The 103,422-nt window shown below is 56.1% G+C and overlaps 8 protein-coding genes across 21 annotated transcripts; 2 read left to right on the plus strand and 6 right to left on the minus strand.

Annotated features, from left to right (window-relative positions):
• Positions 1-2,332: 2,332 nt before the first annotated feature.
• STK11IP (serine/threonine kinase 11 interacting protein) lies at positions 2,333-16,874 on the minus strand. 2 transcript variants are annotated; one of them, XM_081143382.1, is made up of 25 exons: positions 16,798-16,874; positions 16,542-16,627; positions 14,364-14,569; positions 14,091-14,165; positions 13,791-13,886; positions 13,303-13,410; positions 13,114-13,185; positions 11,921-12,047; positions 11,543-11,646; positions 11,315-11,410; positions 11,012-11,053; positions 10,685-10,819; positions 10,425-10,509; positions 9,543-9,875; positions 9,181-9,386; positions 8,754-8,870; positions 8,491-8,668; positions 6,666-6,899; positions 6,445-6,548; positions 5,035-5,132; positions 4,755-4,933; positions 4,470-4,551; positions 4,208-4,278; positions 3,449-3,696; positions 2,333-2,738 (listed from the first exon to the last, which is right to left on the minus strand). In XM_081143382.1, the coding sequence occupies exons 2-25, from the start codon at positions 16,600-16,602 to the stop codon at positions 2,589-2,591; spliced, it is 3,207 nt and encodes a 1,068-aa protein (XP_080999508.1). In that variant the 5' UTR covers positions 16,603-16,627; positions 16,798-16,874; the 3' UTR covers positions 2,333-2,588. The 2 variants fall into 2 exon arrangements, 1 of the variants encoding a protein (XP_080999508.1); XR_013999234.1 differs by lacking the exon at positions 4,470-4,551 and having other exon boundaries at positions 2,334-2,738.
• Positions 16,875-28,281: 11,407 nt separating this feature from the next.
• On the minus strand, positions 28,282-31,092 carry INHA (inhibin subunit alpha). 5 transcript variants are annotated; one of them, XM_081142830.1, is made up of 4 exons: positions 31,025-31,092; positions 30,627-30,758; positions 30,038-30,079; positions 28,288-29,274 (listed from the first exon to the last, which is right to left on the minus strand). In XM_081142830.1, exons 3-4 carry the CDS (start codon positions 30,045-30,047, stop codon positions 28,442-28,444), a joined length of 843 nt encoding a protein of 280 aa, XP_080998956.1. In that variant the 5' UTR covers positions 30,048-30,079; positions 30,627-30,758; positions 31,025-31,092; the 3' UTR covers positions 28,288-28,441. The 5 variants fall into 5 exon arrangements, with proteins under 5 accessions (XP_080998957.1, XP_080998953.1, XP_080998955.1 ...); XM_081142831.1 differs by lacking the exon at positions 30,038-30,079 and having other exon boundaries at positions 28,282-29,274; XM_081142827.1 differs by lacking the exon at positions 31,025-31,092 and having other exon boundaries at positions 28,282-29,274; positions 30,038-30,142; positions 30,627-30,953.
• A 766-nt stretch (positions 31,093-31,858) lies between these two features.
• On the plus strand, positions 31,859-59,949 carry OBSL1 (obscurin like cytoskeletal adaptor 1). Of its 4 annotated transcripts, none has more exons than XM_081142230.1 (21): positions 31,859-32,940; positions 34,421-34,690; positions 34,771-35,022; positions 35,188-35,490; positions 35,657-35,953; positions 37,063-37,335; positions 38,479-38,751; positions 39,364-39,636; positions 42,448-42,720; positions 43,479-43,754; positions 43,829-44,116; positions 44,284-44,559; positions 45,164-45,433; positions 45,598-45,870; positions 46,879-47,145; positions 48,019-48,131; positions 48,659-48,815; positions 48,972-49,133; positions 49,432-49,536; positions 49,843-50,112; positions 59,800-59,949. In XM_081142230.1, the coding sequence occupies exons 1-21, from the start codon at positions 31,929-31,931 to the stop codon at positions 59,856-59,858; spliced, it is 5,742 nt and encodes a 1,913-aa protein (XP_080998356.1). In that variant the 5' UTR covers positions 31,859-31,928; the 3' UTR covers positions 59,859-59,949. The 4 variants fall into 4 exon arrangements, with proteins under 4 accessions (XP_080998356.1, XP_080998357.1, XP_080998358.1 ...); XM_081142231.1 differs by lacking the exon at positions 59,800-59,949 and adding an exon at positions 50,790-50,926; XM_081142232.1 differs by lacking the exons at positions 44,284-44,559; positions 59,800-59,949 and adding an exon at positions 50,790-50,926.
• Positions 51,056-58,957, minus strand: TMEM198 (transmembrane protein 198). Of its 3 annotated transcripts, XM_081142236.1 has the most exons (6): positions 58,874-58,957; positions 58,727-58,792; positions 56,904-57,073; positions 53,533-54,108; positions 52,316-52,518; positions 51,056-51,935 (listed from the first exon to the last, which is right to left on the minus strand). In XM_081142236.1, the coding sequence occupies exons 3-6, from the start codon at positions 57,067-57,069 to the stop codon at positions 51,798-51,800; spliced, it is 1,083 nt and encodes a 360-aa protein (XP_080998362.1). In that variant the 5' UTR covers positions 57,070-57,073; positions 58,727-58,792; positions 58,874-58,957; the 3' UTR covers positions 51,056-51,797. The 3 variants fall into 3 exon arrangements, with proteins under 3 accessions (XP_080998362.1, XP_080998360.1, XP_080998361.1); XM_081142234.1 differs by lacking the exon at positions 58,874-58,957 and having other exon boundaries at positions 56,904-57,108; positions 58,727-58,799; XM_081142235.1 differs by lacking the exons at positions 58,727-58,792; positions 58,874-58,957 and adding an exon at positions 57,412-57,478 and having other exon boundaries at positions 56,904-57,108.
• Positions 59,894-62,643, plus strand: CHPF (chondroitin polymerizing factor; the record flags this gene model as incomplete). Its single annotated transcript, XM_081142864.1, has 3 exons — positions 59,894-60,373; positions 60,887-61,066; positions 61,384-62,643. 3 exons carry the CDS (start codon positions 59,894-59,896, stop codon positions 62,641-62,643), a joined length of 1,920 nt encoding a protein of 639 aa, XP_080998990.1.
• A 588-nt stretch (positions 62,644-63,231) lies between these two features.
• On the minus strand, positions 63,232-85,255 carry ASIC4 (acid sensing ion channel subunit family member 4). The gene is made up of 10 exons (XM_081142295.1): positions 84,438-85,255; positions 69,317-69,461; positions 69,093-69,220; positions 68,742-68,904; positions 68,161-68,217; positions 66,078-66,231; positions 64,827-64,918; positions 64,671-64,750; positions 64,256-64,360; positions 63,232-64,071 (listed from the first exon to the last, which is right to left on the minus strand). Exons 1-10 carry the CDS (start codon positions 85,017-85,019, stop codon positions 63,958-63,960), a joined length of 1,620 nt encoding a protein of 539 aa, XP_080998421.1. The 5' UTR covers positions 85,020-85,255; the 3' UTR covers positions 63,232-63,957.
• A 7,375-nt stretch (positions 85,256-92,630) lies between these two features.
• GMPPA (GDP-mannose pyrophosphorylase A) lies at positions 92,631-99,781 on the minus strand. Of its 4 annotated transcripts, none has more exons than XM_081141827.1 (14): positions 99,703-99,776; positions 99,096-99,186; positions 98,786-98,840; positions 98,584-98,681; positions 97,389-97,492; positions 96,934-97,120; positions 96,519-96,578; positions 95,284-95,414; positions 94,162-94,296; positions 93,960-94,057; positions 93,745-93,791; positions 93,461-93,553; positions 93,169-93,337; positions 92,631-92,895 (listed from the first exon to the last, which is right to left on the minus strand). In XM_081141827.1, exons 3-14 carry the CDS (start codon positions 98,823-98,825, stop codon positions 92,795-92,797), a joined length of 1,263 nt encoding a protein of 420 aa, XP_080997953.1. In that variant the 5' UTR covers positions 98,826-98,840; positions 99,096-99,186; positions 99,703-99,776; the 3' UTR covers positions 92,631-92,794. The 4 variants fall into 4 exon arrangements, with proteins under 4 accessions (XP_080997953.1, XP_080997952.1, XP_080997951.1 ...); XM_081141826.1 differs by having other exon boundaries at positions 99,565-99,757; XM_081141825.1 differs by lacking the exon at positions 99,096-99,186 and having other exon boundaries at positions 99,565-99,781.
• Positions 99,782-100,417: 636 nt separating this feature from the next.
• Positions 100,418-102,370, minus strand: SPEGNB (SPEG neighbor; the record flags this gene model as incomplete). Its single annotated transcript, XM_081142824.1, has 4 exons — positions 102,160-102,370; positions 101,515-101,822; positions 100,755-100,896; positions 100,418-100,556 (listed from the first exon to the last, which is right to left on the minus strand). The coding sequence occupies exons 1-4, from the start codon at positions 102,285-102,287 to the stop codon at positions 100,418-100,420; spliced, it is 717 nt and encodes a 238-aa protein (XP_080998950.1). The 5' UTR covers positions 102,288-102,370.
• Between the last annotated feature and the right edge of the window lie 1,052 nt (positions 102,371-103,422).

Below are 103,422 nucleotides of genomic sequence, written 5' to 3' on the forward strand. Positions count from 1 at the left end.
TCCATCCAGCAGGCCACAGGGTTTGTAGAGGGCTGGCTGGGTCAAGGGTGGAACTGGGCTACGGGGGGATCTAAGACTTCTCCAGCCTATTACAACCATCTCCCTCCTTCCCCACTCCACGGGGGGGGGGGGGGGGGGGGGGGGGGCCTTGGACTTCCCCAAAACAAAATTTAACAGTGAGATCTGACCAAGTTATCAGAACACATGCCTCCCCTAGGAACCCTAAGTTGAAGGCCTGTTGAGGAGGAAGTAGTAACTTCAAGGCCACTATTAAAGAACCACCCCCTTGCCCTCTAGGTCCACACCTTCTAAATCTTTTGATGTTGACCTTTCCAACAAAAACAGATGGGAATTCCAGAAATGTAGTAGTCCCCAGGTATGCAAATATGTCAATTTTTTCTCTATAACTCAACTTTATCCTTATAATGAGCCCAGTGATTTAAACTCAATCAGTTCACATCTAATTGGGTCACATCCCCATTTAGGGGCTAGGCCTGTCCCATCTTTCTGAAGTGGCCCTGGAACACTCTCCAGAACGCTCTCCGCTGACTTCTGGGGCCCATTGGATTCTCTGGGACACCTCCCTTCTCCACGCAAGAGATCTGGAAAACTGTCACCAGCCCTATCCTGCCAGTCCTTCCAAACTGCCATCTCCGGCTGCCTCGGTGGCATGGGGAGCATGACAGAGAGCAAGGCACAGAGCCCCCCATCCTGAAAGTCCTCCAGTGTGAAGGGACTTATTCCTCCACTGCTTCTAATGCTCTTCCCTAAAATCTCTCCCCTTCCCCCACCCTGGAGCTCTTATATATTTATGGTCCCTTTGCAATCTCTTTTTACACCTTAGCCCTTTCACTGAAAACCTAAAGATCTGGAATCTTTGTTTTCTCCAAAGGAAGAGGTGAGAATGGCCCATGAATTAATATTTCACCTAACATCTCACCTGACACCCTAGGGGAAAGAGAGACTTCAAATACAGTGCATCTGGATCTGCCTGTCCTGGACAAGTCTAGTATTATTCAGGAGATCCTCAACCCAGGGAAGGGTAGGCAATCACCCCTGTGAGTGGGGCTGGGCACACAGACCCATCTCCTGCAGGGAAGGGGGGCAGTGTTGCCCAGTGATTTGCTGGCTTACAGCCCCAGCTTTGAAGTTATATAAGCCTAGACTCATCACGTCTCCTCCATTTATTGGCGTGATCTTGAGCAAGTCATTTAACTCCACTAAGGTTCAGTTTCCTCACCTGTAACAAGATGCCACCCACCTCCCAGGACTCCTGTGAAGAGCAGACTGCCAAGCACTTAGCTCAGCACCTGGCATGTAAATACTCCATAGATGAGATCCGGATCGTCCGTTAGTACTCAAAACCACACACACACACTCAGACAGAGCCCTCTTAACAGGGCAAGGCCTGTCTACACAAATATGTGGGTGCCACTACTCCACAGTGCACATTCTTGGATACAAGCAGATCCCTACTAAGGCAGTTCGAGTCAGAACAGGGGTTCATGGAGTTAGGTCATTTTCAGTGACTCCTATATGGCTCCAATCAGCTTAAGCCTAAAAGACAAAAGGAGGGGTCTCCCTTAGCTCACATCACCTAAAATTCCAGGGCTATTTGCCTCCAGGCACAGTTGGACCAAGGGATTCCAAAGACACCTCCAGGGCCTACCCCTGCTTACTCCACCTCTTAGCTCTCTTCTCTCTGCAAGTTCCAGTTCCAGGAAAGCTTTCCCCTCAGGCCAGCAGCTGCAGGCTTATCCTCTCAGCAACCCTCATGGGGAAACTTGCTTCCTTCTTGATTGCTCCAGCAAAAGGCCAGGACTGGGTGTTGGCAGGCCAAAGGGGCTACATAAGCATTCCTGAACCAATCACCCTAGCCATGAGACAGAGGTGAAGGCGTGGGCTCAACCCCACTTGCCCCCAGCGGAGTGAGGCAGTGCTGAGAGAAGGCAAGAGCAGAATCCACCAGATACCAACTCCAACCTCACATACCATCTCTCCAGTCACCCTCTCACATTCAGCCCCCACTGCCAATGGCCTCAGGTCCTCATTAGTTCCCAAATGCAACAGGACAGTGAGAATCTAACTGGCCCTCCTGGCTATTTGTTAGGCAATGGTTTTCATGCTGGGCCACATGGCAGGTGTTGGGGGCTAAGGACTGGTGCCCAGGGGTCAGGAGTCCAACTTGATCCCATCAGTGGGGCAGAGTAGGGGTAGAGACAGGGTCTCATCTACAAACAAGGCTCCTCAGTGGGCGGAGCAGTTCCTGTTACAAGAGGTAGAACAACCACAGGCCTCACGAGTGACGAGTGACGTGTCTAAATACACCCATGACATCTAGAATGAAAACAGCTTTACTGATACCTGAGAAAAGTGCAGGAGAAACATTCCTACTGGCCACTCAGTCTGTCCCCTCAGGCCAGGTCACCCAGAGGCCTGACCTTTTCTCTCGTCCTTCCCTTGAACCATGGATCATTTGGGGCCTCACTGGCCAGCACCCAAAGGCTGGGAAGTCCACAGCCAGAGCCTGGAAAGAGAACATCTGTGGCCATAGCCCCTAAGGCCAGGGTGGGGTCAACACAGAGACTTCACAGGTCAAGGTCTAGAGTCTCTTGAGTCACAGTTCGGAGTCCGATGGAAAACAACTGCTCCCAGGGCTCCCGGATCCAGGCCAGCAGGGCTGTCAGCTGCTCCGGACACACAACACGGAGTGCCCAAAAACTCTCAAGCCGGGACACCTGGCAGAACAAGAGTGGTGAGGTGAGACTCGCAGAGGGCCACACCAGAGCACGGGAGGGGAGGGCCGGGGAGGACCCACTGCCCGTCCTTGCTCATGGCCTCTTCCCTTCCCCGAGCCTGTGTCCCTCCCCATGAATGATCCTGACTTCTCGAATAGAACTGATGGACCCTTACTGAAGGCCCCCAAAGGGCTTTCACATTTACTATCTTGTTTCTTTCATCTGCCCTGTTTTTCAGAATGTAAGTTCTGGAGCCCATTCTAAGGAATTACTTGGGGTTCAGTTCCTAGGTCTACCATTTGAAACCTGGGCAAGTTGGTTAACATCCCCAAACTTCAGTTTCCTCATCAGTAATAGAACTAATGACAGCACCTCCTCACATGCAGGTGAAGATCAAATGGCTGGCAGAAGGGCCCAATCAAGTGCAAACCCAAGGCGGAAGCTGCAGGGTGCTTCACTCAAGGCCAGCCATCTAACACAAGCCTGGGCGCCAAGGTCAGGGTGTTTCCACTGCTCACAGCTGCTACCCAGTGAGCCTCCAACTAGGCCCTTGTACCCTACTTCTCTGTTCTCCCCACCATGACTGTCTATGGTGAGTTCCATACTGCCCCCAATTCCCAGCTGTCCTAGACCCATTTCCCACACACAAACCAACTCTGCCCGCCCCCTCACACAGTCACATACACACAAACACACACATGCACACACACCTCGTCGTAGAAAACCAGCCGCAGGTCCTCCGGGGCTGTGCGATAGAGCAGCACTGAGCTCAAGCTGCTGAATGGCTGCTGCTCCCTGACACATAAGGAAGGGCCTGGCCCCGAGGGCAGGGCCTTCTCAGAGGCTTCACCAGATGCTGCTGGAAGAGGGCTTTGCGCCTGGGACCCTACAAGGTCCTCATCTAACAGGTACAAGGTGTTCAGCGTCAGCAACAGGGACACAGGAGAGGTAGCAGGGCCTGGGGAAAAGAGGCAGGGTAAGGTCCATAGTGCAAGGCCACGGAGAACCCCACACCCCTGCACAGAGTCTCAGCACTGCTTGGGAGAAGGGGGGCAAACCATGCTGAGATGGCCACAAAGCAGCCTGAGCATCTGGGGCCAAGGCCCTCCCTTTTCCATACTTCAGGGATCTCTAGCCTCCAAAACCTCTGAGGCCCAAGACAAAGGAATTCTGCCCCACGTCCCAGACAAGTCAGAAAGGAGGGTCACTCTCGCCTTCTCCAATAGGATGAGGCACAGCACAGCCAGCCAACTTGCTCCATTCACAGAAAGCCTGGGCCTGAGAGCAAAGGTTTCTGGGTACCTCTTGGCCCTACCCTTGGAGACCAGGAACCCTGAGGGGGTCATTTGGGTAAGCCCATGAGTGAGAGGAAGTCAAGATGCCAGGAACTAAGAACTGCTACAAGGACACACAGAGGTACTGGTGGCCAGGCCAGCAGCCTGGGAGAAGATGGGGTACAGAGGCCTCACCTTCAACCAGGAACACCTGAAGGTAGAAGAACAGGGAAGGCTCCGAGGCAGAGTCTCTTTCCAGCAGTGGCCTGGGGGGAAGGTGACAGCCCCGAAAGAGTGGTCAGCTAGGGGTGGGAAGTACCAGGAGGGGGCAGAGCAGGGAGGAAGGACCAGGTCTGTGGGCCTGAGGACAGGTGGCTGGGACTTGTGAACAGAGAGCCTGTGTTCCAAGAGCAGCCATCTCAGCACCAACCCCAGCCTCACCCTCCCACTGACTCACCAGAGTCGGTGCTCTGGGGTCACCTCCTCCTCCGTGGCTCTGACGCTGCTCCTCCAGGTTGGGGGCAGAGACTGCAAGACATCTGGACGGAGCCAGCCAGAGACAGGGAGCCCTCGTGACTCCACCTCTTCTTTCCCAAACTCACTCCTCTCAATACCTTCCCATTCTCCGTATTTCTAGATTTCAGGAACTTCTCTGAGGGCTGAGTTTCATTACACATCTGTCTCAACTGTGGGAGGATCTATGAAGGCCCCCCAACCCCTGCCTCTCCCTTTTCTTTCTCACCAGTGAGCTCCTCTAGGAAGGCCTGGCAATGCTTGGCATCTCGAGGCAGCAGGACACAGCTGGCTGCCCCAGCTGCCCACTCCAGGCGCAGGCTCTGTCTTGCTAGGCCCAGCTCTATGCGACTCAGGTCCTGCAGGGGAATGGCCAGGGTTGGCTGCAACCAGCTAGCTGGAGGCCCACTGTGGAGAAAGGAGGGGCAGAGTGGAAGGAAAGAGGAAGAGTGGAGTGAGGTCCACAGGGGAACCCTGACCCTTTCCTGGCCGCAGCCCTACTCACTCACCAGATCTCCCCTGTCACCTTCAACACATAAAGCCTGTGGTCAGACACAACCACAAGACACAGACACTCCCCAGGGTGGCCTGCCAACACCAGTGGCACCTAAGGAGTAAAAGAAGTTGATGAGAAACAGAGAGGACTAGGGAGGCAGCTGCCAGACTGAGAGCCAAGTTACTGAGAAAGCACCTTCAGCCTGCCCCTGCCCCTGCCCCTGCTCATCCATTCCAGCCTCTTCACTGACCACGCTCTCTATCCACCATCCTCTCCATCCCACAGCCCCTGCCTGCACTCCACAGCAGCAGCCTCTTAGCAGGTCTCCCTGCCTGTCACCTCATCCCCTCCAACCCACCCTCCACGTTGCCAGGCTAATTGTTCTAACACAAAATTGATCACCACTCCCCTGCTTCCAGTCCTTCAGTGGCTCCCGCGGGCTTCGGGATTGAGTCCAAACTCCTTGGCAGACACATGAGGTTGCTCTTAAACCAGCCCCTGCTTCCTGTTCAGACTCCTCTCGTACTCTGCCCCTCACCCCCCACATCCTGGCTGCCCCACAATGGGCAGTTCTCCCCACTAGCTACTCTCTCAAGCCTTCACGCACATGCTGCTTCCTCTCCCTACAACATCCCCTTCCTCCCTCCTCTAACTCATCCTTCAGGGCCTAGTGTAGCACCACCTCCCCAGGAAGGGGCAGCTTCCCTGGCCCACTCAGGCTGGATCAGATGCCCCCTAGGGCCTTTGCCTGATTCCAGCACTTCCATATCACATGACCATCATCTGTTTCTCACATCAGAATATAAGATTAGCCCAGCCGGGCGTGGCTCAGCAGTTGAGCGTTGACCTAGGATCCTGGTGATTGGGGTTCAATTCCCGGTCAGGGCACATGTCCAGGTTGCGGGCTGGAGCCCCAGTCGGGGGTGTGCAGGAGGCAGCTGATCAATGACTCTCTTATCATCGATGTTTCTATCTCTCTCTCCCTCTCCTTTCCTCTCTCTGAAATCAATAAAGATATATTTTTTAAAAAGAAAAAAAAGAATACAAGACTGAGGGCACAACTGATTTTCTAGATCCTCAAGTGTCCCACACCTGCTAGGTGCTCAATAGAGGGGTCCAGTGACATTCTGTGTTTATAATAATGACAGGAGGTCCATTTATTGAGGCCAGGTGCTGGGCTGGGCAGGTGCTCTCACTGATGCTACTGCACTCTGAAAGGTAAGTATTATCCCCTTACAAAGGATCCACAACTGAGACTCAGACACCAAGGAACGTGTCCACAGATACACAGCAAGGAACTGCAAGAGTAGAAATGGGATGCGAGACCTGGCAGTTCCAGAGCAACTGCTGTGACTCAACCGGATGTGATGGAACAAGCGGGCACCCTGTCAGGAGCACAGGGCAGCACCAGGCTGACACAGACCTTGGTGCAGCACTGGAACTCCTCCTGGGCATCGATGAACACCTCAACATCCAGGAAGAGCCGGAGACGGTGATCCACAGAGCGGAGGCCATGGCGCTCAGGGGCTGGGGACAAGCAATGGGCCATCAGCCTACCCAGCTACACAGCTCCATCTCACCTCCCCCCATGAGTGCCCCTTCCCTCCCCAAACACCAGCCCTGTCTTGTTTGGCCTATACTCACGGGGACTGAGGCTCCACCTGTGGCGGTCCTGGGAGCCCAGTGCCTGAGATGGGGTACTGTCAGCCTTGGTGCTGTGGTCACTGTCACCAGGAGAGTCATCATGGACACTGCTGGGGGACTGCAAGGAAGCTGGCAACTGCTCTTCCTGTCTCTGCTCCCCACTGGGGGCTCCCACGGTCAGAGCCAGGAGAACCACATGGTCACTACCACAGTTTGGACACACAGCAGGAGGTTCTGGAGAGAGGGATGGGCAGTCCCGTGAACCACACACACAGCACCATAGGCCCCACCACGCTCATCATGCTCCCCACCCATGCTCAGACTCACCTCGGCCCACATCTCCGGCTTTATACTCTACCCACTATTCCCAACCCACCTGCCTCCCTCTGCAGGCCTGCCTGCTAGCCAATCACTCCCCATCCAGCGAGAGACAAGCAAACCCGGACCCATGACCCACAACCTCCTCAAAATACACCACACCATCTCATTTCGGGTCTCTCAGAAAGAGCCATACGCAACCAGACCCTGCTCGGGGCCCCTCCCACAGCCAGGGGCTGATCACGTACTCTGATGCTCTCTACTAGCAAGGTCTAAAGCCCCACAACAACAAACCAGGAAGGCAGGGCGCCAGATATGGGTCCAATTCCAGGCCCCATCATGTAAAGGCTATCGTCTAAGCAATTAAGACAAGTCTCCTAAGCTCTCTGTGCCTGGTTCCTCCTCTACGATGGGGACGGAGACAGTGCCAACCTGCCAGGATGAATGAACGTAGCAGGTAAAGAATCCAGGACAGGGATCAGCAAAGAGAGAAGAAACATTTTCTGAGCAGCTACAATGTGTTGGGCATGTGCTAGAGCCTTCAAACAACAGACTCCCCGCCCCCCCCCCCCAAGACTTTGTTTGGAGCCCAGCACTGTGCCTGGTGCCTTTCTGTCACATTTAAATCCCCTACCAGCACCTTGGGGCAAGTTCATTCACATCTTTGTTCAGAAGAGATACCTGAGGCTCAAGCAAACGCTGAATGGAGCACACAGAAATGTTCATTAAGATGCTTCCACTGAAGGGACCCCAGGGGCCACACGACCCCATGGAGTACAGACAGGGTCTGGGAGGTGGTGGGTCTATTTCCACTACACACACTGCCCTGCTGAGCCTCTGGGGTCTGCCACGTCCTGGGCAGGTTCAGGGTGGAGCTGGAGAAGGGTCTATTTTCTGAGTAAAATTTAAACTCCTGCCCTAGCTGCTGCCAAGAAGAGAAAAGTGATAAAAATCATGCATTTCAACATAGGAGTTATCAAGAGTATCTCTCTTCTTCAACATCTTCAAAGGCATGGCTTTCTGACTGGTCTACAGTGGAAAATTTTCTCATCTCAAAGAACAGAATGTGAAGAGATGCCACAGGCACAACTCAATATCTAGCAGCTTCCAAGGTCAGTGGGGAAGGACAATCTCAGCCAAGTCCCACAGCAGCCTACTCAACAGCCAGACGTGCTCAGATGGCAGCACTATAATCCAGCAGAGCACTGAGGGCTCATTAGGTTTTATGCAGTTTCTGAACCATTAGCCAAAAAAGGGGGCAAGCCTTCAGGTTATGAAAAAATAATGAGTATGTTTAAACACAGAGATTGTATTTCCTGACTTTTAGAGGGGGAAAAGGATATTTCTTCTTTTACTTTTGTAAATGTAGCTGGCAGACGGTTTTATTTTTCCTCCAGGCAGGAAGTTGGTCCCCACTCCTTTCTTCCCTGGGGGTCCCCCTCCACACTCCCTCCCTCAAAGCCGTTTTCCCTGAAATGGACAAGCAGGTCAAGGGCAGGGCTTGTACCTGTATTTTGGCACAGAGGCCTCCAGCCCTCCACACTGTCTAGTCCCAACCTAGTTTCCCCAGGCTTGAAATCGTGGCCACAACGTAGACACTGGAGTCTGCCTGCCAGCTGGTCTCTTGTTTCCCCCAGCTGATTCTGAGCCTTGGTGGCTGCTGGGGTCAACACAGCAAGCAGCTCCTGAAACAGGGTGGGCCGGACATAGCTGTGAGCAGGAGCCCAGCCCTCAGCCTTCCAATCTCCCCCAGGCTTCTGGACCCATCACCTGGACAGCTGCTTGGGCATCAGGCTCCAGCACCACATAGCGACGCGAGTGCCGGTCCGGGCAAATATAAGAGAAGCGCAGAGCAAGGACAGGGGCCATGGGGGGCAGCTCCGAGCCCTGTGAGGAAAGAGGGCACCATGAAAAAAACAGCAGAGGGATTAGGGATATACTGAGAGCACAGAGGGAAACAATAGCTCTGGACTCCATTAAAATGCTTTTGCTAACATCCACTCTGGCCCAGAAGCTCTACTCCTAGGCCAGCCTCCCAAGCCACCTGGGGCCACCTTTGGCCCCCAGCTACCTCCTCAACGCCAGTGAGAGACAGTGGGGATCCACAGCCTGGTGCCCAGCACCCAAGAGCCATGTTGTCAGAGCTGGCTCCTGCAAAAAGCCCAGCACCTCTTCCAGAAGCCCCTCCCACACTCACCTCGGGCAGTGGTTCCCTCTGGGCTGGGGTCTCAGCCTCTATTTCAACTGCCTCCAGACTCTGGAGCTCAAGCCGTTCCAGGGTTCGAGCTGCTTGGAGTTCCACCTCACACAGGTGGCCAGAAGTGACCCGGAGAAAGCGCTCCTTGCCCCGCACGCCCTGAGGCCCCTCCAAGGGACACACCAACATGGGGCGACAGAGCTCCTCTGAGGAGAAACAAAAGAGGGACCCTGTAAAGACGAAAAGGTACCAAGACTCTGCCCTCTTATGGGTTGTCCCTCCTTCCACAGGGGGTCAGCCCCCGGCACCTGGGTTTTCCTAACTCTCCCAAACACACCACCACCACAGCTACTGCAGCTCACCTTCCACTTCATTCTGCTGCTCCTGTTCCTGCTCTTTTCCTGGCTCCTCCATCTCCTCTTTCTCCATCTCCTCTTCTTCCTGTGGCTCTGGCCCCACAATGACCTCCTCTGCCATTTCCTGTGGTGACTCCTTTTCTGGGGGGGAAGGGCTGGGCACAGTCTCAGGGCTCAGGGTGTCCGGGGACAGTGCGCCAAGTGCAGGGATCTTGGAGGTAGCCAGGCTGGGGATCCCAGAGGTCTCCAGGTGATTCCTATACTGCAGCCAGTCGCGGCCAAACTGTTCCCGGAAGCTGTTCATGAGTTCAAGTTCCCGATGCTGCTGTACAAACCATCCTGGACAGGTGTATATGGGGGTGGGTACACAGCTTAGCCAGCCTGCATCCCTACCACCACCCTGAGAGTGCTCTCCAGGGTGAAGTAAAAGTCTGTGTAATGGGTGGAGGCAAGGCTGGGGCAGGGGGGAGGGGAGTCAGAGAGAGGCTAAAGGCTTCTGCTCAGCAGCATCCCGAAGTGTGTTCTACAAAACGCTCCGGTCACATGCAATTCCCAAACGCATCATGTGCCACTTTGGGAAATTTGCAACACAGTAGGACATTTAAGGTCCTCCAGAGGGAGGACTCCTATTTGTTTAACCTAGCATCTCCCAAACACATCTGGCCACAGAATCCTTTTGGCGTCCCAGAAAAGTAATATTCCTTGTAAAACACTTTGGAAAGAGCTGCCTAAGAGTTGTCTCTTCTCCTTTCCCCAAACTAAAAGGAAAGAGGAAAGACTACAGCCCTCTATAGTGCTCTACTCCACTGAAAATAAAATTCCTCCTAACCAGAAGACTGAGGAGTGCTGGACTGGGGCATGGGAGGCTGGGGGGTAGGGCTGACCTACCAGCCGGGGAGGGGTCCTGAGTCCGGGGCTCTGGGTCCGTGTCACTGGGCTCGGAGATACTTGCCCGCCTCACACGAACTCGGCTCTAAGTTTGGGTAGAGGAATGATATTCTGTGAAAGCCAGGCCTCCCACCCACCCCACTCAAATCACGCCACCCACAAGCAAGGACAAAGCCTTACTATTCTCAGCCCATCAACAACTCAGAGCCCCAGTCAAGGGACCCAACCCCAGGTACGAGGCAGCCTAGGACACTGTTTACCTTAACCTTACGAATTGGGGGCTGGACCACAATGCCCCCTGAGGAGAGGCTGTCACTCAAGTCAGCGCCACCAGAGGTTTCAGTGGTACTCCCCACCAGCCAGGACTGAGGTAGGGCCTCTGAGGATGTCGAGGTCTGGCATGTGACAACAGGAAAGAGAAAGAGGTCAGAGCCGGAGGAGCACCTCTGCCCTACCCTAGCTAGCCGAGAGACGGATCTACTCTCCAGCTGACAGGAAGAGTCTACCCTGGAAACCATTTCCTTCTGCTAGCGTCCTCGCAAATCAGTCCTTGTTGTCCCACTCCCACCACTCCCCATCATACTAACCTGAAAATCAGTCAGTGACAAGACCTTTCCATCAAGAAGGAACTGAATAAAGATAAAAGAGGAGGGGGCAGTGTTGGTGGTGAGGCTCACACCTTGGGGGAGCTCCAAGCCAGGGTGGGAGCCCTCTTAGGCCTGTGAGGACCACAAGGCTCAGCAGATGGTACCAGCATAATAAGCAAGAATAAGTGAGGGGGGCAGGGCCTGCATCTGGGGGGTGGGGGTGAGAAGAGGCAAGAGGTGTAGGGGTGAGGGCGGGGCTGGGCAGGAAAGGGAAAGCAGAACAGATATGGGAAGATCACTCACGCCAGAAGCAGCATCCTTGGCTCGGGGCGACAAGTACTGGGCGGTGGCTGCTCGGTGCTCAGGGTGGAACCACAAAGGGTTTCCCTCCAGGTATAGCTGAGGGGCAGGAAGGAGACTGAGGTGGGCCTTGAGCCTCCCAGTGGGAGGAAGGGTACTGACCACATCAGCATGGGAAGGAGGGTGGGGCACAAAGCTGGCTTCCAGGCAGTTGAAGTGCCTAAGTCTCACCTTGCGAAGCTCAGCCAGCAGCCACAGTGGTGACAGCGCCCTGTGTTCTTCCAACAGGTTGTATGCCACATCTAGGTGCCGCAAGTTTCTCAGCTGCTCCAGGCCTGGGCGGAGGCAAGAAAAGAGGAAGAGCACATGAGTGAGAGAAAGGGTGGAGAGGGTGGGGGGAGTGTTGGGGGTACAGTGCGTGCCGGGGGAGGGTGCAGTGAAAAGACAATCCTGGGCCCCTCAGACCTGCCAGTGGATATGCATGAGGCTCTGGAGGTGCACAGTTCCCAGGCCACCTTGCCACCCTGAGTCTCACACTGCCCCATCCCCTCCATGTTTGTCCCACCTCCCCTACTCCCTGCCTTACCACCACCACACTCCCCCACTCACCGTGCAGGCCCTGGAGTTCATTGCCTCTCAGTATCAGGGTCCCCAGAGTAGCTCCTAAGAGTCCCATTCTCGGCACCAAACACAGGTGGTTATAAGAGATATCCAGATGGTAGAGCTCAGACAAGTCCTGGGAGGAAGTGAGGGGCGACAAAGATTCTTTCCTTGACCAAAGTCTAGCCAGGTTCCTCTGAGCCCTTTTCTACTATGTCTCAACCTTGGCAGACACTCAGCACAAACAATTTCATCTACCCCTCCACTCCCCAACGTTGAACTGAACAAATACTAGCATAGTTTCTGATAGCTCAAGCCCACACACCTAGGATGACAACTCCAGTCCCCTTACATTCCTGCCTAGAAAAACTCAAGGCTGCCTGGAGAACTGAGTTTTTTCCAGCCAACACTTAAAGATAGGGCCCCTGTCTCCCAGCCTCCGTGGGAGGGTAGAAGCCTAACTTTGGCATATGCCAGTTAGCAAACCCAGACAGGCTGGTTTCACATAGACCAGTGTCCCCTTCCTGCTTCTTGTACATTTCCACTTCCCTGACTTCAGAGGAACCTGCCTAGAGTCTGGTCAAGCAGAGAATCTGGTCAAGCAGAGAATCTGTTCGAGCCTCCACTGGTCCCCTTCCCCAGTCCCTCACTCTCACTTTAACATGTCCAATTACCTCAGCACAAACCGAACTTGAACTCAGTTCATGCTGAATAGTTTATTACTGATTAAAATAGTTTTACTACTGATTAGCTATCATAATAGTTTACTACTTAATAAACTATAATAGTTTATTATTAAAATCTGTTCTTACCACTTTAACTAGTGTCCAACTTTCTCTCTGCCAGGGAGACCCTGTCACAAAAGCTACCCTTTTCTGGGCTAGGCACTCGGCTAAGGGGCATCAGATTCTCTTCACAATAATTTTAATACTATAAAAGTGAGTACTCCTATTATTTCCACTTTACTGGTGAAGAAACCGAGAGTTTAATTTGTCCCAGGTTGCGCAGAGATTAGGAGCTGAGATCTGAACACTAGTATGTCTCATGCTAAGCCTGAGCCCCCAACAGCACTGCCTCACAGGATATGGCTCCACCCGGTGGGCAAGAGCACGCAGGAGCAAAACCGGTCCAGCAGAGAAGGTCAGAGCAGAATGATCAGGGGCCCCAGTGGTGCCGGTCCCAGGCAAGGTGCTCAGACTCACCATCAGGAAGTCCTTGCAGTCCTGGAGTTGATTGTGGCTCAGGTTCAAGAGACGCAGAGCTGACAAGAGGCGCTGCAGAGGATGGGAAAAGGAAACAGAGGATCGGATACCCCCAGGTAGCCAGCTGGCCCCCTCCCTAAGGGCCCATCCCTGTCCTTCCTCAAACCCCCTTCCCTCTGAGGCACTCACCAGGGAGCTGTCTAAGGCAGTCAGTGCATTGTAGCTGAAGTCGGCAGAAAGTAGAGCCAGCCAGGGCAGGGCAGAGCAGAGGTCGCCACCGCAGGCTGAGAGGAGCTCCTGAGACAAGGTGCTCGGTTACCTCTACTCTCCCCTCCTCCCCACACCAAGGCCTCATTCTATAGCTCAGACGTTCATTCATTCTTCATATGCTGAGCTGTCTGAACATAGACTTATAGAGAGCTCAGGGCCCTATCCTCAAGGAGTTCACTGTGGGGAAAGTGAGGTAGCAGAGAGGAGAATATTTAACACAATATGGTAAGTGTGACTATAAACATATGGACAGATACAGAGTGTTGTGGGAGCACAGTGGAGGGAGCAAGAACACTGTCCAGAGGGAGGCAGGAGACAGGGAAGGCTGCAGAGGAGGAGGAATGCCAGAGCTTGGTCCTCTATATCCGTCAGGACAAGGCATCTGGGCCCACCCCCATCCTCCTAACCTCTAATGTCTGGATGCTCCTGCTGCAAATCAGGGTCTCCAGCTGGGAATAGATGCCACGGAGGCCATAAAGGCAGTGGACAGGGACACCTCGGAGCTGCAGCAAAGGAAGGGAAAAGATGGCAAAGCCATGGTTCAGGGAAGCATTAAATGGAAGAGAGGGTAGAAGCCATATTACTGCAGAGCAATGGGCACTCTCAGGCCTGCCCCTCCTCCACCAAAAGAAGCCACCTCTTTCCCCATCTTCAAAAGGCTGCCTCAAGCTGGGCTTTGTGCAGCAACATCCCCCAATGCCCCATACCTCCAGCTGCCGAAGGGACTTGAAGGGAAAAATCTTGATGGGCCCCGGGAGGCCAGGACCAGGGACATGAACCAGCTAAAAGAAAAAACATTCAAGCCAATGAGGTCAGGCACATCTCCCTTTCCCTGGCATCTCTTTCTTAGCACAGCCACCCGTAGCTCTCACATCTTCTGGATCTGTGCCTTGCAGACTTCTTGCAGCCATGCTACACCCCAATCCCGCCTCCACTAGCCTGGGCTTTTCGTACATCCTACCCCATTCCCACCCCAGAACCTTGAGTGAAAGCGTTTTCTGCAGCACATCGAAGAGGAACTGAAGCTGGAGGATGACAGGGGAGTCGGTGGGGTGGGAGGGCAGAGCCACAAAGCCTGTCTGGCCAGGGCCCCATGGCCCCAGGTACAGCTCAAATACGTGGTTCAGCTGCTGCAGTGTGGCAGTCAGCAGGCTCAGTGTGCTACAGCCAGACAGGACCACATCCCCTGCAGGGAGAGGGGCGGACAGGAAGGAGGGTATAAGGAAAGGGTCCTTCCTTTATTCTGAGACTCTGTGACCCCAGGATAGACCCACTCCAACCTATACTGTAGATCCTCCACTACAGGGTCAAGCTTTATATCCACCTCACGTAAGTCTTCAAAGGCTCCTCTATCTTCAAAAAAGTGCTAACTCTTCAGCCTGACATATTGCCTCCAACTTTTCTAAATTTTCTTTTCCCTTCTGCTCAAAAGATCCTGGTCTACTCACACTACTGGAAAGAGAGTCAACTTGGTTCCAAGCTCCTTCATTTTCTGACACACACCCTTCCACTCTGCCCAGCTTGACACCTCCAGGCAGCTTTCTCAATACACAACACTGCTCAACTTTTCGCTGTAATCACTTATTTTATGTAAAATTAACTGGGTGTTTTATCTTTTTTTTTCTTGTTTCAGAAGATGCACACTTACAGAAACTCTCAAACAGTACTAAAATGCGTGTCATAGAAAAAGTAACTACTCATGGTAGCCCTTAGGTATTGCTCTCTATGTTAAAACTGCTCTCTCCAATGAGACTGTCATCCTTCAGGGCATCTTTTGGTATTCACCACTGTACCTAAAAAAGTGCAACTACAAGACAGGCATGGAGAATTTTTTTTTAACTTTTTTGAAAAAATAAGGATAGAGTCAAAGGATGTTGTAGCAATAATACCAAGTCCCCCTATACCCTTCACCCAGTTTCCCCAATGGTTACGTTCTATATATAGTACAATATCAAAACCAGAAAATTGGTATTGGTACAATGTATATTTATAAGTCCTATGCCATTCTGTGACATGTGTAGATTCCTAAAACCAACACCACAATCAAGATACCAAACTATTCCATTACCACAAAGATCTCCCTCCTGCTATCTCTTTATATCCCCCCCACACACTGTCATTCCTAACCCCTGGAGCCAAGTCAGGTTTTTGCTGACTAAATTAACAAATCCCATAACCTTGCCTAAAGTATTTTTTATGTACCAGACACTGAGGACAGGTACACACATTGTTTAAGGACTCTCCCCACCCTCAAAGAGCCTCCGAGTCTAGAAGAGGAGATAAGACATGTGCACAGATAATAACACAAGCCAGTTTTAACTGCTATAAAGAGAGATTTCACAGATACCATCAAAAGCAGTGCAGTGATGGAAGGCACCTAACATTAACAGAGTAATATGTGCCAGACAACTCTGTCACTTCATTTTAACTTCATCAGAATCTCCGAAAGAGCACTATTAACCCCTCTTACAAATTCAGAAATTGGGGCTCAGAGAAGTTAAGAATATTAATTGATATCCTATAGCTAGCTGGTAGGAAGTTGCTACTTCTGTGTGATCTCAAAGCCAAGGCCTTTCTACCACGTACTGAATAACTACTGAGAGAAGAAATTATAATAGCTACCAATTTTGAGCACTTACTATACATGCAAGCACTGTACTAAATGCTTTATGTGAATTAGAACTAATCCCCACAACCTCTGAGTTTAGTGCAATCATTATGCCATTTTGTTGGTGAGAAAAACAGGGTCAAAAGACTTAATCCGGTCAAGTATGAAGGAGAGTTGGGATTCCAAATCCCGTGATTTTAACTCTGCTATACTTAGATCCTTGCTACACAACAATGATTATGACCAGTCCCCGGTCTCGAGGGGCTTCGAGCCAAGCAACGATCACTCTCCAGTGAGAGCATCAGAGAACGCACGGAGGAGGTGGCAGCGCAGTCTGGCCTGGAAGGGTGGCTAAGGCTTAGACTGGCAAAGACAAAGGGCACCGTAGGCAATGGCACCAGAGCGAGCCAGCCCCGGAAGAGTAAAGAAATTAATTGACCCACACTCTCGTGACCCTAAACAGCTGTAAGTCCGTGACTCTGTAGGAGGCGTGTCTCCGGAAGGCAGAAAGCACCCCAGCTCGCCCGAGCGCAACCGGAAGTCCACTCACCGGACTCCCGCAGCAGCCCCGCGAGCTTCCACAACAAGGAGTCTCCCTGGGCGGTTGTCATGGCCACGGGACGCTGGGGGCGGAGCCTGTGGAAAGAGGAAGCGAAAGAGCCTCAGGTGGGTGGTTGTGCCAAAAGGCCAGGATGTCCGTGCAAACAGAGGCCTCGCGGGGAGGAAAAGAGCAAGAAAGAAAGCGAGGAAGCGCGTCCTCCATGGTGCCCTTTCGAGGAGCACAAGGCCTGGTCAGCCAGACTCACCCTCCTAGGCGATCCGATCACCAGCTCTGCCGCTCCGCGCTTGTCAAAGACAGACAGGAAGTCCCCCCCCGGAAGGAGAAAGAGACGGAAGGGCGACCGGAAGGCACGCCTCCGCTGCCGGAAACCACGCCCGAAGTCGTGCGAAAGCACCGGTGGGGGCGGTTCCTCCCTGTTCTGGTGGAGGCTGAGCTGGGGCCCCGCTGCTTGTGGCTGGGCTCCTGCCATCCCCGCCCCCCTGAGGGCCCCTCGCAGCCTGAGGCACCTCCGAGCCAGTGAGGAGAACCTGACTGGTTGTTTGCGGACTGGGAGGGGAAAGAAAGTTTGGAGAAACGGAATTTGCTGTTAGGGAAAGACTCCTCCAAAGCCGCCATTCGTTTTGCAATTAGAGGGGAGCGTGTCCTCCACAGCAAGTTGTTTGATACGCGTGACAGCTGGGGCTGGCCGGAGGGGCCGCTTCTGGGGTTCCTTTGGCACTTTTTCCTAAAACTCCCTCCAAACTCAGTTTGTGTTTTTTCCCCTCAGCAGTATCAGGCTCACATTAGTGATTGGCAGCGCTCCACATGTACCTAGTCCTTTATTTTCACTGTGCTTTGCCTCGTCACATCCAAATCTAAAAGTGATTATCTCGTGTTACCGAAAGGGGGCCTGGCCCTGAGCAGGTCGGCCTGGGGTCTGCGGTGGTGTGTGGGCTCCTGACTCCCTGCAAAAAGATTTCAGGCCACCAGTCCAGGCGACGGGGACCGTGAAACAAGGCAGGGCCTAGGACAGAAGCAGCAGCAGGCGAGGGACTAGGCGGGCAATGAGCCTGTGCTAGGCGGCTTGGGCTCACTAAGAGGTCAGAGAAAAGGGGGATGCGGTTAGCCCCGGACAAGCCGCTGCTGCCCGTTGCTCCCAGGTTGCAAGTCTCACAGGGTCCCTTAGGGCTTAGGAAATGCATGCCTTTGGGAGGAGAGGGGGAAAGGGGAAAGGCTGGAGCACGCTCCTAGCGGGGAGAGTGCGCCCTGGGTCCTTTGTCTTGAGGCTTTTATCTCTCGCCTGCAGGCAGGAATCTTAGAGGAGGTCTCAGGGGAGGGTTTCAGCAGAATATTCATCAGTCTTCCTGGCGTGTCCTTTCAGGGTCATGCTCTACTGATTCATTGGTCAGTGCCAGTGCAGGGGGTGTCTTTAGTCCTTGCAGCTGGTCCTCCACTGGGTTTTGCTGCTTTTCTGGGCCTGAAGCTGAACTACAACTGAGGTCTAGATGCCTCACCAGGTTTGAAAAACTGGTTCACGCAGGTTAGGTTACTTGCAAAGGTCATTCAATTAGTAACTGATTGTGCCAAGACTGCCAAAGTTTCTTAGTTCCAAGTTCCCATTGTAGCTTTTACTTGACTCCCAGTCACATAGTACCTAACTAGATTAAGTTTTAAAAAAAAAAAAAAGTATTCAGAGAATTTCTGGTTTTCAGGGAGGGTTGGTTTGTTTGGTTTTTATTTGGGGTTGTTTTGGTTTTTTAATGAAGTGACCCTTTTCTGATTCATTTTCAAAATGAATCATAAGCTAGTTGAGAGTAGGAACAGGTTCATAATCATCTTTATACCAAGTTGCAAAATTTGAAGGGCCCTGTTTTCTAAAGATAAAATATTTGAAATGGCAATTTATGCTCCTAAACCACACAATTTAGTGTTTATGGCATAATACGTGTGAGCCAAAAGCCTAAAAAGGAGTTAAGTGAACAGCAAAGCAGTCTATAAAAATTAAAGTAAGAGTATTCTGGTTGCATTATTAATCCTATAACCATGATGATTGTCAGTCCCTGTTTATCGAATCACCTGGAACTAGAGAGGAAGAGTTTTCCCAAACTGTAACTGCCAACTCTAACCCCCTTAGGCAAGAAGAGAAAGATTCTTTTGAAGTTCCTGACATTTCAGGGGTGCTTCCCCAGCCCACAGAGTTTTTCTGAGAATTGCTCCATTCATATAGGTAACCCCTGTAGCCAGATTTGTTCTACACCCCCTTGCTTCCCAGAAAAGTGAAAGTGGGACAAAGCAGCAAGGAAAGTTGAACTACAGAGGAAAAGAAAAACAAGTCTACTGAAAGAAGCAGCAACAGGAGACTAAGCAGTTCTTTTTTCCAGCCCCCTTGTGAGGCCCACTGCTCTTTCTGCCCTGGGGCTGCAGGGAGGCCTTGGCCACCTTCCAGAGAATTCTCCCTTTACTTTTTCTGCCTAAGTTTGAATGTATTTCTGTAAATTGTTACCCTGCGAACCTTGGCTAAAAACCTTTTCAAAAAATTAAAGTTTAAAAGAAAAAAAAAGTATCTCATTCATCATAACAGAAAAAAAGTGTAGACCTAGAACATTTTGAGAAGTATGCCAGATCTATGTGAAGGCAGCCAGAGAGCTTTAAGGACATTAGAAATGACCTAAGTAAAAAAGAGATAACATGTCCCTGCTGAGAAGGTTATTCAATTTAATTCAGTATTAGAATGATGTCACTGTAATGCAATTTTCATCAAAATTCCAGTGGGAAGATTTTGGAACTTGACAAGCTGATTCCAAAATTACTCTGGAAGACTAAACGATGGAGCGTTGCCGAGAAACGTTGAAGGAAAAAAAACAAGAAGCACCAACAGGGCCCTTGCCCCACTGGATGGCAGAGGCCCATGAAGCCACAGGAGCCAAAGCAACAGGGTACTGACACAGAGGCAGGTAAATGTTGATAGAAATACAGAAACAGCCGTGATTGCATGGGAATTTTTTCTTACTATACACAAATTTATTTTAATGGTATAAATAATGAGATCTTCAGTAGTTTGGGGACAATTAACTTTCCATCTGGAAAAAACTAAGTTCTGTCCCTCATACCATGCACATAAAATTCCAGAAGGATTAAAGAGCTAACCATTGTTTTAAAATTAAATCTTCGTATTCTTCAAAATTTGAGGTTCAGATTCACTTCTTAAAGACCGATCTTTATTTAAACGACATACAGTGTCATTTTCTAAAACATATTTGTCCCTAGAAAGTAATGTCTGGCCTGCTAACTGCATAATTTCATATTACCATGAATGAAATTGTGTTTCTCAGAGAAATGCTATGATAGCACACTCTTAACATACACTCTTCTGAGTTCATTCCCCAAGAATAACACTCCACCTAAATGTGCCTCTGGACCTTCCAGGCACATGACCAAGACCTCCCAGCACAGCAGTGGATCTGGTACTAGAGAGGCACAACTCATCCACCTCAGGCTTCACTCCCCACGTAACGTGTGAGGAGAGAAGTGAGTCGTAAGCAGCTGCCACTGGTAGCATCCCTGCCACTCCTAAGTTCCCTGGAGTAGCCTCTGCACAGTGTGTGTGATCAAAGGGGTAAGGAAAGGTGTGCTGGTCACTAGCTTAGGCAGTAGGGACAGGAAGAAAGGAGGAGAGGGTGTCTTCACACAGGAGTGCCAAGGTCAGCTACCGGAGAATACAGACCTCAGAGTCCTGGTCCACCCCCTGCTTCTTTGTGTTATCTTGAAGCATGCAATGCCCTGGACTGGAGCCCACAGGGGAACAGATGTAATAGTTGATCTTTAAGACATGAGCCATTGTCCTGGGTCTAGACCTCACCACTCTGGTGCTGCAGCCTCCTGCAGCAGATCAGATGACTGAGCCCTAAGGGTTCCTCCAAAATGAAAATTTGACACTTGAAATTGTGTTGTGGGTGGGAGGGTGAAATTGTCTGACCTTTCATCAACTAGGTATCTTCATGGAGTGGGAAAGGGGGTGGGGCAAATGGAAAAAAATGAAGAGGTGTGATTATTACCTCCAAAAATAGAGCCCATGTGCCTGTTGCCCGTGGCCCCAGCATTGAGTTGTCAGAGGCAATTCTTTCTACATAAATTACCACACATTGTGTCTTTTGACCCAGCTACCAGGCCTAGCCACAAAAGATACCCAGGAATTGACCCAGTCACAAAAATCAAACATGTGGCAAACCAGCAGCATTGGAGGAAATCTAGCATGAGAACTCTGCATTGGACCACGGCCAAGCAAGCCCATCAGAGCCTGGTTCCAGGAGAAACTAAACATGGAGCACACGGAGGGAATGCCAAAGAGGCAGAAGCCAGGGCCTGAGAATGGCTGACTGAAAAGGAAGCAGGAAAATAACAATAGTCCAGTGACCCAGCAGCAGCTCTGGTCACCCAGCCTGAGAGGACTTTGCACTTCTGCACAAAATACACTGAGGGGTTCCCTGAGTGGCCTTATAGTAAACCTGAGGTCACCTCAGAGTGCCTTTAATTCTTTTCATTGTCTATCCTAAAAACCCACGGAGTCTTCTGAGAAGGGGGTTAAGAAGGGCTATAAAAAAGATGGGGACCTTGTGCTTCATTCAGAACTCAGAAAGGAAAAGATGAGGTGACAACAACAGTCCCCAGTCAAGCAAGTAGGAGGAGAGTGGAAGCCTGATAGGAAATGTGAGTGGGGGAGCTAAGGAGAGAGAGGAAAGCAGGCAGAGAGGAAGAGAAAGTCACTGTTTCAGGCTCAACCCTCAGGCCTGTTGGGAAAGTTAGGTACATGTGTGACATGTATCTTCCATCTCAAATTTCTCTGCCTACAGGGCTGGAGAAAGGAGGGGAAATGGTCCAAAGCAAGGGAGAGACCTGCAATGTGAAACATGGGTCAATGGGAAAAGGAACTGAGAAGAGTGAAATCAAAGGGCTTAGGGTGTCCAGGGCTGAAGGAAGGGGAAAGGCAGAGGCTCCTTTGAAATCTCAGAGCCTCTGTAGAACCTCGAAGTCAGAGCAGTCTTTCATCTGTTCATTTGTTCAACAAATAATTACTGAGCCCTGACATGTGTCAGATCCTGTGCTGGATTCTTGATCTCGGGGAGCTGGCAGTGTGGTGGAAGAGACAGACACCAGCAATCACACGTCAACATTGTATTTGTTTTCTCTTACTGTTGCAAGAATTTATATCAAATTCAGCTGCTTAAAATAACACACATTTATTATCTCATAGTTCTCAAGGCCAGAAGTCCCAAACGTATCTCACTGAGCTAAAATTAAGGTGTCAGCAGGGCCGTGTTTCTTTCTGGAGGCTCCAGGAGAGATTGTTTTTCTTGTCTTTTCCAGCTTGAGAGACTGCCCCCTTCCCTGGTTTGTGGCCCCCTTTCATTTTCACAGCCAACAATGACCAATTAAGTCCATGAAGCCTGAGGAAGACACCAACTAAGAAGGGCTCTTGGTGACGAACTGGGCTCAAATTTAAAAAAATCAAAGCCTAGCAGTCATTTCTACAAAGGGGCGTCTCACATAAACTGCACTTGAGGGAGAATCCTGCACTGAGTCACCCGCCTGCGCTGTGGTCCTGCCATCTGAGCCAGCCCTTCTAAAGGAGCTTCTGGAATTCTATTTCAACCCATAGGCCTGAGGCTGTGCCCATCCAATCACAGCTGCACAGCTCTGACCCATCAGAGGATCTCTATTCTGACCAATCAGGACAGTGCCTTTTGGACCAAGCAAACTGCAAGGATTTGGAGCCCTTATTTGCATGCTGATGAACCAGTCAGGGGCTGGGGTGGGGACTTATGTCTATATAGGCCAGCTCCCCCCTGGCTCTGAGAGCCACCTTTCCTTTCTACTGAAGATGATGGTGTCCTGGCTGAGCTAAAACCCTGGGTGGGACCAGACCAGCGCAGGCCGGAACAGATCAGTGTGGAGCAGGGCAGAGCGGTGGAGCGAGAGCGGCTGTTTCACAGCTGAGCTGTGTCCACAGCCATGCAGTTTTCACAGCTGTGCTGTATCACAATTGAGCGGTTTTACACTGAATAAAGTTTCCTCTTTTACCACACCCTAAATTGGAGATTCCTGTTGGCGTTGAACTGGCACCGACTACCATCATTTGACAAGTCTTTTTCATATTACATCATTCTGACACTAGCTCTTCTGCCTCCCTCTTTCACATTTAAGTTATCTAAATCAAGTATGAGTGAGAATTTGGGTATGATCCCTGGGGCACAAATCCTCTTCATCTCTGCACCTGTGAACCTACAAAACAAGTTACCTGCTCTGAAATACGTTGGTAGGATAGACATAGAATAACAGTTACAGACATTCCCATTCAAAAAGCAGAAAATCGAATGGAAAAAAAAAAAAAAAAAAAAGCTGCCAGTCCCAAGCAATTTAGAAACCCAGCCAGGCACACTCTACTAGGTTTCAAGGTCTGGGGATAATCTTCCATGGTTCACAGCTCCATCCTTTGAGCTTGTAACTCCTTCTCAGAGTCATCTTTCGTTTTTTATAAAAGGTGGCATACATTCGAAGCTGAGTGGTTTTATCAGCTTGTTTTTTGTCTGTAGAATATGGGGGTAGGGGGGCCAACTTCCTTCTTTCATTTCATACTCTCTCTGACCCTTTCAGTTTAAGATGGCAGTGTTTCTGCTGGTATAACATTCTCAAGAAACTTTTGAGTCTCCAATGTATGTCATGAGAGACTGGTGGCTCCTCCACAGATCTTTCCTAGATAATACTATCTCCATTTTGGGCTTTTTGTGAGATGACTGAGGAGATCTATGAGTCACACCCTTAAACTATTTCAAGAGCTTTTGAGCAGCTGAATACTCAGATTTTCTGGTCTTTCTGAGATATTAGCAAAAGGTTGTGCAGCCACACCCCCATCCCTCTCTCTAGAGTAGGCATTCCTGACAGTGAGTCTCTTATTTTTGTGTCTTTTGCCATTTGGAAAAGCTGAGAATTTCCTACATCCTCAAGTCCTGGTTTCTTTATATTGAACTGTTCTTTCCTCGATTTATTTATCTCCTCTCACAGTTTAACTATAATCAGCAAGAAGAAAGAAGGTCGTACCTTCCACACTTTGCTTGGAAATCTCAGTCAAATATCTACGTTTATCACTCACAGCTTCTGTTTTTCCACATAACTACAGGATACAATTCAGCTAAGTTTTTGCTTGTAGAACAAGAATCTCTTTTCTTCCCATTCCCAGTAGCATGTTTTTCATTTCTTCCTGAGCCCTCACCGGAAGTGCCTTTAATGTGCTTATTTCTACTAACAGTCTGTTCATAATGATTTAGATATTCTTTATGGCAATTTAGGTACTGTCTTCCTCACTAGCATTAACAGCCATATATCTACTAACAGCCTGTTCAAAGCAATCGTGGCTCTTTCTGTCATTTTCCTCAAAATTCTTCCAGCCTCTGCCCACTGTCCAATTCCAAAACCACCTCCGCCTTTCTAGGTATTTGTTACAGCAACACCCCACTTCCAGGCCTCTAGAAAAGCCTATGATGCCTTCTCACTGCCCGCTGACTTGAATGTGCTAATAGGAGATTCGGAATTCAACTTTGTCCAGGGTCTCTGGAATTTCAAGGAGGTAAATTTGAAGCACAGAGGAGAGGAGAGGTGAGGTGATAATGCAGCAGAGTTGTGGTGCACAGACCCTGGAACCAGACTTCCGAAGTTCAAATTCTGGCTCCACCGCTTACTAGGGATGTGACTCTTGTTAAATTATTTAATCTCTCTGTGCCTCAGTTTCTTCATTTGTGCAATGTGTATAATAATATCAGTGCCTGCCTCATAGGGTTGCTGTGAGCGTTCCATGAGCTTTTAGTTGTAACATGCCTGGCACACAGTAAGTGCTGTGTACACGTTTGTTATATAAGTAATGCAATTAACAAAAGAAGCTTATTTATTGGAGGTGGAAGTATGGTTGCTAAGGGGAGGAAAGGTAATAGTAGCTCTGGAAAATAAAGTCATAGAACGCTCTCAGAAATAAAGTAAAAGAATTGTGGCACATTCATAAGGCATGGTAGCATTTGTGGGGAAGAAAACAGTATTTCTATAAGATAGATGTATGTATATAAATTCATAGAAATAGGCCTGGCAGGATACTCACCTCTGTGGAGGGAGCCGAAATTGGGAGAAATAATTAAGGGAACCTCACATATTTTTTATATTTGAATTCAAACATTTTCTATATTTGAATCTTTACTGTAAGACTGTATCTGTGTGCTACTTATGAGATCAAGAACAAGTAACTTAAAAAAAAAAATCAGCATTAAAAAACAATGTGCCCAGGAAGCAGTGAGGAGTGAGTGGCTGACTCGACCATCTGGGAGTCAAGGGAAGTCACAGAAGAGATGGCATCAGGATTGGATTTTAAAGGAGGCACTGCCTGAGGAAAGGAGACATGCTGAAGATACGAGGCAGCTTGAGAATAATATGATGTATTTGAGTTTAGGTGTGTGTGGTTAGGTGGGGAGAGGAAGGGAGGAAAGGATGCAAGATCAGTTTGCAAGGATGGGTTTAGGGTCAATTGTAAAGGGCACAAACACCACACAAAGCGGGTTGAAACTTGGGTAGATGAGTATTTAAGCCACTTAAGGGATGTGATCACAAAAGAAGTATCCTCGGGCAGCCAGGTGCACAGGCCCTGGAGGGGTAGGGAGTGGCTGCTTAGAGGCTGATTAAGGAGACTGCTGAATTGCCCAATCAAGCAAGAATTGCCCCCTACATAACAAAATAGTGTCTCTGTAGGGAGAAAGGCAGGGCTTGATGTGAGGGATAATTAGGAGGAACCAACAGTACTTTTCTCTAGCCTCTACCCCACCTTTTTGGGGTAACTGTACCCTGCTTTGGGGATAGCACCTTTTTTCCACCTTTAGCCTTGTGCTTTAGGCTCTGGGCTTCAGGGTAGGACACATAATCTAAGTCACTAACTCATTCTGTCCCCTTGGGCACCCTTCCTGGAGGAGCACATGACCCTAATCAGGACAATCAGGCCACCAAGACTCCTTCTGGGACCTCTGTGTGCAAACTCCCTCCTACCAAGTAGTGTGATGAACAGGAGGCTGGAGCAGCCGGGGCTCCCATGGACCTGGGATGGAGCTGGCCCAGGGGAAGTAGACCCTATAGCTGGCTCCTCGTAGCATCTTTGGAGCCCAGAATCAAGCCAGCTGTGTTCATGGACTTGATATGAGCCAGTGATTTTTTTTTTTTTTTTGGTCCGAGCTCATTTGGGGTTGGGTTTTCTAATCAAACTGACTCCAAATGAAAACTATTCAAAGTGTCCCTAATGATTAGCACTGGGAACAGGGAGGATCTCTGAAGCCTGCTGCTGTTAGTCTCGTGCCAAAGGGTGAGGACTGACAATGTCTTTAGCCACTGTCTGCCCCTCTTAGTGGGGAGTAGCTGTATCTTCTTGATTTGCTAAGTTAGCAGAATCTAAGGCCTTAAGGGCCTAGAAGGGGTGGCCCAGACCAGGGACTCCCAGGCTTTAGGGTTTCACAGATTTGGGAATTTCATGGTTTTCATCAGCAAAATTACAAAGAAAAATCATAGGCTCCAAATAAGAATTTTGCTAATTAAAAAACTTCAAAACAAACAAAAAACACTATCTTCTACCATCATCTTAATATCATAAAAGAAATAACACTCTGACACATACTCACAGAGAAATGATAACTTCAGAATAAAGGATAGCCCTTTAAAATGAATACTTTTGGCTTCACTGAAAGACACTGCTTTGTACTCACTTTTCTCGCTTTGTCTCAGATACGTGAAAACATTTTACCAGCAACACCAATGCTGGTAAGTGACCTAGAATGCTGTGCCCCTCAGTAGTGTCCCCAGCCCTCAGATCCTATTTACATTCCTGGGACAAGGAAAGTCTAGTTAACATAGGGTCTTAGGCAGCCCCAGCAAGAGGAAGGAGGATCCTGAGCCCAGTAGGAGGGTTGAAGATCCCAGGGAAAGGCCCCTCTCCGGCAGGGAGGGTCTGGCCAGGGCAGCCACAGGGAGAGAGTGGTGCTCGGGTAGGCTTGAGGCAAACCTCCCCTTCCCAGCACCGGCTGAGGCCAGCCAGTCGTCTCCCCAGAGCTCTGCCTGAGTAGCAATCCCAGGAGCCCTGAGCACAGACCAGCTGCCTACATGAGGTGTGGGAGAGACTCAGAGCTATGACGGGCAGATCTCCTCTCCAGAGCAGCACCAGCTCCCTGTGGGATTCAGTGTCAGGAGAGACCCAGGCTATGGCAGGAGTGTGGCGGAGGGCTGCTCTGGGGGCTCTTGTGCTTCGAGGAACATTCAGCTCAGCTCAGGTAGGGGAAGGCGTTAGCCAACGGGTGCCAAGGAAGTTCTCTCCCCCCTCATCCCCTTCCTGGGCAGCTGCTTGCTGGCTCTCCCCATTCAGCTGGGTTAGGAGGAAGGAGTCTTTGATGAGCCACCATGTCAGCAGAAATACACACTGCATTTGTGCAGTCGGTGTGAGAAAGTGCTCTAGAATTTCAGTCCGAGGGACCTGAGCATCCCCAACCCTCCCTCCACACCACCCCCATTAAAGGGAGGCTGGATGGAACCAGCTGGCTGAGAGCCAGAGCCTGGGGTAGGGCAGGAAGATAACAAGACCCAGGCAGGAGGGGAGTAAAAAAGCAGGCAGAATGGGCCCAGTGGGAAAGAAAGGGGCTCTCTGCACTCTGCTCTGGACTCGGCACGTACACAAAGTGTGCCCACAGACTCATACAAGAGCATACGTTTTTCTAGCCGTAGGCCTGGCCTTTCCACAATTCCAATGTCAAGGACTGAATTAAGGGGTAACGTAAAGAGACACAGGGTGGCCCAGCCGGGCATGGCTCAGGTGGTTGGAGTGTTGTCCCAACACCAAAAGATTCAATTCCTGGTCAGGGCACATACCCAAGTTGAGGGTTCGCTCCCCTGTCAGAGCTTGTGCTGGAGGCAACCAATCCATGTTTCTCTCCCGCCCCCCTTCTCCTCTCTCTAAAAAAAGAAAAATCTCTCTACCTCGGTTGAGGATTTAAAAAGAGAGAGCGAGAGAGAGATACACAGGGTGCATCTAAGGAGCCTAAGGTTTCAGGAACCAGGCTTCACGAAGGGCTACACCAAGACCCAGGGACAGGTTTGAGGGAGTTCCAGGGCCCTCAGCAAATTCAAATCCTCAGACCTTTATTTTCCACCTCCTCTCTGCCCTTGTCAACTTTCGGATGCTGCCAACTCATACATCTTTCCCTTCCACCCCACCCAAGTTCCTGAGAAATCCAAGCTCTGACCAGCTCTGAACACCTGTCTTAGTGGGGCCCCAAGCCACGATCTCCTGCCAGTCTACAATCACCTGCCTTCGGCTAGGTGTCCATCAGCTAAGGCAGAGAATGGCAGGGGAGGGGCTCCCGTCAGGGGAGACACTGCGTGCCTCAGTTGTCTTTAGGTGTAGAAGGGCGGACAACCCGATTGACATACCAGGTCCAGCTGGCATGAGGGCCAGTTCTGTCTCTAGAGTGGCTGTTGGGAGCTTGGAGCGCCTTTGTGTCAACCCCAAGCATTGTAGCTTCCCACCAGACAGGCATCCAAATCCAGCTCTTGAATCCCAGATCTCCGAGGTCAAGGGAGGCTGAGCCACCTGAGATCCCACAATCCCGTGCTCCCAGGGAGCAGACCTCCCTGCCACCCTGACCATATCAGAGAAGCCCTAGAAAGCAATGTCAAGTCCTATGCATTATATGCACTGGGTTTATTGTCGCATATGTGGGGCAGGAGGGGAGCTCTCAGGCAGAGAAGTGGAAGGAGAGGGGAAATGGGAAACATCTATTTTCTGAATTCTGCCCTTCCTCCCAGCAGGTGATAGACGGGGCTTGACCACCAGCAGGACTCCCTTAGACACAAGCACAGTGCTGCGTGAGAATGTTGGGCACTGTCTCATACTTGAAAGAGTAACCCCCATCTGAGGTGGTGCGGACACGTAGGGACCTCATGGTCCCTGGGACAGCAGCACAGCAGGGCTGGGCCCCTGGCACCAGAGAAAGGGGCTGGATCGGGGTAGGGGGAGCTCCAGGGACTGGCAGAGACAGGTCTGGTTGGGTGGGCAGCCCACAGCCCCCATGACAGTAGTGGAAGATGAAACTGGGAGGGTGCACGATCCACCGATCCCAGCCCAGCTCCTGGAAGGAGATGTTGAGGGCTGCTCTGTGGCAGTGAGCATGGGCAGCAGGTTCCTCCGGAGGCCTCTGCAGCAGGCGCAGTGCAGCGGGAGACCAAGGCCAGGGCAGCAGGGGAGTGGAGCGTCGGGCTCTTTCCCCTCCGATGGGTGGCTTGGCCCGTGTGTGGGCCACCAAGAAGGGCGTGGTCTCAGGCCGGGCTGAGCAGGAACACTGAGGACATCGCAGCAGGAGGACCAGGACGGGATGGGTCAGCAGAGGGAGGGCGGAAGCGGCTAGGTGCAGCACAGCCCAGCGAGGGGGTGCCTGGCCTAGTGACACAGGTACCGCCATGGGACCCCCAGATGACAGGGCCAGCAGGCCTAGCAGGGGCCCAGAGCTGTTGGAGGCTGCTATGCCCCGCTTGTCCAGTCCTGTATGGAACCACAGCTGGGCCGAAGTCACCTGGCGGCTGCGTGTGTTCTGGGATGGTCGGAACATATATGTGAAGAGGCCCTTCTCAGCCTCCTGGGCCAGCTCTCCCGCAGCTCGCTGGTCCTCACAGCGGGCACCTGCAGGAGACAGAGGATGGAGGGAGGGCAGCCCCAACTGGCAGAACCCCTGACCTCTCCTCCTAGACAGGCGCCTGCAAAGCTCTGCCGAGTGCTCTGGCAGACTTAGGGACTCTCCCCAGTCTTGGGAGAACCGGCAGAGGCTCCCCATTTATTATTTCATCGTTGACGGATTTTTAAAATACAAGACATTGCCAACTTCTCTCTAATGTGGTTTTCCCAATTAATATTCCCATCAGCAATGTGCAAGAGGCCCCGCCACTCCACCTACACCAACACTGGGAATTATTCATTAGACTTAAATTTTTGTTCATCCAATGGTGAGAAAGGATCACTTGAATGTATGTACACAGGCATTTGTTGCATTTCTCTTTATGTCTTTTTACACGTCAGAAATGGTACGTGATAAACTCTTTAAAATAAGTCCGCTTTATAAAGAGAGTAGCATCAGAAAGGAGAGGAGGAAGGGCAGGGAGAGGAGGAAGGGCACCACCGAGAATAAAGACGGGGCGTCCTGAGGAAGTGCCACGGGCATCCTTACCCCACAGGTCCGCAGGCTGCACCCAGCAAGCACAAACCAGCACCAGCTGAGGAGGTGGCGAATGGGGCTATACTGTTACAGGAATTACCTCATTATAAACCTCACAACAACGGACCCGTTTTGCAGATAAAGAAACTGAGGATTAGAAAGGTAAAGTGGCATTTAACTTCTAAGTGACCAGGCTGGGATTCCGCCTGATCCCAAAGCCACACTTTTACTCACTGTGCTTCATGGGGACTGAAGAACAGGGAGGCAGGGTCCTCCCTAAAAGAAAGGTGGGCCGGGTTACAGGAAAGTCCACCCAGAGGAGGCCTTTACTCATTGAGTCTGTGGAACAAGGGGAAGTGAGACAGGAGCGCAAGAGAAGGTGGAACTAAGTATCCCAGAAAAGTTTCCCAACTAATCTTTTCCCTGCATCCCTGATGTCTTCTCAAGTGTCAGCTACTTGGGGCTAAAGAAACAAGGTTTGGAGCAGGGAGCAAGGGCAGAAATTAGAGGAAAGGTGGGAGCAAGGGGCCCACACCCAGATATCTCTGTGTCTTGAGACCCTTAGCCTCGCAGGCGAAAATCCCCCTAATCTCTCCTATGAGCCGTGAACTCTGAATACACCATCTCCTTGAATCCTGAGAGGCAGGCATTACTGCCCATTTTATAGATGAGGCAGAGGCCCAGGGGGGTTTAGGAATCGGCCCACTGTTGCAAAGCCAGTTGAGTGGCAGGTCTGGGATTCAAAGCCAGGTCTGCCTGCCTTCCAGTCCCACGCTACATCCCCCAGTGCTCCTCAGAGTCGCCAGTTCCCCATCCGCATTACCTGTAGCTGGGAAAATGATGGTCTGGGAGACACCCTCCTCCTCCTCAGGCTCGGGGCCCCTGTGTGCGACGACCCCCACAGCATGTCTTCGGGGCAGACGCCTGACTCCAGGATCCCCACCTTCACCGGTTCCTGCTGGGGGCCCCAAGGCATCGAGGAACAGGGCCCTCACCTTGGCCAGGACCAGGTCCCGGTCCAGCTCTGGCCCACGGCAACCACGCCCCCACTGTGGGGCCACCAGTAAGAGGAGCAGCAGCGACAGCTGGAGCACCATAGCTCACCTGTCTCTGCCAGTGGTGAACCCACACCCTGCCCTGTGCCCCTTTGTCAGGGTCTGCCCAGGGCCTCCCCACTCTCCCCTCCCCATCTCACCACCCGCCCTCTTCTACCCTTCTCACCCCAGTCTTCCCCAGGCCTTCCCACACCCTGCAGTCTGGGTTGCCCCTGCCTATGGCATTGAGACCTCGTCTCTGACGCAGATGTCTGTGGCCCTGAGCCTTATCTCCCACTCCCGCCAGGAATGTGGGGGAGGCTGCTGGGGAGGGTTTTCACCCCAAGTGACCTGACCCACACACACAACCCCGTCCCCTTCCCCCCCCCCCCCCCCACACACAATGCAACATCCCAGACCCAGCACAAAAATGACATCAGGTGGGACAGGAGGCTGGGCTGGGAGCGGGGGTCTGCCAGCTCCTAAAAGTGTTATTTGTCCAGGAGACAATGCACCAGCCCCGGAGACCTTCTGGGGCCCCTTTCAAACGAGCAGCTGCTGGGCCGTCGTTGGAGGCAGGGCTGCGGCTGCAAGTGGGGGTAGTGTGTGTGCGGGGCAGGTGGTCCCGCCTGCTCTAAACTTAGCCTGGAGCAGCCAGTCGGGGCGCTTGTCCTCCAGCTGTGTCATCAGAGAATATTTTTGGGATTGGCAGCTGCCGGCGCCTCTGGCACTCAGGCCCAAGCCCGGCGGGTGGCTGGGGACCTGGCGGCCGGGGCGGGAGGGAGGAGGGGAGGAGGCCCCGCGGTGGGAGGGGGCAGGGAAGAGGGGCCCTCGGGGGCGGGGAGCCGGAGAGGGCGGAGGCCGCGGGCCCCGCGCGGGGAAGGCCGGCGGGAAGGACTGCCCCCTGAGCCCCGGCCCGGGAACCGCCGCCGCCGAGGAGCTACGGCTGGGCCGAGGGTCGGGCGGCGAGCGGGAGCGCGGTCGGGGAGTGCTCCGGTCCCCGCGCCGGGCTCCCAAGCGCCCCCCGCCCCCCCCGGGCTCCCGCCGCAGCTCCGGCCTCCGCGGGCCCCCCGCCTGCCCGCCCCGCCGCGATGAAGGCGGGCTCGGGCGACCAGGGGAGCCCCCCGTGCTTCCTGCGCTTCCCGCGGCCCGTGCGGGTGGTAAGTGGCGCCGAGGCCGAGCTCAAGTGCGTGGTCCTGGGGGAGCCGCCGCCCACCGTCGTGTGGGAGCGGGGCGGGCGGCCGCTGGCGGCCTCGGAGCGCCTGAGCTTCCCGGCCGACGGGGCCGAGCACGGCCTGCGGCTGGCCCGCGCGCTGCCCGCCGACGCGGGGGTCTACGTGTGCCGCGCCCGCAACGCGGCCGGGGAGGCCTACGCGGCGGCCGCGGTCACCGTGCTGGAGCCGCCGGCCCCCGACCCCGAGCCCCAGCCCCCCGAGCGCCCGCGGCCGCCGCCCGGGACCGGGGAGGGCGCCCCGGTGTTCCTGGCGGGGCCGCGGTCGCAGTGGGTGCTGCGGGGCACGGAGGTGGTGCTGACGTGCCAGGTGGGGGGCCTCCCCGTGCCCACGCTGTCCTGGCAGAAGGACGGGATGGCCCTGGACGAAGTGTGGGACAGCGGCCACTTCGCGCTGGAGCCGGGCCGCGCGGAGGGCGGCGGGGGCGCGAGCCTGGCGCTGCGCATCCCGGCCGTGCGGCTGCCCGACTCGGGCGTCTACGTGTGCCACGCCCGCAACGCGCACGGCCACGCGCAGGCGGGCGCGCTGCTCCAGGTGCACCAGCCGCCGGAGAGCCCGCCCGAGGACCCCGACGAGGCGCCCACGCCCGCCGCGGAGCCGCTCAAGGGCGCCCCCAAGACCTTCTGGGTGAACGAGGGCAAGCACGCCAAGTTCCGCTGCTACGTGATGGGCAAGCCCGAGCCCGAGATCGAATGGCACTGGGAGGGCCGCCCGCTGCTCCCCGACCGCCGCCGCCTCATGTACCGGGACCGCGACGGCGGCTTCGTGCTCAAGGTGCTCTACTGCCAGGCCAAGGACCGCGGGCTCTACGTGTGCGCCGCGCGCAACTCGGCGGGCCAGACGCTCAGCGCCGTGCAGCTGCACGTGAAAGGTGGGGCGGGGCCCCGGCCCGCGCCCGCCCCCTCCGCGCCCCGCGCCGCTGGGGAGGGGGGGAGGGGGGAGGGGAGGGGAGGGGACGGGGGGAGGGGAGGGGAGGGAGGGGGGAGGGAGGGGGGAGGGGAGGGGAGGGAGGGGGGAGGGGAGGGGAGGGGACGGGGGGAGGGGAGGGAGGGGGAGGGGGAGGGGAGGGGAGGCGGCCTCCCACCCCTCCGCCCCATTCGGATTTAGTAGGTCTCCAGGGTACCCAGGAACTTGTTAACAAACTCCCCAGGTGATTCCGAGGCCGATGGTAGAAAACCTCCCTTGGATTTACAAACGGAGAGGGGCCTAAAATTCTTCTAGTCCAGTGGTTTTTCAGCCTGTTGTTTAACGTCTCCTCCCCCGGTGGAAATCCCACCTAGAGCCCCAGCATGTGAGAGGGAGAAAAGGGTCACGTTATGGCTGTGCCTTTCTAAGTCCAGATATATAACATCTACTTACAAAGCCAATCAATGAGGGCGAGAGGACTGGTTCATGGAATACACACATTTTAAGTGTGTAAAGGAGGTTGCAGTCATTACCGGGTCTGCTCTGTGCGCCCTGTGGGAAGGCCTGGCTGCAGGCCTCACACTGAGCAACAACTGATTCGCACCAAAGGTACACTTGAGTTAGGAAAACTGCCCTGCGATTTCTGACCGTTCTCTCATTAGACTGCTCGCCCCAGGTTTCCCAGAAGAGGAAGGTGAAGCAGAAGAAATGTGTACTTCAAAGTTGAGTCAGCAACAATGTCTAATAAGTACTCATAGAGTACCCCAAATTCACCCTGGAAGTTACAGCTCTCCATAATAGGGACCCATCACAACTTGCAGGATTATACCTTCACTAGTTATTGTCCAACTTTTTCCCTCAGAGGAAAAAAAAGTTGGCAAATCTCCTGAGCCTGCCTGGCATGAATTCAAGCATGTGGCACCTGTGCCACAGTGGTGACCTCATGGGTACGCTGCCACACACTGGCCAGGGGAGCTAAAAAAGCCCAGCGGGAAGGCAGAGCTTCCCAGAGCTGCATGACACATGCGCTTCTCCAGCAGTTTTGAAAATGCTTAAAATACTTTAAAAAGAAAATTTGACTCAGACCCTTGCAGAATGTGTGTAGTGCCTTCGAAGGGCCCCAGGGAATAGTTTCAAAATCACTGATGTGATCCAAGTCCTTCCATCCCCTTTCCCCACTTTACAGGTAAGAAAACTGAGACCCAGGATCACTAAAATCGCTTTGCTCATGGTGATGTGGTTAGTGTCAGGGTCAGACAAGAATTTAGGCCCTCTGACTTCCCTTCTGGAGGTTTATCTGTGATCCCACAATGCAAACAGTGTGAGCCATTTAGGCAATATGGGTTTAGGCATTTGACCTAGCCAGGAGAAGTCCCTTGCCTGGTCTGGCCTTCTCCAAGTCTGGCCCTCTCCAGAGCCTTCTCTGGTCTGTCTCTTCTCCACAGAGCCCCGCCTCCGCTTCTCAAGGCCCTTGCAGGACGTGGAGGGCCGGGAGCATGGGATTGCCGTGCTGGAGTGCAAAGTACCCAACTCGCGCATTCCCACAGCCTGGTTCCGCGAGGACCAACGGCTGCTGCCTTGCCGCAAATACGAACAGATTGAGGAGGGCACCGTCAGGCGCCTCATCATCCATAGGCTGAAAGCCGATGATGACGGTGTCTACCTGTGCGAGATGCGGGGCCGGGTGCGCACCGTGGCCAACGTGACAGTCAAAGGTCAGCTGGCCAGCGGGACAAGGCCGAGGCTGAGACAGGTGCCCTGACCCTGGGCTAATGGACTCCCATCTGCATCTCAGGGCCTATCCTGAAGCGGCTGCCCCGGAAGCTCGACGTTCTGGAGGGCGAGAATGCGGTGCTGCTGGTGGAGACGCGGGAGGCTGGCATCGAGGGGCGCTGGAGCCGTGACGGGGAGGACCTACCCGCCATCTGCCAGACCAGCTCTGGCCACATGCATGCCCTGGTCCTTCCCGGGGTGACTCGAGAAGATGCTGGCGAAGTCACATTTAGCCTGGGCAACTCACGTACCACCACTCTCCTGAGAGTCAAATGTGAGGGCGTGAAAGCCCTTGGTCAGACTCCTCAAGGGCTGGACAGGAGAGCCTGGGCAGGAGGGTGACCAGATGCCAGTGTCCGGGTTGGCAAAGTGGACCTAAGGACGAAGGGCAGTGGGAGGCTGGGGCAGGGCTCCAATACAAACCCTGCCTTTGTCTCAGGCGTCAAGCACAATCCTCCAGGACCCCCGGTGTTGGCAGAGATGTTCAAGGGCCGCAAGAACATGGTCCTGCTGACCTGGAAGCCTCCCGAGCCAGCTCCCGAGACCCCCTTCATCTACCGGCTGGAGAGGCAGAAGGTGGGCACGGAAGACTGGGTTCAGTGCTTCAGCATTGAGAAAGCTGGGGCTGTGGAGGTGCCAGGAGACTGTGTGCCCTGCGAGGGAGACTACTGCTTCCGCATCTGCACAGTCAGCGAACACGGCCGCAGTCCCCATGTTGTGTTCCACGGGTCTGCTCACCTCGGTGAGTCGGTCCTGCCAGACCTGCCCGTCAGCAGAGCTACCCCACGTCACACCCCCTCCTTCCTTTGTAGCAGTCAGTCCCTGTCTTCTTAAATGCCTTCCACCTGCAAACTGCTGCCCTCTGTCACCCCTCTGGTTCTGATGGCTGCACTCTCTCCCCGTCTCAGTGCCCACAGCTCGCCTAGTGGCAGGTCTGAAGGACGTGCAGGTATATGACGGGGAAGATGCTGTCTTCTCCCTCGTTCTCTCCACCATCATCCAGGGCACCTGGTTCCTTAACGGGGAGGAACTCAAGAGTACCAAGCCGGAGGGCCAGGTGGAGCCTGGGGCCCTGCGGTACTGTGTGGAGCACAGTGAGCTGCAGCACCGACTCATCCTGCAAGCCGTCAAGCACCAGGACAGTGGGGCCCTGGTCGGCTTCAGCTGTCCAGGTGTGCAGGATTCGGCTGCCCTCACCATCCAAGGTTGGTGCTGGTGGGGACCAGGGTGGGCAGGTAGGACCAAGACACAAGTCCTGTTGGCAAAATGAAGCAGATGCTGTTTCCACTTCTCACATCTGGGCCAGGAGAGTGAGGAGCAGTGGGCTCAGATGGAGGACTCTGGTCCAGAACCCACATGCAGTGAACATACAGGAGACCCTTCGTTAATTCATCAGCATCATATCCAAATTCTCTGAAGCACTTTGTGGTTTACAGAATTCTGTCATATTTGTCATCACAGAGACACGGACCCTGGCCCCTAGGCCCCTAGCTTCCTGCCCTATCCTATAAACACCAACACTGTCATAGCCCTTCCTATGTGCTAGGCACAGTCCTAATTACTTTACACATATCAATTAACACAACGCTCTCAATAGCCCTAGAAGGTAGGTTCTTCTATCATCCCATTTTACAGATGGAGAAACTGAGGCACAGTGAGGTTAAGTGACTTTGTCAAAGAAAGTCACAGAGCTAATGAGTGGTGGTGCTGGACTGTGGACCCAGACAGTCTGGCTCCAGCATCGCACTCTGTCACTTGTGGAGACACAGAAGGAGAGGGAATGAGGTGCCTGAGGAGGACAGCTGGTGGGGGACTGAAAGGTCAGGGAACATGCTGGCATTTGCTGCAGATTGTAAGGCCTGTCAAGGAATTCCTCAGCACCCAAACACAGGGCCCTGAGGTCCTAATTATTTGAGGTTGGCTTCCAGCATCCCAGGAAGAGGGCAAAGTAAGAAATAACTAGCAGCCAGAGCAGCATTTCCAAAATGTGACCCAGGATCAACATCAGCATCACCTGGAAGGCTGGGTTATAATGCAGATCCCTGGCCCTTGTATGACTGGGGAGGCGGTGTCTAAGGATGTGCATTTTAGCAGGCTCCCTAGAAATCCTTATGCACACTAAAACCGCTGCTCTTAAGAATTAGTGTGTAAGCCCAAACCTGTGTTTTAAAACTCCAACAAATGTGTGAACAGAAGTTGTGTGGCCTGATGTTCACACCCCCCTACACTGAGCACATGCACCAGGGGGAGGGAGTGCTTATCCCATGCAGAGCGCAGCCAGGGCCTGGATGTAACCAAGTTCCTCCTTACACAGAGAGCCCGGTGCACATCTTGAGCCCCCAGGACAAAGTGTCGTTGAACTTCACGACCTCGGAGCGGGTGGTGCTGACATGTGAGCTCTCCCGGGTGGATTTCCCGGCAACCTGGTACAAGGATGGGCAGAAGGTGGAGGAGAGTGAGTCGCTGGTGGTGAAACTGGATGGGCGCAAACACCGTCTGATCCTGCCCGCTGCCGAAGTCCGGGACAGCGGCGAGTTTGAGTGCAGAACGGAAGGGGTCTCAGCCTTCTTCAGCATCACCGTCCGAGGTCAGGAACCATGGAGGCCTGGGTTCCTCCAGCTGAGGCTGACTCTGGGGGGGCATGCAAGCCCTGCCCCCTGGTCTGCCTGTTTGGGGGGGTCCCTTCCAGGCAGGTCCTGGTGGGCCAGGGGATGTGTTTTCAGATCACTCTGCACTTGCTCCTGAACCACCCACGCACCAACACCCTCCAGCGCACTTGCCCACTACATACCCTCTTCTGGGTTTGGGTGTGGGGAATGAAATTCAGCTAAGGGAAGGAGAGTGGGAGCTAACATTTATTGGACATCTACTAGCCAAGTACTGTGCTAGATACGTCAGGTATAGGCTTTGATTGAACCTTCACAGCTAGCTGAAAGACAGCCTATCTCCAGTTCACAGATGAGGAAACAGGCTCAGAGAGGTTATGTGATTTGCCCATTATCACACAGCAAACACCCAGCTGGGTTGACACACAGGACTGCTTATCCCACTGTCGCAGGCGGCAGGGTCAAAGGGAAGTATTAAGTGCAGTGGCCCAGTGGTTCTCAGAAGCTAGTCCGCGTTCTGGCTGCTTTGGAACTGTCCTGGAAGCTTGTAGTGCGTATGCCCAGTCTCCGAGACCACCAGAGCTAGAATACATAGGACAGAGCCCACAGAACCACTCATCCAGCTCGTCTTCTCACTTTAAGTGGAAATCCTGTTTCAACTCCATTGCCAGGAGGTCCCCTAGCCCTTGCCTGGATGCACCCAGTGACAGGGAACTCACTACCTGTAGGGAGAAGCTGTCCCACTGTGGCACCGCTGGGTCCTTCCCACCTCCTGCCCCACCAGGGACCAGTGCACCAGAGGCTTCGTTGTAAAAGCAGCAGCAAGCCTGGCCCTGATTCAGCCTGTGATAGTGACTCCTCTCAGCCTAGACAAAGGCTCTCTGTGCCTCCCTCCCTCCTTGTCCCACCTGGTGGTGACCTCTGATCTTCTGGGGACTCACATAGCATTCTGGTGTCACGTGATCTGTCATGCCTCATGTCCTTACCCCAGAACCCCCTGCACAGCATGGCCTTAACCTTCCCAGTGTTCTCCAGAAAGAAGACTCACGGTCAAGCAGCCAGTACGGACTCATTTCTCCTACGTTGGGGAGCGTCTGTGTGACCCTGTCTCTGCTCCCACCCAGACCCCCCAGTGCACATCCTGGACCCCCGGGAGCACGTGTTTGTGCACGCCATAACCTCTGAGTGTGTCATGCTGACGTGTGAGGTGGACCGAGAGGATGCCCTGGTGCACTGGTACAGGGATGGGCAGGAGGTGGAGGAGAGCGACATCATGGTGCTGGAGAGCGAGGGACCCCATCACCGCCTGGTGCTGCCCGCCGCCCAGCCCTCTGATGGGGGCGAGTTTCAGTGCGTTGCTGGAGATGAGCGCGCCTACTTCACCGTTACCATCACAGGTGGGTCCAGGCAGGCCCATGCCACGGGAAGGTGTTCCCCACCCCTTCCTCCAGCTGCTCACACCCCTACCCATGACCTGCACCCTGAGGTTCAGTCATGGCAGGAAATTCATTGTCAAACAGGCTGGTCGCTGCTGCATGAGTCACAGGGAGCCCTGCCTTCTCCATTCTCCTGAAGACCCCTCCCTCCAAGGGGAACTTGAGGGAAGGCAGTGGCACCATAGGGCAGGGTTTAGGGCAGGTGGGCATTAGAGAGGTCAGAAGATCTGAGGCCTTCAGGAGACCCCAGCTCCATCTGGGCACCCAGCCCTCCTTTCCCAGGTCCCATCCTTCATACCATCCCTGCCACAACCTAGAGAATGTGGAATGTCCTACTGCTGAGGCTGCCCCCCCCCCCCCCCCCCCCCCCCCCGTGCCTGTGATGTGCTTTGGTGACTGGTTTTGTCTCCAGCTGAGTGACTGAGTGGCCCTGAGGTACAGTCTGAGGGAGGGCCCTATTGTTCAGTATATGGCATGCTTTGCAGGAGGAGGGAACAGGCTTCGGTCAGGCAGGGCAGCAGGGCCCATCAGCCCCAGCCCCTGACACCCGGCCACGCTGTCCCTGTCCTCCAGACGTCTCCTCGTGGATCGTGTACCCCAGTGGCAAGGTGTATGTGGCGGCTGTGCGCCTGGAGCGCGTGGTGCTTACCTGTGAGCTGTGCCGGCCCTGGGCCGAGGTGCGCTGGACCAAGGATGGTGAGGAGGTGGTGGAGAGTCCGGCGCTGCTCCTGCAGAAGGAGGACACCATCCGCCGCCTGGTGCTGCCTGCTGTCCAGCTCGAGGACTCCGGCGAGTACCTGTGTGAGATTGATGATGAGTCAGCCTCCTTCACCGTCACTGTCACAGGTGTGGACCCACTCCAGCTGCCCGGGGTCACTAGAGGACAGTCTCGAGACCTTGGAGAAGCTGGCCGCATAGCCCCTAGCTAGCATACTGGGGGGTGGGGGTGGAGGCACTGTAGATGCATGTACCAGGGCTCCCTGCCCAGAAGAGCCCAGGGCCCTTATTCCAGTGAACAGGCTCTCCTCACCCCCACCCCCACCTCACCCCCAAGGCCAGAAAGGAATAGCTGTGGTCCACAGACTCATTTACTGAGCACTTGCTTTGTGCCAGGCGGGGCTGGGTGCTGTGGGTAGCTGGCGTGCAGCTCAGACCCATCCCCAGTTCTCAGAGAGCTGCTAGTCTAGTGGGGCAGCACCTCTTAACCAGGGGTCGCAAATGGACAGTCCCTAGTGCCCCATGCAGCCCACAGATGTGTTTCGTTTGGCCTGCAGAGTCTTACCAAAGTCAGGACAGTTCAAATAACAATCCGGAGTTATGCGTCCTCTTGAAAAAGCCGAAGAACCGGCGGCTCTGGTCCCGCTTCCCCCCATGGCGACGAACAGCTGGCGCTGAGTAGCAGCTGCCCCCAATATGCGGGGCCCACATTCCAGTCCCACCCCCCCCTTCTCCCCAGACCACATCAGCCACTGACTTTACCTACCTGGCCCCTGGGGGCCTTTGAGTTTGCGACCCCTGTGTTAAAATCAATAAACGTGCAAATAAATGTACAGTGATACCTCGTGACAAATGCTGTGAGGGACGAGGGCAGAGGGTTCAGAGAGCAGAGCAAGGGGGTCAGGGAGGGCCTCGGAGAAAGTCACCATGCTTCCCTGGGCTGGGCTCTGGATGCTCAACAGCTTGCAGGCAGACACGTCCCCTCCCTCCAGGAGTTTGCTGTCGAGGGTCTTAGAGTGTGGGTTGTCAAGTGTCGAGATAGGAAGCGGTGGAAGCCCAAGGCTGGGGTCTCTTAGCCAGCTCGGCCGCAAGAAGTGCCTTCAAAGTGGATACTTCTGAGTTTGCTAAGTGGGAGCTGGGGTTTGGCCTGAAGGTGGGAGAATGTTCAGAGTGGGAAAAGCACAGGACAACTATGGAAGTGATGGCCATTCAGTCCTGGGAGCTTTGGGGCTGCAGCCCATGGCATCAGTCCCTTGTAGAGGTGTGGGGGTGTGGAGGTGTCAGGAGGGGAGGGGGTGGTAGGGCCTAGGCAGCTCTGGATGGCACAGAGGAACCCCACTGGCAGCACTGGAGTGACCATCCTGCAGGTGACACAATCTTGGCGCCCCCTCCCCTGCCCTGCCCTAGGAATAATGCCTCAGCCTAGGCTGAGCTGCTTAGGGCCCCCCACCCCATGCACCCAAATAGTGCAGCTTGGCACATGCAAGCCCCCAAAGCCAGAGACCTTTCTGCACATCTGTCCCGTAGTGAGTCCCTTCAAGCTCTCCTGCCCCGGGCCCTGGCCGGATAGAATGGCCGCAGCCCCACACATGCCAGTGCACATTTGGCCACCCCACAAAACACCAGATTCTTCACAGGGAAATTCACACACCACCTCGACTGTGGACTAGGGAGAATCAAGTCTGGTGCCAAGCTGAAGTACCGCAGCAGTGCAGGCACCCCAGCCCCATTGCTCCACCCAGTCCTCACCCCACTGCCTCCGTACCCTCCACCCCTCAGGCAGCCTCGCTCTGCAATCAACTGGCCTTGCTCGGCCCCAGTAATCTGCCTGCATCTTCTAGACTCAGAATAAGCCCAGCTAGGAAAGTGGTTGGCAGAGGCAGAGGGCTGAGTGTGTGCTGGTGGGCACCTCTGCCCATGCCCGCGCCCCTGCAAAAACGGAGACCGTGAAGATAGCAGTTCCCCAGTCCAGCCACAAGGGGGCCGAATGCTAAAGGAGCACTAAAGTGTCCTGGAGACAAGATTCTGGGAGACCCCCGGGGGGGTGGGGGAATGTGGGCAGGCCCTGGCTCAGTGCATTGCCACCTCCAATGTTGACATAGTTTTCTCTCTATGGAGGAGTAACCACCTTTGAGCAGTTGGAGATGAACTCCCAGGATCGGCGTTTAGTGTCCCTGGGGACCTCTCAGACAGGTGCTGGCAACTCATGCACAGATGCAAAAATCATTAGAGCTCCTGCAAGCCTTGTCTCAGAATCCCTACCACTGCTTTCAGGGTCTGAGCCTCCCTTTCACAGACGGTAGTCCTTCCTCCTGCCCTAGAGTAGGTGTAGCCAGCTGTGACCTTAAGGAAGTTGCTCAACCACTGCGCCTCAGTTTCCTCATCTGGAAAACTGGGATAAAACAATACCTCCTAGGACTGCTGTGAGGGTTAAATGTGTAAAGTGCTCAGGACTGTTCCTGGAACCTTAGAAAGTGGTATATTAGTATTTGCTATTACAGATCCATGACCCCTTACCCATAATTCTGAAATCCAAACATCTCTCAAAACCAAAAGGCTCTGTAAGTTTAGTACTCAGTCATTTTAGTAAAACCTGAGCTTAATTGCTGCGAAGCTGTTTGCACTCCTTAATTATTCTGCTTAGAGTGACTACATCTATGTATGTATGTTACGCTAAAGAAATGTTAATGTGAATGGTTATGGGGGTGCCCCAGTGCAGGCCAAGGGGGTAGGTAGGTGACATGTGATAAATGTACCACTTCTGCAATCTGGAGCATGCCGGATTCTGCCACACTTCTGGCCCCAGGGGTTTCAGAAAACAGATTGCGGACCTGTGATTCACTCTTATTATTGTGGGTGACAGGGACTTCATGCCGCCAGGCGGCTCCAGGGAGGCTGGCAGTGAGTTTGTAACAGCCTGTGGTTGCCCCCACTCTGCAGAGCCCCCCGTACGCATCATATATCCCCGGGATGAGGTGACCTTGATCGCCGTGAGCTTGGAGTGTGTGGTGCTAATGTGTGAGCTCTCTCGGGAGGATGCCCCGGTGCGCTGGTACAAGGATGGTCTGGAGGTGGAGGAGAGTGAGGCCCTGGTGCTCGAGAGTGACGGGCCCTGCCGCCGCTTGGTGCTGCCTGCTGCCCAGCCCGGGGACGGGGGCGAGTTCGTGTGCGACGCTGGAGATGACTCGGCCTTCTTCACTGTCACCGTCACAGGTGGGCAGTCTCTGGGGCACACTGGAGAGCTAGAAAGGTAGGAGGTTGAGGGACAGACACCCAGACCTCCAACTTCCTGCATCTTAGGGCTCCCTCTCACCCCAGACAGCCTCCCCCTCTCCAGCCTCCTCATTCTGAGCCATCAGAGAGCCTAGATGGTGCACATAAGGCCAAGACAGTGACCAGGGGCCTGGTAGGGAGCCTAGCAATCAGGAGTGCTCATTCAGTCAGTCAACCGACACTTATTCAACAACTACTGTGTGCTCAGCACCGTTCTAGATGCTGATGGGTACAGTAATGGACCAGTAGGAGAAAACCTCCTGTCTTCAGGGAGCATGCAATCTAGTGAGGATGGACAGACAACAGATAAGTAAAATAGATGGTTTTTCAGGTGGTATAAGTGCATCAGAGGCAAAGCAGGGAAAGTGGATAGAAAGAGGGGGTGGGGTAGGAGGGGCATGCATTGGGGTCAGACAGATCTGGGTTACCTCTTTCTGTCCATGTGACCTTGGATGAGTTCCTTCCTTCCGAAGAGGCTTCAGGTCCTCATCTGTAAAATGAAGCCAACAGCAGTACCCCGCTAGTGTCAGGAGTAGCAGAAAAAGGAGATGCAGTGTGTTTAGCACAGCACCTGGCGCACAGTAGGTGCCTATGACTGTAGCTGGTACCATTCCCAAGAGCTGCACTATGAAGGGATATGGTTGAAAAGCTAGTAGGTGAGGCTGAGCCCGAGTGACCTCTCTCTGTCCACCCACCAGCCCCGCCAGAGAGGATCGTGCGCCCGGCAGCCCGCTCCCTGGACCTGCAGTTTGGGGCTCCAGGGCGCGTGGAGCTGCGCTGCGAGGTGGCCCCTGCTGGGTCCCAGGTGCGCTGGTACAAAGATGGGCTGGAGGTGGAAGCATCAGACGCCCTGCAGTTGGGTGCTGAGGGGCCTGCTCGCACCCTGACCCTGCCCCACGCCCAGCCCGAGGATGCCGGGGAGTATGTGTGTGAGACCCGTGATGAAGCTGTCACCTTCAATGTCAGCCTGGCTGGTGGGTGTTCCTGGCCAGCCTGGGTTGGGGAGGTGGAAGCAAGCCCAAGCTGATCCCCTCCTCTCTGTGTCCAGAGCCCCCAGTCCAGTTCCTTGCCCCAGAGGCAGCCCCCAGCCCGCTCTGTGTGGCCCCCGGGGAACCTGTGATGCTGAGCTGTGAACTGTCCCGGGCTGGCGCCCTTGTCTTCTGGAGCCACAACGGGAAGCCGGTGCAGGAGGGTGAGGGCCTGGAGCTCCACACTGAGGGCCCCCGCCGCGTCCTCTGCATCCAGGCTGCAGAGCCAGCCCATGCAGGCCTCTACACTTGTCAGGCCGGGGAGGCCCCAGGAGCCCCCTGCCTCAGTTTCACTGTCCAAGTGGCTGGTGAGTACAGACTGGGCAGGAACCCATGCATTTCCCCAATTCCCCAGCAGGCCTTGTCCACTCCTTGTCCCACGCCTCTCAGGACCTATCCCCATCTTGCCTCCCACTACCCTCCGTATAGCCCTTGAGCCACTTCCTCCCAGTGACCTGAAGCTCTGCCCCGACAGAGCCTCCCGTGCGGGTGGTGGCCCCAGAGGCGGCCCAGACAAGAGTTCGCAGCACCCCAGGCAGGGACCTAGAGCTGGCGGTGCACCTCTCCGGGCCTGGGGGTGCTGTGCGCTGGTACAAGGACGGGGAGCGGCTGGCCAGCCAGGGGCGGGTGCAGCTGGAGCAGGCCGGGGCAAGGCAGGTGCTGCGGGTGCGGGGGGCACGGAGCAGAGACGCTGGGGAGTACCTGTGCGACGCACCCCAGGGCAGCCGCGTCTTCCTTGTCAGCGTGGAAGGTAACAGTGCACCCCTCACAGCCTTTGGGCCCTGGCCCACCAAGGCCCACCCCACATACACCATTCTGGGATCTTCTTGGCCCCCACCCCCACCTCGTTGCCTCTGGCTCCACCCATTCCTGCCCTAGGCCCCCTTGCCCAGAAGCCCTCAGTTAGGAAGAGGCATAGCCCAGTGGTTAAAAGCTGGGGCTCTGGAGTGACCCTCCCAGGTCCAATCTGCATTCTGCTTCCCAGCAGTTGTGTGACACTGGCGAGTTGCCTAACTTCTCTGAGTCCCAGCTCCGAAGTTGGGGGAAGGGGGATAGTGCTCGTCTTACAGGGCTATTGTGACAGTTAAATGAGATAAATAGGGTCCATGATAAATGATTTACTATTATTAGGGAGTCAGAGAGGTAGGGTACCAGGCCAGGGTTGAGAGGACTTGGCCAAGAGTGGCAGGGAGTTAGCATCTGTTTAGTCCTTTGGGACATTCCTGTGGTTGACACACAGTAGGCCTCAGGAGGTCTGTTAAATAACTGGGGGAGGCCTCTACCCTCTGGAGGGGATGAAAAGGAGGGGAGGGGAAAGACCCAGCCGGCCTCACTGCCTGACCACCCTCTGCCAGAACCTCCGCTGGTGAAGCTGCTCTCGGAGCTGACGCCACTAACTGTCCATGAGGGTGATGACGCCACGTTCCGGTGTGAAGTCTCCCCTCCAGATGCCGATGTCACCTGGCTGCACAATGGGGCCACTGTCACTCCAGGACCTGGGCTAGAGGTGGGCCAGAATGGGTCAAGCCGCACACTGACCGTGCGAGGGTGCCAGCTGAAGGACGCGGGGATCATGACTGCCCAAGCAGGGGGCACAGCAACAAGTGCCCGGCTCCACATTCGAGGTTTGTTCCTGATGGGGACGCAATGGTCTTGTTTCCTGTACCTATCCTCCCAGCCCCGGCCCTAGCAGCCTTGCCCTTGTGCCCAGTGACAAACCAGTGAGATGGAACGGGGTCAGCCTCCAGGCCCCTCCAGGCTCCGTGACCTCCTCCCCCTTCCTCCCCAGAAACGGAGCTGCTTTTCCTTCGGCGGCTGCAGGATGTGCGGGTGGAGGAAGGCCAGGACGCCTGCCTGGAAGTGGAGACAGGCAGAGTGGGTGCAGCAGGCGCCGTGCGCTGGCTTCGAGGTGGGGAGCCCCTACCCCAGGACCCTCGCCTGTCTGTGGCCCAGCATGGCCACGTCTGCCGCCTCTTCATCCATGGAGTTGTGCTGGCTGACCAGGGCACCTACGGCTGCGAGAGCCACCACGATCGCACCCTGGCCAGGCTCAGCGTAAGGCGTGAGTGGCCCGTCCTCTACTAACTAATTCCCCGCCCTGTGGCACAGCCTTTCCTGGCTGGCCCAGGGCCCCTGAGAACCCCACCAAAGTGCCCCTTGCCACTGAGGCCAGTCATCTCTGGCTGACCTCCAGGAGTGTGACCTGAAGTGGTCTGTCCAAAACAAGACTTTTTCTAAAGCTTTCTATTTACCTTATGTCCATGTGGATTTTGCAATTTATTCCATATGTCTGAGTTGGCTTTGCTGTAAACATAAATATTATCCTACAGAAAACCCTGGTGTTTACCCTTTATTCACATAACCCAGGATACACTGGCCCATCTCAGAAGCAGGGATGGCCGGCAAATAGCACCCCCACGCCCCAAGCTGGAGCCCTCTGTTAACTGTGACCTCATGCAAATTACTTAATCACTCTGAGCCGAGTTTTCTTAAAAATGAGGTTGATCCCTACTTCAAGAGTCTTTGGGAATGTTAAATGAGATAACATGAAAAATGCCCACACAGAGCTTAGTAAATGGTTCTTGTTGGTGATACATACTCTCATTTATTTCATTCATTTAATCACAATGACCCATGTCTCAATGTATTCACTTTGTATAATTAGGGAAACTAAGGCCCAGAGAGGTCAAGCAGTTTGTCAAAGGTCACACAGTACACAAACTATGTGGCAGAGCTAGGGTCCAATCTTGGTATATCTGACTCCCAATTCTGTGCTCCTTCTGGGTGAGGGTCACAGCACCCTCACCTGGACTCCTCAACCTTCTAACCACACCTCACTCCCTTTGTGTGCCCCCTCTCCTAACCCCAGTAAGCTCCTCTCTCCCCCCAAGTCTGGTGGACTGTGCTTCCTTCGTCCTGCTTCCTGGTTCTGAGCTTCATCTGATAAGCCCTTACTAGGTTGAGTGTTAAGGGTGGTGCAGGTAGGGCCAAGGAGTGTGTGAGCCCCCCAAAACCCACACCCAGAGCTGGAGCCCTCTTCTTCCTCCTCTCCCCATCTCCTTCCCACCAGCAAGGCAACTAAGGGTGCTGCGACCTCTGGAGGATGTGACCATCATCGAGGGGGGCAGCGCCACCTTCCAGCTGGAGCTGTCCCAGGAGGGTGTGATGGGGGAATGGGCCCGCGGTGGAGTCCGGCTGCACCTGGGGCCCCAGTGCCACATTCACACAGAGGGCTGCACTCACCACCTGGTACTCAGTGGCCTGGGCCTGGCCGACTCAGGCTGCATCTCCTTCACCGTGGACTCCCTGCGCTGTGCAGCCAGACTCACTGTGAGAGGTGCGGCCCCCGGGACCACCGCCTGCCTGCTGACCACGCTGGGTGTGACTCTACTGATCCCACTACCTGTGTGGCCCCCACTGACCTCTCTGCCAGAGTGTGACTCCTCTGACCCTTTGGCCCTGTGTAGCCCCAGTGACTGCCCTGCCTGAGTGTGGCTCCTCTGACCAGTATGATCCAGTGTGGCTCCACTGGCCCTCCAGTCCCTGCAAACCACTGACTGTGCCCCTGTGAGCATGCCTGTGCCAGTGCGGCCCCCTATTGTCTGCCTGCCTGACCACTGCCCCACTGACCACTCTGAGTGTGATCACACCTGCCTGCTGTGCCCGTCTGCCTACCTAAGGATTGTGCCCTTCTAACTGCTCAAGTCCCAGTGATCCTGTGCCTGCCTAAGGACGCATCCACTAGCGATTCTGCTTCAGTGTCCCCATTTTCGCCTCTAGCCTAGTGTATTCCCCACTGACCACACTTGTTCTAGGGTCCCCCCATTGCTGCTCTGAATCTATTGTGTCCCCTACTGTCCAGTGCCTCCTGTTCATTCCAGCCAAATGTGGCCCCCACATGCCTGTCAACGGGGGACTCCACCGGCATCTCTGCTCTGGTTGCCCCCATACCCCTATAGCACCAGCATGTCCCACGCTGGCCACCTTGGAGTGTGACTGCCAGCTGGCCACTCCTGGCCCATTGCCCCCATAACTGCAGTGTCCTCCACTAACCAGCATCCCCCACTCACTAGTGACCTCCACTGGTCCCCTTGCCTGAATGTGCCCACCGCCGACCCCCTGCGCCTGCGTGTGTCCCCTTGTCCCTGCGACGCGGGTTCTCATCCTGCCCACCTCCGCTCCCTCTGCACTGTCTTCTTCCCACTCCCAGAGGCCCCAGTGACCTTTGTGCAGGTGCCACAGGACCTAGAGGTGACCGAGGGCGACACAGCCACCTTTGAGTGCGAGCTGTCCCAGGCCTTGGCTGACGTTACCTGGGAGAAGGTCAGAGCCCAGCCCCGGCCCAGCCCACCTGGGCATCAGAACAGTAACATGCCCCAAACACACTGGCACTGAGCAGACGTGCCTGGCCCTGTGCTCAGATTTACTTTACATGACATTTAGTCCTTTGATCTTTACAACCACCCTTTCAGGTAGGTCTTGTTATCTCCATGTTATCTACTGGGGCTCTGTGGGGTGAAGTATTGCCCAGGGCCAGAGCCCATACTTGAATCCAGATTTGCCCAATTCCAGAATCCACGCTCATGGCCAGTGTGGTTGCTACACGACCCTGAGCTTCCCGAGCCTGTGGAGCCCCTTCTCAGCCCTAACGTCCCCAAAGGGTGACACCTTCCCAGTGAAGCTTCCGGCGCGGCTTGCAGGCGCCCCTCTGCCCCGCCCCCGCCTCACAGACGAGCATAAACGCGCCTGCAGACCGCTCGGCGTCTACGGAGGGCGCCACCGCCTCCCCGGGCTGCCGCCGCCCGCGCCCGGCCGCGTTCACGCCGACCCTCCGCCACTCCCACCCCTAGGACGGGCGCCCGCTCGTCGCCAGCCCTCGGCTGCGGCTCCAGGCCCTGGGCGCGCGGCGCCTCCTCCAGCTGCGGCGCTGCGGCCCCGCGGACGCCGGGACCTACAGCTGCGCGGCGGCGGCGGCTCGCGCCGGGCCCGTCCGCCTGGCCGTGCGCGGTGCGTACGGGCGCTGCTGGGGCTGGGCACTGAGGTGGGCTCAGGGGCTGCAGACCCCTTTCCCGGGACTGGCTCGGGCGCTTCTCGGGAGAGGGGCGGGGCGGGGCTGGCGGAGGCCCCTCTGCCCCGCCCCCTCACGCCCCGGCTCCACCCTAGAGCGCGTGGTGTCCGTGCTCTCCGAGCTCCGGCCGGTGCGCGCCCGCGAAGGCGACGGCGCCACGTTCGAGTGCACCGTGTCGGACATCGAGACCACCGGGAGCTGGAAGCTCGGGGGCCGCCCGCTGAGACCCGGAGGCCGGGTCCGCATCCGACAGGAAGGTCCGGCCGACTCGCTACGGCGCCCCTCGCTGCCCCGCCCCCGGCTCACAAAGACCCCGCCCCGCTAGGATAAGCCCCACCTCCAGCCGGAACGGGCCCCGCCCCGCGGCTCCCGCGAGCCCCGGGTCTCACCCTCAGTCCCGGCCGCTCCTCTCGCCCTCCGGCGGCCCAACCCCGCCCACCCTGGCGCACGTTTACCGCGTCCGAATCGACCGGGGGACCTGCTCCCGTCCCACCCGCACCCCCGAACCCTTCCCAGAGGCGGCTCCGGCCTCGCTAGCGCCCCCCTCGCCCTCAGGGAGGAAACATATCCTGGCGCTGAGCGAGCTGCGCGCGGAGGACGCCGGCGAGGTCCGCTTCCAGGCGGGGCCCGCCCAGTCCGCAGCTGCCCTGGAGGTGGAGGGTAAGCGGCTGCGGCGGGGGCGGCCTGGAGGGGGCATCACCTTGCCTGGGACTGCCAGGCTGGCGGCTCGTCCCGGGAACGCTGCCCCCCACCCCCCTTCCTCGAGGGGCTTCCGGGGGCGGGGCGCAGAGGGCAGTGCGTCTCCTGGGGGAGGAAGAGACTTTGGGTGGAGGGTGCGGAGGAATGGGCCGGTGGCGGAGAGGTCTGAGACCGGGAGTGGAGGCCGCAGGGGGAGGGAAGGTGCGCTTCTCCTCCCGGGGGTCCTGCGCGTCCCTATTAACTTAAGCCCCGGTCCTCTGTCCCCAGCACTGCCTCTCCAGATGCGCCGCCGCCCGCCTCGCGAGAAGACGGTTCTGGTGGGCCGCCGGGCGGTGCTGGAGGTGACTGTGTCCCGCTCCGGGGGCCACGTGTGCTGGTTGCGGGAGGGGGTCGAGCTGTGCCCAGGAGACAAGTATGAGCTGCGCAGCCATGGCCCTACCCACAGCCTGGTCATCCGTGACGTTCGACCTGAGGACCAGGGCACCTATTGCTGCCAGGCCGGCCAGGACAGCGCCCACACGCGGCTGCTGGTAGAGGGTGAGTGAAGCCGACGGGCAGTAGTCATCTAGGAGCTGGTGGGCTGAGACACACCTACCGCACATTTTTCAGGACTTGGGATAGCAAATTGGTTCTGGGATGTATTGAAGGTAGGAACTGGGGATGCCAGAGATCTCACCCAGGCTGAGGAGAGGAAGGAGCAGTGTTCCCAATAGGAACCACTGGGTGCAGGGCAGCTGCTCCCACCTTTCCACACCCCTTCCTGTCCAGTATTCTCTTCACTCCCTCCTGCCTCTGGACCATGTTTGTCTCACCTGAACACCCCATTTGTACCCAAGTTCCTATCCTTCCCAACTACCAGCTCCTGGTTTGTGTCCCCACCCATCCCTCACTGGGCTCCTGCTGTCTGCTGGCTTCTGCCCATCTCAGCGAGTTCAACATCAGCCTGGGCAGAGGGCTCCTGTGCTAGTCCCATTTCTTTCCTCTACCACATAGGAGATGCCCCACCCTCCACCCGAATTCCTGCATTCCTTTCAGATTTCTTGCCCCTAACCGGTCCCCACTTTCCTGACCCACAGACAGCCCTGAACAAGGTCCAGAAAGGGTGGGACAGAGGGCGAGGACCCCACTCTTCTGGTGTGGGTGTCCACGCTCTACCAGGGAGGAAGGTGGTACCCACTCTGTCTCCAGCCCCAAGTGGAGTCATTCCTCTGCAGGTAGCTAGAAGGATCGAACCAGGCCAGGCGGGTGCCCTCGGACAGCTTGGAAGGCGCATGCCCTTACCCCAGGCAGGGGTGGGGAGGCAGGGGAACCAGAGGTGTTGGGAGACAATAAAAGTGTTGCAGCCCCTTTCCCTGGCTCTCTGTATGACATAGGAGGGCAGAACTGGACTAGAGCCCTGTGTAGTGAGAGACACAGGGGACCAAGAACTACAGTGCTTCTAACTTGTCCCATGGAAGTGCCAGCCACCGAAAACCACTACTCTTGGCAGAAGCCACACAGTTTGGCACATTTATAAAAGATGTAAAACAAGGTGGGGTGGAGGGAGACAGAAGCATGAGGTGTCCAGGGTGGCATGACAGACACCAGACATGCATCGTGCATTTAAGCCCCCTTACCCCCTCCCCAACCCAGCCCAGAGCAGCACCCCCCACCCTCATCCCCTGCCCCTGCCCTCAGGCTGGTGGCTTTGCAGAGGACAGGGAACCAGGGTGAGGGGTGCTACAGTGGGCAAGGACAAGAAGCCTTGGGTGACTCTGGTTGAGAGGCAGAGCAATGGGGGAAGAAGGCAGACCTCCTCCACTTAGACATGCAGGAGAATGGCCCAGGGGACCCCAGCAGTGGGAGAGGAGGTGGGGCCAACCTTGCAGAAGCCCTGCCAATCAGAAGTCTAAGGCAAGGGTCCCAGTGTTCCCTCTAACCTCAACCCTCCATGCACACGCACACACGGGTGACACACTCACAACCCTGAGCACAACCCAAAGGGTCTCACACCCCATGTCCCTTAGGAGCCCCTTGGGAGCTTGGGAGAAGGCTTTCCCTCAGGCGAGGCCTAGCCTGAGACAGGTCCTTCCTTATAGCAGCCAGGCCAGTCCTCTCCAGGGTGGGGAGAGGGACAGCCATAGGCTACAGGGCCAGGTGGGCTGGGTGATTGCCCAGCAGACCTCCGCAAGCCAACAGAGCTGGTGACCACAGAGTCAAAGTGGGCAGGAGCAGCTATACTGCTATACTCGCACAGGGGGCCCTGCGCAGGCTGTCAGTGGTCCTCGGGACCCATATTCATAGTCTGTATCTGTGGGTGAGGCCATGAAGGAGCTCAGTGAGCTCCCCGTCTGCCGGTCCCGGAAGCTCTGGATATAGCTCTGTGGGAGAGTAAACACAGATGTGAGTATAGCCACAGACCCCTGCCCTGAGAGCCACCTCAGGCAGACATCCTCTCTCTGCGCCCCCACAAGCCTGAGACTCACCCCAGACTGCCGTAGTCCAGGACCTCATTCACACTCATAGTCTTTAGCCCTGAGACCCTACCCCATAGCATACCTTATTAAAATTCTTACTCAGACACCTTTCCCCATCCCAGCACTCAGTCCATCAGGCTCCTGGTGCAGGGGTTACGATGGGTGGACAAATGCTAGGCCTTCTAGACAGTGACTAGCCCCTGGGGAAAGCCCAGTCCTGCTTGGACAGAGTTTACAACACTCCCTTGTCCCCCATTCGGATTGGAGGGGCTCAGAGTGCTCACCGGGGAGAGGACGTCTCCATTGAAGCGTTTGATGGGCACTGGCCTGCGCCGATAAGCAGGGTCAGGGGGCCCAGGCCTTGGAGGAGCCCGGGGGCCTCTGGAGGGAGCCCGGGGGGGTCTCTTCTTGCGCCGCTTCTCCTTGCGCTCTTCCTGCTGCCTTATCCGCATCAGCTGCACACGGCGTCGCTGCCGGCTGATGACCACTGTGAAGAGATGGGCAGAGAAGGGTCTCAGAGGCCCACATGCATCAGCTCCACACTTCCTACCTGGGGGCTGTGGACTTCCAGATTCCCCTTACCTATAACCTCCCCCCTTTCCTTCCCTGGTCTCCCACCTCCCAGATGGGACTTCCATTGTTCTTTACCTCTGAAGATCTTTATGGAAGATTCCTAGACTTCTAAGTACCCCCTCCCCAGCTGTTACCCCTTCTCCCAACCCTGAGCCCTGGGTGACTCAGGAGACCAGCCATCATCTCTCTACTGGACAACCAACCATAGCTGCCCCCACACTGGTTTTCCTTCTACACTTGCCTTCCCCAGTGCTTGCCACACTCAGCAGCCAGAATGAGCATTCCAAATGCTAAATTAGCTCATAGCCTCCCTGCTTTAAACCTCCAACAGTATCTTATTGCCCTCCTAATAAAACCCAGAGTCCTCATCATGGCCCAGAGGGCCCACACAATTGGCATCCCTCAGCAACCACAGTCCAGCCCCACTTCCTCAGTGAACCAAGCCCATTCCTTCTCAGGCCCCCATCCTTGCTGTTCCCTTTTTTCTAGCTCTTTGCATCGCTGGTCCCTTGTCCTTCAGGACTCAAGTGTCACCTCTTCCAAGTAGCCTTCCTTAAGTAACCTCTCTATAATAGCCTCTGAAGGTCGCTGTCAGATTACCCTGCATATCTCTTTCATATCACTCTGCACAACTGGAATGAATTATTGTGTTTGTTGGGTGTCTGCATCTGTCTCTCCCGACCCAAATCTAACTTCCTAAGGGCAGGGACCTGCTGTGTCTCCGGTTCTGGAATGGGCTTAGCACAGAGCTGCTGCACCATACATTGTTGTGGAATGAGTACCACTGAGGTCGTACCTTCCCAGACCGTGATCCAGTCACCTAACCCTGTTGAGGCCTTCCGCTGCTGGTGTGTACAGCTTCTTCCCCACTCCCCAATTGCTCACCCTGTCCCATTTCTTATGACCACCCTGGTCTGTGCCCTCTCACCTTCTGTGTGGGAGTCCCCCTCGGCCGTCACCCGCCACTGCACCAGAACGCCCATCAGGCTGAGCAGGGGCCAAAGCGCCAGCAGGGCCCAGCTCCGCCAGCAGAGGGGAGGCACAGGGGCAGCGCGCAGCCGCTCCACGGCGTAGCGCCCCAGCAGCAGCAGCTCAGCAAAGTAGTCAGCAGCAGTGGCGATGAGTGCAGCACCGGTCACAGCGGTGGCCAGAGTGGTCAGCGGGCGGGGCCAGCGCAGCGTGAGCAGGGCGCAGAGCAGGCCGCCCCCCAGCAGCAGCCCCAGTGGGCTCCACACGGAGCCCGGCTGGTAGTAGGGGGTAGAGCCCAGCAGGGCAGCAGCGGCGAGCAGCAGACCGAGCAGCAGCCCCACCAGGAACAGGCCCACGCTGCGCACCAGCATGGCCACCAGCCCGCACAGCAGCCCGATGCCCAGTGCGATGCCCGCACTCGCCCCTGCACTCAGCTGTGTCTCCAGCACCCGCTCTCGGTAGCACAGCAGGAAGATGACCACAGAGCCAAACAGCAACCCAGTGAGGAAGAGCACTGCCTTGAAGCAGCGGTAACCTAGAGGGGAACAGGGGCCAGTGAGGGGCCAACAGGAGGTAACCCAGCTGGAGGCAAGGGGACTGAGGGGTCAGGAACATGGAACCACAGGGGAACCAGAGGCAGGACACTAAAATAAGAGAACTGGGGGTCAGTGGGTTCCTGACGGCACCGGTGATGGGGCCAGTGGGGTCAAGGGAGGTCAGAGAGATAGGTCACTAGGAGTTACTTGGAAAACACAGAGGCAGTCATTGAGATAAATGTTGGATCTTTGAGGGTTAGGGGAGTCAGAGATAAGTCATTGGAATCAAGAGTGAATAAGTGATAGGGTCATTGGGGTCTTTGGAATCATAGGGTCGAGAAATAGGTTACTGGGGTCACAAGGGGATCAGCAAGAGAGTCATTTACTGGGGTCTGTGAGGAGGGATTGTTCAGAGAGATGAGGTATTTGGAAGTCAGAAAGAATTTGAGAGATGAGGGTCACACGGGTTCAGAAAGATGAGGTCTTGGAGGGGTCATGAGGCTTCAGAGACATGGCATCATTGAAAGGTTACAAAGAGAAAAGAGAAGCAGGGTTATTAGGGACTGGTTCCAGGAGATAAGGCCTTTGCAGGTGGAGGGGGGAGTGACAGATGTGGAATAATTGAGAGTATTAAAGGAATTCAGAGAGAGAGTAACATTGAGGCCAGAGAAATGGGATTATTGAGATCATGATGGGGGGAGGAGCAATCAGGCAATCAGATCCTAGGGATCAGAGAGTTAGGAGAAACGGAGTCAGGGATAGAAGGTGATGAGATAACTGGGGGGTCAAAAGGGGTTACAAAGGGTCATATAGGGTGAAATAGTGGTTGTGGAGTTCCAGGAAAATGGAGGCTATAGGGCCATTGGGCCCATTAGGGGTACCCGGAAGAGTGAGGGACTTGTAGATCCTGAACAGTTGAGAAGATGGGGTTAAAGGGGTCAGGGAGAGCCAAAAAGAAAGGTCAAAGAGAAGATTCAGTTCTAGGAATGAAGGGAACCTTCAGAATCCAGGAGGTACTGGAGTCAGAAAGAGGAGTACGGCATATACAAGGGCTCAGAGTCCAAGAGCTCAGGAGTGGGGGCATCCAAGAGGGGTAAGGTGGCAGGAAAGCACAGGAGAGGGAATGTCGGGGTGTATTGATTAGCTGCAGAGGGATTGGGTATGGATAGGGGAGGGAGCAAGGTGACACAGACTCCTTGGAGGCCCAGAATGTGTCCTGAATCCTTAGAGGGGCACTTCCTCCTCCCCACTCTGCAGTTGTTCGGCCAAGAGTTTGGGGGTGGAAAGAAAAGGACCATCTGGCTCCCATTCTTGCCAACTACCCAGCTATTCTAGGGGGAGGTGTAGAGGCATCAGAGCACAAGTCTCGCCCCACCTCTGCCAAGCCTGGAACCCAGACCTCCAAGCTTCCTTTGCACTTCTTCCAATCACTTATAATACTCCTCCTGGAGGCTTTCCTTGGACCCCCAGCCAATAGAGATTGCTCCCCTCTCTGTAACTCTTGCTGTGGAGTCACTGGGCTTTTACTCCACTAGTCTACCTGGCACCTTTGTGCACATTAGAAAAAGGTGTGCCACCCTGGTCGGTGTGGCTTGGTTGAGCATCATCTCACACACTGAAAAGCCATTGGTTTGATTCCCAGGTAGGGCACATGCCCAGGTTGTGGGTTCCATCCCTGCTCAGGGTGCATGGAGGAGGCAACCAACTGATGTGTCTATTATTTATTGAATCCCTACTAATTCTCACATCAGTGTTTCTCTCTCCCCTCTCCCCTCCTCTCTCTCTAAAATCAATAAAAATACATTTTTAACAAAAAAAAGAGAGAAAGAAAAAAGTGCACTTCTCTCTTGGCAAAGCAGCCTTGTGCCAAGGCCTAGAGTTTGGTAAGTGGAGCATGGGCTGGATTTCAGGCCCCACTTATCTGTTCAACTGAACTCCCTTGTATAGCAGCCATCCTGTACAACTGTTTCCAGCAGCCCTGATTACTAGAGCCTGCCTCATAGGTGATCTCCATGTGTATGACTAACATCTAGCCTACTCTACAGTTGACTCTTGAACAGCACAAGTTTGAATGTCACGGGTCCACTTACACATGAATATTTTCAGTAAATATACAGTCAGCCCTCCATAGCTCCAGGTTTTACATGCACAGATTCAACAGACTGCAGACTGAAAACAGAATTTTGGATCCATGGTTGGGAATCTGTGGATGCTGAGAGCCAACTTAAGTTATATTTGGATTTTTGACTGCACCCAAACCCTTGTGTTATTCAAGGGTCAACTATAATATGTATCACAGGTGTAAATATTCCAGAAGTCTCTCCCCCATTAGGTCCTGTGTTAAGGGACCATGATTAATCACCCTGCTAAATGTTTTCAGTGTCTAGCTAGCACAGTGACCCAAAGACATCTTCACCACAATAGCTACTACTTATTGAGTCCCTGCTAATTCTCACAACAACCTTACATGAGGTAAATATAATTGTTCCCAGTGTTCAGATGAGAAAACTGAGGCTCAGGAAGGTTAATGTGCCCAAAGCATCACAATTAGTAAGGCACAAAGCCAGGTTCAAATTGAAGCATGCCTAATTCAAAAGATCTGTGTTTTCTAGAGTCTAGATGATATAGGAACATGGTATAAAAGAAAGTAAGAAAAGGTAGTTATTCACGCTAGTAGTGATGATGGTGGTGGAGGTGTTGGTGGTGAAGTTCTGGAGGAGACTGGGGTGCCTCAGGAAAATAACTTAGGGAGACAATGGGGAGCCTAGGTGAGGGATGAGTTGGGGGGTCTCACCAAAGAAGCAGTAGACGACTCCAAACAGACAGCACATGATGCAGACGAGGGCGGGCAGTGCCTGGTATCTGCGCTCCAGGGGCTGTTCACAGGGTGCACCCCAGAAGGCATCATCTGGCTCGGGGGGCAGCAGCTGGAACCGCAGTGTTGCCACAGTGCCTGGCATAGTGCTAGGAACGAAAGGGAGTCACCCTCCCAGGTCAGCCTGACAGAGAGGAAGTTGGAGTCAAGGAGGAGCCCTGGGTCTCCACCAGGATAGGGCGAGAATGGGAGAACTAGACAAGGGCACACTGGACAAAGGAGTGGTGCCCACATCAGGCAGCTCCGGAGGCATCCCTACGTGGGGGACAAAAGACAAAGGGCACAAAAGTGTCTGGCCCGAGGGGGCCAGAGTGAAGAAGTCGGAGGGGGAGCTGGGTTGGGGGAGACGCGGGCAGTGTGCTGCCGGTGAGGAGGACGCAGGAGACTCGTCTGTGGGCGGCTAAACCTGGGCTTGTCCAAAATCTACCTGGGCTGGAGGCGACCTGAGCTTTTGAGTGAAAGAGGCTGTGCGGAGGCCGAAGGGTCCGGGGTGGCGGGGCGCCCGAGGCCCCGGCTGCCTGCGGCCCGGGGAAAGCCCGTCGTGCGGGGCAGGGGGCCGCTGGGCCGGAGGGACCGGTCCCTGCGCGTCGTCGTCGCCGCCGCTCCGCCTCCAGCACCGGCTGGCGCTCCCGTCCCGCGGCGTCCGGGGGCTCGGGCGGGGCCTGGGGAAGGGGACGGAGCGCGAGCGGGGGCGCGGGCTGCCCCGGAGCCGCGGCCCCATGCCCCGAGCCCGCCCGCGGCCTTTGGTGCTGATGGACAGCTCCGGCCTCGGCTCCTGACGTCACTCAGGCGCACCCGCCAGGCGGGGCGGGCTGCTTCTGACGTCACCCGGGACGCACCAACCGCGCCGGGGGGAGGCGGGGGCTCCGCCCCGGCGTCTCCCGCTCGCTCGCCGAGGAGGGGGCACTTCCGGGGGTCCTTCGCCTTTAACCTCCCCTTCTCCTCCCTCTCCGGTAGCCGGAGCCCGAGACCCCACCCCGGGGGCGGGGCCCTCGCAGTGACACGTCGGACCGCGGGGGCCGCGGCGGAGGCTTCCGCACCGCAAGCGGCGACCCTGCGCGACGCGGGACGGCGGCCCGAGGCGGAGAGGAGCGCGGCGCCGGGGATTCGGCTCGGGCCGCGGGCTCTGCTCCGCGGGGCGGGAGCCCGCCCGCCGCTCGGCCCAGGCCCTCCGGGTCCGCCCCCTCCCCGGTCCCGCCCCCTCGGAGCCTCCCCGGCCGCTCCGGGGCTGCTCCCCGGCTGGGGGCCCGCGGTCCGGGCGCCATGCGGGCATCGCTGCTGCTGTCGGTGCTGCGGCCCGCAGGGCCCGTGGCGGTGGGCATCTCCCTGGGCTTCACCCTGAGCCTGCTCAGCGTCACCTGGGTGGAGGAGCCGTGCGGCCCGGGGCCGCCCCAGCCCGGGGAGTCCGAGCTGCCGCCGCGGGGCAACACCAACGCGGCGCGCCGACCCAACTCGGTGCAGCCCGGCGCGGAGCGCGAGCGGCCGGGCGCCGGCGAGAGCTGGGAGCCGCGCGTCCTGCCCTACCGCCCCGCGCAGCCCGGCCAGGCCGCCAAGAAGGCCGTCAGGTAGGCATCGGCCCCGCAGCCCGGCACCGGCCGGGACGGCCTGCGGGACGCCGCCGGGCCGGTCGGGCTCCGGAAGGAAGAGACTGTCCGGCCAGGAAGTCTTTGGCCCGAACGACTTCCGATGGCCCTGCCCTGCCCGGGGCCGGAGCCCATCTGAGGCCTCTGGGCTGGACTCACCTGCCCCTGTGCCAGGCCGGCTGGGCCCCGCGGTCTCCCAGAGGTCCCCCGAGCTCCCTGGCTGGGCTGTTGGGTTTAGAGAAATGATTGGTATAAAAAACTGGTTTATGGAGAGAGGGAAAGAAAAGGGAGAGAACTGGGATTTACCTGCGTCTCCCTGGGTGGGACACCTCGCGGTGAGACTGGTGAGAGCAGTGATGTAGCCGCCCCACCAATGCCTCTGCCCATGGGTTGAAGTAGTAACACCGAGTTCAAGTTCCAGTCCTGCAACTTGCCTTCTCTCTTGTGGAAGGGAAGTTCCTGGAGCTCCTGGGCTCCAGTTGCCCCTCCCCCAAACACCCTCAATACACCCCTGTGCTGGTACTCCATTACATCACTCATGTGATGCACTGTGGTACAATGGCATATTTCTACAGAAGTAAGTGCTGTGTACGTGGTGTATAGAGTGCCTATGAGCCAAGCATTCGCCTAGGTGCTTTACGTAGATACAGTCAGCCCCATTTTTCAGATGTGGCTACTGAGGCTCAGAAAGGTTAAGTAACTTGCTCAAGGACACAACTACGTAGTGAAACGGGATCACACCCACAATGTGTCTCTCATATCTGCATGGATATTACCACCTCCCAAAAGCACTATGTAGGTAAGACTAACATTTCACTTACATGACCCCTGGGAGATATTTGTTTTTCTTATACCTATTTATAGGTGAAGAAAGGAGCCCAGAGAGGACATGACCTGCAGGAGCTTATGTATGCTGCCTCCTGTCTTTTTTTGTTTTTTTTTAAACTTTTTTTTAAACCTTTTTAAAAATTTGGTCTTCGAGAGAGGAAGAGAGGGAGGGGGAGAGAGAGACAGACAGACAAAGAAAGAAACATCATTTGATTGCCTCCTGCTGGTGCCCCGACTGGGGATCAAACACCCCACCTGGGTATCGAACCACCCACCTGGGTATGTGCTCTGAGGGGGAATCAGTCCTACCTCCTTTTGGTGTAGGGGACTACACTCCAACCAACCGAGCCACACTGGCCAGGGCCCGATTGTCTTTTTGATAATCTTGTACCATCTCTCCCCAGGACCCGCTACATCAGCACCGAGCTGGGCATCAGGCAGAGGCTGCTGGTGGCAGTGCTGACCTCACAGGCCACGTTACCCACTCTGGGCGTGGCCATGAACCGCACGCTGGGGCACCGGCTAGAGCGCGTGGTGTTCCTGACAGGCTCTCGGGGCCGTAGGGCACCACCAGGCATGGCTGTGGTAACTTTGGGCGAGGAGAGGCCCATCGGCCACCTACACCTGGCACTGCGCCACCTGCTGGAGCAGCACGGGGACGACTTTGACTGGTTCTTCCTAGTACCTGACACCACCTACACCGAGGCTCACGGACTGGTGCGCCTAGCTGGCCGCCTCAGCCTGGCAGCTGCTGCCCACCTCTATCTGGGCCGGCCCCAGGACTTCATCGGTGGAGAGCCCGCCCCGGGCCGCTATTGCCACGGTGGCTTTGGGGTACTTTTGTCACGCACACTGCTGCAGCAGCTGCGCCCCCATCTGGAAGGCTGCCGCAATGACATCGTCAGTGCGCGTCCAGATGAGTGGCTGGGACGTTGCATCCTTGATGCCACTGGGGTGGGCTGCACTGGCGAACACGAGGTGAGAAGATAATCCACCGCACTGGTGCCTCCTATCTGAGCTTGTGCACCTCCCCTGAGAGGCAAAGGAGTGGTTGGAGATATAGGCCTGGGTTTCCATTGCCAGTTCTGGCCTTTTCTATCCCTGTGACCTTGGGTAAATTACTGAATCTCCTGAGTGTCAATATCCTTACCCATACCATTGGAAATAATTATTGCTCAGGGTTGTTATAAAGATTAGAAAAAAATAAGAGAGCTTTGCACATAGTAGGTGTTCAGTATTGGCTATAATTATTTTATTTGAAACCCTGGACAGCTGAGATAGGATGCATGCCCATTTTATAGATGAGCAAGCAGACGCTTGCCCCAGGCCATACAAGTTGACAACTGGTCAAGGTACTTAAACCCACAGAATTCTGATTGGGAGTCTACAACAGGTCATAGGTTGGGGAAATAAGACACACACTATGAGGTGAGGGGGGCAGGCTGTTCCATCATTCTTCCCTTTATGGACCCCTACCCTTTCTCTCCCCAGGGAGTACATTATAGCTACCTGGAGCTGAGCCCTGGGGAGTCCGTGCAGGAGGGGGACCCTCGTTTCCGCAGCGCCCTGACTGCCTACCCTGTGCGTGACCCTGTGCACATGTACCAGCTGCATAAGGCTTTTGCCCGAGCTGAGCTGGAACGCACATACCAGGAGATCCAGGAATTGCAGGTATGGTCGGGGCTGGGGATGAAGTGGCAGGTCATGTAGGGTCTTAGAGATCCCAGGGAAATAAAATATGAGCACTAGAATCAGAACACATCTGCCTCCTGTCCCTGTTTGTTTCTATCCATTCTGAGAAGCCGCTCCAGAAAAAAACCCCTTTTAACTCAGGCTGCCTCCATCTGGGGAAAGGACAGGTAGGGGCCCTGACAGGGCGGAGGTTGGCAGGGTACAGGACCCATCCTGAGTACCACCTGCCATCTGCCCAGTCCTTCAGCTGGCCCCTGGGGTCTCTGCCTTGCTCACAGTCTGTTTCTCCAACCCAGTGGGAGATCCAGAACACCAGCCGTCTGGCAGCGGATGGGGAACGGGCAGCCGCTTGGCCCGTGGGCATTCCAGCACCATCCCGCCCAGCCTCTCGCTTTGAGGTGTTGCGCTGGGACTATTTCACTGAGCAGCATGCCTTCTCCTGTGCTGATGGTTCGCCCCGCTGCCCTCTCCGTGGGGCTGACAGGGCCGATGTGGCCGATGTCCTGGGGGCAGCCTTGGAAGAGCTCAACCGCCGCTACCACCCAGCCCTGCAGCTCCAGAAGCAACAGCTGATTAATGGCTACCGACGCTTTGATCCTGCGCGGGGTATGGAGTACACGCTGGACTTGCAGCTGGAGGCGCTGACCCCCCAGGGTGGCCGCCGACCCCTCACTCACAGGGTACAGCTGCTACGGCCACTGAGCCGTGTGGAGATCTTGCCTGTGCCCTACGTCACTGAGGCCTCACGTCTCACTGTGTTACTGCCTCTGGCTGCAGCTGAGCGCGACCTGGCCCCTGGCTTCCTGGAGGCCTTCGCCACAGCAGCTCTGGAGCCTGGTGATGCTGCGGCAGCTTTGACCCTGCTGCTACTGTATGAGCCACGACAGGCCCAGCGGGCAGCCCATGCAGATGTCTTCGCACCTGTCAAGGCCCACGTGGCAGAGCTAGAGCAGCGTTTCCCCGGTGCCCGGGTACCCTGGCTCAGTGTGCAGACAGCTGCCCCATCACCACTGCGCCTGATGGATCTACTCTCCAAGAAGCACCCACTGGACACGCTGTTCCTGCTGGCCGGGCCGGACACGGTGCTCACGCCCGACTTCCTGAACCGCTGCCGCATGCACGCCATCTCCGGCTGGCAGGCCTTCTTTCCCATGCACTTCCAGGCCTTCCACCCAGCCGTGGCCCCACCACAGGGCCCCGGACCTCCGGAGCTGGGCCGAGACACAGGTCGCTTTGATCGCCAGGTGGCCACTGAGGCCTGTTTCTATAACTCTGACTATGTGGCAGCCCGAGGGCGGCTAGCAGCGGCCTCGGAGCTGGAGGAGGAGCTCCTGGAGAGCATGGATGTGTATGAGCTGTTCCTGCGCTTCTCCAGCCTGCATGTGCTGCGAGCAGTGGAGCCGGCGCTGCTGCAGCGCTACCGGGCCCAGACATGCAGTGCGCGGCTCAGTGAGGACCTGTACCATCGTTGTCGCCAGAGCGTGCTGGAGGGCCTGGGCTCCCGCACCCAGCTCGCCATGCTGCTGTTTGAGCAGGAGCAAGGCAACAGCACCTGACCTCACCCGGTACCCCAAAACCCTGGCCTGGCGGTGCTTCTCCCCCAACCACCTGGAGTCACCTGTCGGCCTCCCTGGACAGGACTGTCCACAGCCTCAGACTCCAGGACAGCCCACTGGCCCTTTCTCTCTAGCTTGTGGGCCCTCGGGCTTAGGACAAGCCCTGTGGGAGGTGCCCTCAGAGCCACCCCTTCCTGTCCCAAACCCCTGCCCCTGACACTGCTGATTCAAGCTGTGGCCGCAATATTTATGTAGTGCAGTCTGCCTGACGCCAGGCCTTCCTCCAAGTCCTGGGGGCTGGGCTGTAGATGACTTGTGGGAATGGGGGAGCTGAGAGAGGAGCGTGGGGCATCTCCTAGCTTCTCCCTTCTGGACCCCGATGAAGCTCTCTGCCTTTAATAAACTGGCTGAGTGTGGACCGCTGATCCTGAGTTTTTGAAAGGTAGGCAGGGGACAGAGGGAGTTGGCAGTGAGGATGGAGGCTCCCTGTCTGGCTGGGCCTGGATTTCCTTTTCCTGGGGACCAAGACATGCATATGCTCAGCCTCACCTCAGCTCTCAGCTTGGTCACACATACACACAGAGAATTCCTTATGTCTCTTTATTCCTCATTTCGTCAGCACTTTATAAAACCAGACAAGATGGAGGCCTGAGAAGACTTTCTTCCCCACCCCCAAGCTCAGCCAGGGTCTGAAAGGTCTGCCTGCTCCCTGTGGAGGGGACTCTGGGGGTGGGGATGGGGCAGGGGGAATTGGGAGCTGGGCCAGGCCTGCTGGGCCACCCGCTCCCCCTGCCAAACAAGGAGCTGGGTCTGGACAGGGACAGGAAGTAGGAGAAGCCCAGCAGTCCCGACTCCTGGGGGCCCGCCCTCTCCTGCTGACACTCTAGGGCTGGGACCCTGGCTGTCACTGAATCACCCTCCCCCATAGCCCCACCCACCTTCTATATCTGTCCCCCACCCCCACCCTGTCCTCCCTAAATATATACAAATGTACAGAGGGTTCCACCCCTTCTGGGGTTGGCCACTTCCTCCACCTCCCTCTCTCCCCTCTCCCCTCCACGGGGGCCCCAGTTCTGCTCTCCAGTTCTCCCCAGGCACCAACCTCAGGATAGGGGTATGGATAAGAAGGCCCTTGTGCAAAGCAGCTGGCACCAGGGTTGGTGAGAACAGGAACTGAGTGTCCTTCGGGTGAACACTGCCCTCTACCCCTCCACCTTGGGCTGCCCCCAGGCCTTCTGTCCCAGGAGCAGGAGACTATTTGGGGATCCAGGGAGGAGTCCCAGACTCCTGGGTCCTTTCAGACACAGCATCATCCTAGCAAGCGAAGTCTTCAAAGAGGCCTCCTGGGGGACCATGTGGGTGGTGGTGGTTGGGGAGCAGGTTGCTGGCTCCCCCACCTTCAGCCCGGCCCCGGCTTGGACAGGGACTCTGCAAAGTGGAGAGGGAGAGTTCAAAGCATGCCCTCAAGCCTCACACAACCGGCCTTTTCTTGTCCCCTGTGGCAGAGGCTCCAAGGTAGCCCAGGAACCCCTCTCAGCTGGTACAGAAACCATGGGGGTACTCGGTCCCCGGAGAAGGCACTGGCTGTATATTCTGCAGGGCTTATCCTCACCTGCTCCTTCAGCTCCTGCAGCCCCAAGGTGGAGATGCCCCCAGTGGAGGTCCGCAGAGGAGTCTTGGGACGACGCCACACCCGCTTCAGTCGGTCCCAGGATACCTTGGGGTGCAAGGTATGGGAATAGTTGTGGGCTCGGGAAACTTGGTAGAGAAGGGCAGACTAACCAGGCTCACCTTATAGGACTTGCTACCCAGCAAACCCCCACTGGGAGTCCCCGATCCTCTTCCTTCCCCTTCTGAATTCCCAGCACCCTCAGGCCTTCTAGTCAGTCAGGGGACCCTGGCAAAGAGCCCAGAGCTTGACTTCCTAGCCAGTCCAGCTCCACCAGGAAACGCACACTGCCCCTCTGCCACACCCCTTCCTATCCTCCACTAGCTGTGTGGGTGGCCCTGACAGACCCCTTCCTTGCCTCATAGATGTAGTCGAGGATCTCCAGCAGTGTGAGGATGCTGGCCCCGATGAATAGGCCCATCTGTCCCCCGAGGTCTCCTGGGGATCATGAAAGCAGGGTCAGAGGGAGCAGGCCCAGCTGATCCACGCCCATGGAATCTGGGCCAGGTCTCACCCAACAGGGCTGACAAGCCGTAGGCTGCTCGCTGTTCCATGGCCTCGGAGGTCAAGGCTTCAAAAAAGACATCTAGGACCAGGAAGTTCTCCCTGCAGAGACAGGAAGCAGTGTCCATGTGGGACCACCTTCCAAGGAGGTGGCTGGCAGGAACATCCCAGGTCCAGCAGGTGCTGGTCTGAGACCCCTTGTGCAGGGAAGCTGGTGACTATCCTCAGACTCTCATAGACTGTGAGGGGAGGCAGTCCCAGATACATGTTAGTTTGAGGGTTAGCAAAAGGCCTGGAAGAGCAAGAACACCTGGGCCTGCAGATTCCCGCCTGCCTTCTCCAAAGCAGCAAATAGTGTTCATGTTGCCTCGTCCCTATACCTCTCTAGAACCTTCAGTGGTTCCCTACTTCCCAACAGTCCACTCCAAATTCCTCTTCCAGACTTGCAAGAGTGCCCATGATCTGTTGCACTGTGCCTTTTTAATAAGCTGCTTTCTTCTCTGCTTCTCACCCCCTTCCTACTCAGGCCAATCTCCAAACCATCCCACAGTTCTCTAACTGGGATGCCTCCCCTCTCTCCTCCCTTCTCTTCCTCTCACAGGCCCAGGGTCCTCAGAGGGCCAGCTCATGCCTACCCTGCTTCCCCTATGCCATGCACATTAAGCTCTCCTGAGGGCCTGAGAAGCAGTACCACACCGTCACATGTGGGCTCATCCACAAATTGTGACATGGGTTTTGTGTCATAATCATCTCTGTCTCCACAGGACCCAACACTGGGCCTGGCACCCAGGGGATGCTTAGCATTTGTAGATCGGCTGCCGGGTGCCAGACCCAGTGTTCAGTGTGGCCCCTCCTGCAGGCCACCTCATTCCTCTCCCAGCCCTTCTAGATCCTCTCCCTCAGCACAGCATTCACTCAACCAGCATTGAACAGCCCCAGGTTGCTGGGGGAGAAAACACGTAAACGGAGGGCTCTAAAACAATGGGTACATGCAATGACAGAGATAGGTACAGGGTGCTGCGGCAGCTCAAATGAAAGGCGCTTGGACCAACAGGGGTTTGCCTGGAGGTGGAGACAAAGGATGTGACTTGGAGGATGGCTAGGGGTTAGTTAGAAGGGGATTGTGAAAGCATTCCTAGCAAGACTCATTATTAACAAAGATGCAGACTATTCCCCGTCTCCACCATGCTCCAGGCCTGCCGAGGGTGGCTTCCAGCACACGCGCACACATGCACACAGGCACGCACATGCACACACATACCGTATATAGGTCTCATTGCGGTTGTACTTCCTCGCCAGGTACCGGGCTGAGCCCCTGTTGGGGATCCTGACCATGGAGATTTCTTTCCCATAGCGGGTCAGGTTGCAGGGAGTAGGACAGAAACACGGGCCCTCGGAGCCCCCACCCAGGGAGTCTGCAACACAGAGGCACCAACTGCAGTGGCGGGGTGGGGGGGGCCCAAAGGCCCACCAGCTGCAGAGGCTGTCCTGAGGCAGCCACGTCCACACTGAGGGCTTTTACTGGCCAGCCCTGGCGCTGCCTAGAGGAAACTGGATGGGGCACGGGAGCTCCCTTCCTGGACCAGCTTTGGACTACCAAAGAAAGCAGATGAAGGCAAAACTCCCCAGCACCCTCCCACAGGCTTGTCCCTCAGCTCCCTGGGGCAGGGAGGTCCCCATGGCTGAGAGGGAGGGCACAGCCCACCCACCAGAGCTAATCAAACACGAGAGGCCTCAGACACCCAAGGGATTTGGAGATGATGCCAGGATGGATGGATGGATGGATGAATGGATGGATGGATGGACAGACAAAAAAACAAGTGGACAGGATATGTATGCTTAGTGAGCTGGGTTTTCTCTGTTCCCCCCTTCAGATCCACTCTCCATTCCCCTCCATCTTTCTCTGTGCCCAGGAAGCTGAACTCTGCCAAATGCATCACCTCACTCCCTCGTCCTCTGGCTTGGGGTTGGGCTTGGCCAATGGGAGGCCCCAGCAGGAGCAGAAGGCAAGAAGGGGAGAGATACCAGGGTATTGCTTTCCCTGCTTCCTTACTGCCAGGCCATAGTTAGCAGGGGCTTCATTCCTCTTCTCGTGACCACAGCTCCTGTCCATCGGCCCTCTCAGACAGCCACAGCTCGCTCTCTGGGCTCCAGGAGGGCTTTCTTCCCACACCCATCCAGGCCTAGGGGAGTAAAGCCTCCCTGGTGTTGCTAGTTCTGTGGAGCCTCACCATCCCTTGTGGTTCACTCATCCCTGCTCACACATCCGTTCCTTCACTAGACACTCTTCAGTCACTGCTCTGATTGCCATAGTTGGTGTGTGGGACAGAAAAGGTCTCGATGTGATTCTACTGCCTCAGCATCTCAAGCCCATCACTTCTGTTCTCCGGTGGCCCCATCATCTGGAGCACTGTCATACTCTTCTGACCAATCACCCTGCTTCTAGTCTCACTCCCCACCTATCCATTTTCCACATCTAATCAGAGTCACCTTCCTAAAATCAGATAGTATTCTCGGCTGGCCTTAAGCCATTGTTGGCTTCCCGGAGCCTCCTTTATTCTTCCCCTCCCCCTCCTCTGTTCTCTGCCCTCCAGCCACACAGATCTTTCAGTGCCTCAGACATATACTCTCTCTGGCCACAAGGTCTTTAGCATGCACTGTTCTTACTGTCTAGAACATGTCCCCCTTTTCACCTGGGTGACACTTACACACCCTTCAAGTCTCAGTCTCTGTCACTTCCTCTAGGAATCCTCCCAGCCTTCCCAGGTGGGGCTGCATGCCCCTGCCTGGAGCCTTGAAGGATCCCTGAGGTTCCCCTACCCAAAGACTAACACACTGTGTCTTCATGCCTGTCCACAGCCTTGCCTGGCAGTGAGCTCTGCAAGAGCAGGGCTCTCGTTCCCACTCTCACCTCTAGCACCAGCACAGGCTGTAAATGTCTGTAGAATGAATGGATGGATGGATGGATGAATGAAGTGTAGATCAGACAGGACCTATGGACAGGTGGGGTCTGCCTTACCCACACTGAGATTCCCAGCAATTCATCTTTCCTCACAACAACAAAGGAGTCATTTCACTTCCCCAGAAAGGCCAGCTCACTTGCTGAACCAAGACAAGAAGCCTGGGTTCTCTGCAACCCCTCACCCTGCTGCCTCCACTTACCCAAATGTCCACATCTGCAAGGGTCCTCAGACCCCTGGAGGCATCAGATAAGGCTCAACCCCAGGAAGAACCCCCCAGGGAGAGATTGGGAGGAAAAGAGCCAAGGCTGTTAGGAGAAGGGTGGACAGAGAGGTGAAGAAGAGGGTGATGGAGAGGCAGAAAAGGGAGCAGGCAGCACGGACCCAGTGTGTGGTCGGCACACTCAATGTAGATATTTGGTGGGCAGATGGTCTCGTTGCCTGAAAGGAGAGAAGATTATTCCTGGAGTCCATGGTTCCATCCCTTCTGCCCCACCACATTCCCAAATGTGGGCATACTCGTGCACACACACATACGTGCACACACATGCCAAAGACGTGCATGTTTGCACACATACACAGGCATGAATGCATGCATGCTCATGCATATAAGCATGAAAACATACACATGCATATAGACATGCAAACATATGCACACTTGCATGCACACACATTTATATGCACGCATACAAGCACATGTATACAACCCCCAGAAGTACACAGGTACAGATGTACATGAGCACCTGTATGCATAAGTACATATTATCATGCTTGTGTACATTCTATGTTGCGCACATGTTAAAACATGCATAAAATCCCAACACACATGTGCACTCACATGGATACAGACATGCACACATGTTGCACACATACACCTGCCCGTGCACATGCGCAGTCCTCTGCCCCGGAGGTTCTGGAGCCTGGCAGGATGGCACAGAGGGCTGGCAGGGAGGTGGGGTGCCCACCTGGCATATGCACCATTCGGCAGTGGCAGCGCTGAAGCACGGCCTCCTTTTCGCAGCGCAGCCGGCAGGCAGACACACTGTAGGCCGAGTAGCCCTGAAGCTCAGGCTCCCTGAGCCCACTCTCCGCTCGGCAGTTGCCCCAGGGCTGGGGCAGATAGGTCAGCTGCAGAGGTGGGCATGATGGGGTCATGCCCAGGAGTCCCATCCGGCCCTCCAGTGCCCACAGCCCCAGCAAAGTCCATGGGAGGACCGATGGGCTGTGAGCATGGGGGGGCAGGTCTGGTCAGCATCCCCTCTAAGCCCAAAGGCCCAGCCTTGTGCCCAACCCAATGCCCAGCTGGAGGTGTTCACCCGCTGTTCCTGGCAGGACACGAAGGTCTGGAAGCCTGGGGACACGCCGAAGCCCAGCTGGTGGATGTAGGGTGGCTCCTCCTGGCTGTGGATCTGCACTCGGATACCAGCCTCAAACGACGTCTCGTCTGCACAGTGGAAACGGGGACCTTTGGAAAGCCATCCCAGGCAGGTGGCCCAGGCCAGGGTCCCCAGGTGGCCCTGTCCCTTTCCTGCCTGCGTACTTGTCTCTCTCCAGATGGGCAGGTACTCCTCCTGCTGGATGTCCAGCATGATCTCCAGGCCACTGCCCATGCCCCCCGCCCGGCTGGGAAGGGAGCTCTGCGGGTCTGCATTGAAAGTATAACACTTCCCATAGCGCGTATAGACCTGTGGGGTGAGAGAGAAGAGAAGGGGAGATAGAGGGAGGAGCTAAGACAACTCCTTAAGCTTAGGGGTCCCTGTCCCTAACCCCCACCCCCGGTCACCAGACCTGCCTGGGCAGCTCTGTCCCATATTCCAGCAATCAGTCACAGCCCAGCCTCTCACCTGAGCTCCATCTTCTCTGTTGACATCCTCCCTTTGGTGATTAAAGGCATCTCCAGCTTAATAATGAACAGCAGAGCTCTTGACACCTCCCCAAATCCTGGCCCCACGCATTCTCCTCCTCTGGGCGAAGGGTCCCACTATCTGCCAAATTTCTCAAGTCAGAAGCCCCAAAACCTCCCTCTCCCTTACCATCAACAGTCTTGGGCAATTCTACGTCTGAAATCCATCCATTTGCCTTCCATATTATGTCCCCCTTTCACCATCACCTACCACCTGGCCATGGCAGCGGGCTCCTAACTGGTTTCCCTTCTCCACCCTTGCCTCTGCCTCCACCTCCGGGGCTTTCACACAGTAACCAGAGTGCTCCTTCCACCCAAGTCACCTGCTGGCTTAAAGTCCAACAGTGGCTTTCCATTTCCTGCAGAATAAAGCCAGACTCCTTCCCTAGCCTGAAAGTCTCCATATGATGTGACCCTTGCCTACCTGTCCTGCCACTGATCTCTGACAAATTCAAACTCATGGTGTGCCTTCCTTCCTCAGGCCTTTGTTCATGCAGGACCCTCTCCTGGAATGCCTCCCCCTCCCATTCTGGCATGGCTAGCTATTTATCTCTTAAACCTCAGCTTAAGTGTCCCTTCCTCATACTCACACTCCCATACCACACACATGTTCACAGTTCCACCCTCTACCCATCAATCAACATGTTTGTTGGTTTGCTCAAAGCACTTATCGACACCCGGGATGATCTTGTTTATCTGCTTATATCCTAGTTCATTGTCCATCTCTCCCCCACCATTAGAGTTTATGCTGCACAAGAGCAGTAAGCCTGTCTTGTGTACCCAGCGCTTGGCCCAGTGCCCCCAGGGAACGCAAAGGACACTTTAAAAAGCAGTTACTGCAGCGCTGAACAAAGCCCAACTTCTAACTATGCAGAGAGTTCTACAGTAGACACCAGAGGGCGCTGGCGCCCCGGGGATGGGAGTGGAGGCTAGGAGGGAACAGAGCTGTGGTGGAGATTTGCGCAGGGCTGGGGTGAAGAGATTGAGGGAGAGGTGCATGCAAGTTTCCCCCTGCCAGGCTCACCCCACAGAGACAAGCCCCAGTGTCAAACCCATCACAGGCAGCACCTTCCCTGGCGGCCGGGGGTCGGCGCACTCAATCACTCTCTCACTCCGCCTCCCCTCTCCTTGGGAACATTTCTACACTGGCCAAAGCTGGGAAGAAAGGCATGAGGCATGTAAGGGAAAAGATATCCTAAATGCCTAGCTTAGAGGGAGGGTGTAGAAGGGAGAGAGGCTGGGATGAGGGCAGTGGGAGTGAGGAGTTCAAGGAGCTGGGGGACTGGGGGCACCCTTGTTGTGGGACAAGGTTAGGTATCCCATCCTCACTAGGTTAATCACCCTGCTGATCCTCCCCCTCACAGTTCTTCTACCACCCTGATACCTGCCTCAGATTCCCAAAACAAGAGAAGCACCATGCGGTTTACAAAACACGGAGACATCCACCGCAGACCCATTTCTTCCACTGAGCAACCCTGGTATCAGGTAGGTTCAATTAGCCAAATCATTACAAACAGGAAGCCGCAGCTCAGAGAGGTGAAGTGATTTGCTCAAGGGTCACACAGCTAGTCAGTGGGAGAGGTGTAATTCATCTGGATACGGGTGCCCAATCCCCCACCAAGTCCACCCTACCCCAAGCCTCAGCTCTTGTTTCAGCCCCATTTGGCTGAAATGTGACCCAACACCCATCCCCTTTTCTCCCATCCCTCCTTCCCTTCCACTCCACTCCCTCTACACGTTCTTCACTTTCTCCATACCTGCTGCCTCTCAATTCCTCACTTCCTCACCTGCCCCTCCCCTCCTCCTTCTAAGCACCCTCACCGTCTTCTGGGTTCTAATTCTTAACTCTGTCTGTGTCACCTCTGGCCAACTGCCTGTCGTGTGTCCATCTGTGGGGCAGTAGTGGGCATCACCAACAATTCCAGAGCACTCTTTCTGGCCCAGGCTCTGTGCTAAATGCATAACATACTCTTTCCAATTGCATCCTCACAACCACCCTATTTCCTACAGATGAGGAAACAGGCTTGGAGAGGTGAGCTGATCTGGCAAAGTCTCCAAGATCAGCGCTTCTCAAACTTCAGTGTGGCCATGTGCACACAGAGCACCTGGGGATCTTGATAAATGCAGATTCTGATTGTATTAAATGTGTTGAGGGGGAGGAGGCAGGACTGATTCTACATTTCTAACCACCGGCTGGTTGCACTTTGAGTAGAAAGGCCCTAGATGAAGGGGAAAGAGTCCAACTAGACCTGACTCTCACCAGAGAGAGGGGAACCCTGAAGGGGGCTGGGTGCAAAACTTCTGGGTCCCCAGTGGTGTGGAAAAGGCACAAGGGAATATATAAGTATTTGCCCCAAATTTCTTTTTTTTTTTTTTAATTGATTTCAGAGAGGAAGAAGGGAGAGGGAGAGATAGAAACATAAATGATGAGAGAATCATTGACCATCTGCCTCCTGCACGCCCCCTACTGGGGATCAAGCCCAAACTCAGGCATGTGTCCTGACCAGGAATCAAACCCTGACCTCCTGGTTCATGGGTCGATGCTCAACCACTGAGCAACACCGACTGGGCTGACGCAAATTTCAAAGCACCCACCCTCTTCCTATTCAGTGCCAAGATGTTGGAATCAGCTTTTGCTGATGCAGCCAGTTTTAAGTATATGCTCCAGTTGAGAGGCCTAGCAAGGCACGATCTGCATGAGGAACAGGGTAACAAACTGCTCACTTGTGTCCCCCAGCATGCTGCACCGCCTCAGTAGACCTCTGACTGCTGTCAACTCATGGCCTTTCCACAGCTCAGCCTCATGCATGGGACTGTGGACAGCCTGAGGCCAGAGCCCTCTTTACCATCTTGGCCTCCCCAGAGCCGAGGACAGTTTGCAGGAGGCACAAGATAGAGGGAAGACATGCAAAGCAAACACTATCAAACATCCCTGCTTTGTATCAGGTCCTGTGCTCTCTGCCTTTGATCTATTTTCTCCTTTGAGCTTCCAAGACAAACACATAAGGATGAGGAACCTGAGACAGGAAAAGTGACTTGGACAAGGGCATACAGCAAGTAAATGACAGCAGAGATTCAAACAGAACTGAGCCCAATGCCAAAACAGAGTGCTTATAAAACACCTGGTAGTGTTTAGTGAATGAATGACTCAGCTAGATTCCTGACCCTGGGAAGCATCAGGTAGGGCAGCTTCCCTACCTGATGCCTCCAACATGTATACACACAGACACACATTGCATGACACTGAGCCCAGCCCACTGCAGGGTCAAGCCAATGGGGAAGGCTTTGGCTCTAATGGCTTTGGCGGGGAGTGGTTATCTGGTACCCCTGCCTCGAGGTGGCTTTGCAGAGTGGATGTGACAAAGGGAGATGAGTGGGAGGACTCTGGGTCTGATGGGTATACTTTGCAGGAAATGGATAGGCCAGACTGGCAGGGCCAGGCCACCTGCACAGCCCCCTGGGTCAGGCCCAACTGCTGGGCAGAGCATAACGTTGCTCTGGCGACGGTCCCTGGGTCAGGCAGGCAGCAGCAGGTGGAGCTGCCAGTTCCTAAGTGGCAGAACATTTGTGGCAGCACAGCCCACAGCCTCTTCCATGGAGACGGCACGGCCACTCAGCCACAAGGTCCCACTGGCTGTCCACTGCTCTCTCCCCGCGGACTAGCCTGAAAGGAGGGCATGTGTACAGGAGTTGAGAGTCCAGGGCTCAGCCATGGAAAGGGGCATTTTCCGGGCCAGGATGTGCCCGGATGGGTGGAGGGGCTATCTCCTGATCACCCACCACCAGCCCTCAGCCTCTGAACCCTCTCCCCATCTCAGGCCCCTCCTCCACCTTCAAATGGCCCTCCCTCTTCTCTGCCCTTCCTTGCTCTCTGCCTTAGTTCCCAGGTCCACCCTCCTGGCCCTGGGACAAGCACATGGCCTCCCAGAGCCCTTCTGGACCTAGGCTAGACAGCTGCTTGATAAGAATCTGTACTGTATGCAGACCCTTGGACCCCTCCACCACCTTCCTTCTGGCCAGCCTCTACCTGTCCCTCTCGACCACCTCCCCTTTAGTGTTAGCCTGGACCTGCTCTAGGTCAGTCTGTCTCCTTAGCCTCTGTCCCCTGATCTCAGTCTGTCTCTCAAGTCCCTCCTCCTGGCCTGTCTGTCCTTAGCATCTAATCAATTACCCATCTGGCCTCTGTTTCTCTGTCCCTTGCCTTTTGTTGGTCTGTCCATCCCCCTGGCCTCTGTCTTTCCCTCCCATTGGCCTGGCTACCTGCCCCTCCCCCACCTCCCCACTCCCCACCCCCCACCTCCTTCCTTTGCTGTCTACATCCCCATCTCGCTTGTTTTCCTCCTTTCCTCTCCGTCAGTCCCTTAGTCTGGCTGTCCAGTCTCTGTCTCTTGTCTTCCTCTTAGACTTTTCCCCGGGCCTAAGGCTGCCCCTCCCCTCAACTCAGGAACCCCTCCCCTGGTGCTCATCCCTCCTTCACCCTGCCCTTCCTCCAAGTCTGCCCCAGTCAACCATCAGGGGCTGGGAGAGATCTGAGCGGTGGCTTTTCTCTGTCCCTTGAGTTCTATCTAACCACAGCTCCCATTTGCCCTGGCTGGCGTGCCTGCATTTTCTCCCACCCCTCCTCACCCCTCATCCTCCCAGCAGTGAAAGAGCCCACGGGGGTTAACAGGCAATTAGCAGGTCCAGGGCTCAGAGCTGTGAGGGAGAGGGCCCAGCCTCCAGGAGATAAGAAGCCGCCAGGAGCAGCCGAAGCTGGGCTAATCCCGGAGCTAATCTCCAGCCTGGGTTTTATCTCCACTGTTTTTTGGGCACCCTGCCTCTGCCAAGGCCCTGGCACAACACCCCCCCCACACACTTTTCTATGCCAGCTTCATTTCCCCCCAATTCCATCAGCCTTCCTCTGCTGCAGTCCAGCCCCATGCCTCCCACTTAGCTCCCTGGGATCATTTTGCCAGTCCTGCAGTGCCCGGGGTCCAGTGGAAGGGGGTGCATCTTCTATACCCTGCACTGTGACCAGCACCCCGAGGTCGGAGAGCTCCCAGCCTAGTTTTACTCAGAGGCGGCACAAGCGTCCAGGTTTGAAGTCTCCTCCTCTGTCCTCACCAGGGGCAGAGTTAGAAAGACACACACTGACTCAAAGAGCCTGGGGTGTCTGTGTTGGAGGAACCTGGAAGGCACTCAGTCCAAACCCTCACTGTACAAAGGACAAAACAGAAGCCTAGAGATGGGAAGGTGCATATCTAAGGGCACACAGGAAAAAGGGGCAAATTCACAATGAGAACCCAGTGGCCCCAGCATTTCCACTAACCTCAGTAACTCCCAGGGAGTCAGGAGACTGGTCCCAGCTCCAGCTCCACTACTGACAGCCTGCGTAAACTTGGTTAGTACAGTGATTTATTGAATTCTCTGGACCTCAGTTTCCTCATCTGTCAACTGAGGATAGAAATTCCTGCTTGATTTATTTCACAGGGTGGTTGTAGGTCTCAAAATAGACAAAATATATGAAAGCCATTTGCAAAGCAAAATCATATACATGATGCCTCAATATTAGTAATAAGACCGCTGTGGAGACCAATAGGAACCAAGCTGGGGCAGAGATCAACCATTGCATGTGGTGCCAGAAATAGAGCCCCATAAGCTCATCACAAGGGGGCAGGGGCACATATTTTGAAGCCCAACGAAACAGGGTTCAAATCCTGGCTCTACCACCAACCTTGAACAAACAACCTTGGGTTTGCGATTTAACCTCTCTGAGCCTTGGATTACTCATCTGTAGAAGGGGAATAGGCATTCCTCCTCCTAAGATTAGTTATGAGGATTAGAGATCAGTTCAGAGTGATGCCTAGTAGGTGCTCAAGAAAAGGGGGACCTCCATCTGGGGAACGGAGCTTCCTGCCAAGATGGTGCAGCCATTTCGATCTTGGATTCCCACCAGGCCCATTCTCACAGGGCCTTATGCACCTTTGTAAAGGTTCCCTTGGCAATTCGGGAGAGACGGTGCTTCATGGAAGACAGAGCTCTGCCAGAGCGAAACCGGCAGGCTCTGGGATAGGGCTCTCCCACCAGATGGGAGGCAGCACTGAGGGCACAGGCCAGAAGCCCAATGTGGTTCACACCTAGGCCTTGCCCTTATTGACTGTGGTATTTGGACTCAATCATTTAACCTCTTGGATCCTCCATTTCTCGTCTGTAAAATGGGAATAATAATAGCTACCCTTCAGAGGTATTATGAGGAAAGAGACAATGTACATAAATAGAACCACAGCTAATGTTTATTTGGTGCTTACTCTGTGCCAAGCACAGTCCCAAGTGCTTTATTAACTCCTTAATCCTCACAAAACCCCTAAACTGGAGGTCTCTTATCATCTCCATTTTACAGACAAGAAAGGAGGCCCAGAGATGGTAAGGAGCCTGCCAGGGTCACATAATGTGGTGGAGCCCGGGACTAGGCAGTCTGGTGCTGAAGTCTGTGCTCACAGCCACTGTGTGATGAGAGACACCTGGCATTGCACTGACACACAGTGGGTGCTCAAGAAATGGGGTGTGTTCAAACAACACTTATTTGTTCAACATTTGAGCCTGTAAAGTGTGTCAGGCCCTGTGCTTGGTACTGGGGATAATTCAGAGAACGAAACAGACAGCCTCTGCCCTGAAGGAGTTTGCTGTTTGGCTGCAGAGACATTCATTCATTCAAAAAGTGTTTCTGGAGCACTTACACTCTGGGCCAGGCGCAAAGCAGTGGGCGGCAAAGCACCAAGCCAACAGGTATAGACAGATCGTTACAGGTATGGACGATCATTACTAGTTGTGATTGGTGCTGTGATGGGGACTGGTGCCAGTCCTCCGACAGTGGAACAGGGGTTCAGTCGGGTTGGAGAGTAAAGCTCCCCAGGGCAAGCCCAATCACCCTCCCAGGAAGGGCATCCTGAATCAGACAGAGGGAGAATACCCACTCCCCAAGCAGGCCTGGCCCCCTCCCCTTACCACATGGCAAACAGTCCCTCCCCCCTTCCACCTCCCCCCACAGTCACCCAGGGGGTGACTTCCTCCCCGAGGTAGAAATGCGGTGGGTCTGGGAAGAAATGGGCGCAGGGTTTGTTCCAATGTAAATGTCTGAGGGGTGGTGGAAGAAAAGTAGGGGCCGGGTCTAGGCCGCTGGGCTCCAGGCTGAGGCGGAGCGGGCGCTGGGGCCCGAGCCGAGGAGCGCGGCGATTCCAGGCCAGCGCGCGCTTCCCCCGGGGAGGAGGGCTCAGGCCTGCGGGGCGCAGGGGAACAGCCAGACCTACTCCCAGGTAACAGTTGCCTAGGCCTTACCCTAGAAAGTCAATTTTCCAGGCGGGAATATTTTCAATTTGTAACGAGGTCCCTCCCTGGCATTTTCGCCCCTCGATGCAAAGATATGCGTTCGGAGTTTTGCTTACACAGTGGAGCACACTGCCCCGGCCGGCCGGGCGGGAGTTCTGGAGACACTGAGGTGGCGGTGGCGGCGGTGGGTGGGTGGGTGTGCGCCGCTCTGGGCGCCAGCGCCCCCCGCTGCTCCCCACCGCACCCCCGCACAGATACCCAGGCGTGCCGGCGGGGCCTACCCGCACCCAGAGAGCCGCACCCAGAGGGCCGCACCCAGCGCCTCGCGCTCCTCTCCGCCCCCTCCCCTCTCCCGCGGGGCAGGCATCCATCACGGAACCCGAGCGCCCTCCCTCCCGTCTCCTCCGGGCGCCTCCGCTCTCCTCCCTGGGTTTGCCTCATTTGCATTCCCTCGGCTCCCGGCTCCTCGGCAAAGTGACCTCCGCGCACAGCGGCGCCAGAGGCTTCCACCGCGCAGGGAGCCGCCGCCGCCCGCCCGGCCGGGGAGGGGCGAGGGCACGCGAGCCTGGACGGCGGGGCGGGGCGGGGCCCGGCGAGCGGGCTGCAGAGCTGGGCCCGGCCGGCGGGCCTGGGGGCAGCGGGAAAGGCCTGGTGCCGAGGGGCGCAGAGGGACTCGGGTGGGATTCGAACCCTCGACCGCAGGTCCCCAGCCGGGCGGGAATGGGACTTGGAGGGCAGCGCCTAGCCGGCGAAGCTGCGCCCCAGAAATGGAACCTGCTTGGAACCTGGGGTTCCCCGACACCCCGTTCCCCCCTCCCCCACAGCCCCACTGGAGGGGGGCCAGCCGTACGGGGGCAGCCGCCCGAGGGTCCCCAGCCCTCGGGGGGGGCTGCCCAGCCCTCGTCCCCGCTCCCCTGGCCCGCCGAGCCGCCTCCCCTCCCCCCGCTTGGTATTTACACCTTTCACACATTTGTAAGCTATTATCCTGTCCACGCTTAGTCACCGCTGAGCCAAGCGCCACGGATTTAGCTCCTTTAATCTTTCCTCCTAAATCAATCCTCCATTTCCCCTTAATCATCCCGTGGCTCCTCTCTGAACTCTCGCTGCTGCCTCGGCTGCCGCAGCCCAAGCCTGTCTCTGGAACGGCTCCCCCCAACCCAAACCGGATGTCCCAAGGGCATGATGAACATTTGGGGGTGGGGGGTGGATTTTCAGCTCTGCCAGCCTCTGGCCCCAGAGCCGGGGTAAGACGTGTAGAGACACCCTCTACCCCTTGTGGAAAACACAGCACCCTGAGCCCTCCTATCTCCACCCTTGGGGTCCCTGCCCTCCCGCCTCCCCACCCCCACTCATCTGGGATGGTTCCAAGACCCTAAGCCTGCACCATGATTTGCAAAAAAATAAAATAACCCAAAAACCACCTTCGGGGCTCTGGCCCACGGTTCTGGCCGTCCCCACCCCAGCGGCTTCCAGGAGGTGGCCTTGCGGGGAGAGCCTGGTCGGGCAGCGAAACACTGACAACACCAGCCTGAGGCTGCCTCGCCTCCCCTCCGCCTGGGTGGCTGCCCTTCTCTCCCGGACCACCCTTAGTCTGCACCCGGCCTTCACGCCCTCCCCTCGGCCCGGGGTCTCAGCCCGAGCAGCCCCGAGGTCGGGATGGCGCCGCCTCCCGCCCCCACCCCATCCTGGTCCTTCCTGCCCCCAGCCGGGCCGAGCGGCGGTAACCCTGCCGCCAGCCGCGAGAGGGAGCAGATTCCTCTGGGAAGCAGAAGGGCAGGGGTGGGAGTCCAGAAAGGAGCTCGGGTAGTGGGGAAAGAGGGAGGGGGCGTGGGGGCCATTTCTTCAAATGCTAATCAGCGTCTTCCGGCGGTGCCGTGAGAAGCTGAGCTGATAATGAGCCCAGCTCGGGGCTGATTCCTGATTAATGAAGAGGCCACAGGGCTGCTGAGTGGGGCCGGGTGGGGCACGTCCCTCACGGCCCTCCCGCTGCCCTTGCAGACCAGCCCTCGGTAACAGTAACAGCCCCAGCCCTTGGCTGCTCTGCCAACACAGCTCAAATCCCCCTCTGCCTGCTCCTCTGGCCAATGAGAAGCAGCCAGACTGAGAGCGCCCCCTCCAGGAGGGCCTGAGGGGCAGCAGCCAGTGGCCGGGCTGGAGGTGAGGGCTAGTATACTGGGTTTCTGCAACCTGTGAGTTGTAGGTAGCCCTCAGAGTATTGTTTTTTTTTTAATCAGGAAAAAAAATATTAAAATAATCAAGATTCAGGGCTTCTCTGGACAAACTGGAAGAGATTTTCAATTCTCTGGATACATTGGAAGAGATTTTCAGTTCTCAGATCCCACCCTTCTCTATCGCATGCTCTCCTAGACCTGACCTGCCTGGCTCCTGAAGGCAGGGCCAACCCTGAACCAGATGTTGATTTAAATGTTCTCAAGTTTCATGCCTCTGGAGAAAATGGGACCAGAGGGGACAGAGGGCTGGACAGGGGGCGGGGATTAGAGGTAGGCTCATCTGGTAGCAAGAGCCCTGAACCAACCTCAGTGGATACCCCCTCCCTTCCAGGGTCAAGGAGGCAAGGGTCTGCCCTCAGGCCCTCGGGAGCCAGTGGCAAAGGTATGGAGCTGAGATACGTGTGAAGTAGCCCCTCCCATGACCAAGAAGAGCAGGCGGAAACGGTCCTTATTGGCCTGACCACACCAGGGAAGGGAACAGGCTCAGGAGGAAGCTTGGACCGAAGGCAGGGGTTGGCTAAGGGGCCTGGAATTCAGTGCCTGGGGAGCCAGAGAGTGATAGAGGCCTTGCATGTTGCTCCCCTTGCCTCAGAGCTGTCCTGGTGGCAACTGGGGTGGAGCTGGGAAAGGAGGGAGGACAGGGAGGGGGACTGCCCAGCTGGAAGAGGCCTTGTCTAATTGTGCCTGATTAGTAGAGAGGAAGAGAACAGGGCGAGTGATTAATAGTCTCAGCAGTCACCAGCATGTGCAGAAGGAGGGTTGGAAGGGGGAGGGAAGTCAGAGCCCAGAGGGAATGGAGACAGTGAAGCGTCCACAGGTCCCTGGTCACCTGCCGCTCTGGGGCTCCCTGGACCTCAGAAGACCCCACAGAGAGGGGCAGGGTCCTACCCCTGACTCCTCAAGGATGCTCCATCTCCCCTCTGCCTTAATTTTCCAGGCAATAGAATGGAAGAGAAAAGACCAAGGTCACATCCTGCACCTGGGAAGAAAGGTGTACTGCTCATGTGGTGTTTCCAGACACCTCGATGTCCCCATTCTCAGGCCCTATCCTCAGCTCAACCCCGGACCTCAGTCCAGAGATTAGATGCCGGGCTCCCAATCACAGCCCACAGCTGTCACCTTTTATTCTTTGGTACCGATTGGAGTTCCTAGCCCCGCCCAATCTGGCAGCCTGAACCTAATTCCTAGGACCAGAGCTGCACTGCCCAATAAGGCAGCCACTAGCCACATGAGGCTATTTGAATTGAACATTCATTTTCTCTGTCACACTAATCGCATTTCAGATGCTCAATAGCCGGGGTGGCTAGTGACTACATGTGGGGCAGCACAGATACAGAACATTTCTGTCATCACAGAATGTCCTGTGGGATAGCGGTGATCTCAAGTGTGTGTTCACACTCCTGCACCTGTGCACGTGTGCATGAATATTTGGGAGGGTTGGATAGTGTGGGAATGCTATAATAGGGGAGGGGCAGAGTATGCGCCTGGGGGTCTAGAAAGCGGGGAGGCTAGGTGATAGAGAGTAGCGAAGATGCCAGTGTATGGGTCAGAAAACAGCAGGTGGTGCTGGGAACAGTCAGGTTAAAGAGAGCCAGGAGTTGGGATGGTGGCATTTTAACAGCTGACACTTTCAGAGTGCACACTATGTGCCTGCCAGGCAGTGTGTTAAGCCATCTCTTTAATCCTCACAACCACCCACATTTTTTAGGTTCTAATATTCTATTTAACAACTACAGAAACGGATGCATAGGGAAGCTTTTTGACTCCTCCAAGGGCACACAGTTTAAAGGGTAGAGCCAAGGTTTGAATCCACATGGTTTGGCTCCAGAACCCACACACTTGACTGCCATACCATACAGTTCCCAGCTGAGAGGAGATGCTGAATTTTAGAGTCACCCTTGCATTTTAGAGCTAAAGAAATGACGCCTGGGAAGAAAGTGATTTCTGCCTTCGAGTTAGTGGGCAGGCTGAGAGCAAGCCGCGGTGGGCAAAGTGTAGATGGGGCTCTGAGCATGGGGCGGGGGGTGGGGGGGTGGGGGGGGGCGGGGAGCAGGTGGCGGAAGGCATCAGGGAGGAAGGGGAGAGGTGGTGGTGAAATTGGGGGGGGGGTATGAGACTGAGTATGAGGGGGGAGGGGAAGAGGAGAAGAGCTGGGTGGGCTCTGTGGAGGGCAGCATGGCTGAAGAGTCCAGAGCATCCTCCACCCAGGAGCCATCTCCTCTCTCTCTCCCCTCCTCTCTCTCCTCTCCAAACCTCGCCCAGCCCAGTCTGGCTTATTCCTTAAACCTTCCCAGTTCTCTTCCACCTGGAGTAGCCTCCCTCTCTGAACTTAGGCTCTTACTATCCATGTATCTAGTTTGGCAATTAATCCCGGCACCTCATGACACGGCTTGGCTTGCAAGGCTGGTTAACTCTTGCATGGTTGGTTAAGCTTTTGAGTGGCCCTGTCCCCATTCCACCACCAGACTGTAGGCTGCTTGAGGACAGGGACTGGGGACTAGGGCTTCCCTTCTTTGTTCTCCCCGCAGCACCTGGCAGGGAGCCTGGCCCATGGTAGGTGCTCAGAACACCATGTTGATTAACTGAGTAAGTAACGGATCGGGAGTCAGTGAGGGGATATCAGGGGGCGTGGGGGTGGGGTTGGGGTGGGGGAGAGCAATCGCAGTGGTAACAGAAGCAAGAGCAGCAGCTTAGGGGACTGGGGGAGGGTGCATTACCCAGAGTAAAAATAGGCTGGAAAATGTGACATTTATTAACTTGGATTCCGGAGGAAAGGTCACAGCAGAGTGGGGAGTGGAAAGGAGGAAACAGGAAAAGCAACAGAAAACACACAACAGCCCCTTACCCAAAGCTTGTCTCTGTCACTGACCATCTCACCACTCACGCCCCGGCAGGTTCTCCGCCAACTGGTCCCCGTACCCATCTCCCCACCATAGACCCCGAATCTCTGTCACGGCTCCGTCCTCACCAGAGACCCCGTGTCTTCATCTCCATGCCCCTTCTCCCATCTTGCCACAACAAAACACCCCGCCTTTCCCACTGCCATAGGTCATGGGCCCCCATCCCAACCCATAACCCCAGACCCTGTGAATCTGCAGCAGTCTCAGCCCCAGATGCCAGGTCCAACGGAGAGTTACACTCAGCAGATGGGGGGTGGGGGACAGAGGGAGCAGGATCCAAAGAGAAATTCCTTCCCCTCAGTGCTTGCTTTGCCCCTCCGCCCTCGTCATCCTGCCGCAGCCCCAGAGCTGAGACCCAGAGACCTGCACTACCCCCTTCCCTCCAGCCCCAGCATACACAAGGACCTGTGAGAGGTCCACCTTTATCCCTGCTGGGGCATCCCCAGGATTCAGAGAGACTCACCAGCCGTGATCAGGGGACTCCCTCTGCCCATATCCTCTGGCACCTGCTCCTTTCCTGGAGGCCAGGCAAGAAACCCCTGCCTCCCTCACCTTTCTCCCTGGTCCCTCCATCTCTTCCTCCCTTTCCCTCCCACCAACGTTTCATCACTCTTCCCCTTCCCTTTCCACCCCCAACCGGGGCCTGGGACACAAACTCCAGCTCAGGGACACAAAGCCTCCATTGATTTCTGCCCCAACAGCACCTGCTAAGACTGGGCTCCGTCCCCCCAACTCAGAGGGGTGAGGATGTCACATAGAGGAGCCCCACGGATCTGAAAGTCCACATTCACACTTCACACTCCACCTTTTTTGGGGGACACTCACAGCCCTGGCTTTGGGAACAGTGACTTTTTCATAAAAGAGGGGGTTTGTAGCTGGATGACAGGTCCGTGCCCCTGACTCCTCTCCCAGCACAACCTTCTACCTCTGTTCCTTCCCTCATTTCTACCCAACTCCCCCCACCCAATGGAAGGAGGACCCAGAGGCTCCTGGCACGGTGGGAGCCAGGCACCTAGTGGAAACATGTTACTGAGGCAGTGAGTGAGTGAGTGAGTGAGTGAGTACCTGGGTAGGAGATGGCCGGGCCATGAGGAGGGAAAGTCCCCCACCTCTTGGCCTGGCCCTGGAGGCTGGGCTGGAGTGGGCACCATATTGACAACACATATGTATGTGCATATGCGTCTGGGCAGTGGTAACATGCATGAAACACACACAATGCTGAGAGTAAACTGGACTGAGGACAGGCATCTCAAGCACCAGAATAACAGATCCCCTTGACTGGGTGCATGGAGCACTGACAGACAGATAGCATACAAGACACACCCCCACTCACATACGTTGTGAGAGATGGTGGTTGTCCCTACATGGGGAGCAGGGGTTGAGATAGATGGGGAGGGGTCTCACAAGAGGGTATGGCATCCACAGAGTGACCCTGTCCTTGGCAGCTAAGCAAGAGCGGGGATGTGGGCACAGAGATAAGTAGCTCTCTAGATGTGTGGGCGTGCAGGTGTGCACGTGAGTGTGGTGGCAGGGACACTGAGTGTGTGTGACAGGGAGTGTGCAGGAAACTGTGTCCCGGAGCCATAGAGGGGGGTGTGTGTGTGTGTGCTGGGCAGCAGTGAGGGTGAGCCATGAACATAAGAGTGAATGAGTGATTCTCAGTGTCAGAGCCAGAGCCGGGCAAGGGAGCAGCAGGCATCAGAAAACGGAGGGAGGGACTGGAAAGCGGGAGAAGCCGGAGGGGCAGCATGAAAGAGGGATGTGTAAGGGAGTCTGTGAAAGGGGGTGTGTGTGGAGACACAGAGGCAGAAGAGACACTGGCACCCAGTGTACACGAAGATCATCTCTATCCAGCCTGCCGGTCGGGCCAGCTCCCCAGGAGGCAGTCTGAGGCCCTCCCTTGCTGGAGCCCCCCAAACGCCCTCTCCCCATCACCCTCATTTGCTGAGGAGGAGAACCCAGAAGCCACAGAAGAACAGTGGGGTCAGTCAGTCCAGCCTTGGTGTGGTACATTCCTTCCCTGCGAGCTGACCAGCTTTGGGGCCCCTGGGCCCACTCCAGGACCCCCAGCCCCAGCCCTGGGCACTGCAGCAGCAGCAGAGCCAAGAGGAGGAGCAGCGGCAGCGCCAGGGTAAGCCCCGGAGTGTCCTCTGCTCCATGGCTGGGGAGCCAGAGGGAAACACCAGGCTTGGGGGAGACTCGAGGCCAGCCTCTGGTGGCGGAAGGAAGGGAAACCCCATTGAGGATGCCCCCATGCACCACCACCACCCTCCGCCAGCCTCTGGCCACCCCAGGCCAGGCGAGCCAGCTGGCAGGACTCACCACCGAGAAGTTGCTGGCGGAGCAGTGATGCCCACTGAAGTTGCAGCTCTTGAGCATGTCGGCAAGCTGGTGGCCAGTGCGGTTGAGGATGTCTACCATGTCAGGCTCCGGGTAGCGCAGGCCAGCGGCACGGTGCCCGTCCCGGTCTTTGGGGGGCAGCCCTGTCAGGTTGGCCAGGTGGAAGATGTCAGCGTCGCTGAGTGCCGAATGCCGGAAGCGGTTGATGTTGCAGAGGGTGACAGCCGGGAAGCCCGCCACCGGGGCTGGGGCAGCTGGGTCCATTGCCACCAGGTGAGGCCAGGTCAGGTAGCCCCGGGCCAGGCCTGCCGCCTGGTACAGGAAGGCAGTCAGCGAGGTGAAGAGAGCCAGTGCCCACAGGGTTCTACGAAGTCCATGGGGGCCTGGGCCACAGGCCCGGCCCAGCCCGTGCAGGGTGCTCGTGCTGGCAAATGTGGCCAGGTCCCGGGGCGCTGCTGCCCCCCGCGCGGCCCCCAAAAGGCTCTGTTCATCCCCTGCCTCCTTCTCCTTGGGTTTCGCATCCTCCTCTGCAAATTTGATTTTGCACACAATCTCGATCGGCATCTGTCCCCGGCTGCTGGGACTGGCCAGAGCCTCCCTGCCCCTGTCCCTCCCTGGCCAGCAGCCCCCGGTGCCCTCCGGAGTGTCGGTGGTGGCAGCGGCTGCTCTTCTAAACTCAGGGCAAGCTGGGGGAGGACGGGGACAGGGTGGGGGCCCGAGGTGGGGAGTCACTCCCACTCCCAGCAGCTCCGCAGCCCTGGTGCTGCCTCTGCCGCTGCTGCCTCTGCCGCCGCTTGTCTCTCTCCTCGATCGTCTCCTTGTGGCTTCCCTTATCAGCACCAGCACAGCTGTCAGCCCCTGCGTGTGTCCCTGCGAGCGAGCGAGTGAGCTGCTCCGCCACGCCGCGCAGCCCCAGCCGCTCCGCTCAGCATGTGCTCCGAGCCCACCCCGTGCTTAATAATTCAGGACATGTCAACAGCGTTCCACCGGCGCACGGGCAGCAGGAGCCAGGCCCGGGGAGGGGGCGGCCCCCAGTCCAGGACAGGGATCCCTGGTTCCCGCCCGAGACCTTGTGGAACTGCCCCCAAACTCTTGCTCTACCCTAGCCACTCATGGGGTCCTCAGATGGCCCCACTCCCAGGCCACCCAAGGAAGAGTGCTGCACTCAGAGTCCTCAGCTCCTTCTGCCACTTTTCCGGACCACACCCCAGGAGGGGTCAGCCAACTCCATCTCCCAGCTCCTGGCCTGCTGACTCCTGACTCCAGCTCTGACTCCCGCATCCAGCCACCGCCTGGCCCCATTACCCCACTCATAGCGTCTTCCAGAAACTCCTTGGGAGGGCCACTTGTTTGAATGGGGGGGGGGCAGGGGAGGGCAGGACAGACAGACAAGGGGACAATAGTAAGGCCACCAAGATTCTTGACTTCCCTAGAGCTTTGCTCCTGACTTCCACACCTACCATACCTGGCCCTCTCTGGGACGCTGGCCACCCCTGCTTCACTTTGCCTGCCCCCCCCCAGTCACTCCTATGTCTGGGACAGAGGGCACCCTGGCTGACGTGTACATCTGTGGCCACTTTGCTTCCCCAAATGCTTCTCAAATTTCTAGCCACAGTCAGGCTGGGTGTTGTGGGGATGCTGTTGGGTGAACAGGCCAGGGAGCAGAGGCCAGGTGGGGGTTTGGAAGGAATAGAAATGGGCAGGTTTGAATGGCAAGGAGTACAATCCTAAAGAAGCAGATGCAGGGGGTGTCCCCCACAGATTGGGGCAGGGGAGCCCTGGGGTGGCTGCCATCCTGTTGAGGGGAGGCAGGCATGTGGGCTATTATCACAAGCAGGGACGGACCCTGTTGGCAGGCCAGGAGGAGATGTCTTGGTGTCCCCAGGGTGGGGGTGGTCACAGTGAGCAGCTTGTGATCTGGGGTGCCCTGTGAAAGCATGAGGCCTCAAGGGGGAGGAAGCACTTGTCCCCTAGAGGAAACGGGGGGGGCTGATTAATCGGGGCGCTAATGAGCAGCAGGGAGAGGAAGCTCAGAGGGGCGGGGGAGGCGGCTCCATCGATCCGAGCCGCGGAACCAGCAGCTGAAAAAAAAGTGAGAAGGGAATCGATCTGAGGGAAACTGCAGCTGCTGGGGATTAGAGCCCGAGGTCCACCCGCTGCCCGGTGGCCACCCCTCCCGTGTGTCAGGCATCAGGCCTGTCCCTTGGGTCGCAGCCCCTGCCTGGCCCTGGAGGAGGGGCCCAGGGATAGCCCCATGCGGGGGAGGGATGGGCAGGAAGCCACTCTGCCCACCCTTGGCTACAAGACCAGGTCAGCCTCTTCAGCCATCACAGGTCACCTCAGCATGGATCCCACCCACCCCCCACACACCTGCCCAGGTGTGGCACTCTGCTGGGATTGTCCCCAACCTCTCATCAATGTAGCTTCTTCAGGGGCCCAAAGGCTGGGCTTCCTCACAAGCCAGCTCTCCCAAGCTGGGAAGATAAGACCCCTGGGTCCAGGGGCTGCATCTGGCAGGGTCCCAAAAAGGAAAGTGGGGTTGGCACTGGAAGCAGCTGCTGAGTTAACACTCAGTCTCCAAGTGGCCACAGATAGCTCCCCTCTCTCTGCCCTGATCCGGGCAGCCCCTCCCTTGCTTTCCCCTCCTTACTAGCTTTCAGTCTAGACCCTTCCAGCGCTGCCTCCCCCACCTACATGCCGCCCCCCCCCCCCCCCCCCCGCCTCTCTCTTCCCTTCTCCTAGTATTGATTTTTCTTTACTGGGTTGTTTTTTTTTTAAAGGTGGTTTAATTGCTTTTTTAAGGTTACTTCAGTCTGGGGCTCAGCCAAGAAAGCGGGGAGCTACCCCCAAGCTTTCCCCAGTGCTCCTTGCTGCCCTGGAATCAGTGCACATCCCTAAATTGCCCTGCCAGCCATTGACATCACAGTCACACTCCCCACAACATGTTGGCTCCATCAGGAGCCTAAAGCACACCCCCTTCCTCCTGAGGGGCTGGCAGGAAGCCGTCAACCTCTAGAGGGAATGAAGTTGGGTGGTAACCTGGTGTGGGGGGAGGAGGGGTAGCTCCAGGCCACGGGAAAGTGGCAGGGCTCCCACCCCCACCCCCCCACTGCCCCACAGACAGCCATCTCCAATTGTCCCCAAATCCCCATCATCCAGACTCCCAAGAATCAGGTTACGCTCAGCGGGAGCCATCCCCCACATCCTTTCAGCCCATCCTTTGGTCTTCCCCCAACTCCTGTGTCTCCTGTTTCTCCCCCTGGCCCCCAACACCCTTTTTCCCTCTGGCCCCCGTCCTTTCTCCCCTCCCTCTCCCCGCTTCCGTGCCTGCCTCCCTCTCTGCCCGGCTGCAGTTGGGTGATAATCTCCCTCATTTAGCCTCCTGGCTGCTTCCCCGGCTCATTGCCCAGCTGGTCCCTGGGGCCCAGCCCAGCTTCTTCCCCACCCCCACCCCCAGCCCAGCGCCCAAGCTCTCCCATCCCCTCCCTGCTTCCCTCACCCACTCCCAGGGGACCAGCTGCCCCCTGCAGTGAGCATCAGGGCCAAGTGTTGCCGGCCAGAACCCGAACTGGGTGTGATCAAAATGGAAAAGGCTGTCGGGGACTCAAGTTGTGAGTGTGGGAACCTGGTACTGGGGGCCATGGGGTGGGGGTGGGATGGCTGCAGGGTCTGGCTGTGAAGCCTTAGCCAGGTGTCCTCTGTCCTCCTGTTGTCCCCATTCCCCAGATTTGTTCCCAGCCCAATTCTCCACTCCCCCACCCCCCAGAGATGACTGAGAAAGGTGGTGGATGGACTGAGAGGTGAGATTAGAGTGGCATTTGTACTGGGAATGGGGGCAGGGGGAGGGAGGTGACAGCTGGGAGCAGGCAGGAGGTTTTATTTGGGCAAAATGCCCCAAAGGCAAACCTGGAGGCCTCCCAGGATGCAGCTTGGGGGGGCTTCAAGGGCACCTCCAAGCCCTTCCTGCATCAGCGCTCCTGAGGCTCTACCTCTTCTCCCAGCACAGGGGCCCCCAAGCTGAGCTGCATTTGCCCCTTCCCACCACGTGTGGCCCCAACTCCTTGTCTGGGTGGCACCATTCATAAATGGCATGACCCCCAAGCTCCTAGAGAGCATTCTCCTAGAGAGAGAGTCCCCAGCCTTCTCCTGGTCCCAAAGGACACCCCCTTCCCGCCCTCGACAGCCCAGACACCTGTCCAGATCTGGCTCTGGTGTGGACCAAGGGATGAGCCAGTGTGGGACAGATGTGGGCGGGAAGGGACAACGCTGGGGGGCGGAGGCCAGGACTGGGCCAAGCCTGACTGGTGAGCAAGCAGCGGTGACAAACGGGCTGTGCGGGGGCTGAGGGGCGGGGGGCGGACCGCGGCTGATTTATCTGGGTTATTTATGCTGCGGACGAGGCAGGAGAAACGGTTAATGAGAGTCCCAGAGAAGGGGGGTGGGGAGGCCCAGACGTGATCTGAAGCGACTTAAAAAGGTTAGCGTCCCACCACCGGGCCCTGCCCCCACTACCCCCCAGCCCAGCCCTGACCCCTCTCCTGTGGCACCCTGACCCCCCTTTTGGGATGCCCATGATGAGACAGTGGGTCACTAGGAACTGAAGGAGACCAGGCCCAAGATTGAGGGGCAGCTGGAGGAACTGGGGAGGGGGCCAGGAAAGGGAGGGCAGAGAAAGAAGAAAGATAAATCTTGGCTGGACAGAAGCTGACCAAGTCTGTGGGGCCTGTGGGGGAGGGGGAGAGGGGAGAGGAGGCCAGTGTAGTGGATGGGCAGCTGGCAATCTCTGAGCTGAGGCTGGAGAGACGGCATTGGGGTGCAGATCTGGTGTCAGCCAAGAGCGTCACGGGGCCTGAGGGGCAGAGATAGGCCGGGGGGGGGGGGGTGCTGGTCAGAGAGAAGAGAGAGCCAGGGAAGGAGCAGGGAGAAGATTCAAAAGAGGAGGGGGAGAGGGCTTTGCGGTAGCGAAAGCTGCTGGGAACAGATAAGGCAGCATAGCAGCAGGAGGGATTAAAGCGCTGAGGGGCGGGGGCGGGGGCGAGGCAGGGAGAGAGGGTTGAGGGCAAGACATCAGGACCAAGGAGATGAGTGGGAGAAAAGAGGGCTGCCAAGGGGGCAGGATTTAATCAGCAGCCAAGAGATGCTCATCGCCTAGGAAAGGAGAATAGAAGGGACCCCTGCTCATCTCTTCTGCAGAGGGGGGTCTTTTCCACCATTGGCGAGCCCCCATACCCTGCACATGTCAGGGGTAGCAGAGCTAAGTTGGATGCGTGCATTGCTGAGGGTAGGGTACTGATAGATTTTTGGGTGGGAGTAAGTGGCAGAGGCCAGCCCTGGGAGCTGCTGAGCTCCTGGCAAGAGAGCAAGGGCACGCAGCGCCTCCTAAAGGTGGCCGATGAAACCCAGGGTCAAGGGGAACCAGTCTCGGGGACCCAGCCAGCTCACCCTGGGATGGAGACCTCATCATTCCTAGGGTGGCAAGGACTAGCACTTCAAGGGGGTTTCTTTGTGGGGAGAGGTATGGGCAGGAGAGAGGGCAGGTGGCTTCTCCAGGCTCACACCTTGGATTGGAAGCCCCTTACCATCCCCAGCCCTCCTGTTCTTCAAGCCTCCCAGGAGTGTGCGCTTGGGGAGGGTGAGACCCCAGCTCCTTGGAGATGAGTCTAGAGCAGTTCAGAAGTGGCTGTGGTGACGGAGGGGAACCTGGAGGGAAGGAAGAGGAGGAGTAGGAGGGGGTGGGGGGAGGGCAGCGGGGGTGGCGGGTGGGGCAGAGTAATTGCCTGTTTGTCAGTTCTGTCTGCAATCGTGGGAGCGTGTGTGGTGGTGGGTACAGCTTTGCCTCCAGGATTATGTCTGTTGGCAGAAGTGTCGGTGTGTCTGTCTCAGGGGTCTGGGCTCCCCTTGGCCCCCGCCCCCCTTTGTATTTTGGGGATAGTGGCTCTGGGCACACCCAGCTGTGCTCCGTGCTGATGCGGCAGATGTGGCGGGGCCCCAGCTGCGTCTGCTTCCTGGAGAGGGGGAGGGGGCTGCAATCTGCTCCCCCAATAATGGCTGCTAAGTGCTGGGGGAAGGGGTGGAGGTGGGGGTGGGGATGGGACTGGGGCCCAGGGCAACCCCACCAAAGGGGCAGGAAGATGAGGGCCCTGTCCCCACCCCACCCTGGTCTGGCCAGCCTCCTGGCAATCTGTGTTGTTGGCTCAGCCTCTCCCCCTGGTTGGCTCCTGAAGCCACACATAGTCCCTGTCCCCAGCTCTCCTCCCCAGTCACCCCATCCAGCTTGGTGCCAGGGACCCGCCCCTCTCCCCGGCCCCCAGCTCGCTCCCCCTCAATGATTTTACAGAATAATCTTTTTATGGAAACCGAAAAAAGCACTAATGGCAGGAGCGAACCCCTCCCCCGCATCCCTCCCCTGCTCACCCCCCACTTCCCACCCCAGTTCCCTCAGTTCTCCCTTCTCAGCCCTTCCAGGGGGCCAAAACCCTCTTACTCCTATAGGGACAACAAGGTCCCAGAGGTGATAGGCCCTTCCTTCAGAGGCAAGGAGCTCCCACATCCTGGGCCCTGAGCGGTCCCTCAGACATGGATGGGGCTCTAGGCTCCTCCCAGGGCATATAAAGCTGGAGAGGAGTGGGAGGCATTACAACTTCTCTCTTTTCTTAGTCCCCCCTCCACCTGAGCACATACACACAACAGTGACTCCATCAGCTGGGGGGGGCATGTTACAAAGACCTCAGCTTCACTAGCCCCCTCCCACTTCAAACACTGACCCTTTCTCCTTCTAGTGCCTCTCCCCACCAAGTCCCCACCCCCCACTGGGCCTAGGAGGGGGGTCCCGGGGGCCAGGGTCTGACACAGACTTATTGGATTTCACGGTGTTTGCTGAGAAAATAATTAAATTATCATATTTATGATGGAGCTGCCATGGCCTCTGCCAACCATTCAGAAGAGAAGGGTCAGGACTGGGGGAGAGGAAAGGGAAAAGACCCAGCCCCTTCCTCTGGGAGTTGACCCCAGGTCCAGAGTAGGCACCTGCAGCCTCCTCCCAACCCCAGCAGAGATGATGGAAGGTCTGGGCTGGAGGCAGGAACCTGAGGGAACAGGAAGGGGCTGAGTCAAGGCAGGTTAGAGGTCAGGACTGCTAAACCCTGGGTCATTTCACAGGTGCTCTTACACAGCCTGCAGGACCTGAGGATCTGGGAGGTCCCTTCTAGCCCAATCCTCATGTCACTGTCAGCCCAGCTGCTGAACAAGCTCATCTTCCTAACCGCCTGGCTAGGATATGAAATCCTGGGCTCTGTCCCAGACCCTGGTGCTGGTAACAAGGCCCAGCACCCTGCTGCCTGCTGCCAGGACCCCCTCCTCCCTCCCACCCACGCCCTGCCCCCCCATTCTCTTCGGGTAATTAGATTCCTCTCAATTAGCAGATTACGATCATTACCAGCTCATCTGGCAACTAAGCTCCGCACCCACAGCTGGGGAAAGGGGGGGCACCAAGAGGGGCACGTGGGGGTCATGGGCAAACATGAGTGATGCTGGGTTCCTCTGGGGTTTCAGGAATGTGGAGCGGTGGCCAGGTATCCTCCTCTCCCGGAATAGCGCTGTCTACTGTGATTCCAGAAGGAAAGGCAACAGCTAGGCCTACCGTGCCTGCCAGGGGAGTAGAAGACAGACACCAGGCCTCTGGTGGGCGAGGGAGAAACCACTACCCTGCCAAAAGCTGGGCCAGGAGCGGATGTAGCTGGCAAAGCAGAAAACAGGCTGGGGCTGGGGCTTGGCAGGAACTGAAGATGGGATGCCCGGTGATCCAATCTCAGGCCTGTGGCCCCCAGTCCCTGTGCCTGCCACCGGTACCTCACTGCACAACTGAAACCCTTTACCCTTCCCTTCGAAAGCCCTCCACTCTGAGGCCTGAGCCAGAACCAGTGAAGAGGAACAGGGAGGTGGGCGGGCAGGCAGCATCAGGGTAGGGGTGAAGGCGGGGCGGCAGGCTGGGCGCCTTGAGGGCCTTTCTCTGGAGCGGCGCTGAGGCAGTGGGAGGGGGAGGTTTACCAGGGCTCCAGATTCATTATTCATGAGCCCGCAGCAACGGCTCCAATTTAAATGCTAATGTGGGGGGGCCTGACTCAGCTGCCCCCCTTCCACCCCTACACCAGTCCAGGCACAAGCTGAGTCCTCGCCGGCTCCAAGGTTCATGGGGTTTATTAGGGAGCAGAGAGGGAGGCCAGAAGTCCTCTGCCCACCCACTTGCTCCTGGTGTGTGAAGATTCTGCCTGGCTTCTCCAGGTCCTTTCTGGACAGAGGCTGGAGGTGTAGGAGTTGTGGGGGTCTTCCGGCAGCCCCCTTCAGAGGATGATCTGGTTGGTGAAGCTTCGGCTCAGCTCCTTGTGTGGCAGAACAATCGAGTTCAGGATGAGCACCTCAGCAGGGATCCGGACACGGCAGCCTGCAGCATGGACGAGGGCACCAGGAGGAGGCCATGGGGAGAGGAAAGGAGGGGCAAGGAGCTGGGGGCCCACTGCCATCAGGAGGGATCCCTCCTTGCCCATCTGTGCCCTGGCTCCATGCCCCTAGTGACTCACCCAGGGCCTGGCACACAGCAGGCACTTGGTAAATGTTTGCTAAAGGAACACACACACACACACACTCAGACTTGCACATGCACAGATTCTCCCCTGTGGTGGTTTCTCGCAGCCCTAAGTACCCCAGGAAGCCATACCCAGGATGGTGATGGCAGGCAGCAGCTTCCCATCCTTGAAAAGGCTCTCGCTGTCCATGTGGGCCCGGGGGTCGTTGGGATTGGGGTCATTGGGGGTACCCTCCACGCGGGCCCAGCGCCCCACAGTGCTTCCCCAGCCCACAATGCTGTGCAGAACACACGTGTGCTCCTGCAAAACAGGACAGTATGAGTTGAGGGGGTGAGAAGGGGCCAGAAGCAGAGCCCGTGGGGTTCACCTCTCCCCTCAGCCTCTTGGGGCACCAGGCCCTGCTGCACGTGCTGGGGTGCCTACCTGCAGCGTGGCTCCATGGAGGACAATGCTCTCTCGGAGCCGCACACCCTCGCCCACGGTCACTCCCTCCCCAATGGAGACGTTGGGGCCCAGCTGTGGAGAGGAACATATACCATAAGCCCTGGTGAAGCTTGGGGAACCCAAGTCCAACCTCCTCATAATGGGGAAGGAACCTACTTGCAGCCATGCAACAGGCTGTGACAAACATGAGACCTGTACTCCGAGCTCAGGAGATATCCACACTGCCCCACCTACCTTCCTCCCTGGGCTGGGCCACTGCTTACCACAGCTGACGGGGCCACCTTAGCCGTTGGGTGGATGTAAACGTTTCCTAGAAGCAGAAGAGAGGACTTGGGGACAAATGCCTCAAACCGTATCTGGTACAGGGAGGGCAGGGATTGAGATTTCACCTCTGGACCTGAGGTCTGGACTCACAGCTCCAAGGTCAGAGGGGGCTGGGGTAGGGGGCAGTGGTTAGGGATTGTGGCAGGATGGGTACCTCGGATCCGTGGCCCCCCTGGGCTGTGCTTGGCCAGGCGTTCTGGGTGAGTGAACTGGTACTGGCCCAGATAGAGGCGGGAGGCATAGAGTGCTGAGCTGGGGGCCACAAAGGGGAGTAGGGGCTCAGGGGCCAGCAGGACTTGAGCCCACCATCCTGAAGTCTCAATCCCCAGTCACCCCATCAGAGGCCTCTCCCATACCCTGCAGACTTGATCTGGCTCCAGATACCATCATTGAGGTGCACGTAGATCTGGCCCTGGCCAGCCAGAGCTGAGAACACATCCTGCTCCAGGCGGATGGTGCCTGCCCCCCTCCACAGGCCTGAAGAGTCCTCCCTGGCAGAGCAGACAGGATACTGACATCAGTTCCCCAACTGAGCCCAACTGGGTGGCCAACATAGTCTCTCAGGGATGGGAATCAGAGGGAACCCCACTACCTCGAAAGGCCTGGTCAGATCCTCTCCAAAGGATGCTCATGTCCCAGGAAGCCCCTTACTCTCCTAGCTCGGGGATTATCCCAGGGGATCCCCAGGCATAGACCTGCTGCCCATCCTGCCCCATGCCCAGGAGTTAAATCCAGACTTGGCTTCCCCCAATTATCCCATTTTTCTCCCATCCACAACTCTGAACCCCACCTCTGGTCCCTCCCTCTCACTGGATGGACTAAAACACAGACAGACTCACCCCAGAGGAAGGCAGCTGGTGAAGGCAGAGACAGTCACAGAAAAAGAGGGAGAGAGATGGTAGGGATGCCAATTCAGCAGAAACAAAAAGAGGCCAGAAGAAATGGAGAGAGAAGCAGAGATATGGATGGGAGTGAAAAGATGGCTATGAGTGAGTGAGGCGTGAGAGGGAATGAGGGCAGGGGAGCCATAGAAGGGAACAGTTCCCAGGCCCAGGATAGTGGCTTGTGGTGAGCACAGCTCCCTTTGGGGCACTAGACTGCAAAGGGAGCCTCCTCACCCTGAGTGTGTATGTGTGCACACGCACACACGTGCACGCATGCCTGCACCCAAGCGTGTGTGCGCCCAAGTGTGTGTGCTACCGTCTGTTCTGAAAGACATCTCTGGGACACTCAAGGCTTGAGAGAAATGGACCAGAAGGGGAGTGGGCAGGTGGTGACAGAGGAGGAACTGGGATGGATAAAGAAGAGGGACAGAATGAGGTTAGATAGGGAGGGACTGGAGAGGCTTGGCTGGAGATGACAAGCGGAAGGGAGAAGGGAGGAGGAAGGTGAGCTGGTTGAGATGGAGCCAGCAGAGACTGGGGGCAGGGCTGTGAGTCAGGGTACTTGGGGTTACAGGGCCATGGGGTCTGCCTCACAGTTGCCCATCCTGTTGATTACGCTGAAAAACATCCCGAAGGGGCTTCAGGGCTTCCGGGGAAAAGAGGTAGATGCCACAGTTGATGATGTCACTAACAAACGTGCTTGGTTTCTCCACATAGTGCAGGACCTGAGGACAGAACGGGCTGGGTCAGTAGAGGAAGGGCCACAGCCACCATCCCCTAAGACCCTCCAAATCTCTAGGTCGTCCTGTTGCCATGGCGGGGGGGGGTGTCTTCCTAAGATGCAGAGTGCATCTTGTCACTGCCCTTCAACTTCACCTTCAAGATAAGTCCAAACTGCCTGCCTTCTCCCTTCCGATCTACCCCCTTCCTCCCAGAACACAACTCTGCTGTGGCATGCTGTGCCTTTCGGAATGCCCTTAACCAATTCTTCATCTGGAAAACGTAGCTTTTAAATACCCAGTTGACACTGTCACTCCCTCTCTAAGTACACTCTTGTCTGCCCCAGAGTTAGCTTCTCAGCTCTGACCATTCCTGTTCTCTGGCCACGCCTCATCCATAGTGGCACTTGTGTCAATTGCAGTGGTTGTTTTTTGATATCTCTCCCTCCAGACTGAGGGCTCCTGAGAGGCAGGGTTGTGTCTTTCTGGCTGTTTCTCTCACACCTAATTTGTGTCTAGAAAAACTTTATGTGTGTGCGAAAAAATATATATATGATCATATGTATTTTTAATACTAAAAGTTGAACAAACAAAAGGGGTTTATGAAAGTCAGGTAGGCTACAGAGCAGGGAGTTTCAGAGACAGGGACAGAGATCCCCACTCCCCAGCTCCCATCTTGCTAATTACGCTCCCACCTCCATAATTCTGGAGGCACTATGCTGGTTCCTGCCTCTGTGCCTTTGCACACATGGTTCCCTCTACTTGCAATGCCTTCCTGTCTCCTTCATGTTGACAAATTTAATTAGGTTCAGACCTCACCTTTTCTAGGGAGCCCTCCTCACCCTCACCCAGGTAGACTGGGTTGGGCCCCCTTTTGTGTTGCCATAGCACCCTGTGCATATGTCTACTGGAGCACCACACCCACGGCACTTATCTGTTACCTCTTCACCAATCTTTCTTAAAGGGATAGAAGAGGAACAACTGAGGGTGTGCCACACCTCCCACGACGGGGGCCCACCTCACAGCGTTGCAGCATTCTCTAGAGGCTGAGGGGTGGGAGAATGGTGATACACAGAATAGGCACCCAGCCAGCCTCCTCTCTGCTCTTACCTCATGCGTCTGCGGATTCTCTACGATGCAGCCGTAGTTGAGGGATTGTGTTCTGTTAGCCTGAAAGACAGGCGCACCGAGACAGTGACCTGCCTGCTCAAGGGCAGCAAGGTCTGTTTTCTCTTTCTTGCTTTCCCTCCCCTAGAGCACCTGGCACGTAGCTCCACCACTGACAAGCCTTCAGCTGAGGTGAGAACTGACAGCTACCCTCCCCACCTTCTTCTGAGCAGCTCAAGGGCTCAAGGTCTCTCTCCACCACCACCTCCATTACTGCTGGGGTTTCAATCACCTATCCCTCCTGAAGCACATTCCCACTCTAACTCCCTGGGCTGGCCCTGCCTCCCCAACACTCTGCATTCCAGGAATCTCTCTAGATCACCCCCTCGATACCCTCCAGCCCTCCAGGGTCTCTCACCGTGGTGCCCAGGAGCAAGAAAGGGTGAGGCTGATGTCTGTGGGCAGCCAACATAGCTTGCAAGGGGAAGTCGGAGCAAACATCAGCATTGAGCACGAAGAAGGCTTCAGGGCCCCCAGCCAGGATCTGATCCCGGAAATGGTAGAGACCGCCTCCTGTGCCCAGAGGGGCAAATTCCTGCAGGTACCTGTCCCCAGGGACCCCAGAGCCAGCTCAGTGAGATCAAAGGAGACAGATACCATAAGCCTGGGCACCGACCCTCCTGTTCCCAGGATATGCCTGCCCAAGGCCAACAGAAAAACTCTTTATATACAGCGATTCAGGAGGGCCCAAATAAGAAACCTAGTGTGTGAGGGTGACTTCAGCAAATGCTGACTCAACCCACCCCTGAGAACTCAGATGCCTAGGCCATTGCTCCCCCACCCCTATGTAGCACATATGCACAAACACCTGACCTGACCGGAAGGTTAAACTCTTGCTGGGCAGCTTCCAGGAACCGGGTAAGTGGTTCATCAGGTTGGTAGAAGCCAATGAGCAGAATCTCCTGCATCCCAGGAACCTGAGGACAAAGGAAGAGATTGAGAGAAAAACATCTGAGGGAATGATGGGAGGGAGGGAGAAATCCCTGGTACTGGCCCCAAATCCAGAAACCACACTTTCCGTCTTAGCTGTGGCCCTGGGCACCCATTTTACCCTGCTGGTCTGATTTCTTCTCTGGATAATGAAGAAGTTAGAGTCTCAGTCCCTGATCTTTTAATCTTTTATTATTCTATTATCCCCCCAACCCCCACATCTGAAGTGAGGCTAACCCTAGGAAAGATTTTTGCCTATCAAGCTCCATTATAGAATAATCCATTCATTTCTCCCATATTTATTATCTGTCAGTCTGAGCTTGAGATCAGCATGAGGTAAGGATACCATTTATCAAGTGTCTACATTGTGCTAGTTACTTTGCAAACATCATCTCTAAGTTTCACAACCCCATGAAGTAGTCTAATCACCCCCACTTTACAAATAAGGCTGAGAAAGGGTGAGAAATTTGCTCAATTCCTTTTAGCAGGCAGAGACTAGACTCAAATCAAAACCTTGCAGGTCTCAATACCAAAAGCAATAAAGAAATTAGCTCTATACTGAGCAAGGGTAGTATGATTCCTTGCTTTGTTATCATTAAGGTTTCCCATGCTACGGCTTTAAGTTGTCTCTAAGATTCCTACCTAATCTCACATTCCAGGCTCAGTGGTGGAGCATCTACCTATGAACCAAGAGGTCACCAGCTCAATTTCTCTTCAGGGCACATGCCCAAGGTTGCGGGCTTGATCCCCAGTAGGGGGCGTGCAGGAGGTAGTCAATCAATGTTTCTTTCCCATCGATGTTTCTATCTCTCTATCCCTCCCCCTTCTTCCCTCTCTAAAAATCAATAAAAACATATTTAAAAAAGAAGAGGCCAGACAAAAGACTAGATTAGGAAAAGACAGCAGGACAACTGCATTGCACAACGAGGGTGGGAGGGGGGAATTCACACTGTCATTTGTAAATGGTGGTTCCTGGAGTTATGCTTGGTGGGAAGAGCTCATGGTTGGAAAAGGGAGAAATATGACGTGAAGAAGATGATCAGATAATGAGGTGGGAGAGGGGAGCCTATGGGGTTACCTGGGCACAGGCCTCAATGTGGTGCTGGATCATAGGGACCCCTGCCACTGGAAACAGGGGTTTGGGCACCTCAAAAGACAAAGGCCTGAAGCGAGTCCCTGAGAGAGGAGAGAGAAGCACATTTCAATTTTCCGCTTCCCTCTGCCCCCATCCCACCAACCACTCCAGCCCAAACTCCTCCCCCATTCCTCTGGCTCCTCACCCTTTTGAGGGCCTCCAATCAGGATCACAGCTTTAAGCATGATGGCAACTGTTACCTAAACCCCAAATCCCGACAGAGAAGTTAGGCTCAGATTTCACACCCCCAACCCAGGAAGCCCACTCATACCCCAATCAAACCCTAAACCCAAAATAGCAACACAGCCCTCTCTCTCCCAGGATATAAATCCAAAATTCAATATAGTCCCTCCCTGGGCACAACACCTCACAAATCTCACACATCTCAAATCCCAATCCATTTCCAGTCAGCCTTCAAACCCCACAGTGATTCCTCCCAAATTCTGAATCCACACCTGGCAAGTGGATCCCTAACAGACTTTCTTCCGGACGAAATCTCAGCAAACTCAGAAACCCAGCAATAGACGTCCTTCTCACATCCCAAACCTTAAAAAAACCAAAACCCCAAACCACTGATTCCCAAATTGGTCCACCCTCCCTGGAGAAGTTAAGCCCCGAATCCCAACAGTGAATCTCAAATCCTGAGCGAGCCCCCAATATTTAACTCCAGTCCTAAGAGTGAACTTCAAGTATTAAACCAACACTGATCTGCATTTGACAACTCCAAACCCTAGCAAAACCCTCTTTATGCTGAACCTAAATCCTAAAATTAACCTGAACCCTGAATCAAAAGACAGGCTCCCTTGGCATCCCAAACACACTCTGCCAACCCCCTGTGCCCAGGACTGACAAGTGCTAAATCTTAGGATTCAGAGGACTGACTGCTGATCCTCTGAACCTCACAAATGACTGATAAAACCTAACCTCGCGTATCCAGGGCTTGGGGGACCAGAACAGCACCCGACGTGCGGAGAGCCAGCCGGGGCCTCCGAGCCGCCCTCCGTCTAGGGGCCGTGCCGGGTCCGCCACCCCTTCCGCCACCCCTCCATCTGATCTTTTTACCGCTGGTCCCCTTTATTCCAGCTCTGTCACCGGCCACTGCGGGCTCCTTCCGTGCACGTGTCTTCTCGCAACTCGCGAGAATTTCGCAGAGTCTGCCGGGAATTGTAGTTCTCAAGTTCCTTCCCCCCCCACCCCCGCCTTCTAACTGAGAACGAGGTGGAACTTGGGGAAGACCCTGGGGCGTGGCCAAGGGGTTGAAGGGGCGGCTCCCGGATTAGCATTACGAGCAGCCTGGGAGCAGCTAGAGTAGAGAACTGGGTCGCAGGGGGAAGCGGGGTTGGAGACGAGTGGGGGTGTGGTCGGCCTTGAAACGGACGTGGGCAGTACGCACCCTCCCGCCCCACGAAAGGGTGAGGCTTGAGGTACCCAAAAGAAGAGAGGCGGGGTCGTAGGCGCCTCTGCCCGTCGCTGGGAAGTGGAGGAGCCCCCTGCCGAGCCGGAGCGACGCGCGTCTCGCTCAGACTCGCCGTCTGTGAGCTCAGGCACGGCCCGGGCGCTCGCCGAGCTTCCCGCCGACGCCAGCACTCCCGGGCTCTGCCGTGTGGGGCTGGACCGAGCGCGCGTGCGGGCGCCGGGGAGTGGGAACGGCGACGCGAAAGCAGAGAACAGGCGCGGAAGGTCAGAGAAAGCAGCTTTATTAAGCGAGATGGAGGGGGGTTGTTGGTGCCACCCACCCCGGCGCTTGGAAACGGAGCGAAAACTCCGAGGGTCCCTTTCAGGCCACGTCCACGCGAGCAAAGCTCTGGTCCATGCCCAGGCTGTTCTCCACGTACACCTCGTACTTGCCGCTGTCCTGGGGCGTGGCCCGGCGGATGGTCAGCGTGGTGTTGGTGCTGCCGACCTCGAAGTACACCCTGCGGGGGAGGGACGGGGAAGGGCGGGGCCGCGGTCAGTCCACGTGCCCCCCCCCCCCCCCCGTCGGGCTACTCAGCCTGCTCCGTTCCTCGCCGCCCAGCTCCCCGCCCTCATCCCACTCCCGCGGGTGTTCTGGGCCCCATGCGGCCCCGGCCCCAGCGCCCGGCCCGGCCTCGGCAGCGGGTCCCAGCCCTCGCCTGTCGTCCTCCTCTATGTCCTTCCCGTCCTTGGTCCAGCCCACGTCGGGCGCAGGCTCGCCCATGATCTCCGCCGTCAGCGTCCCCGTGGCGCCTTTGCGCGCCTTGGTGTTATCCGGTCCCTTTTGAATTTTCGCCGGGACTAGAGGAAGGGAAAGGGAATGCGACCCAGTGAGGGACCTACCGGTGAGGCGGGACATCACCTTCCCAGCTATTACCCTGCCCTAAGCCCGAGATGGATTTGAGCTCGCGGTGTGACTTTGGGCAAGTCTTTAGCCTCTCCGGGGCTTCAGCAACTCAGCTGTTAAAGGAGACGAATCCCTGCCCCTCCTACTCCTTAGGGTTGAATGGAGCATGAAAAGAGATACTATAGTGAAAGCCCAGGAATGTTCGCACACCTCGGGGTGCCTTGGAGACAGCTCTGAGTAGTGGAAATTGCCCTGGGTTGGGAGCCAGAAGACCAGGGTTCTCTCTAACCCTGGCTCGGCCACTGGATCGCTGTGACCTTGGGGCTCTGAAGTCGATTGAAACCCATACCCGACTTCTTAGCCTGGGTGGATGGGATCCCGAGGCAGAAAAGCACTACGCAGCCGGTGCGGCGCCGCGCCCTGCTCTGTGCCTCAGGCTGTGCCAGAGGCTGGGCCGGACCCATCTGCGTCCGGACCCGGCTGGGCCCGGGGATAAGCGCGCGGCCGAGGCCGGCTGCGGACGCCCGCGGGGTGACGCTGCTCTGCGCCGTGGCCGTGCACCGGGCGCGTACCTTCCACGAGGATGCGCGCCGAGTCGGAGCACTGGCCCAACGGGTTGGTTACGTTGATGCTGTACTGGCCCAAGTCCGCCAGCTCGCCGTCGCGCACCACCAATGCGACGACGTCGGGGTCCTCGAAGATGTAGCGATACTTGGGCCCGTCGCGCAGCTCTTTGCCGTCCTTGCTCCAGCGGATGAACGGGTCCGGGAAAGCCGAAATGCGGCAAGTCAGCTTGGCCGCGCTGCCCTCCATCAGCACCACGTCTTTCGGCGGCTCCAGCACTCGCGGAGGCCCCTTCTCTCCTAGCTCCTTTCGGGACCTACCCGCGGGCAGGGGCAGGGCCCAGAGCTCCCGTGACACCGTCCCCAGCCTCCCGCAGCCCTGTGCGCCCGCACACTGCCCCCTGCCCACCCCCTCGGCCGACTAGACCCTTAAACCAGGAGAGGTGCGGGGGAGGGGGCCGCCCCCGAATAGTTACCCTAAAAAAATGATCTACTCTTGCCGGCCACCCTTCCACGCCTCAGCAACTGCTCTCCCCTAAGTCCGGTGACCTTAGCAGCCCGTGGCACTGGGCTCACCGCCCTTCCCCAGTGCAGGAATGCGATTTCTGCAGCTCCAGCTCCCTTCCTTCAGAGGGCTCCGGGGCTCCCCCTCACCTGTGGCCCCGGTAAGAGGCCTGGATGCGAATGGCCGCTTTCTGGACCTGGGGGTCGTTGATGTCCAGGGAACATCCGGCAGGCGGGGCCGTAGCCGCCGGTTTTTTGGCGGGAGCTGCTTTGGACATCTGGGCAGCGGAAAACAAACACGGGGGTCTAGGCTGACACAGAGACTGCGACCTTCAGCCGGTGCCCTTCGGATTCAAAACATCCCGGGATGCGAGGGTCCAGAGCTGGTCTGAGGATCGGGACTCACCGTGGGGGTGTGGGCTTCGACTTCGGGACTTGTCAGCTAGCTGGGAGCAGGCGGCACGGAGCCCTTCCGGATGGCACAGTGGGGGCACGGGCAGGTGCTCAGCCCCGGGCCCTGGTTTTATACGTCGCTCCCCTCCTTGCCTCGTTTGGCGTGGTTGCCCCAAGCCCCCCGGGACCCCAGCCCCCGCCCCCTGACCCCAGCAGGCTCCTTATTTAGCCCGAGGATGCCAGGGATGCTGGCTCAGCCTCTAGAACAGGCCCGGGGGGTGGGGTGGGGGGGAACTCGAGCGGCTCTGGGGTGCACCGCGCGTCAGCGCCTGGACGGCTGGACAGCTGGACGCGGCCCCATCTCCTCCCAAGGCAAGGGGTATCCATCGCGCTCCCAGGAGGCCCCGACGAGGCCCCAAGCCGACGGGGGGTTCAGCCCTCTGCGGGGGCACCTGTACATTCAGTCAGTCCCTGGACAATGGGACAATGTGCCCTTCGCGAGACACCGTCGGTTAAGGGGTGAAGGGGTGCGAGCGCTTGCGGGGGTTTCCCTGAATGAAGTCGGGGTAGCTGCGGTCCTAACTGTCCATCCAGCCAATTATGAGAGGGCCACGTGGCTGGCAGGACCAATGGGGAATCGCCTTACCTCCACCCCAGCGTCTACGGTTGTCATTTCTGCACTGTGCCCCCTGGCGGCAAACTGAGATAAACCTGGAGAGGACCGCAAAGATTTTTAAGAACAGCATCCCTTCCTGCCACCCCTATCGCCACTCACTCTCCTCCATGTGACATTGTAGGGTCTGGCTGGGCTGCACTGTCCCTGGAGATTGGCACTAGTACTGACTCAGCAACTTTAGGTCGGCCCAAGCCCATTATGGGGCAAAGCTGATGTATAGGGGCATCAGAGCACCTGGGGTGAAGGGGTTAGGTTAGTTGCTCTGGGACATGCCTGGAGTCCAGTCTGCCCAGGCAAGAGCACCAGGTAGTGTTGCTTCCATTTCCTTTAGCTGCCCACCCAGG

The sequence above is a fragment of the Miniopterus schreibersii genome, assembly GCF_964146895.1.
Source record: "Miniopterus schreibersii genome assembly, chromosome: 7".
Taxonomy (NCBI): domain Eukaryota; kingdom Metazoa; phylum Chordata; class Mammalia; order Chiroptera; family Miniopteridae; genus Miniopterus; species Miniopterus schreibersii.

Bases quoted from the DNA above. Each gene is read 5' to 3' on its own strand.
- STK11IP (XM_081143382.1), bottom strand. From the start codon at position 16,602: ATGACAACCGCCCAGGGAGACTCCTTGTTGTGGAAGCTCGCGGGGCTG. The intron at 14,166-14,363 runs GTTCTGGGGTGG...TTTTTCTTTTAG, and splicing joins AGAAAACGCTTTCACTCAAG to CTGGTTCATGTCCCTGGTCC. The intron at 13,887-14,090 runs GTATGGGGCATT...CCTTTGCTGCAG, and splicing joins AGTCCCTTCGGCAGCTGGAG to CTCCGAGGTGTCCCTGTCCA.
- INHA (XM_081142827.1), bottom strand. From the start codon at position 30,900: ATGGTGCTCCAGCTGTCGCTGCTGCTCCTCTTACTGGTGGCCCCACAG. The intron at 30,143-30,626 runs GTAATGCGGATG...CTTGTTCCACAG, and splicing joins CATCATTTTCCCAGCTACAG to ACTCAATGAGTAAAGGCCTC. The intron at 29,275-30,037 runs GTGAGTAAAAGT...TGTCTCCTGCAG, and splicing joins TTCAGTCCCCATGAAGCACA to GTGCCCGCTGTGAGGACCAG.
- OBSL1 (XM_081142230.1), top strand. From the start codon at position 31,929: ATGAAGGCGGGCTCGGGCGACCAGGGGAGCCCCCCGTGCTTCCTGCGC. The intron at 34,691-34,770 runs GTCAGCTGGCCA...TCTGCATCTCAG, and splicing joins GGCCAACGTGACAGTCAAAG to GGCCTATCCTGAAGCGGCTG. The intron at 45,434-45,597 runs GTTTGTTCCTGA...CTTCCTCCCCAG, and splicing joins TGCCCGGCTCCACATTCGAG to AAACGGAGCTGCTTTTCCTT.
- TMEM198 (XM_081142236.1), bottom strand. From the start codon at position 57,069: ATGCCAGGCACTGTGGCAACACTGCGGTTCCAGCTGCTGCCCCCCGAG. The intron at 54,109-56,903 runs GTGAGACCCCCC...GTTCCCCTCTAG, and splicing joins AGTCGTCTACTGCTTCTTTG to GTTACCGCTGCTTCAAGGCA. The intron at 52,519-53,532 runs GTGAGAGGGCAC...ATCTCTTCACAG, and splicing joins GGGGGACTCCCACACAGAAG to TGGTCATCAGCCGGCAGCGA.
- ASIC4 (XM_081142295.1), bottom strand. From the start codon at position 85,019: ATGCCGATCGAGATTGTGTGCAAAATCAAATTTGCAGAGGAGGATGCG. The intron at 64,751-64,826 runs GTGAGACCTGGC...CATGATCCCCAG, and splicing joins CGGCTTGTCAGCCCTGTTGG to GAGACCTCGGGGGACAGATG. The intron at 64,072-64,255 runs GTGAGGATAAGC...TCCACTTTGCAG, and splicing joins TGCAGGAGCTGAAGGAGCAG to AGTCCCTGTCCAAGCCGGGG.
- GMPPA (XM_081141825.1), bottom strand. From the start codon at position 98,825: ATGCTTAAAGCTGTGATCCTGATTGGAGGCCCTCAAAAGG. The intron at 97,121-97,388 runs GTCAGGTGTTTG...CCCTGGGGACAG, and splicing joins GAGTTTAACCTTCCGGTCAG to GTACCTGCAGGAATTTGCCC. The intron at 94,297-95,283 runs GTGAGGCAGACC...CTGCTCTGCCAG, and splicing joins AATCAACAGGATGGGCAACT to GGAGGACTCTTCAGGCCTGT.